This window comes from Protopterus annectens, chromosome 2.part1, assembly GCF_019279795.1.
Source record: "Protopterus annectens isolate FY-2018-M chromosome 2.part1, PAN1.0, whole genome shotgun sequence".
Taxonomy (NCBI): Eukaryota; Metazoa; Chordata; order Ceratodontiformes; family Protopteridae; genus Protopterus; species Protopterus annectens.
Window position 1 is genome coordinate 753,693,928 of NC_056729.1, and position 144,179 is coordinate 753,838,106.

Sequence of the window (144,179 nt, forward strand, 5' to 3'; positions counted from 1 at the left end):
TGTCTGTGTGCTGGTTTGCCTTAAGGGCTTAGCAGTAGAGGCATTGGATACAGTGTTACTATGTGTAGCTGTGGGTAGTGTTTTAACAGAGTATTTATTTGATGGCTGAGGACCCTTTCTTTGATTGTACTGTGCAGGGCGTCTTAGTGTTTTTGTTAGGTTACCTGTGAGTACCTCAGCATAAGTAGTTTTATGTGTAGGGTCATTACACTGTGCAGTAAGCATGGTGCAAGTGTCACTGACAACCTCTATAGGATTAGTTTTGGTAGTAGGAGAGAGTTTTGCCTCCAGCGTTAGAGTGTATTTACACCTCTCACATACTTTATCTCTTTTGTTATGATTAAGTGGGTTGTCTGTGTACATGAGGCAATTGCTAGAATGCTTCAGAATATCCATCTCAACATCAAGAAAACTGACATGCATCAACATTGTAATGCTGGCTAGTTGTTGGATAAAGCAATGTATTTTTATACTGTAGCAATAACTTTTCTGTGATTTTACATCTAGAGTTCAGTGTATTTTCCATCTAGTGGCTCTGGGTGGTAGCCTGGTCTGTATATAAGTTGGGGTAACACACTGGAGATTTCTACATTGTATTGTTTTCTTGGCTGGAGGGCGTATTAACCAGTTTATCTTGTTTTAGTGGTTTTATAAATTTTGTACAATCGAGTGGCTATTGGCACATTTCTACGAAGTGAAGTACTTTTATTGAATAATTATACTAAGTACACTGCTGTATCTGTATCTTTAAGTTTGTTTGTGGCAGCATTTTACTCTGGACACTCCTTTACTGTGCTTTTACATTAGGAGGACTAGGATTACTCATCTAGAGGCAATATGTATGTTTACCTTGTCTATCTAAGATGGGAAGCACACAAAGATCTCTAAGTGTAGTCATTGTATTGGCTAGAGAGTTAATTCGGTTTTCTGTATTTCTAGTGCTGGTATAAATTTGGCACATTTACACTGAGCTGCTTGCTGGTGTCAGTGCCCTGTACAAATGCAAACATTTGGAAACATTGTTTATTTTCATTATACTGTGAAAGTCTACTGTGCTACTTACCCTATTCTAGCACCCAGGACTATTGCTGATCAGAAGGCACTGGGCAGTATTGCTGGTAAGGCTAGCTGCAGATTAAACCACTTAAGCACCTTTCCCTCATCCAGTTACAAACTCCCTCCACACCTATTACCTTCAAGTATATATTAGGACCCACAACCAAGGCTAGGCACTTTCCTGCTATCTCTGCATCCAGTTTGTTGGACAATTGCCTTATGTACATCGACAACCACTTAATTCTCGAACAGACAAATACAGTATTTGAGAGGTATAGTTATACATTGACATTGGAGGCTAAACTCACACATGCAGACACAAAAAGCAACAAACAAGTTGCCAGTGACTCACACACATCACTCACCAGACCCACAAATGACAACACACATAGACCCACATATGCGGAGGTGCTCACATGTAACTTACCCAAACCTCAAAGATCTCTCAGGTGCAGTCCTCAGAAACTCTGCACATACACAAACAAAACAATTCCCATCATAACACATAAAGTCTTATCTCAACTACCAAGTCCATAAGGTGAAACACTCCATGATACAATATTCTGGTCATAGGAGACTCCATTGTGAGACACACTAATGGTTCTCTTATCAGGCTGGATAAGGGGAAGGTTACAGCTAGTTGCCTGTCAGGGGCCAGGATTCACCAGATCACACAAGCAATCAAGTCACTTACCCCTAAGTATCAGTATGACTCAGACATAGTCCATGTGGTCGTACATGATGTGAGCCATATCTCCTAGGATTATATGAAGAAAGACATGATTGAGCTCTCAGAATACATGTCACAGGCATGTATGAGCCTAACATTCAGCAGCATTCTATCATCTCCAAGGAGGATACCACAATAAAAGCAGAAAATGATTGCTTTACACAATTGGCTTAGCTACTGGTGTCATTCAAAAAGGGTCCAATGGTTGTCAGCCTGGGAGGACATGGTTGATAGACCACGCTGCTTTGTCAGTGATGGTCCTCACCTGTCACCTCTAGTCATTTGGATATTGGCCAAAACATTATCTATCCTTATAGCACCTTTTTTAGGCATTGCCAAACAGACAAACCTTCCAACATAACCAAAGCCACTCAGGACAAGCTAAAGGTGTTACTGTTTAATGCTAGGAGCCTCAACCAAAAACTGCACTCCCTAGAAGCTCTCCTCACCTTGGAGAATGCTGATGTCTGTGCATTTACTGAAACATGATTCAAAGTCATGGAAAGCACTCCAGCAGTGCATGGCTATAATGCCTTTCATACATCTCAACCACCTGCTGAACATGAAAGAGCAAAAGGCGGAGATGTAGCTATCTAAATAAAGGATAATCACACCTCAAGGCAGGTCAAACAATATGATATAATTGAGCTACTCCATGTCCAACTAACCATGGGAAAAATCCATTACCATATTCTTGCTAGCTTCAGGTCTCCCACTCTGAACCAGGTAAACCATACATCATACCTGAAGTTACTAGAATCACTCATAGGTTCATAGGTTCATAGGTTGGTACTAGGATATCAGCCCTAGGGTCTATACAAGCCTAGCCATAACAATTCCCTGGATATTTCTTCCCACAATATTTACTTCCCTGGACCCCTGTCTAGCAAGGTGACTGACGTGATCCCTGGGGTGAATTTCCTATCTCCCATCCAATCGGCAAGGTTCCTTTTGAAGAGGGTCAAGGAGGTGCTCTGTTTGACATGTATGGGCAGTCTATGCCAGAGTATGGGGAGTCTCTGTGTCAGGAAACTATCCCTCCAGCATGTTTTGTTCATTGTGATGACAAGGTTTAGATCCCTGGAGCATGTGGCTCTGAGGGAATTGGGATTTCTTTAAGTGGAGCATGTCCAACAGCTCAGGGTTTGACATGGCCTTGTATGTTAAGCAGAGATCGCCTCTGAGTAGATGATATGCCATAGAGTATAGCTGGAGTTTTTTTATTCAGTCAGCATAGGGCATCTGCTTTAGGTCTGTGATTCTTTTAGTGAGGTATTTCTGTGGCCTTTCCAGCTGTTGCAGATATCTTGTGAGGTACATACTAAACAGGGCGTTGTACTCTCTAATGGGTCTAACGAGGGATGAGTACAATGAGACAATGACCTCCTTTTTTCTGGATGAAAAGCCCTTAATGATGAGGTGTGCCACATAGAAGGATTTCCTGACTGTTGTGGTGATGTGGTTATCGAAGGTGAGACCACTATCCACCTGTATCCCTAAGTCTCTCATCACAATGTTGGTGTTTAGTGTACTGCCACCTATGTGGTAATTCATGGGTACATGTTTTTTTTCAGCCAGATATCATACTCATGGGTGATTTTAACTACCCCTTTATTAATTGATAGGCATACATGACTACTAACATGCAGGTCCAAAGAAGTATTGACTTTGTAAATTCAAATTCCCTGAAGCAGCCAGCCTGCACTCCCATGAGAGGAACAAATATCCTAGGTCTGGTACTCACAAATATTGGAGAGGGCTGCACTCCCTCTAGTGTTATGTCCTCACTGGTAAGATCATATTACAAAGCAATCTCACTTGGAATAATGGTAAAACTAGTCCACCCCCCTACCTAACCACAAAAACTTTAAGAACTTCTCTAAGGTAAATTATCCTCTATTAAGCGACAGCATAGCTAGTTTCCAAGCTCCCCAGAAACCTATGCAGAGGCATGCAAAAAAAAAACCTGTATGACATAGAAACAGTAGTACCAGACCAAAATAAACCCAGGTTAAACTGCAAAAAAAGCCACCCTGGTGGACCACTGGTATTACTAGGCTGTACAACAAAAGAAAGAAAGTCCTGTCGAGAAGTAAGAGGGAATATGCACATGAGCAATAAGTCCCTCATTAGTCTAAATAAGCAAATCAGGGAACTAGTCAAGTCTCTGAAAGCAGACTTTGAGGTAAAAATAGCCTCCAAAGCAAATGATAACCATAAGGCATTTTTCAGTTATATCTGCTAACTTAAGGGATAACAGCTGGAAGACATAGCAAATCTGCTAGCTAACAAATACAGCTAAAACTTCACCTCCCCATCATCCTCAGTTCTCACCCAAGAAATACCCTCCACTACTCCACCGCCAATTATCAGCAAAGAACATGTTGTCACTGTGCTCTCTAAAGCTAAAAACATGGCTTCAAAGGGGCCTGACAATATACCAAGTTGTCTCTCAAACAGCTTAAATCAGGACTTATCAGGCCCATTAGGATCTCTTTTCAACAACAACCTCCAGAATGGCTTTGTACTAATAGAGTAGATAACAGCAACAGTCATCCCTCTGCATAAAGGGGATCATCTGTTGAACAAGGAAATTACAGACCCATAAGTTTGACTAGTCTTATATGTAAGGCCATTTGAAAGAATAATCATGGACCTGATAAATAATGACATAGGAGGCCTATAAACATTGACCCAATGTGGCTTTGTCATGCCTAACTGAATCTGATGGAATTCTTTGAGAAAGTCACTAAGGTCACGGATGAGGGTAAAACAGTACATACCACCTACCTTGACCTGGCCAAGACATTTGATACAATTTCCGACTCAAGTATTATAAATAAATTCACAAAAGTGGGCATAAATCCCTATGTCACCACATGGATAACCAACTGGTTCACAGACATGACACATGGTTAAAGTGAGTGAACCCAGATCCAGCAAAAGGCCAGTTATTAGTGGTGAGGTACAGTCCTCAGTACAAGGACCATTCCTGTTGGAAATATACTACTCTGAAGTCAAGACAAATGTGGAAGCCCTCTGGATGACAACATTTGCCAATGACTGCAAGCTGGGAGAAATCATTAAGTCACCCAATGATGTAGATATCCTCAAGGAGGGCCTAGATCAGACAAATGATTGGTGCCAGTACTATAGCATAAATTAAATGCAAAAAATACATTATCATACCCTTTATTACATCAAATACCCCTGAAAATTACAATATCAATAGCACACCCCTTAGAGTAGACTCAGAGGTGAGAGATCTAGGTACACAAATAGATAGTAGCCTGAACTTTGACTGCCATGTGTTCACATTGGTGAGGAAATCCTTTTATGTGGCACAACTTATAAGTAAAGGTATGGTATCCAGAACCAAGGAAATTATAGTTCTGCTGTACTCAGCCTCCATTAGACCAATAATCGAGTACAGTGCACCATTTGGCATGTACTTGACTAGGCACTTACAGCAGATGGAGTGACCTCAAAGGTTCCTCACAAAGAAAATACAGGGTGTAAACAACACAAACTGTGCAGGTAAACTAAAAGCCCTATTCCTTTACTTTGCCTCTTGCTAACTATTAACAGGTGGCCTACACCCAACCTACAAGACACTAACAAATCCAGCCCTGATGGAACTACTACACATTTGCAAATCAAACAGCATGACGTTCATCTGATCTAAGGATCTAAACGTAGCACCTCAAACAAAACATGCTAGAGAGACAGATATGTGTCTCAGAGATTGCCACTTCTTTGGAACAGACTTCCTAATCACATTAAGCAAAACCCTTCCCTGGTCCACTTCAAACACAGTTTGGATCAAGGGAAGGGGAATCATAAATTCACACCTAGTGTAGTGCCTATTCCCCTTATAGACAGGGGCAGTCTGTAAGATACTCAATGCACAGTTTCAAATCCATGCCATCCTCTTGCCCCTGTGGGCCATATATTGGGTAAAAGTGGGTTATATTGGCTAGGCTTGGAAGGGCCCTTAAGCCATTTGTCTGGTAATCTCCTATGAACATATGAACCTATGAACTTACAATCATTTGAGCATAACCAATATGATTGACTTTTATAAACAGGTTACTATGGCATTAGACTTATCTAAGCTTTTGACTCTATGCTTCAAATTCACACTTCGGTTATTAAATCCTTGATCAACAATGGAACTAATTCATATTTGATAAGGTGGATAGGAAATTGGTTGACTGGTAGGCAAAAATCTGTGGTTATCCAGGGATGTAAGTCTTTGCCTTCCAATATTTCATGTGGTTTTCCACAAAGATCTATCTGTGTTGAGTCCCATTCTGTTTTATTTGGCATTCACAAGTATAACTAGGCAAACTTTCTATTGGATGTACAAATATGATGATGATTGCAAAATTGGCTTTTTAATAGTAAAAAGGATTTTAAGGAGATTGATTTGTTCTTGTCATCCATTCTATAGAGGGCATCTGACAAAGGGTAAACGTTTAGCATGGGTAACTGCAAACCTATAATTTTTGTAAAAATCTTCTGTGACTGAGCTAATCAAGTTGAATAATATATTTTAGGAGATGAAGATGCATACAAGAATCTAGCAATAATAATTACTAATGCATTGTCATTTACAGAGCATGTCAGTATGATTACAAATTGTGCAATGTGGCAAATCAGCCTGAGGTACATCATGACAAGAGATGAAGTTTGCACAATAAACTTGTGTAAGATCTACATCAGCCTGTCTTGGAGCATAATAACTTATTTTGCCTCTATACTTCTAGACAACGCAAACATCTTGACTCCATCCAGAGAAATTTTATGAAAAGAATCACACCAGCAAATAATTTAACTTATATGGAAAGATGCAGAAACCTTTCCCCTGGATTCATGAAGCTTGCGCCAGGCGCACACATAGCGTAGGCATCATAATGCCAAATATGGCCGCCGAGCGATTCAGGTACGATCTAATTCCACGTGCACTACCGGCGTACGCCAGATCTGCACAGCCCTCGGCGTAGGTATGCAAATCACCCCATGTGCAGTGTTGCACCATGCAAATGAAGGCATATAGCGATTCATGAAGTGGTGCAGGCGTAGCGTAAGCCCACGGAAATGTAAACCAAAAAACACGGTTTACATTTTCCCAAACATAACATCGGAGCTATGGAAGAGGGCCAGACCCAGGTATCACAACGTGAACATATGCCAATGGTGAAATACACAGCCAATGGCATAAGAAAAGATGCACAACACGTAAATAACAACATTTAATGTCATGTCCACAGTAACGCACAGCAGAACCGCAGGGCATGTGTGCGGAAGCTGTAACATAAAGAAATAAAAATGAGGAAGATAATACTGAATCACAAATGTCCCGCCGGAGGAAGGTTGTACCATACGGTGCAGCGGTATAACACTGAGGAGTGGCTCAGAGGAGATACATGACATCAGCAGAGGGGTGTGCCACTGTAGCACTAAGCACAATGGAGCATTGCAAATCTGGCCTGTTCGTTGCTAAGCAAAGCTGCAGGATAGGGGTGGGGAGGAATCGTTTAGCTGAGAGCACACATGGTGGCCAAAAGCGCATGTGTATGAGGATGAAAATGTGCCCGAAACCCAGTAATCGGACGCACGTGCCGAAAACAATAGCAGAAACAGGAAGGTCAAGGGAAGGAAAGGACATGTGGAAGTAGGATAATTGGAGTACTAATGAGCAATCAACACCAATCAACCCACGAAGGCCAATCGACGGCAGCTGACAAGTCCGCTTGCAGAAACCTGCAAAACAGGATAGGGGAGGCATGTGAATGCAAACAAAGAAGGGGAGGTATTGGATTGCAAAGATAGGAGACCTGACACAGCAGAGCAAAGCAAATCGACAGCAGACCGGCAGTAGCACACATAACGCAAGATACGCCAGGTCCAGGAAAGCACAAATGAAAGTAGGCTGCAGGATGCATGCCAGAAAATGGTAGGTGCAACGTGCAGACATGTAAAGGGAAGGTCAAGAGGTAATCCACGGCAGGCAAATGTAATTCAACACCAAAGGCATCACAATAGTAGTTCCGGCAGTAAAACACATAACATAACCTGTAGCTACGAACGTACATACACACCCTATGACATCATCGGTGTTCACAGCACAATAGTATAAAGTGTGTAAGCACCCAACACACACCTATGTATTCCCAAACACTGCACCATAGGTGTAAACACATGGGGAACTTTTAAAATGTACATGTTGGGAGCTGCCATAGCTGTGATTCATCAGCATGTGTTAGAGACTGACGGTGTTGTGGAGGATGATGCCGACAACCACCGCAGGCCTCGGAGGAGAAGGAGAGTGTTCAGACCAAGGGTAACCTACCAGGGGCTACATGACCTGGAGATAGTAGAGCGTTACAGGGTGGACAGGGACATCTTACAGCAAATAGTGGAGCTGTGCCGGCCACGCCTGAGAACCAGAAACAACAGAGGGGAACCCATCCCAGTGGACACGAAGGTATGTGTAAGCCTGCGAATACTGGCCACAGGTACCTTTCAAAGGCCAACTGGAGATATAATGGGTATCTCACAGGCATCAGCATCCAGGGTACTACACCAGTTCTTGGATGCCATGTCACCACATGCCAATGAGCAGATATACTTCCCCAGAACTCAGGAGGAGTTGGCCAGCAATATGCGTCACTTCCACCGTGTGGCACAATACCCAGAGGTACTGGGTGCAATAGACTGCACGCACATACAAATCAAGTCACCACCCAGTGAGCAGGGTATGCGCTACATAAACTGCAAGGGATTCCACTCCATCAACTGCCAGGTTGTGTGCAATGCCCAGGGCATTATCATGGATGTGTGTGCTGGCAGCCCTGGAAGCTACCATGACTCCCATATCTGGCATGCCTCACAGCTGTATCAGGTATTTGTCAGGGGGGACATCCCACATGGCCATCTCGTGGGGGATGCTGGCTATGCACTTGAGCCGTGAATGATGACTCCCATCAGAAATGCACACACACCCATGCAAGAACGCCATAATGAGGCACACGCACAAACCAGAATCATCATAGAGCATGTGTTTGGGATGCTGAAATCACGGTTCCAGTGCTTGGATACATCTGGTGGAGCCTTGCAGTACTCTCCAGGCACATGTGCCCACATCATCATAGTATGTGCCTTGCTACATAATATGATCCTGCGGAAGCAGCTACAGCAGGGACAAAATGCTGAAGGCCCTTATAGCCCACCGCAATTGCCAAGGCCAGTACAGGCACAGAGGGATTCAGACCATGAACACACTGTGCCAGCCCCAGTAGGCAGACTGAGGCGTGCCCAATATGCCTACACCTTGGCAAAGAGGGAACGTATAGCACATACACTGACCATGTAGGCCCCTACGGACTGACACCTCTCCACCTCCACACACAGTAAAATGGATGGCACACAAACATGACCACCTGTAAATTGTAATGTATAGGTGGCCCAATGTGTGACTCCTACATAGGCAGCCCTCAAACATTGTAAACACAACAGCCAGTGCAACACAGAATGCCAACACATGAACAGTACATGAGTCTTACAGCATATGGTGGTGCTGTGTGCCTGTCACGTTCCCCGCCAAATATATATATGTATATATATATATATATATATATATATATATATATACATATATATATATATATATATATATACACATATAGATATATATATATATATATATTTATAGATATATATATACAGATATATATATATATATATATATATATATATATATATATATATGTATATATATATATATATATATATATATATAGATATATATATAGATATATATAGATATATATATATATATATGTACACATATGCATATATATAATACAGATAGAAAGGGCAATAGAGGGATATATGGTGACATAGATGGATTCAGCGATCTCTGCAAATATAATAGATAGTTCAACGATATTCATAACATCTTGGAGGTACAAATAAATAGGATACCGCCAACCATGGAATGTGTAACATACCGACATGCATAACCACGAGGCTGAAAGACCGATAGAACACAGTACCGGAACAGTACATCCACGAGTAATAGTATGATGATATGAAGGGATGGTTACTCACCGCTGACGGTGTTGCGGTCCACGTAGGTACTGTGTTCAACTGTGTCTTTGAGTGCCGTAGTCTGTGTAAGTGTGCGTTGAGGGTGCTATGTGCGTTTCTGTGTGACTGTAATGTGTGTGTGTGTGTCCACAACATGTGTATGTTGGTGCCAAGTCAGAGGCAGATCAGTATGGTAGGTGTGGGTATAGCTAGCCGTAGGCATATGGTTACTACCTGTACCACAGTAGGAGGGCCATCCCCACCCTGGGCAGGTGTGTCCTGACATAAAACAGTACAAAGGGCAAATGTCCGAGATGGTAGGACATAAATATGTCCCATATATAATGTAACAGTCGTATTTAATAGTTATGCCTGTATGTAAGAAACTTTAATGTTACATGCAATATGATAAGTATCCAAAGACACACAACAATAGGTATGTATTGAGGATAAAAGTATGTGCTCCCTGTGTACTGACCGTGGCTACGTGTTGGCCTGTAAACACCGCTTTGTGTCCTGCAAGTGTCCAATAATGACCATATGATAAGGTGGCAACCTATGGCAAACAGGCTCTTTTAACAACACAACCACAATGACTGCAAATATCTGGGACAGAAATACAAGGGATAGCTGTCACCTACACATATCCCCTGATATATCGCTGCAATTACGGAGGTATACAAGTAGCAAGCTCACCTGCAGATGATGTAGAAACCAATTAACAATGGGTACAATCCCGTAACATAAGTCTACTAACTGTTAGCTCTCTAATTAGGGACGGAGCCCACACACATATATACGGAATATGTATAAATGCAAGGCCCACAAACCGTATATGTTACGTACAACCTCCGACATCCCCCACACTGGGAACTAAAGCAATACAAACTGTAATAGCAGCACAAACATCCAGTCAGTCAATTACATCTGCAGAACCCTCAACATACCATGTGAGAGACACAATTAAAGGCGACATGCAAAATTGCAGGCGTTGTATAATGGAACAAACAGCCATGTTACAGGTTTTGATTGCAATACTCCGTTATCAGACGTTGGGATGACATGTACACCCACATGTTGAACCAAATACTCTACCTGTCACACACAATCCACGGGGGACATGAATCTAAACTATACTTGTCTCCATGCATAGCAGTTGCAGTTACATATAACAAAACACAATACAGACCGTCTCCCTGAAGGTAGGGCAAATAGGCAATGCCCAAGTAGAGAATCCAATTATACCCCACTGTCACCGCGTAATTGGCGAATGGAGTAGCTGCACAGCTGATATGCAAGTAATTAGTCACTCAGGAACACCAATTGGTGGGAAGAATCCACATGTTTCAGGTATCAACGTATATAAGGATGACTTGCCAGACATTCAAACCGTATGCTCATACCGAATAACAGTTGAAACACTGTGAGAGAGATAGAAACGAAATGCCGTAATGACAATAAGGTATGTAGAATGCCCGATATGTAAGGTTATGTATAGCATGATCTGTATTAATTAGTTTTACTGTATGTATAGCCTGATTTGCATTAATTAAATGTGTCCACAATGCATAAAGTGGGGAAAGGTATTGATGTAGTGATGTCTTGCTGAGCATACTAACGCTTGTAGAATCTGTGCGTCCAGCAACGGGACACAAGGTACACAGCACAGACACCAGAAGGGATGCTACATGAGGCCATTAAACAGAACAATGCCATACAACCTGCCGTCAGTGGTAGGGTATGTCTAACAAGGATGTGCCATAGCAGGGGATAGTATATGTTGATATACTGTCACAGCACGCATGTGTGTGGGTAAATAACGTTAATGACATATGTAAGGTGGTCCCGCTGAGCAAGTATGCCTTGCATCATGGGATACTATGTGAAATATGTGTAAAGTATAGTATTATAGGTAGATATGACAGATAGTCTACACAGCATAACAGGCATATCATGCATACCACAGGTATCATCTATTGGTATGTACAATAACAGGATACATATGGCCTGTAGGTATGGGACATAGTAATAGCATGATAGCTAAACTAAATGGAAGGGCTACCAAGTAACCATGCACAAAGGACATGTAATAGCTGCACAGGTGCATAGTGGGGTACTATGCAGTCTGTCAAGTCCATGTGTAAGCACAACTACAGTGTTCACACTAGTGGCACCTCTCCAGGGTAGTGTTCTGTGAAGAGCAGAGCCAGGTGTCACCTGCACCACTGCACAGTACAACCACTGCAGTGATCCCAGGCCTACATGTGTCTCCCAACCACCAAGGGAGGTATCACATGAACAGTGCTACTGAGTGTCCCTGCGTGATGTACACAGGACTTATGTTCCACAGCTTGGTGAGTGTCCTGTTTGGGAATGGAACCCAGAAGCACATCCCACTCGTTGTGGCGTGTGTGCACATATCCATGAGCATGTTGCTCACAGTGGCCTCTGCTTATGTTGCGTATGAGGAGTATATCCATCAATAATGTTGTGGACATGGGCCCTGTCTGATCAGCAGAGGTCACCCCTGAGTATGTAGTATGCAAATGTGTAGAGATGTGGTGTCCATAGTGCAGCTGCATATTTAAACTGTCAGAGCTCAGTAAACGTCATGGCGTGTTAATGTTGTGGCATGTAAAGCTGTAGCTGTTGTGTAAGATACACCCTAAATGGGGTGGTGTACCCTTGAATGTGTGTAGATGTCCTGAGTTCAGAGGTACAATGGGTGCCTATGTACCAGTTACACACCCAGTACAGATAGGTGTGGCCACGTAGGAGGATATCCACCCCACAGTGGCAATACGGTAACCACAGGAGTGGGTGCGACATATGTGTGTACTGCAAACATGCACAATGTGATATGTATGTAGGGGACTACCATCCATGTGATAGTCAGTGGGTGAATGGTGTAATGCAAACGTGATGTGCATGTACCTTGTGTCATGCAGCTTGATGCCATGATAGTCATATTATGTATCTGTCACAGCGACACCCATATGGCTGGAGTCAGTATCAGCTGGTGGAGCAATCATAGTGCCCGGTATGTAGGGGTTCTAAAGCTAGGCAGGGAAAGTCCCCTGTGCCAGCCTGTTCCGCAGGGAAGCATATACTTAACATGAGGGGCCCTATGACCAAGGACTGTGGTATGCCAAAGTACCTGACATGTAGTAGGTACTATGGTATGCTGGCCTCACTGTGTGTCCTGTCCATGAGCCACATAGCATAACATCCTGAGACACAGGGTACGATGTGCAGGTGGATGTGTATGTTGTCAATACCAGAATGGGGAATGGTGCTGAAAGGCAATGAGAGGACAATGTAGGATGTGTGGACTCTCGTACCATCAGCAACTGCCCTGGTAACTGTATGGAAGGAGTCCACCATGTGTAGGGGCCATGCTCTGGTCTTAACAAGCCCAACCTGGGTGTCAGCAGAGGAAGGGAGACCAACAATGTCTCTGAGAATGACGTCCTTGACGATGTGCCCCATAGCCATGCAGAAAAGTCCAGTCAGGTGTGTAGGACTATAGTCCCACTCGTGCAATGTGGTGCCACCTGTGTGTAGTGTGATAAATGCTGCTGTGTGCCATTCAGGGTCTACAATGTCTGAAACAAGGCTATTACTGAATATGGTGGCCTTGTGGGGAGACAAGGAATTCAGAGGTTGGTGGACATCACAACCTGGGACGTTGGAAGATGATATGGGGCCAGTGTCCCAGGACACATAGAGTGTAGGTCAGTACTCTGTAGGTGTGACCACAGGGACACCACAATGTTCATGTATGGATTGCGGCCCTGTAGTGAGTGAGAGGGTGTACTGTCAGCATTGAATCCATCCTCCAGCATGTTGCCAACAATACCTGGGTCTGCAATGTTCCTGAGTGACTGTTGTATGTGGCAGCAGATGTGGGTGATGCCATTGAATACTGACATACCACCATAATGCCTGGTGGTACACCCCGGAATGTGTGGCAGTCATGTTTACGTAGCTAGTCTTGGAGTATGTGATGAGGGACCCTGTGGCTCCACCATGGCTGACCAGTGAGCCACCCCACACATGGGAATGTACACCACTGTGCAACAGCCTACACCTGTTGTTGTACATCATATGTCCATGGAACATGACCACCAGAGTGGCGTCTGTTATCTGGTGTGTACCATCATGGCTCTGTGTGGAATAGCATGATCCATGCAGTTGTGTACATGCTAATTAAGTGCACTGGGGTATGTGTCAGCATTTGTATGTGCATTGTCCATCTGCACGTGTGTCATAATGTTAACAACCGCTGTCAGCAGACGTCTGTAGTAGGTGTAGTAGTACACATGTACTGTGTATGCTGTGATGGGTGTGTTTCCAGGATGTGGCTAACAAGGTAGATTAGCATATGTTCGGAATCCACCAATGAGAGGATAACCCCAGGTGTGTAACACCAGTCACATGGTGGTAGTGTTCATGCCAAGGGTAATAGGTTCATAGGTTCATAGGTTCATACTAGGCTATCTGCCCGAGGGCATTTACAAGCCTAGCCCATCGTTTTGTGGCTTACGCCACCCCTTTAGTATGGGGAACTATACCCATTATTTTGCTGTGCCTCTGTCGAGCAGTGACACTGAGGTAATCCCTGGGGTATATCTGCGATCTCCCATCCATTGGTCAAGATTTCTCTTGAACAAGGCCAGCGAGGTGCTCTGCCTCACATGTACCGGGATTTTGTTCCACAGCATAGGGAGTCTTTGGGTGATGAATCTATCCCTCCAGCACGTCCTATTAATAGCCGTGTCAAGGTTTAAGTCTCCGCCCTTGTGGCTCTGATGGATCTAGATTTTTGAGGTGAAGCATATTCATCAAATCTGGGTTTGACATGGCCTTGTATGTTAGGCAAAGGTCACCTCTGAGCAAGCGTGGCGACTGAATAGAGCTGGAGTTCTTTCAGTCGGGCAGCATAGGACAGATTTTGAGACCCTTTATCCTTTGGTGAGGAACTTTTGTGGCCTCTCCAGCTGCTGCAAGTGTCGGGTCAGATACATTCCGAATGGGGCATTGTACTCAATCATTGGTCTGATGAGTGATGAGTAAAGGGAGACTATGACCTCCCTTGATCTAGATGAGAATCCCTTCATGATAAGGTGGGCAATGTAGAAGGTCTTCCTAACTACTTTAGCTACATGGGTGTCGAATGACAGACTACTATCAACCTGGGTCCCCAGGTCCCTGATAACTTCTTCTGTGCTCAGTGGATTGCCACCTATTTGGTAGCTAGGGGTAACCTTGTTTTCCCGAAGGGTATGACTATGCATTTTTTGGCATTTAACTTTGGCCGTGGCTCTGGCACCAGTTATCCGTTTCTGTGAGACCCTTCTGAAGGATATCTGTGTCAGATGTGTTTTCTACTATGGCGCCCAGTTTGCAGTCATCTGCAAACTTTGTCAGCCATAACCCTCCTGTGTTTGCTTGTACTTCGGAAAAGTAGATGCCAAACAAGAGTGGGCCAAGGACTGAGCCCTGTGGGACACCACTTGTGACAGGCTTTGAGTCTGACATGGCGCCAGCAGCTCTGACCCTGTGGGTTCTGTCACTCAGCCAGTTTGCAACCCATCTTGTGATGTATGGGTTGACATTTAAGCTGATGAGTTTTTCAATGATACCCGAATGGGGTATTGTATCGAAGGCCTTAGCCAGATCGAGGTAGGCTGTATGGACTGCCTTTGCCTCATCAATGGCTTTGGTGACTGTTTGGAAAAAGTCAACCAAGTTTAAAAGGCATGATCTGCCTTTGACAAAGCCAAACTCGGTTGGATCCAAAGTCTGCAAATTCCCTATGTCTTTATTTATGAGGTCCATTATGATCCTCTCCATGGCTTTGCAGATAAGGCTTGTGAAGCAAATGGGACGGTAATTACCAGGGGCGGTGGAGGCACCGCCTTTGTGAAGTGGTACCACAGATGCAGTGCGCCACTCCCTGGGTACGTACCAAGAGGTAAGACTTTGATTAAACAGCTGTCCTAGCTGTGGGTTTAATTCCTCATTGAGTTCATGGAGCACACAGCCGGGACACCATCAGGTCCCATGGATGCTGTGTTTTTGCTTTGGAGAGAGCAGTTCTCACTTGGGCGCTGGAGATGTTTGGGGGCTGCAATCATTTGGTATAGATATCTCTCCTTTTGGGGAGGGGAGAAGTTTGCACTGAACCTGTCAGCCAGTATGTTGGCAATGTCTGTAGGATCAGTAATCTTCACATCATTTTGAACTAGCTCTGAGCATATCTGGGAGTTTCCTCCCAGGTTTCTAACATAGCTAAAGAAGGCCTTATGATTGTCTTTTGAGTCTTTAGCTATTTTCTCTCGAAATTTGCTTTGGATGATTTTATGAGAGCTCTTAGTTTTTACTTATAGTGATCAAGGGTGTCTTACCTTTTAAGGATTTTGCTCTATCTTGTAGTAGCTTCCTCCTTTTGTTGTAGAGTTTGTTTATGGCTGGAGTCCACCAGACTGGACGCTTGCCTTTGGTACAAAGAGTCTTTGTTTTGCTTGGGATTGCCTTATCCATGCAGTCCTGCAGGTGCTGGTAGAAGGCATTTGTAAGTGATTCAGCGGCTTGAGTACTGTTTTCCGCTGGCTCGAGGGCCTTAAAGGAGACCACTCTAGTCTTTAGAAGTGTGAACTCGGCTTTTGAGATGTTTGTTACTGTGGTCTTTTTATTTCAGGTGGGGTGGGATGAGGACCTCCAGCGAGATTAGTTTGTGGTCTGATCTCACCAGTGAGGGTACACCTGTGTTGAACATTGTGCTCCCATGTTCGTGATGATGAGATCAAGTATGTTATCTCCTCTTGTGGGGATGGTGACTAGTTGTTCCATGGCATTTGAGTTTATGAATTCCAGGAACTTTTGGGCTAGGGTGTTTGGGCTTGAGTAGTGTTCCCAGTCTATATTAGGGTAATTGAAGTCACCTAGTATGATGGTGTTTGGTGATACATTTATCCCCTCTAGTGTTTTCAGGAAGGCCATGTGAGGTTCCTGAGTTTGTGAGGGTGGCCTGTAACATGCTACAATTTGCAGAGCAGTCTTGCCTATGGTTAATTGCACCTGGATGGTCTCCGATGCTTCGTGCATTGCCACCAGTCTTGAGGTGTGGGTGTCCTTGATGAATATGGATACCCCCCCTCCTTTCTTGGTATTGTCCAGATTTTGGGGCCGGAACGCATGATATGAGGTAAAACCTGATAGCGCTGGGGTGCTCTCAGGAGCCTTGAACCAGGTTTCTGTCATAGCACAGACATCGATGTTCTCCATACTGAGAAGGGCCTCGAGTGCGTGCATTTTGAGATTTAGACTTCTGGCATTGAGCAGCATTACCCTTAGTTTTTTTCCTTTTTTGTGTTCTAGGGTGGTAGGTTTAGAATTTGAGCCTTGCCTAAAAAAGGCACTATGGGGTAGGTCTTGGAGGTGTTGTGTATGTGTTGATCCAGCAGAGTGGAGGGTATGGCTCATGGATGTGTCGGTACATGAGTGGCTATCCCAGTGAAGTGTGGGGTAGTGTCAGTCACACATCAGTAGTAGCTGAGGCCCACTGTCCACTATACCACCATAGAAGGTATGTTACCCGTGGGGTATGATGTTGACTCTATCGCTTGTTACAATGTGTATAGCAGTCCCGGACACAGTTAGTTGCACATGGAGCACCTCTTATGCATTGTGCTAAGCAACTTGCCAGGATGTGTGCAAAACATAGTGGGATATGGGAACCCCTCAGCTGTGGGTGTGCTGGTCCAGGTATGTGCCTGGAAGGTATGGTCCGTCTATAACCTGTCATTGCAGGTGTGCTCTGCAGAGCCTACAGGCAGGTCCCAGTCACTGCAGAGATGTTGGAGTGGTGCACTATAAGGTGTGCCTTGCCTGCATGCATCACAGGGGAAGATGCAAGCAATGTGTCACATGACCCCATGTCACACATGACAGTTACCGCCCTGCCAGTGACAGTTATAGGAAACTGTGCAGGACAGGCAGTATAGCAGCAGCAAGAGCCTAGCATGTGAGCTGTACTCCCAGGGCTGACAGGTGCAAGTCATCTGTGCCACAGCATTGTGTTTGACCAGGACAGTCATAGCGGACAGATAACACATGCCTGTGGAATGACAATAGGAGCACAGGCAACTGTTGAAGTGACACAGTCGGTCATTGTACAGTGGTATCATGTCTGGACGAATGCAAAATGCTCCCCAGGGCTAGGCCCACACCCTCAGGGCTATAAGATTGGTGAGCTATTGCATGTCCCTGCACACGTAGTCTGTGAAGTGGCATCACAGGGCAGTCACACTAACATGGCAAATGACAGACATATCGTACCTGGTGAGTTGTGGCATGGGTGCATAGGTTATGTTGCAGAAGCAGTTACCCGACAGCAACATGTAAGCGACTAACGCCTTGTGTAGCCTGCTGTATGGAACTGCAGTGTGACACCTTATAGAGTCAGCTATGACTGGTGTGTTGTGAATGTTATAACACACTATTGGCTGTATGTGGTGGGCACACATGAGTCTGTGGGCTATAAGCTGGTGATATTGTCTTCCATGATGGGGGCTACCTCTGGTGCCTACAGTGAGTATGGAGACGTACTGCACAGGTTGTCCTCGTAGGTGTGGCCAGTGGTGTAGAGTATGTGAGACTATGTGATGGGTGGGGTGTGTTGAGAATGTTACACATCCCCAAATCACTGTCAGGTGCAGTCAAGGTTTGCGACAGAATTACCCCCAGCCATAGCTGTCAGCCTCCTGTCCCCAAAATGAGGAACATTAGCCCTCATACAGTGTGACAAATGGGTGAAACGTGGAACACTTACAACTGGCTTACTAACAGCATCAACTAGGAAGGCCATATGATGGCTAAAATAGGCTGGTGTTACGTATAAAACAGATATTCCAATGAATTACTATGATTCTCATCTATCTAGCCATGGCTAGCAGGTAAACTATGTACAACAATGAATGTGTGACAGACCCTTCCAATGTGGAACCTTGAGGAACATGCACCTTTTAGAACCACAAATTAGGTACGTTCCCCGTAATGAGGTACACCTGAGAGCTATGGGCCCAGCACGGCTGCAGACGTGCATCCCCCACAGGCTGTAGTGCCGTATGTTGGGAAGTGAGCATTGAATGTGTACATGAGACAATTGCTCTATTGCCACATGTATGACATATCCCTCATATAGACAGGCAGTAACACTGGTACGTGATAGTTGGACATGCCTGCATTTACAACCATGTCCCACAGGATATGTGCGTTACGTGTGTACAACAGCTGTCGTACCATAAGCAAGCTGGGAAGTGTAGGACAGCCAGTGTACCTGTGGGAAATGGTGTGGAATGGGCGCTATAGTAATCATTAGCTCATGACATGCTCACATGTTCTGAACAAGTGCCTAGCATGACCATACAATACAGATAGGGTGTTGGATAATATCAACCCACAAGTGGTGATAACAGTCATTTAGGGTGGCACCGCACTATAACCCTGCTGAGTATGGTGTGCATGTCCATGAACCATTAGCACTGTAGATGTTAGCAGTACAGATGTACAAGATAGCATGGATATTTGATTACAAATACCTTTGCATGTCACAGGTGTGTTCCACCAGTGGCCTGTTGTCAGACCCACAACTACAAAAGGTGCAAGAGTGACATGTGCACAGCACATCTGTGCCAGATACAGTAGAACAGGGCTAATGTGTTGTACCCCACCCTCATTGTAGCCCATACCACACACACAAATGTTAGGCATCTGTGTATGTAAGGCTGTGAATGGCCATGACCTATCAGTGTAGTTGTGTCAGTGTTGTGAACAACATACAGAATGGGCTGTGTGTGTGAGGTGTGTGGCATATGTGCACAGTCTGATGGATGATACCAGCGGTGTCACTGCTAGGTGAACATCCCTGTACCCATAAACTGCTACCTAGGCTGTGGTCAACATCATGGACACTGTGTAAGGGATGGTGCTGTGCAGTGCACCCCTGACATGGTGATGTCTCAAGGCCCGTTAGGTAGTCATCTGAGGTACCCATGTCATGTCAGGGTGCCATCCATGAGCACAGAGATCAGTGGCCAGGCATATACAGCACTGTGGTGACCAATATTGGATCACATACCACCTGTAAGGGGTAATGGCTATGCATGGATGTGTGATAACAGCCTTCATAATCCACACCTCCACTATGCAGCATGCCGTCTACCTTGCAGAAGGACATTTGCTACACCATGATGATGGACATGCTACATGTCCATATCCTGATCTATATGACATATGTCATGGACAGCCACCATCCTAATGCTAGGATCGCCACAGGCTGGACAGATCCCTGTGTCATATATGTGACATACTCCCACCATACCATGCAACCCTGTCCATTAAAGCTGCAGATGTCATCCCAGTCATACATGGTGTGATGGCCGCATGGTAGATGTACTATCAACTGACTGGATCAGTAATGTGGCACTGATGCAGCTTGCAGTGGCACAATGGCCATCTGTAACAGCGTGGAAACCATGCCCGCACATGCTATGGTTGATGACCATCCCTGCGAATGTCGTCTGACTATCCATTGTCCCATGTCTATCACATGTGTAATACAGGCGATCCGTGTCAGGATGTTGAACAGTTATACAGTGCTGTGTAGATGTATATGGCAAAACACATGCATGTACAGGTGTCCATGCGTATGTGTGCATTGTCACTGCTCAAGTCCATTCCGGCTGTGTCTGTGTTGATATGTGACATGTACACAGCATCCAGGTCAACAGTAGTACCGTGGACACATCGAGGCATGTGCTGATAGGTAAGAACACAAGTGCAGGCAAATAGACATGCCCACAGCAAGACAGCATGTACATGGAGTATGAACACTGTAATGAGGTGACACACATATATGGTGATGATATCCAATGCATAATAGGTGTGACATGTGTGACACAAACACATCAGTCATGTCAGTGTCATGGTGCTTTGCAAAGATAACTGTACAGATGCAGTAGATGTCATAGAAATGTATGTGCAGCAGTATCTCTGTACATCTCTGAAACTGTGACCTGTCACCATCATTATGTTTTACAGATAATGCCCTGTACACGCCTCCCAGCATACACCCGCCAGGAGGATGATGTCCTCATCCCACAGCTCCATGACAACTATGACTTGTTGTTCAGCCATGTGCCACAGCATGCTCAGCAGCGGGATGACCTGTGGCAGGATCTACGCAGGAGGGTGAACAATGTGGGTGGCCATAACCACACCTACCAGCAGGTGCGCAGACACTGCATGGACCTGATACGATATGCAACACAGCGTGCCACTGCAATCACCAGGGAACAAGGTGGAACAGGTGGTGGGCCACCAACCCAGCCCCCACTCACACACACCGAGGAGCTACTGGCCAGTCTAGGGACACCCAGGGAACAGCATCCAGAAACACTAGCTGCCATCGTGGAGGTGGGTGTCTCCCAACCAATGAGCCTGGAGTTGCCTGGTAAGTCAGTAATGCATGTATGGGTATTATATCCCATGTAGTTGCATGTGTCACTGTACATAATGTAAAGTAACAACATATGCCAGGTATGTGGACACACATGCTGCATACTATAGTATGCTACGTTGTGTATGCACACATGTGCATACTATATGCTATTACACAGGTGAATGTGTGCACATGCACAGTGCAACCTGTGGTTGTCATACAGTCATGGATAATGTTCATACTGGTGTGTCACCCCTATACAGGTACCTCTGGCATGCCGCACAGACATGGGTCCATTGCAGGTGAGACTGTCATCAGTATCAGGCATGTTACAGTGTAGATCTATTTGCCATGTGGCCAGTTAACACTTGCATACCTGATGTTTGTTCCAGTCACGATATGCAGGTCGCACCACCATGCATTCACACGCCACCCATGTGCAATATATTCACACGTAATGATACACAGACATGAAACCACAGTACTTGTCATTGCGACATGTGTGGTCAGCTGTGCATACAACGGTGGAGATGTTCTACAATGGAGGCATATGTAGTATGCATTGGAACAACATGTGTAGTACACACACAGTACCACACAGTGAGCTGTGATATGGGCAGCCCACAAGTGTCACCATTGTTTCATATGCCCCTGCATCGGGTGCACACATTGTGATGTTCCACCTGGCATGTCCCAGACATGTAGTGTTCTGTCTGCAATATTGTCACACTATCACATGACCTATACCCCACATACCAAACATACAACCCGTTGTCTGCATAGACTTGTGGAATGTGACATATCTGACATGTATGGGTGTATGTCATATGGGACTGTACAGACATGTGGGGAAGATGCCCATCACACACAATTGGCCACCACATGTGCACACATGGCCATGGGGGATGGCCAGAGACATGTAGCTACACAGTACATGGGATGTGTATACACCCTGTTGCACATTGTCCACAGATGGTCCAATTGTAGCCTTAGTTGACTGATTATACAGTTGATGTGGTACAGTGGACAACCTAAAAGCCTGTGCACAGCTACTGGAGGTGTCACTGAAGTCTACCATATACGATCTGTCGACCATCACGACTGTGTTGCAGTTATGGCTATGCAATGTGAACTTATTATGCATTCTAAAGCAACATACATGCCTCATGTTGCCATACAATGGCACAGTGTCTGTACTTCACACTGTATAGCAATGTAGAAGGCTCACACTACCCTCCCATGCTCATGCACATTTGCTAAACATGCATTCTATCTGTAGGGCATACACACAACACTGCAATGTGAAGCCCATTATGATGCTGTACATGTGTCAGGACACCATTGTGTCAAACATGTATGCATGTTAATACACATGACAGCAAATTACATGTCAAGGTCACGTCAGCCATGTGTACTGTTATCCTGTTCTGGGCCACATGGTGTATCACGGGGATGCATGCATACTACCATGATTGTGTGAACTGCATGGCTACTGATATGACACCTGCTTGCTGTACTGTGCACCCCAGGGAGGTATGCTTACTAACACTATTAATGTCTGAGCTGCATGCCCTCTGCTCTATCTCAGGCATGCTGCATGCCATCTGACAAATCACATGCATGGTGTGTCTGTGTGTGTCTGTGTGTGTGTCTGTGTGTGTGTCTGTGTGTGTGTCTGTGTGTGTGTGTGTCTGTGTCTATTGTACTTTACAGTATTCCTTTGCATTCACAGGTGATGTAGGTGCATTACCCTCCTGTGGTCCATCAGATGTTAGTGTCCCCACAGATACTAGAGGTGATGAACATATGCATGAGGTACAGGCAGGGTTGTCAGGGGCTGAATCTGTGCCAATGGTTACCATCCCAGCTATGTCCCCCTCTTCCCTGCACACAGTTCTGCTGCCAACACATACCGCATCACCGGTGGCCATAGAGGAAGGACAGCCAGCATCTGTTGGCATGGAACAGGAACATGTGGTGGCTACAGAAGGTGTGTCTACACACCATAGTGTCAGTGTAATGACTGCAGATGTGCCACACAGGCATGTGGCTGGTGCTGCTCATAGGAGGATCTCTGGCAGACATGCACCTGCAGGACAGAGCACAGCAGCTGGTATCACCAGACGCATGTTCCAGACTGTAATGGCGGCACAGGCACGCATGAACGGCAGAACAGAGAAGGGCAGAGGCTGCAGAGTGCTGCTATCCATACCCTAAATGACAACATCCAGGCATTGGCAAATGCTCAACAGCAGATTGCTAATGTTCTGGATAGGTGACTAGGTGAAATGGTCGGAATCCTTGACCGAGGCATGGCAATCCACGAGCAGGAGCTGTCTGTGCTGGAACACCTGGTAGGAGTGAGGTGTAGGCCACGTGTACGTAGGCCAGCAACACCACCTAGTGTAGGCCGACGTGAGCATGCCACCTCACATGCCCGCTCCCATAGTGCTGGTAGCAGTAGCAGTGCAGCTGCTGCTGCGCTGTCAATACCAGGACACAGCAGGCCATGTGGACATGGCCCTGGACGGTCTCAGCAAGGACACGATTCCAGCGAACATGTGTCGTCGGACAGTAGCCACTCTGTACCTCCACCTGGTAGTGCCCGTGCAACCCCAGGCAGGCACAGGTCACGCGGGCTGTGGACGGACACAGTGATCTGTACAACCTGCACTGTACAATCTGGGCTGTCAATTATACTCCGTGTAGGCATCACAGATGTCAGAACTGTGTACACACATACATGCACACAGCAAACACAACTGTAGGGCTCCACAACATCCACATGCATTCTGCACAGACATGTCCAGTCAACTCACTGGCCCTTACACACACATATGATGTTATCCATTGGTGCAGCCTATGCCCCTGGCAAACATATCACCCTGTGCATATGATGAAGCCTGTGCCGCATCCCTGTCATCCACACCATCGGTGCAGGGTTCTGCACAAATATTCTGATGCACAGGGTGAAGAGCATAGTGAGAGGTGTATGTAATACCTGTGTATGCAAAATGAGGGATGTGAATGTTGCAGTGGTTGTGGGCAGCCTATGGCCCTGGCAGACATATCACCCTGTGCATATGATGAAGCCTGTGCCGCATCCCTGTCATCCACACCATCAGTGCAGGGTTATGCACAAATATTCTGATGCACAGGGTGAACAGCATAGTGAGAGGTGTATGTAATACCTGTGTATGCATAGTGAGGGATGTGTATGTTGCAGTGGTTGTGTGTGCAGCCTATGGCCTGGCAAACATATCACCCTGTGCATATGATGAAGCCTGTGCCGCATCCCTGTCATCCACACCATCGGTGCAGGGTTATGCACAAATATTCTGATGCACAGGGTGAACAGCATAGTGAGAGGTGTATGTAATACCTGTGTATGCATAGTGAGGGATGTGTATGTTGCAGTGGTTGTGTGCAGCCTATGGCCCTGGCAAACATATCACCCTGTGCATATGATGAAGCCTGTGCTGCATCCCTGTCATCCACACCATCGGTGCAGGGTTATGCACAAATATTCTGATGCACAGGGTGAACAGCATAGTGAGAGGTGTATGTAATACCTGTGTATGCATAGTGAGGATGTGTATGTTGCAGTGGTTGTGTGCAGCCTTTGGCCCTGGCAAACATATCACCCTGTGCATATGATGAAGGCTGTGCCGCATCCCTGTCATCCACACCATCCGTGCAGGGTTATGCACAAATATTCTGATGCACAGGGTGAACAGCATAGTGAGAGGTGTATGTAATACCTGTGTATGCATAGTGAGGGATGTGTATGTTGCAGTGGTTGTGTGCAGCCTATGGGCTTGGTAAACATATCACCCTGTGCATGTCATGAAGCCTGTGCCACATCCCTGTCATCCACACCATCGGTGCAGGGTTATGCACAAATATTCTGATGCACAGGGTGAACAGCATAGTGAGAGGTGTATGTAATACCTGTGTATGCATAGTGATGGATGTGTATGTTGAAGTGGTTGTGTGCAGCCTATGGCCCTGGCAAACATATCACCCTGTGCATATGATGAAGCCTGTGCCGCATCCCTGTCATCCACACCATCGGTGCAGGGTTATGCACAAATATTCTGATGCATAAGGTGAACAGCATAGTGAGAGGTGTATGTAATACCTGTGTATGCATAGTGAGGGATGTGTATGTTGCAGTGGTTGTGTGTGAATACTGAGTTGTGTATGTGACATAGGTTGTGTACTGTTGATATGCACCAGTCACACCATTTTAGTTGGAGGTTTTCCAGCCCAAATGGCCCCAATTTGTGAATGCATTTTTCCCCAATTGGGGGTTGGTTTGGTTGCCCCCCTTCTGTTAAAAAAAAAAACCCAAAACCCCCCTTTTGGGTTTGGTGAGATGTGTACTTTTCTGTCGGGATGATGGGTGTGTCCGAAACTGCATGGCTACTGATATGACACCTGCTTGCTGTACTGTGCACCCCAGGGAGGTATGCTTACTAACACTATTAATGTCTGAGCTGCATGCCTCTGCTCTATCTCAGGCATGCTGCATGCCATCTGACAAATCACATGCATGGTGTGTCTGTGTGTGTCTGTGTGTGTGTCTGTGTGTGTGTCTGTGTGTGTGTCTGTGTGTGTGTGTGTCTGTGTCTATTGTACTTTACAGTATTCCTTTGCATTCACAGGTGATGTAGGTGCATTACCCTCCTGTGGTCCATCAGATGTTAGTGTCCCCACAGATACTAGAGGTGATGAACATATGCATGAGGTACAGGCAGGGTTGTCAGGGGCTGAATCTGTGCCAATGGTTACCATCCCAGCTATGTCCCCCTCTTCCCTGCACACAGTTCTGCTGCCAACACATACCGCATCACCGGTGGCCATAGAGGAAGGACAGCCAGCATCTGTTGGCATGGAACAGGAACATGTGGTGGCTACAGAAGGTGTGTCTACACACCATAGTGTCAGTGTAATGACTGCAGATGTGCCACACAGGCATGTGGCTGGTGCTGCTCATAGGAGGATCTCTGGCAGACATGCACCTGCAGGACAGAGCACAGCAGCTGGTATCACCAGACGCATGTTCCAGACTGTAATGGCGGCACAGGCACGTGCTGAACGGCAGAACAGAGAAGGGCAGAGGCTGCAGAGTGCTGCTATCCATACCCTAAATGACAACATCCAGGCATTGGCAAATGCTCAACAGCAGATTGCTAATGTTCTGGATAGGTGACTAGGTGAAATGGTCGGAATCCTTGACCGAGGCATGGCAATCCACGAGCAGGAGCTGTCTGTGCTGGAACACCTGGTAGGAGTGAGGTGTAGGCCACGTGTACGTAGGCCAGCAACACCACCTAGTGTAGGCCGACGTGAGCATGCCACCTCACATGCCCGCTCCCATAGTGCTGGTAGCAGTAGCAGTGCAGCTGCTGCTGCGCTGTCAATACCAGGACACAGCAGGCCATGTGGACATGGCCCTGGACGGTCTCAGCAAGGACACGATTCCAGCGAACATGTGTCGTCGGACAGTAGCCACTCTGTACCTCCACCTGGTAGTGCCCGTGCAACCCCAGGCAGGCACAGGTCACGTGGCTGTGGACGGACACAGTGATCTGTACAACCTGCACTGTACAATCTGGGGCTGTCAATTATACTCCGTGTAGGCATCACAGATGTCAGAACTGTGTACACACATACATGCACACAGCAAACACAACTGTAGGGCTCCACAACATCCACATGCATTCTGCACAGACATGTCCAGTCAACTCACTGGCCCTTACACACACATATGATGTTATCCATTGGTGCAGCCTATGCCCCTGGCAAACATATCACCCTGTGCATATGATGAAGCCTGTGCCGCATCCCTGTCATCCACACCATCGGTGCAGGGTTCTGCACAAATATTCTGATGCACAGGGTGAAGAGCATAGTGAGAGGTGTATGTAATACCTGTGTATGCAAAATGAGGGATGTGAATGTTGCAGTGGTTGTGGGCAGCCTATGGCCCTGGCAGACATATCACCCTGTGCATATGATGAAGCCTGTGCCGCATCCCTGTCATCCACACCATCAGTGCAGGGTTATGCACAAATATTCTGATGCACAGGGTGAACAGCATAGTGAGAGGTGTATGTAATACCTGTGTATGCATAGTGAGGGATGTGTATGTTGCAGTGGTTGTGTGCAGCCTATGGCCCTGGCAAACATATCACCCTGTGCATATGATGAAGCCTGTGCCGCATCCCTGTCATCCACACCATCGGTGCAGGGTTATGCACAAATATTCTGATGCACAGGGTGAACAGCATAGTGAGAGGTGTATGTAATACCTGTGTATGCATAGTGAGGGATGTGTATGTTGCAGTGGTTGTGTGCAGCCTATGGCCCTGGCAAACATATCACCCTGTGCATATGATGAAGCCTGTGCTGCATCCCTGTCATCCACACCATCGGTGCAGGGTTATGCACAAATATTCTGATGCACAGGGTGAACAGCATAGTGAGAGGTGTATGTAATACCTGTGTATGCATAGTGAGGGATGTGTATGTTGCAGTGGTTGTGTGCAGCCTTTGGCCCTGGCAAACATATCACCCTGTGCATATGATGAAGGCTGTGCCGCATCCCTGTCATCCACACCATCGGTGCAGGGTTATGCACAAATATTCTGATGCACAGGGTGAACAGCATAGTGAGAGGTGTATGTAATACCTGTGTATGCATAGTGAGGGATGTGTATGTTGCAGTGGTTGTGTGCAGCCTATGGGCTTGGTAAACATATCACCCTGTGCATGTCATGAAGCCTGTGCCACATCCCTGTCATCCACACCATCGGTGCAGGGTTATGCACAAATATTCTGATGCACAGGGTGAACAGCATAGTGAGAGGTGTATGTAATACCTGTGTATGCATAGTGATGGATGTGTATGTTGAAGTGGTTGTGTGCAGCCTATGGCCCTGGCAAACATATCACCCTGTGCATATGATGAAGCCTGTGCCGCATCCCTGTCATCCACACCATCGGTGCAGGGTTATGCACAAATATTCTGATGCATAAGGTGAACAGCATAGTGAGAGGTGTATGTAATACCTGTGTATGCATAGTGAGGGATGTGTATGTTGCAGTGGTTGTGTGTGAATACTGAGTTGTGTATGTGACATAGGTTGTGTACTGTTGACATGCACCAGTCACACCATGTAGTGCAGGTGCAGCATGCATTGTGATGCATTCACGGTATGTGTGTCGGTTGCATCTGTAGCACCATGTTGGTTGTGATACCCTGGTTCCCTCCTATGGTGTACTTGCATGTGCCTACAGGTAGCAGTGTTTGCAGTCCCCCACGTGTAACTGTGGAGTACACACAGGCACGTCTGGCAATATCAGCATGCTACATGTACCTTCATCCTGACTGTTGGACACACAAACACGACACAGATGTCCACACATATACTGCACCTGACGCATGTGGTCGGTGCCGCAGGCTACACTGGACAGAGATGTGACATACATAGCAGGACACATTACAGGTATGGTGACATGGTGTAAGTGTTGTACACAGCGGCCTGGCCAATGATGATGTGAGGTGTCACTTGGTAGCTGGAGGCCACACTGTGCAGCAGTAGGACCCTGTAACAGTACATGAACATGGCCGCAGTCATGGGGTGTACACCACTATAACGCACACCCCATAGTGTGCAGCTGGGGACCCTTGCCTTTGTGGTCATCACCCTCACAGTACTATGCACCCACATGAAATGCCACAGAGAAGGGACATGCACAGGTAGCCAGTATGGCTGGGACCTATGGCATCAACAGGGTTGTGCAATGCATCACCATTACGGGTTAGTCAACACATGGGGCCAGTGATAATTTCCCACCGTATATTAACATACACAATCAAACCAAGCACCAGACATACATACAGACACACACACACTGTGGTGACCACACATGCGTATACGGACAGCCGATGTGTGTGATGCACCTCACCGGTGAACGGCATGCTTCCCACACTGACGTATGTACAGTTCTCTACAATGGCATACAGGGATGTGTAGCAACTGGGATATATTCCCCGCAATATGTGGCATCCCTGGTCACACATCCAGACACACATGGCAATGCTGGGAATGATACACCAGCCATATGATGACACGTTTGATGGACATGCAGCGGTATTGATTGCATTATGTGTACCAATGCTATATCTGGCAAATGTGCTGCTATATACACACGAGAGGTTGTAGGTGTTACAGGTGCCATATGACATATAGTTGTTAACACCTGACCGCTGTGTATGCATTATGTCAGCACCATCACGTAACAGCGACATAGCGTACAGTTAGCACATGGCATGATAGGATGGTGTGTGACACAACTGTGAGCCACCCCCTGCACACATACATCTAGACAGGTGGTTCACCACGTTATGTACACACATCCCTCCATCCGTGCTGTTTGTATGTCACCATATACAGATGTCAATGATGGGTCTGCATTTTGTCTACATGTCATAGGTAGGTGCAACTATGTTACGGACATCGGCCACTGCACATGTATGTTTGCTGCATGCACAGTACAGATGTCACATGTGTCTCCTGTTGCCATGTTTGTATGTATTGCTATTGTTGGACATGTGTGTTGACATACATAACACATGGACTGCGGTATGATATCATGGGTGTCACAGGTGACCAGTACAAGGGTATTTGTCCCGGTCAACACTGCTACCCCCTGTAGTGTGAGGATTCAACAGACATGGGCCCACATTCAATTCGTGCGTGTAGCATTGATTAGGCCAGTGTTATGCACGAGGTACATCAAAGGCCATGTATGTATGTGTTGTGTGTGCAGTCCATGCACACATCCACACAATCACATGAATGACATACCCATATGTGTGTTCATTGGTGTACAGCAACAGTCAGGTGTCACAGCTGTGTAAGGGCCATGGTATGTCTTGAGCCGACCTGTTCATGTATACTGGTATCATTGCAATGCATAACAAATGTTGGATCCCTGTTGGTATGTGTGTACTCTGCACAGCTGGTGTACACCACTGTACAGCCCAGTGGTCATGTGTCACATGGTGTTGTTGGACCGTAAGGCTGTGTAGTGCTGCACCAACGACATGGTGCTGACTTGACAGCTACAGTGTACACTGCAGTGTGTACGTGTGTGACCTGCACCTGTGACAGCTGTGATGGCAGCTGTGTGTGTACAGGTCACTGCATGTGTGACCGCCCTGTGCGTGAGGGCAGTTATACCTTACTGTGCCCTTCTGTGTGTGCACTCCATCTGCATGCAAGACTGCCCTTTGCAACAGCTAAGTGTGTGAGCATGCCCAGTACGCCGTTGTGTAGATGGACACACAGTACATTCCACACTGTGCCCCTCCATGATTACACTCCGTGTGCATGCAAGATGTCCCTTTGCAACTGATAAGTGTGTGGGCATGCCCAGTACGCCATTGTGTAGATGGACGCACAGTACATTCCACACTGTGCCCCTCCGTGATTACACTCCGTGTGCATGCAAGATGGCCCTTTGCAACTGCTAAGTGTGTGAGCATGCCCAGTACACCGTTGTGTAGATGGACGCACAGTACATTCCACACTGCGCCCCTCCGTGATTACACTCCGTGTGCATGCAAGATGGCCCTTTGCAACTGCTAAGTGTGTGAGCATGCCCAGTACGCCATTGTGTAGATGGACACACAGTACATTCCACACTGCGCCCTTCTGTGATGAGACTCTGTGTGCATGCAAGTTGGCCCTTTGCAACAGCTAAGTGCGTGAGCATACCCAGTTCACCATTGTGTAGATGGACACACAGTACTTTCCAAACAGACGTGTGATACTAAGCGTGTGGCCATGGCCATTGACATCCTGTATAGCCATGGTGGTCATCCAGGCACCAGATGTCCAATTTCAATGTCACGATGGATGCCTACATTGAACACAGGTGTTGCTCTCTCGAAGGGTGTACTGTCTGTGACGCATGCCATATCTATAAAGTGTTGTGCTCCGTAGATATCTAGTTGGCCCGTTGACAGCACTGGCATGTTTGTGTACGTATACCTTGGGACAGTAATATGCTTTCAGACAGCTCACTCTCTAAACATTTCCTATCAGCATCTTTGCCTTTGCGGATGATGTCACCCACCTAGAAGTATGCCTCTGGGAGTGCTCTGTTCAGTAATCTCGGTAGCGCGTTCTGTAAATGCATAATGCTGTAGTGTGTTAGAGTAGGTAGGTGTGTGTTCAACTCCCGGCCCTTCCAAGTGTGTGTGTGTGTGTGTGTGTGTGTGTGTGTGTGTGTGTGTGTGTATGTGTGTGTGTTTCCAGCTGCCTGGGGACACAGTAATGCTTTTAGATGCCTCACAACACATACATTCCCTATCGGCGTCTTTGCCTTTGCGGATGATGTCACCCACCTAGAAGTATGCCTCTGGGAGTGCTGTGTTCAGTAATCTCAGTAGCGCATTCTGTAAATGCGTAATGCTGTAGTGTGTTAGAGTAGGTAGGTGTGTGTTCAACTCCCTGCCCTTCCAAGTGTGTGTGTGTGTGTGAGAGTGTGTGTGTGTTTCCAGCTGCCTGGGGACACAGTAATGCTTTTAGATGCCTCACAACACATACATTCCCTATTGGCGTCTTTGCCTTTGCGGATGATGTCACCCACCTAGAAGTATGCCTCTGGGAGTGCTGTGTTCAGTAATCTCAGTAGCACGTTCTGTAAATGCGTAATGCTGTAGTGTGTTAGAGTAGGTAGGTGTGTGTTTAACTCCCGGCCCTTCCAAGTGTGTGTGTGTGTGTGTGTGTGTGTGTGTGTGTGTGTGTGGGTGTGTTTCCAGCTGCCTGGGGACACAGTAATGCTTTTAGATGCCTCACAACACATACATTACCTATCGGCGTCTTTGCCTTTGCGGATGATGTCACCCACCTAGAAGTATGCCTCTGGGAGTGCTGTTTTCAGTAATCTCGGTAGCGCATTCTGTAAATGCATAATGCTGTAGTGTGTTAGAGTAGGTAGGTGTGTGTTCAACTCCCTGCCCTTCCAAGTGTGTGTGTGTGTGTGTGTGTGTGTGTGTGTGTGTGTGTGTGTGTGTGTTTCCAGCTGCCTGGGGACACAGTAATGCTTTTAGATGCCTCACAACACATACATTCCCTATCGGCGTCTTTGCCTTTGCGGATGATGTCACCCACCTAGAAGTATGCCTCTGGGAGTGCTGTGTTCAGTAATCTCGGTAGCGCATTCTGTAAATGCGTAATGCTGTAGTGTGTTAGAGTAGGTAGGTGTGTGTTCAACTCCCAGCGTGTGTGTGTGTGTGTGTGTGTGTGTGTGTGTTTCCAGCTGCCTGGGGACACAGTAATGCTTTTAGATGCCTCACAACACATACATTCCCTATCAGCGTCTTTGCCTTTGCGGATGATGTCACCCACCTAGAAGTATGCCTCTGGGAGTGCTGTGTTCGGTAATCTCGGTAGCGCGTTCTGTAAATGCGTAATGCTATAGTGTGTTAGAGTAGGTAGGTGTGTGTTCAACTCCCGGCCCTTCCAAGTGTGTGTGTGTGTGTGTGTGTGTGTGTTTCCAGCTGCCTGGGGACACAGTAATGCATTTAGATGCCGCACAACACATACATTCCCTATCAGCGTCTTTGCCTTTGCGGATGATGTCACCCACCTAGAAGTATGCCTCTGGGAGTGCTGTGTTCAGTAATCTCGGTAGCGCATTCTGTAAATGCGTAATGCTGTAGTGTGTTAGAGTAGGTAGGTGTGTGTTCAACTCCCGGCCCTTCCAAGTGTGTGTGTGTGCGTGTGTGTGTGTTTCCAGCTGCCTGGGGACACAGTAATGCTTTCAGATGCCTCACAACACATACATTCCCTATCGGCGTCTTTGCCTTTGCGGATGCTGTCACCCACCTAGAAGTATGCCTCTGGGAGTGCTGTGTTCAGTAATCTCGGTAGCGAGTTCTGTAAATGCGTAATGCTGTAGTGTGTTAGAGTAAGTAGGTGTGTGTTCAACTCCCGGCCCTTCCAAGTGTGTGTGTGTGTGTGTGTATGCTCCCTTCCGCCTGGGGATTCAGGTTATGCTTTTAGACGCTTCGCAACACAGATGTATCCTGCTGACGTCTTTGTCTTTGCGGATGTTGACAAGCACCTAGTAGAATGCCTGTGTGTCTGCTGTGTTTAGTAATCTCGGTAGCGTGTTCTGTAAATGCGTCATGCTGTAGTGTGATAGGGTAGTTATGTGTAGGTTCGATTACCAGCCCTGCCACATGTGTGGGTGTGTGTGTGTGTGTGTGTGTGTGTGTGTGCGTGCATGTCTGTATCTCTCTCTCTCTCTCTCTCTCTCTCTCTCTATATATATATATATATATATATATATATATATATCTAATCTATTTTCTGCCCATAACTCTGCTCTTGCATGGACAGCTGACTGTTTCATGTATCGCATATTTGCATAGCTTTCACATATCAATGGGGTATGTTGCAACTCCCAACATTGTCCATGCAATGTCCGTGTTACGGGCGGTGTTACACACCCTTACAGGCGTTTGCTTTATATCTTGGCAGACATCTATCCTTGCTGTACTCTCACTGTACTCTTACACGCCAGAGGCTTCATGTATCATGGCCTAGTTTTGATGTGTGTATGTCTATTTGTGATGTGTGCATGGCTCTGGGTATGTCCCACTATTATCATTTGTAAAGGTGACAGCCCTATAGGTTCTTCATGTAGACTGCTGTGTCATTTGACATGTCAGCACATACCTGCGGACAGTTCTGCATGTCCTACTACAGCGCATTTCATACCTTCTGTGTTATCTTGCAGTCGATATTGCTGTTTCCTCACACATGGATCTGTTTCTGTTCATACCACTCCACCTCCTAGAGCATGTTGCTGGACAAGGCCTTATCTGATAGTGTGACACATAGGGGCAGTATTGACATGTTGCTCTTACAAGCGTAGATAGTTGACACAATAATAGATTTTGCATTAGTATGGATTTTCTGTCGGATTTGGTGTCTTACTCACATGTTTGTCATTATTTCATGTCTTCAGTTATCATGAAAGTGTCAGAATGTTACTGTTGTTACGTGGAACACACCAAACATATGAGGCAGAACTCTGCACATTCTGCGTAAATCTGTACAGTTGCGGAGTATGTGTCTGTAACAAAGTATCATCTTTCTGACACCAATGCATACACTGTATGGCGGCATCACAGGCCACATGCCATTACATTTATATTGCAGGACACACCCAACCAGACAGTTGTATTCCTCACACAGGCCAACAGCTGCTTACCCACACTAATTGGTCTATAATGTACCGTATGTGTGCGCCGGTATTTGCGCTTTCCGTCAGTGGCAGAGCTCACGTACGTGTCTGGGGGACTGGACATTGTTACGGTGACACTGCATGACACCCTGAGGGACACATTACTTTTTTGTCTATTAACCTTCCACATTGACATTCACAGGGCATACGTTGTCATTCACATTTGTCGGGGTACATGCGTGTGTCTTGTACATGTTTTCTCATTTGTCCTGATGTCTTTCTTCTCACCTGTCCACCTAGTATCACTAGTTCTGTACATGTATTTTGGACAGGTTGCCTTCATACCCCTTACCTGTACACATTATGGGTAAACGCCCTGACGTTTGACCTTGTTACATTTGTCATAGTGATGTGCCTTTCTGGTAAATTGCTGGCAAGGCATTACGGACTGTGCGGTAGATAATAATGACTAACATTTCCATTACATGATTAGTAACACTCATAACATCCATATTCATGGGTACGCCAGTATTCTCACGACGTTCTGACTTTGTCTGGGGTATATCTAATATAGTCCCTATTTGTATTCCATGTACTATGCCTTAGTGCAGCTGTGTTATTCTGACAGTTTGCCAGTTATGGGTACCATCTTGGTCGTACGCATGTCCATCCATGATAATCGCCTACATGACACTGATATAGGGCCCTACATATTGCCAAAATGGTTTCCGCAATATCCATTGGATGGTTTGCCCCATTATTGAGAATATAGGCGTGTGCTATACCCACATCACTCCCACGGGGAGGGCCTAGAAATCCCTGCCAAACAACACCTAGGCCCATTTCTGCATACCCATGATTCCCATACCTGACAACCCTCTACAGTACCCATTACACATGTTTAATGTGTGCGGTACTAAAGTGTGGAGACACTTATATGCACTCCCCACTCTCTGGATATCAGTTCGTACGTCATACATTCTATCGACACATGTGTTGTCACCCTTGCACCTGATACTGTTGCATGTACAGCTATTTCGTATTTGCTGCGGTCACTTCTTTTGCGTCAATGTCGGTTGACACTACGTAAGATTCAATTTTTGGAGTCCTGCAATGGACACCTATCTGCATGTTTAAAGTGTAGAACTTGCTGGACTGTCACTTTCTGGCCAATGGTTTGGAATGCTGTGGTGTATTCACCTTTCCTGCATGTCTGTTTGTCTACCCATATTAGATATAACGTTGCCTATTTATGTACATATGTCATATCTACGGAACATAAGTCTGTTGTGTATACATATATACATGTACAATCCTCATTTCATAACTTGCTTTGTTTTACATCTGTGGAATATGTGCATACACATATATCTATATCCATATCCATACCATACCTTTCCACTATACAGATTGTTGCAGAGTGTACAGCTGCTTGCTCCTTTATCTTCGCTGTGTTTTAAATAAACCTGTGTCTATCTGGCAATGTCATGGCATTTCATTTGAGACTTACAGTGGGGATTTCTGGCAAGCAGTTCAGGTTACGACTGCATACCTTTCAGAGAATCCATGCTACTAACACACCCGTTATTCTATCCACTTTCTATGTTTGTTCTGGCACATATCTGGTGTTTGTCCCTATTTGTACTGGTAATTTGCATGGCTTTGTCCGGTTTCATACTTTACGAGGTTAACAGGTTTGAGCCATGTATAACTAACATGGGGGAAACAGCATTCATTTACTATGCTGTGAGCGGATCACACACGCACAGGTGCACTTGCATTTCCTTATTGTGGGTTCTGGCGCGCATGCATATCCTTATTGTGGGTTACATATGTTTACTAAGTCTTTGTGCTTACGTGGACTTTATTACTTGTGACAGTACCAGTAATTATCTGTAATACGGTTAACGGACGTTTGCGAAACACACGTTCACCTTTACATATTTAACTGTCTGTACAGCACAGATGCATTCATTACACTTTCACATTATATGAGATGTAGTCGTTGTTCAACCGGGACTGCATTCCCATTGGCCGGATGCTGTAACCACTATACGTTTGGTGTTCTGACTCATTTATATGCATACCCATAGTATATAGCTACATTAACATATGCCTCACCGTTTCACTTACGTCACAGGCATCCATTCTCCTGCTGGGAAAAATGCAGTACTACATGTTACACATTCCCTATTCCCTACTGCTCTGGACCCACGCTGCATATTTCATCACTGCAGGGATATTCAGAACCCAAAGGCTTATAGTCCTGACACATACAGGTCTTTAATTGTCAGGGTGTTCATGTGGTGATCTGGGTTTAGGCTTCTCTGCCTGGTGAACGGAACTGCCCTGACCGTGTTCAAATGTCAGACAAAGCACATGGACAGGGTTTGTCCATTTTAAACATTTAATCTGTGTTTACAGACACAGGTGTTTGGGCACCTGTCAGCAGCTTATGATGTTGGCAATACATAATATGGGTGGGGGCGGTTACGATACATAATCCACGGTGAGTGGTGTTCCCATTCACATTTGACTATTTCCTGTATTCATTCTTATGAGGGTTATTATTTTGCACATGACTTAACTATTAATTAACTACGGGTATGCAGTAGTACAGTCAACATATGTGACAGCTTGTTACAGTATATATGTACAGACCTCTGTAATACTGGGGACTACCCCACATCCTTCACAACATTTCCTGCTTATGTACATACTATTATTCCTTGAACTTTTGAAGCTTGTGAGAGCAGTAATTACATCTGTCCCTATTTGTCCACCCATCCTTTTAGGCTTTGTCCAGGTTTTGTTGCTGTAATAGGTTGAGAGGTGGTTTCAGTATGTGATTGAGTTGAATATATACTGTCGATAATTCAGTGGGGAGTAGGGTTACCACTTGTTCCTGTTTGCGAGGGGAGGTCCCACTTTGGACAGTTGTGTCCTGCGACGACACCTAAGACATGGCAAATGTCCTGTGATTTTAAGACAATAATATATTTCTTCATTTCTGTACTAGTTGCATGATACAGGTATTTTGTATCTGGTACACATAACTATTATTTGGGATAGCATAAGCTATTCAAATGCTATGGCATTTGCTTTTATCTTGGCATACACGTGTAATTCTGTACTTTGCACAGGCCGGGGGTATGTTTTATCCTGCAGATTCCAACATTTCTACAAGGGATGTCCCACCTTGGCCATCTGAACAGGTGGCAACCCTAGTGGCGTGACCTGCATGGTGGACAGCTGTTCCATCCTGCGTAGTATGAATTGCATGTCTGTGTAGATACTGAACAGTACCGTGACTACACATACATGTTTTGTCCAGATGTGTACAGTAATGGACACAGTGGCGTGTAAACAACTCTGAGGTTTCAACAGGTTACTTATCCCATGTGGGATGTACACACATTTTGCCGTAACATTAATGCGCGGGCATTTGGATTTACGTACCTGTCATGGGATGTTTACAAACGTGGGAAACATATTTGCAATCCAGACACTGCCTAGGACATTACTTCCTACTACATATGGGGAATACCTGCTATGTGTAGGTGTACGGATGCGCAAGGCTGGTAGCTGGATTTGGTGGACATTCGGACATGGGTGCGGGTTATGTGCTATACAGGGGTTGTTGCGTATTGCATTTGCATGCATGGGTTCTACTTTTGGATATCCCGGTTCTGCATATAGCATCCTATGTGTATGTGACGGTTACGTTCCTGTTCATGTGTATAGCACATTTTAAATTACATATGTTTGTGTGTGTTTGGTATACAATATGGACTGTCAGGTTTCTTTACAGTTGTTATATAGCCACAACTGCTCTGCTGTGTACTATCACTACCACTGTGGGACTGCTGGTGACCATACCCATGGGGCTAGACGTGTGTATTGGCGGCGTGCTGACATGATGCGCTTCACTTCCACTGGGTATAACTTCTGACAGTGCAGTACATTATGGACACGCGATTTTAAATGTCATTTGTTCCATGGACGGAAACTCATATTATGTTGCGTGCATTTCTGTTTTGTTCTCCATTTTGTGTGGCCGGGAACTGTCTTGCATGCTTTGCATACATTTCATTATCCACGGACAATGATAGGTGCGATTACTATTGCAGGCAGGCTATAATATTCAGCAGTTTAGATTGCTCATCACCAGCCAACATTGACACGCCTCCGGGCGCAGCTTAGTAACGCCCCATGCACTCACGCACGAGTCCTATGCACGTGGATGTGGTAGCGGCGCACCTTCATTAATATGCATATGGCACTACTACACCATTTATATGCAGCACGGCCGGCGCAGGCCTTACACCGGCCTTGCGCCGAGCTTCATGAATCCGGGGGAGTATCTTTTTTTATTTCACTACAATTATTTTGGGACATCCCAATTTTTGGTGTGCAAAACATAAAATACTAATAATTGAGAGAAGTTTTAAACTTAAAACTTAATAACTGCACAAGCACACATATGCAAAAAATATGATTTTTTTGTTGTTGGGATTTATAAGACTGAATTAAGAAAACTGTGACAAACTATATAGTACATATTTGGAACAGGTTACCATTTTCTGTTTATAATTCAGATGCCATAATTTCTCGTAAAAATCATTTAGATAAACGAGTAAGAGATGTGGCTTATTCACCAGAGTTTGTAGAATCTGTGTTCCTTGTTGGCTTTCAGACTGGAAATCAGGAATTAACTTTACAAACTTATGAATGTGTGGATTGCCTTTTGAGCAGGTAGTGGTGGGTAGTGTTGATGTGTGTGTTTGGGTGTGCATGAACACAGCTCCAGCACATGATGCAGCACTTTGCTGGGGTTTGATGAACAGCTCTAGAGTACCCATAGTAGAAATATGCACTGATTAAGCATGCCCACATCCTTGGGAGCATACTCTCCTGGGAAGGTCACAGGCATAATGCACAGTCAGAGCAGGATGCAGTACTAGGCAACCTAGAGCCCGTGTTGGCTGGGGAGCCCATGTTGGCTTAGGGAGAGCCTGGGTTCACTATAAAAAAATGTGTAAAATAAAACAAGCCCCAGTGGTATAGACTTCCATAAACACAGTAGGGCTTTAGGACCTCACTGGAGACTTCAGTAAACACAGAGCAAGCTCCAGAAACCTCAGTGTTAGAACGTCCTGAACTCATCTTTAGAAAGAAAAATGTTGGAGATTTAATGATTCAAAGTTCTGCACATGGAGATATGCAGATAGACAGAACTGTTTACTGAGTGCAATTTTATGCTGAGAGACAGAGCCATTTAGTGAATACAGTTATGTACAGAAATCAAGCCATTCAGTGAATGCAGTCTTATGCAGAGACAGACACAGGTGTGCGTGTGTGTGTGTGTGTGTGTGTGTGTGTGTGTGTGTGTGTGTGTGTGTGTGTGTGTGTGTGTGTGTGTGTAAAATGCCCCAGTTACAGGGGCTTAGTTAAGTGACCAGAGTCAAATCCCAAAGCATAATTATTGGCAAGCAAGTGCCTTAAACCTCTACACCAACTGTTAGGTCTCCTTTAATTTTATTACTTATTTATTTATTTATATTATTTTTGTAAGTCACTGAGGGTTACAGTCTGTCCATGTCAGCCATAGAATGTTATAGCTGTCTTGTGCACTATCAGTGTGCAACCAGTAGTTTGCTTGTTTTGGGTGCAGAAGGCTGTGGGTTCTCTTCCCACAAAAGGCAGGTCGATTGCTGACACTACTGTGCAGCATAAGGTGGAGATGCTGTAGTTCTGAGAGTGCTCTCCTTTGGATGAGATTTTTTGTAACTATTAACCTGTTGTTAGTTTGCCAGCCATTCCACATTGCATATCACTAGCACTCCATTTTTTTTTCTTTTTTTTTAATGTAACACTGGCAATTTATTCTTCAAGCACAGCAGGCACTGAATTTGTAGAAGAAGCACTGAAATGCAAACTTGTTTGTCAGCAGCAACATTTTCATGACTTACAGTTCTCTTTAATGTGGACTTTTCTGAAAGGGGTACATTTATCATTATCGGTTCGTATATTTTGTTTAAATGCTTACTGGAAAAAACATTCAAAACTACAAATTTAAAACACACTCTAACAAGTGGTGCTGTATTAAATGAAGGAAATAATGTAATACAATCAGGAAAGTGAATCAAGTAACACATGTATTTATGCATGGTCCTACAAATGTGTGCAGGGGTCCATGGTTTGAAAACAGCCCAAAAGTACTCTTAATCCTCAACTGACCACATGCATTTTCTGTGAATGTGGGTTTAAATACTGCTTTGATGAATGTGAGTTTCAAGGACAGAAAAGTTTACTGTTGCTCATCCAAGTCTGTTTTTATTGTGAGACTGTATTGTTTGTTTAGCAAATGGCTATTGGTGCTTGCGCTATACAATTTGAAATATAAGTTTTAAATTAAATCCAAACATCTGTAATCAATGTAGAAGTGAAAAGAAAATTTTATTTATTTTTATTTTTTATTCTTATTTTACATTTGATGACCGGGAAAGTCCGACTGGACACATGTCCATTTTCAGCGGAGGCCCGGGGGAAAAAAGCTCCACTTAATACAATGCTACAATACATGTTGTAAAATACATAACAGTGTTCTTAAGGCATACAATTAAACATTTAAAAAACATATTTAACATTTCTGCATAGACATACAAAACCAATAGCTTCAGGATAAAAATTCAACATTTATACACAGACATTTAAATCAATAATAAAAAAATAGACCACTGTTTGGTAAGAATAAGTATTCAGAGGTTAGAAATTTATAGTAAGAATAGGTGTTCAGAGGTTTAAAACTTGTAGGTGATCTTTGGCGGAATCCTTGCAACACTGGTGCAACAAAATAGTACATACACTGACCGGTTTGAACAGTGTTTATGATAACTGGGAAGAAATAGCCAAAAAATGGAACATTGGAATGGCTGGGGGGGTGCTAATCCATTACCCTGCCTAAGACTCCATTAGACTATGATCCAGCTCTGTATACAGTATATACACAGGATGGAATCCTCTTTGAGGGCAAATCTCAGGATGTGCTACAGCCAGTCACAGCACTAACACACCATTCACATCTGTCTGTGATGCCCAACAGTGCCTTCAACATTAGAAGGTGATGTGGAGGATGTGTCTTTAAGGGTCCCAGACCATACCTTCCCCCTTCTACACTGAACTTCCCAACCAGAAGGAGAGGTTGACTGACCATATACACATTCATGTATAGATACTTACACACCTACATACATACAGATATTTCATGCACAGGCAATAATACCGTTCCAGCGTGCTAATATACCAAATCATGCATTCCGATAATAAGTGTCCAAGTTGTTCTTAAAAACATATAAATTAGTGCTTGTTTTAATATAATTTGGTAGTATATTCTAGATGGCAGCTACTTTCTCTATAAAGCAGTTAGTACATATCTCATTCCTATAGAATCTCTCTTTTTAATTTCTGCAAGTCTTTTGAGTTTCTAATACCATGAAGGGAATGGACCCCATTCCTAAGTCAAAGTACAATTAACATTCATAAATTAGTATTGTTTCAATCTTTGATGTCAGCCAGAAGTGCTCTTCACAGCAGCCGCAATGTTCCCAGTAATGACTCCTTCTACAAGTTGTACGGGGTCACATGTATTGGTAACATGTCTAAATACAATTGTAGATTTTTTTTTACAAGACCAGTTGCTCCTACTACTATTGAAACTGTCTGGGTGTCTTTCTTCCTCATTGCTCTCATTTCTTCCTGCAAATCCTGATATTTTATAACTTTGTGTATCTCTGTACGCAAGACACTGTAGTCACTGGGAGTGGTGATTTCAATGATCAACGGCACTTTTGTCTTCTTTTCATGGACCACTATATCTGGTTTTCTAGCATCTATCTTTTGAACTGTTGGTAATGAGTGATCCCATGCGATATAGACTTCATCATTTTCTGTGATGCTTTGTGGCTCATGTTTCCAGTGTTTTTCAGCCACTTCAGTACTATAATGTTTGCACAATCCCCAGTGCAACAGTCTTGCCAAATTATTATGCCTTTCAGTAATACAGTCCTTCTGCCATTAGTATGTCACAGCCAGCAATGAGGTGTCCAGCTGTTTCCAGTTCCCATGAATGTGAAATACTATCAAATGCTTTGTTATAGTCAATCCATGCCATACTTAGATTCTTCCCCTTTTTACAGTTCTCCACTATGATTTTATTTAACAACAACTGATCCTTTGTTCCATATGACTTTCCTTTATTGTCCTTTTGTTCTACTGCCATAATTGAGTTTTCTTCTAAATGACTCTGTTGGCATCAATTTCAGTGTATAGTTCATACGTCGTCGGAAAGCAAGTTATTGGTCTATAGTTTTTAGGGTAGCTTGCAGGTTCACTCTTAAGTAGTAGCATTGTTTTTCCTGTTGTTAGCCAAGTTGGTATCTGTTCAGGGTGTGCATATAAATAGTTCTTACTCATACTTAAGTCTTCATGCAAAGATGTTAATACTTTTAACCAAAGTTAGGTACTGCATCTGGGCCTGGGGTTTTCCAGTTGGGGGCTTTTCTTAACTTTGTTTCAGTCTGTCTGGCTGTTACTTCGTCCCATTTCATATTTTGTACCTTTAAACTTCTTATTCTTTCATTTACTTCTTCCATCCATTTAGCATCCTTGTTATGTTCCACAGGATCTTCATACTTACTTCTCAAAAATGTATCTATTTCTTCTTTTTTGGTGGTCTTTCAATTCCTTTTACCTTGTTTCACAACTCTCTATAAAACTTATTTATCTGTGTATCTTCTAAGTTTTTCTGCATGTGCTGAGATTTTTAGCTTGCTATTTGCAATAGTGCATGATAGATCCTAGTCTGTTCTAATACTGCGCATTGTTTTTATTATGTCTATCTTTTTTAGTATTTTTATCTGTTCCCACTTCTATATTCGTCTAACAGTGACGCTTCTTTTTTTAATTGCCTTATAGTTTTCTCTATTCGATACTTCCATGACGGTATTCTATTTTTCCCATTCCTTTCCCTCACTTCTAGCTCTAAAATATCTTAATATGGCACCTGACCAATTTCTTCCCATTCTACTGGTTTCCCCTAATTTGGATATCCATTGCTCTATCCAGTTGTGGTGCTTTCTGAGTTAGATTTTCTACACTGAATCCTTCACTTTGCAGGCACTCCACAACTTCACCTTTTATTTTTTAACTTCTAATTTGCTAATCTTCTTTCCTACATTCCCACTTTGTGATATTCTTTTCTTTATTGTGAAATTTTCCATATCTGGATGCCTTTGCCTGTATTTCTCTTTGAATATCTTTGGGGTTGCATTCTTTATATTCATTAATTTGTCTTTCTCCTTTGCATAAAAATTGCAACATATCAAATCTCTCGTTCTTTCCCATGTCTATGTTTCTTTTTTATACTTTTCAAAAATCTCTTGGTTTTGTTGTTTATATTTTCGCACTTTCTCAGATGCTTTTTTTCCAAACAGATCAATATTTCTTGATCTATATACTGTTTTTCACAAATTTGTTGTATTAATGAATGTTGTTGTTGTTGTTGTGTCTTTCGGCTTTTCCCGGTTAGGGGTCGCCACAGCGGAACTCCGGTCCACTAATGATTGGCAGTAGATTTTTATGTGCCGAGTTGCCAGCCCTGATGCACAACCTTCGACGAAGGTACGCCCATTCATGCATGTCTTCACACAGAAGACACTCTAGCTGAGAATCGAACGTGACAACGTCTAACTGAGGCGACAACGCTACCGCAGCACCACCACCGCAGTTGTATTAATGAATACACATTTTTATTTGAAGCTTCTGACAGTTTTTCTTGTGAAAGTATTTTTGTTTCCTCTAATTTCTCTTTTAATCATTTTGTATATCTTGTGTCTGGAAATTCTGGGGTTCTTGCACAATAGTAACAATACATAATTTCTTTCTTATCTTCAATAGTCCACTTTATTGTCTTTATGGCTCTTCTTTGGCCTATCAGTTTTTGTGATTTTAGTGGAGTACTACATCCTTCTACAACAGGGGGGGCATCCTCCCCCTGTGCCTGGCCTGGTCCCATTGTAGGAATGTTTCCATATTTTGAGGATTCTACACTGTCATCTTTTCCAGTCCTATCGCCAGTGTGCCTACCAGGATTGGGCACATTTTATCCTGGGCTTTGTGCACCCAGCTACCTTTTTAATTTTTAATCTACTTCTGTCCATGATATATGCTCTATAAATACAGTCTATATATATCAGTGTCACCTTGGTGATATTTTGTGAAACAATGGGGTCCATCTCATGAATGCACTCACCAAGACTTGAGGATGAATTCAATTCCAGCACTACTTCTCTCCCTTGCTTGCTGACTTTTCATCTCTCTATTCGGACACCTAATCTCCTACAGAGATTGTCTGATGAATCTGTACAGCACTTAGATAACATCAAGCGTTCCCTGAGGTAGTTGGCTCTAAATGTCCTATATATTTGTATGAGGTATCATTTTAATATCAGTATGAGGCATTGTAGAAGTCCAATTATATCAGTTTTTCATAATAACTTAAATTTTCATATCCATGGATGCCCTTGGTACATTTCCACTGTACTTGTTCCACTTTACTCATGCCTGTTCCTTTAAAAGGTTTCCATATTGCCATTCCATACTCTAGTTTGGGACTAATATAGCTAACGGATGATTATATAATAATTTCTGATTTCTAGACTTTATAAATCTTTTTAATACAATCTATAGTCTTATAACTATCATTAACCAATTGGTTGATATGATTAGAAAAACTCAACGCTAGTTCTACCCATATACACAGGTCCTTACATGACTCTACATTTTCAATCACTGTGTGGTGTATTAAATGTTCACCTTTCAATTTATGTTTCCCAACACTCATATACTTAGTTTTTAATGTAATTATCAACATATTATTCTCCTGTACCCAAATGGTCAGTTTAGTCAAGTTCTTTTGCAGACATCTCTTATCTGTAACACATCCGATCAGTTTACCCATTTTCAAGTCATCTGTATACAGATTGTAGAACACCTCAGATGAAAAAGATAGATCTGAAAGATGCAACTTAAACAGGTATGGACCTAGCACAGAGCCCTTTGGAACATCCTTACTGTAACCTAGAATCTCACCTGTCCAATTGCAGTATGATACTTGCCATGTGCGATTTGTAAGCCATGCAGCTATCCGTCTTATCAAGATAACATCGATACCTAGTTGTTCTAATTTATTAAACAAAAAAAAAAACAGATATGGAGGCAACCAAACAGTCCAAGTAGCACGTTTATTCCAAATTGTTTAAAGCGCTTTTCATCAGCTAGATCAGCTGACTTCCTCAGAAACGAATAAAACCTGTAGGAAGTTTCCTTATATATAAAACCTAGGCAATTAAAAATTGCATTACCAGGTGACCAAGTAAAACCTCCAATTGATTCAATTTAAAATGACAGTAACCAATTCTTCTCGAGACATAAAAATAATAAGTCAAACAAGAAATAAGTAGTGCGACACACATCTACTCATGTTAACCAAGAATTTTAGGCAAAGGATAATAATAATAATCTAAATGATTCAACTATAGTGCATTAAATAATTATTAAATTAAGCCCACTAACAAAGGCTAGTTTAATGAAAGTATGTTTAAACCAAGTCACCTCTTAAGACTGTTCAGTTTTAATACACTACTGATAGAACAAGAATTGTTTAGTCCATGGTTGGGAGGGTTAGTACCATCTACCACCTTTATTATCTACTTTGCTAAATGTACATTCTGTCCAGTTTTCTATATAGGAAAAACAGAAAGAAGACTTAGGGACAGAATGTATGAACACTTATATGCAAGAAAGAAATGTAAACATGAAAACGCTCTAGCTAAGCACATTTCTGTTTACAATAACCATATTTTCAAGTTTGTGGCCATCGATCAAGTCAACATTGACTGCAGGGGAGGACCGAGACCACTTAAACTTGAAGAACTAGAACTGGTATGGCAAGTGAGGTTAAATGCTTATAGTCACCCTGGACTAAACGATTCTTGTTCTATCAGTAGTGTATTAAAACTGAACAGTCTTAAGAGGTGACTTGGTTTAAACATACTTTCATTAAACTAGCCTTTGTTAGTGGGCTTAAATTAATAATTATTTAATGCACTATAGTTGAATCATTTAGATTATTATTATTATCCTTTGCCTAAAATTCTTGGTTAACATGAGTAGCTGTGTGTCGCACTACTTATTTCTTGTTTGACTTATTATTTTTATGTCTCGACAAGAATTGGTTACTGTCATTTTAAATTGAATGAGTTGGAGGTTTTACTTGGTCACATGGTAATGAAATTTTTAATTGCCTAGGTTTTATATATAAGGAAACTTCCTACAGGTTTTATTAGTTTCTGAGGAAGTCAGCTGATCTAGCTGACGAAAAGCGCTTTAAACAATTTGGAATAAACGTGCTATTTGGACTGTTTGGTTGCCTCTGTATCTGTTTTTTTTTTTTTTATTAGTTATTAGCCAAGTTGTTTAGTGTTCTAATTTATTGATTGATGTTTTGTGTAAGACCCTCTCAAATGCTGAATTTAAGTCTATATAAATTAAATCACAGCAGAATTTTTAATGTATTTCTTGGAAAGAGTGCTGGCCATAATGGGAGGCAGGAAAGGAACACTTGCAGCATACAGATTTCCTATACTGCCTGCCCATTATGATGCACATTTGGTCTATTTTCTCTCATAGTTTGTTATACAGACCATTCACTAATTTGACAAGTGCAGCTATGAATGTATTGGCATCTGTCTGACTCTGTTTAATGGCTCTGCACATGTACTTAGCAGCAGACATGAAAACACTCAGCTCAGGAGGTGGTTGGTATCCATACCACGCTCAGCCACAAGTATTCTTACTCTGGAGGTATCCATAACATGCTCAGCCACCAGTACACTGACTCTGGAGGTATCCATACCACACTCAGCAACCAGTACACTGACTCTGGAGGTATCCATACAATGGTCAGACATCAGTACACTGACTCTGGAGGTATCCATACCATGTTCAGCCACCAGTACACTGACTCAGGAGGTATCCATACCATGCTCAGCCACCAGTACACTGACTCTGGATTTAGTGTCAGTAAAGTGTGAGTCTGCCACAGGAAATAAGACATTTCAATGTGTGAGTGTTCTTGCCTCACTCTATCCTTAAGGACTTATTGGGTCTGTGGGGTGGGTTACACAGGCAGAAGAGATGTCTTTGTGGAAGTTGGTGGTGAAGTATCCATCACATTCCCTAAATATCTCTGACATCATGACCCTGAATCGTGCTGGGTTTGGTTATCCATAAAAGACAATCTGATAAATTAGGAGCCACCAATTATAGACCAATTGCATTAATTAGCATAAGTATAAAGCTATTTGCAATGATATTTGCAGATAGATTAAAAATGTTTTACGCACTAATAGTAGTCCCTTACAGTTAGGTTTTCTACAGCACAGCCAAACTGCAGACCAAACCATAACTTTTGAATCTCCTTAGTTGTTCAATACTAATTATGCTACCAATGCTTATACTCTTCCTACTGATGCATCCAAAGCCTTTGATAAAATAAACATTTAATTCCTATTCAGTATTAAACCCAAATTTTGCCTACCAATAGACATCATAAAATGTACTGTATTACTTTACAAATATCCTTCTACCAATATCATAATTAACAAGAATCTATTGAAGCCAACCCAACTAAACAACTGAGATCATCAGGGTTGTCAGCTCCCCCCATACTTATTTAATTATATATAGAAGTTCCCTTTCTCTCATTAATTCATTCAAAGCTCTTACTGACTCCCCAATCATATCACTTTACTATTCCTTTTCGCTGCTTTTGCAGATGATGTAACAATATATCTTTCTTGCTCCACTACTGAAATACCAAGGATCCTGAACATTATCAAGACCTTCTAACAATTTTCAAATTATAACTTAAATCTCCAAAAATCTTCTATATCTAATCTTCTTTACAATCAAAAGTATTCTATTGATGTATCAAAATTGGAAGGTTGTTGTGTCTTTCAGCTTTTTCCAGTTAGGGGTCGCCACAGCGGAACTCCGGTCCACCAATGATTGGTAGTTGATTTTTACATGCCGAGTTACCAGCCCTGATGCACAACCTTCAACGAAGGTATGCCCATTTGCACGTGTATTTACGCAGAAGACGCTCTAGCTGAGAATTGAACCGGACAGCGTCTTACTGTGAGGCAATACCGCTACTGCAGAATTGGAAGGTATTGATATAAAATAGACAATTACATATCTGGGAATAAACTTTTCATCTGATCCCCATCTCAGCTATAGAACAAATCAGTTGAAAACCTGATCCAGTTTCCCTTCCTGCATTTAAATTTAGCAATCATTCAATTTCACTTTTTTATCTAAAATAGCCATTATTAAATGAACATTTTCCCAGACTGTTTTTTCTTAGATTTGCAGCCATTGGCAAATGAGTTCTCCTACCTCAGCTTGAAAATGGACTTGTGATTCTTACTTCTGCTTCCAAGGAAAAAAAATGCCACAGTCCAGACTATCTCTAACAGCATCTGCCAATTCATTACAAACTCACCTGTTTGTGAGCATCACTGGATTACCCTAGGGAAAACAAAATGGCTATCCATAAAACAAAGATCTAACCTACTTTTAGGGTCTCGACTCTACAAACTACTCAGTTTCCACACGTTTGCTCTCCTTGAAACTAGACTTCATGAAAAAAGCTCCTCATACAACTTGAGACTCTACTCACAAGCCACATCAACTCTCATTACCTCTATAACCAAATTTTACAGCACTTCTTGTGTTTCTCCTCTCAGGCACCTACCCTTTGGCAAGTTCTCTCGATCGACATTAAGGAAATCAACACTTAATCTAAATTCAGAATGCACCTTAAAAAGTACTTTTTCATCCTAGCCTAATGCTCCTGCTTCATCACAGGACATATCACCTAACCAACCTCTTTTCAGAATCTCTTCTCATCTTGTAAGATTCATGAAAGATTGACCCACTTTAGAAACTAATGTATATATATTGCATTACACTCTGCTTGATTGTACAAAGAACTGTGCTTCTTCACTGCAATGAATATCATACAGTTTTATTTTATACACAATTATTCTGAACTATTCTGTTATTGCCTACATTTCTGTATTTTTTTGTGAAATGTTTTGTATTTCACATCAGCTGAGCCTGAAATTGGTTAATATTGATCAGTGCAGTACCCCAGTAAACAAATATAAGTAAATAAATAAACACTATACACTTTATTCCTTCGAGCATTTGTCTAACTATACGCATCAGCCTTTCAAAATGTATGTCTTCCAAAAACAATTGATTATAAAAAAATTAACTCGGCCAAAGATCCTGGAGGAGTGATATTACCTGACTTTTATATCTATTTATGGGATGCAGTGAACAACATCCTCCAGCCCAGAACTGCCCCCCCCCCCCCCATATAGAAGGCACAAACTTAGACATGGCCACTAACTTCAACGAATACTTTACCTCCTCCATTCTTAAACTCATAAACAATACAAGCACTACCAACCTACCACAAGCTCCCAAGGCCCAAAGCAACACTACCCCATTCTCTCTCAGGCCAGTCCCAACATCCATTATCTAAAAATACTTAACTAAACTCAAACCAACCACCCTTGCTGCCAACAATCTTCCTGCCGTATACCTTCAGCTTGCATCCAAAGCTATAGCTTACCCCATTTCACTACTAATAAATAGATCCATTATTGAAAATGCTGTCCCTTCCTTTTGGAAGACATTATTCATAATTCACCTTCACAAGGGTGGTCCCTCTATTGACCTCTCTAACTACCGACCATTTGCAATCCTCTCAAGCTTATCAAAGATCTTAGAAAAGTGAGTCCATCATCAACTCCTTACCCACCTTCTCTCCAATAATCTATTTTCCAAATCTCAACATGGATTTTGCCCATCCCACAGTACCACCACCACCCTAATCAACTTCACCAACACTATTAACTCACTCAGGAACCAAGGCCACCTAGTCTCCACTACATTTTTAGACTTATCCAAAGCATTCAATACAGTTTCTCACAACAAACTCCTAACCTGCCTCTTGGACCTCAACATCAACAACCTTACATTACTCTGGTTCAGAAGTTACCTAGACAACCACTAATAGACTGTCAAATGGCTCAGCTCTCTACTCCCCCACTTCCTATCACACTAGGCATCCCACAAGGCTCTATTCTAGGCCCCCTTCTTTTGAACCAACTCCACTTAGCAACCACTCAGGTTGACATAGTTCAATACGCAGATGACACAACCCTGATCTGCTCCGCTCCTTGCATTCATCTTCTCCATCAAAAAGCCCAAGAATCCTTTACAGAAATAGAAAACTGGCTAAGTAAGACACAACTGATAGTAAACCCAAGAAAACACAACTCATGTTGTTCCACCAAAGACCAATGACCCCCACCTTCTCTATACTCTCAGCCAACAAGATCCTCATCACCCCAGTATCAGATGCCAAACTACTAGGACTTACAATTGACCCACAACTAAGATACAACAAACATATCTCTATAACTATCTCCAAAGTCCATAAAAAGCTAGGAGCTCTTTATCACTATAAAAGGTACCTTACCTTAGCCAAAGTGATTTACCACTAAGCCATGTCAGTTATAAAGACCTCCAAGTCTAGAACTGATATAGCCAGGAACCCATCTCCTATCCACATTACTTTATGCATCCCCAGTTCTAACAAACCTAAATAAAACTGACCTGAACAAATTTTCCACTTGCTACAACAAAATTGCCACGTTTGCAACCATTGTCAAATCATGTTTCCACCACAGCCAATCCCTATATTCATTACAGTGGCTCAAATTTCCTAATATACTATGCTATCATCAACCCAACCTAGCCCATCAAATACTATACTATCCTGAGAAAACCCCTGCCCTAACTGGTCTTCTAAACTTCTACAACTCAAATAGACACTTACAATCCAGTAATAAACCTCTGATCAATACAATCCCATGTAAAAACAGCTCTGGTGAATCTCTTTTTTCTAATGAAGTCGCTAAAACATGGAACACTCTGCCTCCTGACCTCAGATTACAAAACTGTACTTCCACTTTCAAAAACTCCTTAAATCATACCTTTACACTAACAATATTTGTAACTGCTGTGCTCCCCCCCCCGAAGACTCACCCCAATGTATGACTTTATTCCCTCATACCTCTAGTGTTCACTGTTATTGTTCTCTTCCAATACTCACTTATATATTGTACATATTACTACTTGGTAAAAGCCTTGCAATACTGTGTTTTAACCATGCTCATTGTTTTGATTGTACATATTGTATCTACTATGTATAACACGTTTCATTACTGTTATTATATTTTTGTATCTGCTATGTATAGCATGTTTCTCTATTGGTATTATCTTTTTTTCATTATGTAACCAAACTATTTTCACTTTGTAACCAAAAATATGTACTGTATGGAGCTTTTCTCCCCAGGAATACGTTGACAGGGACACCAATTGCCATGTCAGATTATCCTGGTAAACAAATGTTAAATAAAAAATAAAATAAATATTACTTAATAACCACAACTTCCCACCTCTATAAATCTGTAAATTGTAATCACAGTAAGTCTAACTGAGGCCCAACATAGTTACATATATGGTTGAGATGTGTTAAACTCTCCATTTGCAATCCTCATGCCATACCATTTCTAAAGACAAACACTATGAGAAATCTAAAAATAATAAGTAAAAATTAATGCAACATAGTTCCACTTTCAACAATTAATGAAAATTTTAGGCTTGGAACATACAGCCATCATCTTCTAAGCTTTACACAACAGTCCAAAAGTCTTGTTAAACAATATTGTGATCTATCTTAACTCATTTCCGCTAATACAATCTCTTTCTATATGGAGTATTATTTCACTAAATTTTACCTCTGGACTTCATTGATGTGAATTGCTTAATCTCCCTAAAAGCTCCTCTGCCATTATTATTTTAATTACTATAGTTCTATAACCCTACTATCAAGTGGGCCATAATCAGATAGACAAACTGCTTTTTTTTCAAATGGTTTGCCAAGACCTTCTTCACTCTTAAATCAATATCTGCAACACATAAAATATTTTTAAATGCAAAATTCAACCAGTCCAGTCTTTTTAACAACTGCTGGAAAGAATTTGAACCATCAACAGATAACAATCAAGAAACTAATCAATTAATTTATCTTAGCATTAAATATATTCCCCTTAAGACATGTTATTACACTTAATTTGTGATAATAAGCAAAGCATGCATCATGCCTGCTAAAAGATTTCTTTATAGTAAGACTTTTTCAGAATAATTGTAATGCTTGCAATCTCCCCAGTGCAGATATTTTACATATATTTTGGAACTGCCCATACATCACAAATATGGGACACAACAAAACAAAAAACAAGGCACAATTCCTTGCTCTTTAACCTTTAACATGGCAATTTGTTATCTTGCATTTAAAACCAAAAAAATAATAAACCCATTCAGAGTACATATTATCTTGTTTACACTCATAAAAGTCAATATAACTAAGGAAATGGTATTCCTTGCTGTCTGTTTTTTCATCTAAGCGTACTCATCTATTAGTCTAACACCACAAGTATCTCATCCTTTAAATTCCAAATCACATACACCATTACAGGCATAGAAAATTACATTAAACATATTACTTTAAATTATTCCTGCTGTCACCTTCTTTATTATCACCACTTACGTATATCTTTTACAACCTATTTCCCTTCGTATACAAACAGAAAATATCTCTAAGAGAGAGAGTTTGATCCATTAATTATTTATTTTATATTAGTTTTTTATTTGGGATGGAATGTACAGAATAGGTATAGATATTGTATATAGTTGGATGTAATTCAGTATTAAATTTCTATTATTCATTTCATTCTGATTTGTCATGTAGCTTTCATATTTTATTCTTCATCTTGTTAGAAAATATTTCAATAAAATGCTGTTAAACATTTGTTCTCCAATGCCCTTTTTCTATATTTTTTTGCTCCCATACTTGTCAGCCATCAGATCTGCTCCAATTGGATTCAACCTCATTACTTTTTCAGTGTTGGGGAGTCCTCTTAAATTAAGTTTAGAAGCTGCATTCTCCAACATGATTTATTTTATGAATTTCTGAGTACTGTGTGTTCTTTTACTTTAAGATCTACTGATACACGAGTAGTCTGCCTTTTATTGTCATTGTCTGCAGTTTCTGTTTCTCCGTGATCATCTAATGAGAACAGTAAAGACATTTGCTACTTTATATTTTGGTGCAATACCACCGCAGGGGCAAGTTTAGAGCATGTGTGTGTGTGTGTGTGTGTGTGTGTGTGTGTGTGTGTGTGTGTGTGTGTGTGTGTGTGTGTGTGTGTGCCTGTGTGTCTTTGAATGGATTCTGCTATGAAGCACTGCTTTCCTGAAAGATGATGTTCAGAAATAGAAGGATGAAAAAAATGACAGAAACTCAGAAGGGCAAAAAACACATCTTTAGTTGTTTGTGCAGGGGGACAAGCCTCCTGCACTCCCTTCCCTATATGGGGGACAAGCTTCCTACACCCTGTGAACTTATATACATACCAACTGCACAGTTGCACCAACTCAAAGAAGGGAGAAATCTACCTATACAAGTGAATCATTTCCAGTGCACACTTAGAAAGTGTATTGTCAATGATTTCCTATGGGAAACAACATTTAGCATTAAGCTGCTGTTTTGATTTCCTTTTTTCCTGTTGGCTACTGATACTCCAGCAATTCCAACAAGAGCTTATGTAGGGAAGCCATTTGAATATGTATATTGTGAGTGGAAGATTGAATGGGATGGTACCTGTGATGACATGAAGCTCTGTTAACTACTGAAGAAAAGTTGTGATCTGCATTCACAATATCTAACATCAATTCAGGAACATGTAAATTAGCTGAGAATGAAGTCCTTTCTCATTGATGCTAGTATGCCTCTGAATCACAACATACCACATCACGGAAACAGGATCTTTTTTAGGATCGCCTTTAACAGGAGATATGGGATTCTTTCTGAATCCTCATGAATATTCTTTTCTTTATTAAAATAGGATAAGGATTCATCTGTATGCTCTTCTCATAGATCTGTATCATTCCTGAATGTTGATTCCATTTTTTTATGTCAATCCTTGCCAATAGATTAAAAATATACTACTGACATTAACAAATGGATTTTTTATTAAATAGACAAACATAGGAATTAGTTATTGTAATAACAATAAACAAAAGCTATCTATAATTAGCCTGGAACTATATAACACCTTTTGATTCAGCAAACTGGTCTTATTAAGCTGAAGTAATATAAATATAGAGATTAACGCACAAGTTCATATATCTTATTAGTCATCTTCATCAGGAATAATTTTCATATGATAAACTAGCATCTTTTATTTCTCATCTATAAAAATAAGCAGGGACACAAAACAAAAATGTGCCTTATCAACTTTAAAGATTACTTTGGTTATTGTGCTTCTAGTGAATTACATAAACCTTACAATATAAAAGGATTTAAAATGACCAATTTCCTTTCTAAATTTAGTTATTTGACAACAATATACTGTTAAACGTAGGTAATATAAAGTTTTTACTAAAGATAATTAAAACATTTTGAACTGGTGTCTAGTGTAAAGTTCAGTCAGAACAATTTTAACACACTATAATTAACATTTAATTGTAAAGAAAAAGCAGCAATAAATTCTAAACAAATTTTGGACACGATCAAAGCAACAACAAATGTAAAAAATATTTTTATAGAAGATATGTTAATTTTAATCAAAATTATTCTACAAAATGCTATTTATTATATAGACATCTTCTTTAGTTTCTTCTAAAGAACACAATAAGTAGTTAAGTGATATTTGTTTGAAGTTCTTATGGTACAACAACATACCTAGAACATCCATGAGACATCATGAAAGGGAATGGAAAGATGCCTGAATATGACATTTCAGCAACTTTATGGCTAAATTCTGATCATTAAGCCAATTACAAAAAAAAAAAAAAAAAAAAAAAAACTGCATGAAACTATTTGGCTAAATAAAAAAAATATATCATTATACAACATATACAAATCCTGGACAACAATTTGAGATGTCTGTTAAATAAATATTTATTTAAAAGCACAAGTAATCCAACATATTCGGCTTACACAAACAACATTTAAAACACTTAGAAATGTTATATTGTTCAGAATATCGATCACTGCTACACTACCCGTAGCTATACAGGTTATATCCTGAATAGAATATAACTGCTGGACAGCTTCCAAAGAATCAGGGCACCTTCCACTCACCAAAATCATTATTCAGCTCAAGCAGCTGAGCTAAATAAAAAGTCAGGTTGTGACATCAAGCCCCTTAGACCTTTTATGTTGTTGAAGAGTGTTCTTTTATGGGCTTTTAAGGATCGTCAGTCAGCTTGTCTTGTTCCTTTGCTGTGTAGATTAAGTTCCCTGTTGGGAAAAACCTTCAACATTAAAAAAAATGTTGTTTTATTGTATTATCCTGTTTAGGAAAGTTTATTTTAAGCTAGGACTTTGTGTTTTAATGGACTGTCACAAGATTAACTGTACTTTTAAATGGGAGTGCACTTTTTTCCTGTTATTTTTACTAGTGGTTTAAAGTACTTGCAAAACATTTTTCCTGAGGAAAAATGGTGTTTGCTTTACTTTTTTTTTTTTTTTTTTTGTAACAGGAAGTGTTTTAAAATAATTTTACTGTGATTTTGTGTAAAAAAAAGTGCCTTCTAAAAACTTTAAAAAATTGCTGGCTTTTGCTGTTTGCTTTTTATGGGAAAGAGGCACCATTTTCAGCTTTACTATGGAACAAACTACCATTATCACAGTCAGCCCTTCTACCAGCCACAAAAAGAAAAAAGTTAAGAAAACAACCTTTCCCAGTATAGCAGGTTAGCGATTTACCTCAGCCACAGGTGGGTGACTCTGCTGTGGCCATAGCTTGTTCTTCAGACCACTCATCCTTTACCTCAGCTCCTTCTGATGTAGCACCTTCAACCACTATGGATTAGGGCTAGCCATGTCCTCTGTGGCTGTTGGGATTCCCTAAGTGGGCAAGGGAGAGCCACTCTTGTCAGTCCTGGGAAAGGGAACAGGGAAGACTTCTGTATTTAGTCAGAATGCTGTCCCCATCTCCGGTGAAGCTGCTGTTGCGATTACTAAAGTTTTTGGCCCCATTTTTCCTTGCAAAAAGAAACAGAAAGCTAAACATGTATCTACTCCTCCTCAAATTTCCTCAGACATGAGTAGTGTACTAGGTCTGGCGCAGGGTTTAATTCAGGCTATTGATCCTTGTCATAAGATGGTTTCTGGGAAAAGAAAGAGGGATGCCTTTTGTCCTGAAGAGATTTGAGATTCTGAATCTGAACAGAAAGATGAAGGGACAGACACAGAGTTTTCTGATTCACATTCAGAGGAGAACTCAGTTTCTTATTTTTCCTGTGGGTGTTTCTCTTTCTCTGAGGCTCTTTCCAGAATATGTCAGTGTTTTCATTGGGAAAACACTGAGGTTTCTCAGGCCCTCAGAAAATACTATGAGCTGTTACAGAAGGAATTTTCAAAACCTTCACCCATCCCTGCAGTTCTGTCAGCTTTGAAGGATTGCTGTGTCATTGCCTGCTACTTTGCAGTTAGGCATCCTTCTACATGTAAAAAGGCAGTTAGAATGTGCAAACTTCATCAGTCTTTTAAGTTTTTATACACTCTTCCCAAACTTGACCCAGCAGCTATAGCTTTAGTTAATCCTACCACTGATAAACATTTAGTTAATTCCAATCATTCTTTCTGACAAGGATGGGAAGATTATTGATAGGTATAAGAAAAAGGTATATGTGTCTGCAACTTTGATTTTCAGAATTTTGAACTGTCAGACTCATATGTTGAATTTTATTCTGACAAACTGTGAAAGTATGAAGAACGTTTTGCCTGCAATTTCGTCACGTGAGTAAAAATCTTTAAACAGTTTAATTTCTTCCATCTGCATATACAAAATTGCCTAAGAAACACTGATCAAAAACTAGAGATGCTTTACAGAGCCAAATACTTTCTCATCAACAAAACTAAAGCTATACTTGCCACAACATATCTCCTCATCACACTTCTTTATAGTGTTCCCATCCTCACTAAATTCCAGGCTTCACAAAAATTAAAACTTGAACAATGCTATAACAAGGTTGCTATATTTGCAGCACATACTTCTTGCAGAACCTACCACTGTGTAGCACTCGAAAGCCTTAATTAGTTAGGACTGTCATATCAGCTAACATATACACACCTTCTTACCACCTATAAAATTATCCAGCATTCATCTGTTTGTCCAGCACTAAAAAACATTCTACAACTATGTTCCCAGTCAGTCATTGCAATCCAGTGACCAAAATCTCCTCTCTACGAACCTAGCAAATATGCTGGGTGTTGTCTGTAATTGTACAAGGTTGCTAAGGCCTGGGACTTCTTAGCTGCATCCATTGGATCTATACCCTCACCCCATCTTTCAAAACCACTCTGAAAGACTTCCTAGCTACCTAGCTAAAATCTGGCTCTGTTCTTGCTCTAAACCAGGATAAACTATATCCCTAAATGTGAACAAGTACCTTTTCATAACTTATACCTCCTTACTCTCCCTTCTTCACTTACTTCCTTACTGCTAATTCTCTTCCCTAACTTTCTCTGTAAATATATCATAAGCCTGTTTTTCCCTCATTTTATATTGCAATTCCTGTCTGTATTAGACTAAATAACCTTTAGTTTCTCTACAAACTGTGTAAAATTTCTCTAAATATTAAATGTTTGTATTTTCAATCATTTAATGATTTAATGATTGTAACCTTGTATCAATTCTTAATCAATGTTTTTATATTATCTAATTTGTTATAATTATTTAAACTGCAGATACTTCTGTGTTATTTTTTGAAGATTGCAAAATTATTGTTCTTAAAATGTTTTGCAATAATCTGAGCTTTTCTCTCCAGACCTCTGCTGAAAATGGGCTTCTACACAGTCGGACTTTCCCATTAATAAAATGCCAATAAAGAAAGTAAGAAGTCTTACAAGTCACAACTAATTTTTTTACAAGTCACAACTAATTTTTTTACAAGTCACAACTAATTTTTTTGCAGAGTATGGGTATGACTCAGGCAATACTTCTTCCACAGTTATGGCCACTGGTACATTTGAAGAGGTTCGATGTTTTTAAGTTAAAGAATCCTTATTTTTGGTTGGAGGCATCATGCTTTTTAGACAAGTTTCAAATAAAATATAGTTACTTCCCAAGAATTAAGAAAGACACAATAGAAACTTCCAGAGGATGGTGCAAAAACTACATTTTAAATCCTCCTTTGGATAGAGACTTAGTTTTTGGTTCATCTGTTACAAAGGTTATCAAAAAGTGTGATGAAAGGGCTAAGATGATTCAGGCAATCTCTTTTTCAGCTCTTCTTTTCCAAATTTTCTAAGGGCTTCTCTATCCCCTCATCCACTTTTGGCAAATGGCAAGATAACCAGTCTCAACAAAATGCAGGTAAGCAGACATTTAGGTAGAAATAGTACAGCTGGAGGGGGTGAGGTCCAAAAAGAATTCAGTAATCCTCCAAAATCAAGGATAGTCCAACAAGTCTGAATGACTATTTAAGGGGTCTTGTCCCACCTCTTTTCCTGGCAGACCTTTTTTCCCTTTTAGAAAGTCAAAGCTTCCACTCTTCTCTTTGGCAGTAGATAGTTTCAGATAAATAGATTCCGAAGATCACTCATCATGGTTATAGATGGCAGCAGGAGAAAATCCTTTCCAGGGGGTAATTCCTCATCCGTCAGACAAGTCTCTGTTATACTGTCCTGTCCTTGAACACATGATGTCCCAAGGAATGATGGACCAGTCACTCCTTCCAGTCTGGAAAATGTTTTTATTTAAGGATGTGTTTAATCCCCCCCCCCCCAAAAAAAAGAACATGTTTGGAGAACAGGTTTGAATCATTCTTTACTAAACCTGTTTGTGATAGTGCCCAAGTTCAAAATGCTGTCACTTCACAACATGTTACCTCTTCTACCTCATTTAAGTTTCCTTGTAACACTATACTTAAAAGATACTTATCGTCACATACCTATTCAGTTCAGACGTTTCTTAAGGTTTTCTGTTTCTGGATCCCATTATTTGTTCTCTTACTTACACTTTGGGCTATTTAGTGTACCATGAGTGGTCACAAAATATCTACCTGCAGTTATAACTCATTGCAGACTGTAGCATAGCCACACTTTTCCATATTTAGATGACTTACTTATCTTTGCTGAGTCTTTTTCAAAGAATCAGGAATTTCTCACTTGGGTGAGAAATCTCTCTTATACAAACTAGGTTTCCAAGAGAATATTGAAAACTTTTTTTTTTTACTCCATCTCTCAGGATTGTGTTCCTGGGGTGTCAGCTAGCTACCTCAGTACAAAGAGCTGTTCTTTCACAGGAAAAATATATCTATATCTATAACTATATCTATATTTATATATCTATCTATCTATCTATATATATATATATATATATATATATATATATATATATATATATATATATATATGTATATTTCTAAGGTTTCCCACTCAGACTTTGATCACTGCAAAAGAATACCTCAGGATTTTGTGATTCATGGTATCAATAATTATAATGAACCCCCGGCAAGACTCCATGTAAGGAAGATACAATTAAATCTGATGTCTCTTTGTTCCCAGCACTAACCTCCTTTGTCTTTTCAAGTCTTAGTGCTGGGGATTGTCAGAAGAGAAATCACTTGGTAGAGACAACAAACTTCCTTAGATTGAGGTGCCTTTTCCCTTCCTGCTCCAAAACTGGCATTCACTACAGAAACTTCAGACTTCACCTGGGGAGCAGTTTCAAGAGGGATAAAAATGCAAGGTGTCTACAACACCAATGATAGATTTAAGCACATAAATATAAAAGAGATGCTTGCCCTGATCAAGGCACTCAACTCTCTGAATCAGCTTTGGTCCCTTGGACCTCTTCAAGTTTTTACCAACAGTACTACAGTCATGTTGTACATCAACAAGCAAGAGGGAACTAGACGCTACCCCCTTTGAAGACTAGCCATGTTACTTTGTGATATAGCTTCACAGCACAGTTTCACTCTACACTCATCTTCCCCTCCATGAGAGTGAAACTGTGTGGCAGTCAACGTCAGCAGGACATATTTTGGACATCCACAGACAACTCAGATGTTATTTTAACAGAACTAAATCTTTCAGATCTTCATATCTGTTGTTCATTTTCTGTGAAGGTAAGAAGAAGGGGCATCTAGTGCCAAAACTGACTTTTTCCAAATGTCTGCCTAAGGCTATTACCTTTTGTTATACTCACCCCAGCAAAACTATTCCAGGCAAGGTAAAGGCCCATTCTACCACAGCCTTGGCTTCATCTTTGGCTTTTCTTTTTTGGAAAGGATTGGATTCTAGAATTATTCTAGAAAGAGTAACTTGATCATGTATTCATATGTTTACACGCCATTACCAGCTTGATTACTTTTCTAGGTCTAGATTAGGCTTTGCTAGGACCATTCTCAACAGGGTCCTGGACCCCTCAACCTCCCAAATGTAGTTAGCTAGGGGAATCTACCCATATAGCTAAGGCCATAGTAGCAATTATCAAAATGATGAACACAGTATAGTTATGTAAGTAAACTTACAAAATGATGAACACAGTATAGTTATGTAAGTAAACTTACCATAACAGTAGATGTTCAGATGATCACTGCTGCAGTGGCCATTCCCTCCCTCTATCCACCTTATGTTTTTGGTGTGTTATTTATGTCAGAGTGTGTGCACTTATTTCTTGGTCCTAGTCAAAGACATCTCTCTCTCTCTCTCTCTCTCTCTCTATATATATATATATATATATACACACACACACACACACACACACACACACACACACACACACACACACACACACACACACACACACACAAACACACAGCTTACATTATCTTACCAACCCCTCAAGTTACACCCATGCTGTCAGCAGCATTTTGTTCATCAAACTGAGAGCAGGTTTGTCTGAGCTACGTGTTTGTCAAGATATTTAGAAAAAAACATGACATTTATAATAATTTAAATAAATATTACATGAACAACAAACCTGCACTTGACAGATGTCAGATATCAATACAGTTATGTTTGCTATTGTCTAAGCTTTAATATGAAATCTTTTAATGCTTTGTATATGGCATGGTTTTGGAATTATTAACGCAAATATGGACAAGCAATATTTGCCACCTACAGGCATCACTAGGGTGTAAGTGTATCAAAAGCTGAAGGTGAATGAGTTAATCAAAGCAGATTGGCAGGATATGTATTATGTTTACAAAGTTCTACATGCTTGAAAAAAACAGGACTTAACAGAAGGCATTTTGGTCTCAAAAATGTACATTGATTACACTTTTGGTGCTATTCAATGCTTCAGTTCCATTTTGCATACGTAAGTCTCAATTTTCACTTCACTGGATCTTACTGACATAGCCAGGAAAATGACAAGAAAGAATTAGAAAAATTAGGTAATGCCTTAATTTACAGAATTTATAAATGCTGTCATTGTTCTGTGTCATAAAGAGCTGTCTGTTATTAAGATGGGAACAAACGAAATTACCGCAGAAAATAACTACTGGATTTTCCTGAAATCATTAGCAGACAAGTATTAATCCTTCTTCTGTAATCAGTTTGTGGTTGTTTTAACACGTTTTAGGACTACAGAAATAACTGATATAGATGATTGTGTAAATTATTTGTTTTATTATATTAATTTATATGTTATTGGATCTAACATTTCAATAAAAATATTAAAAAGAAGACTCATGCTGGACTTTACTTCTCAGATCTCCAACCAAAAATCTAAAACCGGCTAACAAAGTTTGTAGCTGACTGCTACCTAGAAGTTGTAGATAAGAGACCTTTGACACACAAACCTTCCCAAATGACCTCCCCCAAGAAACTCTTAATGTACTAAAAATGGCTTCATATTAAATGCTAAAAAGTGGTGTAATCAGATTTTGAAGACACTACCCATACTGTATAGACAATTCACCACTAAAAGATGAAAATTTAGTCAGCAGCTGAGGACCCTGTACTGAAAATTATCTCTCTTTTGACTGCCACATGATATTGGTTATCAGGAAATTGTTTTATTTAGCACAGCTAATTGCCAAAGGATTATCAGTGGTTCATAGGTATACTTTAGGTTAATGAGATGTGCAGCTCAACCCATTTGTGTCCCTGTGTATCATGAGAATTTATTAGGAGAAAGTATATTAGTTAAGAAGTTTCTAGAGGTTATGTGGAGTAGTATGTTAGACTAGGCATTACTGTGGGACATGAGAGCCAGACACAGGGTGAATTTCTGATTTCCCACCCATTGATTTAGGTTACATTGAACTAGGGTTAAGGATGGACTCTGATTCACATGGCTGGGGAGCCTTTTCCCAACATGAGACATATACCTGTCTTGCCAACATGTCTTATTTATGTCACAAACAAAACTTAAATCCTTGGCTCTAGTGGTGCAGATGCTGTTCATTTTGTGGATGTGCAGAAGGTCATTCAGAGCTTGATCTGAGGATGCCTTGTATGCCAGTCATAGATTGCCTTTCAGTAACCTGTATAAGATGGTTAGGGCATTACGACAATTCATATAGGACAATGTGTTAATACCCTGGATTCTCCTTTTAAGGAACCTTTGTGTGCATTCCAACTGTTTATATATATATATATATATATATATATATATATATATATATATATATATATATATATGGGTACCTATTACTTCACCGACAAGTCAAAACAGCGACACTCACATGTTCGACTCCACATCATCGACACTTCATAACATCGACGTTTCAGGTAAGCGATCTTCCCCCTCACAGGACCCATGGTAGCACTTGTTTCTGTCTTTTAACGCGTAAGGTTTACGCCATTCTTCAAAATGTACCCTGACAGCGTTGTCCTTACCTTTTTAATAGTGAAATGAGTGCTGCCATGGGTACTGTGAGGGGGAAGATCGCTTACCTGAAACGTCGATGTTATGAAGTGTCGATGATGTGGAGTCGAACATGTGAGTGTCGCTGTTTTGACTTGTCGGTGAAGTAATAGGTACCCATATATATATATATATATATATATATATATATATATATATATATATATATATATATGCAGAGTCAGGTACATGCCAAAGGAGGCATTATATTAAATGATGGGTTTGAGAAATGCCGAATAAAGTGGTATTATAACTTTCTTAGATCTGGATGCCATGCCTTATATCAAGGTCTAAAGAGCTGATCACTCCCTTATACTCAGCACTGATAAGATCAATTATCTAGTCAAATTAATCTCCTTAAGCATTTCAAACAATTAAAAAGGTCACAAAGGTTCCTGAAAATAAAATCACAGACTGAAAGTTCCTGATATCAAGACAGGCTGGAAGATTTATCTCTTTATTCAGTGTCTTTACCATATCTCTATTGATCATCTCCATTAATTTTTTTTCCATTGCTTTACATATAAAACTAGTGAGACTTATGGATCTGTAGTTTTCAGGGTCTGTAGATGGCCTACCATTATGCAGTGTTTAGTTTTACTACCCCTATTTAGTTCATGGCTGTGGTGCCTGCTATGCACAGTCTGAACATCCTCCCTATCTCTGTTTTACAGTATACCCAGCGATTTGGTTTCCTTTCACATCCAAAAGACTTGTTATAATTGAATTGGCAATCCTCAAAGGTACAAATAGGCATGCCTGACACATTAGTGAGTATGAATATGCATCCAGTGAGGGTCTAGCATCATATTTAAGACTAGTTCAGAGCATTATAACCACTGAGAACCATGATAGGCTTTGGTTTTCCCCAAGAACTTAAGTTCAGTTAGGTAGTTTCTTGGATACTGACTGAATTGTATATTATAGAATGTGAGATAATATAATACCACATTCTATAATATGACAACAATATAACATTATATAAATAAATACTTGAATATAAGTTCAAGGATGCAGAGCCTATACATTTAAAATGTTCCTCAGGAACATAGACACTGCAGATTTGTCACTAGCCTCCATGAGAGCTTTGCTGTGGTTACCAGGTACTAGAAGATAAGCCAAATGATGTACATTCCACAACAGAATTCAACATTATTCTTCCAGAGATATCTGATACCACAGTGACAGTTGCGTGGATCTTATCCTGGGAATAATGCAGAAAGTTGTTTGGCATAAACTTTATAGAAACTGACTAATGTTAAGTTACTTCAACATTAAACCTTAACTGCAAAGCAAAATCCATATAAGCTCTTTAGCTTTGACACAAATACGTGCTTGCTGCTGGCATGATCATCACATGTTTATATTCCTAATATAAGATAGGTATTGTAAAGAACTTTTCCTCCTTTACCTTCTTCACTCATTCACCCTTTTCTCACTGGTTTCACATTCATAGGTTGTGCTTGCATTTCAAATTCCACAACAAAAAAATAAAATGAGCATTAGTCAAAAAAATGAAAACGTGGTGAATCATATATAAAATCTTTTACTTACTAGATTTTATTCAAGATTTAGGTATGCTCAGTGGGAAATAAAACAAATATGTTTGTTAATTAGCTTTTCTAAGCATTGATTACACGCGCAGACACACACACACACACACACACACACACACACACACACACACACACACACACACACACACACACACACACACACACACACACCAACCACAGTGGTCTACTTATAATGTCCACAAAGCATAATCTTTGTTTGATAAAAATGTCACATGACACTACATATACCCCCTGATTCACTATGCCCTGTATGGTGTGCAGGATCAGTGCAGGAGCGCCTGCATGCAATATGTCCTCCAAGCGATCCAGGAACAAGCTCCCGGGAAGTGCATGAGTACTCCCGCACTGTTCCTGCATGGACAGCGCCCCTGTATGCAAATCACCTCATTTGCTGGTAAAAACCATGCAAACGAGGTGATTTACTGAATCAGGAAGCAGGCATGAGTTCGTGCAGTAGTGTAGTGTGCAGAAATGTACTTGGTTAGTAACCGAGTACATTTCTGCAAACTGCAAAACGGAGGCATGTCAGCTCGTAGAAATGTATGTATTAGAAGGTTAGACATGCTAAAGGCCAAATATGTGGCCATAGGCATGAAAAGTAATGTAAAAACAATAAAAACAAACTTTAATTTTTTTTTTGCTGATTTCGGCCGTTTAAGCGTAGGGCAGTGGCGTGCAAACGGGATAGTCATGAAAATAAAAAAAATCCCCTGAAACTAGCTTTCTGTCCAAAATCACAATATTGCCATCATAGTCGATGGCAGGCAGAAGACAACATGACCAGTAAATAGTGGTTGCTAAGACGGAAGGCTCAGTGTCAGACATGTAACTACCCATTATTAGGCAATCCTATGCAAATGAGAGTAATGGTACTGACTGACAGATATCCCCTCAATGCTAGGCAGTACCCAACCATGTAGGAATATGAAATCCATGGTGTAAGCCTTAGAGTCAGCTGACATCATAATGGGGTGTGTCAGGCATGCTGTAAGCTTACTGGAGCTCTGTGGCCCGGGTTTGTCCTCAGGTTAGCACAACTAAGGAAGAGGGTGTGTCAAAGCTGCCAAGCACTCTTTCCTCTGCCTAAATGGGTGTGCACAGCATGCACTGGGTTTTAAACAAGAGAAAAAAAGGTTAAACCAGGAAATAGCAGCTATGGTGACATCTGAGCACTCTTATTTGCACGGTGCACCTTGGGGCTTAAACAGGAAGGCAATAAGAAGGGAAAGAGCAGTAGGAAGGTAATCAAGGTGAACAAGCATAGCTGGCAGGTGAAATGTATCAGAACCAGCCAATTACACAGGCAGCAGCCCAGCCCAGCACACCACTGTAAACTATGCAAACACCTTTCCCTCTTGTTTTTTCCCAAAAACTCTGCACCACCAGTGTATATGAATGGGGACATTTTACAAAATGAAAGCAAGAGAAAAAAATGTTAGGGGCTGCTATTGCTATTATAAGCCAGCATGTGCAAGAGGCTGAGGGTGGCGAGGATGTGAATGCTGATGACCAACCCACAGTGAGGAGGAGGAACAGAGTGTACAGACCCAGGGTAACCTACCAGGGGCTACATGAGCTGGAGATAGTGAAGGGCTATAGGATGGACAGGGACCTCCTACAGCATATCATTGAGCTGTGCCAGACACACCTCAGACACAGAACCAACAAAGGGAAACCCATCCAAGTGGAAACTAAGGTATGTGTAGGCTTAACACACAGGTACCTTCCAAAAGCCAACTGGGGATATCATGGGGATCTCACAGGCATCAGCATCCAGGGTACTCCACCAGTTCCTGGATGCCATGTCAGCACATGCCGGTGAGCATATATATTTCCTCTACACCCGTGAGGCATTGGCCAGCAATATGTGTCTCTTCCACCAAACAGCAGAATACCTTGAAGTAGTGGGTGCTATAGACTGCACGCACATGCACATAAAAGCACCACCCCATGAGCAGGGCAGGGTCTACATAAACCACAAGGGCTTCCCCTCCATCAACTGACAGGTTGTGTGCGATGCCCAGGGCATTATAATGAATGTGTATGCTGGAAGCCCTAGGAGCAATCATGATTCTCACATCTGGCATCTGATGCAGCTGTACCACAGATTTGTCAGTGGGGACAATTCATACGGCCACCTAGTGGGGGATGCTGGTTACACACTGGAGCCGTGGCTGATGACACCCATCAGAAATGCACACACACCCGAACAAGAGTTCCATAATGAGGCACATGCACAAACAAAAATCATAATAGAGCATGGGTTTGGGATGCTCAAGTCACGGTTCCGGTGCCTGGATACATCCGGTGGAGCCTTGCAGTACTCTCCAGCTACATGCACCCAAATATTTATGGTAGGTGCCATGCTACACAACATGTTCCTATGGAAGCAGCTGCAGCAGGAACAGCACGGGGCAGGGCCACACAGCCACCCACCATTGCCAAGGCCAGCACAGGCACAGTGTGACTCAGAGGAGGAACAACCTGAGCCTGAACCTGTAGGCAGAAGGAGGCGTGCACAGTATGCCCTGGCTTTGGCAAAGAAGCAATGCATAGCACATACACTGACACAGTAGGGACCTAGGGAATGGACACTCTCTCTGCCTCGCACATACAGTAAAAGGGATGCCAAAAATGATACTACCTGTGCTATACCATGTATAGGGAGTGTACTCTGTGCATTTGACTTAGTCAGCCGTCCAGTACCATCCTCAATACTGCCACTGCCACAAGGTAAGTCACCCTTCCTATCAATCACTGAATGCAGTAGTATGGTCTGCTAGTTATATTAATGGTATGGATGTGAACATGCAAGGAAGGGAACTGGGTGGCTGAATGGGATGGCAGCAGATAGTGGACAACTATACGGGCAGCATGAAACCTTAACAAATACTAGTGTCAGCAAAGTAGGCAGTAACAGACAAGGTGAAGATGCCCACTGCAGGAAATGTGTGTACATAGGGCACACACATGCATGTCATGGAGGTTCACATACTCAACAACAGTCCCACCCAGAGGACAGGTGTAGATGAACACAAGGAAAGGCTGTGCTAAGGTCCTCAAGGTATGGCAATGGAGCTCAACCCCCTCCACACCTACACAGAGTATAACAGGTCGGGAAGCAGGATGTCATTCATGAAGAGTAGGAAGTCTGAAATGGCAATGTAGGTCAATAAAACCTATAAACTGTACTGCACTGATATGCCTGTAGTCTGCAGGATAGGTCAGAAGACAGATTTAAAAGGAAGCCGACAGACTACCAGAAATACCAGTGTGGTCAAAGCAGATGTCCACAGTTGGCAGGTGTGCCCCCCAAACCCTATGTAGAAATGTATTAGCATCCATGTGTTGGTGTAATAACAGTGAGCACAGAGTACCTGAGCTTGCCAAAGTAGAAGGATGGATTTTTTCATGTGTACAATATGCAGAGATCTGAGTGTAAGGTTGTTATGTGGAAGCCAACAGAGTACCTGACATATCAGGGCCATTGTAGGAAATGTCCACAGTTGTGATGTGTGCCCCCACCAACCCTATGTAGAAATGTATTAACAGCAATGTGTGGGAGTAATAACAGTGAGCTGAATAACACTGAGTACCTGAGCTGGTCAAATCAGCAAGATGGATAGTCGCATGTCTACAATAGGCAGAACTCTGTGTGTTAGGTAGTTCTGAGTGGTATGCTGTGTGAAAGTGTTCAGCAAATAGCCATGGATGGTGTGTCCTGTGTCCAATGGTTAGTACCGCTGATGACCTGGCCAAGTCCACGCAACTGCAGTGCCAAACAGACTGGTATCCCAGCAAGACATATTACAGCAGTAGTCCATATGAGATGTACCGATGTCATAACTGTCACCATCTGGAAGATGGACATGGCATGTATGTTGGCCCAGATGTACACATAATACACAGGTGGAAGTACTGTAGACAGAGACTGTTTAACTTGTCACAGTGAAATGGACACACCCTCTGTTCACACATACAGGTTCACAGCACATCAGTTGGTTGTGTAGTATGGGAAACTAAGATGTACTGTGGGCAAACACTGGCAGACCACAAAAGACAGAGGTATGGTGTGTGTAGAAGCTGCTGGTGTCCACCCACTAGCCACCAGCAGGGGAAAGGGCCACATATACCTGTGAGGCAGTTGTAAGTAGTTACCCTAGCACACATGCAGCCAGCCCGGTCCAACATCAGCCTCATGTAACACACAGGCCACCTCGCTGCTGCTGTGAATGAGTACAATATGATCCCCACATCACTATGTGAATACTCAATGCTGAAGAGGTGTCCCACGCAGGTGTGTCCATAGCTGTAAGATGCACCCTGCCAGCATGCACACTAATGGATTGATAAGGACAGAAACGATTGCCACCAACACCTTGCACACCTATCCTGTCACCCCAGGGGAATACATTACCTAGCAGCCTGGGTCTGTACAACTGACAGAATGCACTGGCCTGCTACCGATAGCCTGCATTTGTACCCAATGCCCCGCTGCCCTCTGTCACAGGTCTGTGGCACACCTGTACTGCCACTGTATGTTACCCCAAGGACTCCCACATAATGAACACAAAGGCAAGGACATGTTGACAAACCCAGTAGTATGTCCATCATGTTCCAATATATGAACTGTGGACCACCTTGTACATACTGCTGGGATGGAGTGGCAACTATAGGCATACTTATCAGATATCGTGTGCATAATGGTAGGAAGAGGACAGATTAATGGGGGGGTAGTATTGCCACCATGGAGTGTGTGAAGGGTAAAACCTTGATGTGTGCACATACTTATCATGGCTGCAAACACTGGGATGGGTGGCCATAAACCTGCTAGCAAACCAAATTGTGAAGAGTTAATGAACAGAATAATGAGCCCTGCCTCTGGATAACCGCAATGAGTCTGAATACCTGTGAGGTATGGCCACAGCACAATATGGCCATTCTGTCATGGTGATAATTGTACAGGCATAGGACCCACAGCCACAAGAACACCAAGGTGCTGGACCATATACACAGACCTATCAGCAAGTGTCTGCAGTTTCCACACCAGAATGACATGAGTGTGCAAGAATATGTAGGTTGCACACCACGATACTGGACAAAGCTGCATTCAACATGTAATCCCCAGGAGCCGACTGCCAGCAAAGATGTATCCCTGTCAGTAGTTGATGAGATAAAACATCACAGGGTAAAACACCATATATCAGTGAGTATCCATGCCAACACCAAAACCATGTAGCAGAAGTACCACAGACACAATTAGCAACAATCTCACTACCCTTTGCCCAATGTCAACCCACATTGTCAACCAATCAACAGATATCTTGAAGAAGCAGGTTACTAGCTGTAGGTGTAGAGCACAAATACCTGCACTGAAGTACAACCTACCTGGAATGGAGTCGCACATACAATACAGACACTCATACTGGGCATGTTCACACACTTAGAGAAGTGAAGGCCATGTCACAAAACAAGGTACAGAAGGGTTATACTGAGCATGCTCACACACTTAGAGAAATGAAGCCCATGTCTGGAAACACCTTTGGACTATACACAGCAGTCAGGCACAGATGTTTGTGCAAACAATCCACACTGCACACCAGTCATGCTCTGCATACACAAGGGATGAGAATATGCACATGTATCCAAGGACTGCACATTATAATAGCTCAGACATACACATAATAGACGTGGGAAGACAGTGACAGGCAGTGACAGACAGCTCCCCTCTCATGAACCCTGTCTCACACAGCACACTCCCAGTTTGCAAAAACATATGATGTGCAAATGTCCATCACTGTACACAATTGCCCCTGGTAGCCTTCCAGTCTGTACACCTTTCATTGCCTTCTTTGGCAAGCATACTGAAGTTATTCCCTGTGAAATACACCTTTGGTGAAGAAGTGTCCTGGTTATCTCCATGGCACGTTCTGTAACTGCATAATTCTCTAATATGCTGTACTAAATAGGTAGGTGTTCTACTCCCATTGATGGCAACTGTGTGTGTATGGTCCAATGCTTTTGAGGACAGTCAGTACACCTTTCATTGCCTTTCTTTGACAAGCCTGCTGATGTCATTCCATGTGAAATACACCTCTGGCAACAGCAAATCCCAGTAATCCCAGTGATGCGTGCTGAAACTGTGTAGTGCTGTAGTAGCTAAGTAGGTGTTCTAATCCCAGGCATGGCAACTGTGAGACTTTTGGTGTGTGTGTGTGTGTGTGTGTGTGTGTGTGTGTGTGTGTGTGTGTGTGTGTGTGTGTGTGCGTGTGCGTGTGTGTGTGTGTGTGTGTGTGTGTGTGTGTGTGTGTGTGTGTGTGTGTGTGTGTGTGCATTTGTCATACATACCCTGTGTGAAGCACAAAGTAATGTGGAGCGGGTGTTGCACTTTTCCTATATGTTGGGCCTATTAAAGGTCATAATGTCTACCTTACAAGCATAACAGATGTCAAACATCACAGTGGCTGGGGTACACAATCTATTCACCACATGTGACATCATGGCATGGGGAACAATATAGGCAACTCCTGTATTACCCAAAGAACACTCTCCACTCATGTCTTAGACAGAAACACACTTGGCCAGGCAACAACCATAAAGTTGGAAGTTCCCTGCATATTGCCCACAGATGGTAACCATGGTGTGATTGCAGTCGACTACAGCACCATGTCCCATCCTTACAACAGGCAATGCATTGCATACAGTGCTCCATCGCTATGTTCCCCAATGGACACCTGCTACAACTGGCAAGCCAGCAAATGTTACCCACAAAGGCCATGCTATGCCATATACACATGCCCTGTATGGACAGGTGCCACTGACACCAGTGAATACTGTGGGGGTAATAGGGGTAATCAGCCTTAAGGTATCTGGGTGTACATTACCATTCACTTCACCGTGGGTATATGCAGGCTACAGCTTCCTGCCATACAGACTGTTCTGTTCGGCAGTGCGATTGTGATGGTTTCAGTCATGCCTTTTCATATCACAGATACATCCCATTGTGTCTACTTCGATAAGTAGCCCCTAGTGATTGTGTACAGACTGTAGATGGAGGCTGCCAGACTGTATATCTGCATTAGTTACGGTTGATTGTTTGTCATCCTGTGGCCCAGTCTGTGTCTACTGTTGTACTACTTGAAGGCCTTGGCCTGGACAGCAACATATGTACTCCTTTCCAGAATACTGTATGCTTTTATCTGTTATACAGTTGCATTATGCTGTCTAAATGTATTTCAGAGTCTGCATAGCTGTATGACATGGCATACAGCACTGTAGTAGTACACAAATAAAGCTTCCCCATGTATGCAAACCTGTGTATGGTGTTATGTCCCATGACCTGTCCATTGGTTGCACGCAGCAGGTGTCACTCGTATGTTTGGCTCATACAGTGTCCATGTGGTCATGTGGTATGCTGGTGACTGTAGCCACAGTAGCTGTAGCATATAGTGTGCACCCTCTACATATGTATCTCCCTATACATATGTCTGTGTGTATGTGCAGTTACATATATATCTATATATAGATATCTATATATATATATATATATATATATATATATATATATATATATATATATATATATATATATATATATATATATATATATATATATATATCTATATATATATATATATATATATATATATATATATATTTATATATATATATGTGTGTGTGTGTGTGTGTGTATGTATATATATATATCTATATATATATATATATATATATATATATATATATATATATATCTGCATACATGTGTCTGTGTATATGAATCCTAGGAATGTTGAGTTGGTCCACATTGTACATCCTATATGGTAGCCATACTGCACTGCATGATATGTTACCGATACCAGCCAGACATCATACAGGTGGGATGGAGTACTGCTAACATCCTGTGCCCATGTTGTGTCAGGTCTTGGGTGTAGGATCTGTGATCCTTTGTCAGTGTAGGGATCAATGTTTTTGAGGCCATTCAAAGGCACTACGACCTCCAATGCCCTACTTTGGCAAGTCTGCTGACATCATCAACTGTTAAATACACCTTTGTGGAAAAATATTCCAGTAATCACTGTGGCGTGTGCTATAACTGTGTAATGCTGTAGTGCTATAAACTAGTTATGTAGGGGTTTTATTCCCAGACATTGTAAGTTTGAATGTTTGCATGTGTTCCTTTGTCGGAGTGGGGAGCAATGATTTTGAGGACATTCACAGGCACTAAAACCTCCATCGCCCTACTTTGGCATGTCTGATGACATCATCAACTGTGAAATACACCTTTGGGGAAAAAATTCCCACTAATCTCTGAGGCACGTGCTACACCTGTGCAATGCTGTAGTGTGATAAACTAATTAAATAGGAGCTCTAATCCCAGCCATGGTAAGTCTTTGTGTGAGTGTTTGTAATTTGTAACCTGTGTGGAGGTGGCTGTGACTGTGTACCACCTGGACCCCATGAGGAGCCGCTTTTGTATTTTTCCTATATGGTGGCCATATTATATGTCACACTGTCCACCTGGATGATGTCTTGTCTGTCTTGTCTGTCATCCTACCCAACATATCCTCCCCAAGCATACCTACTCACCTTTCCCAACATCCCCCTCTCACCTTAAAAGTAAAGGGTGATCTGTTCCCAGAATATTAATCTTGCCCCATACATAGCTGTCCATTTTGCACGCATGTCCACTGGGCACATGTAATCTGGTCTAATTAGCATCACAATGAATTATTGTTGTCCTCACCCCTCTCTCAGGGGTTTCAGTGTCCAAATCTACCTCTAAATACACTGCATATGCACAGCTGTTGCTGTAGAAGAAATGGGCAGCTATGGACCTTTCTTACACCCTTCCTGCACATGCTTGCCTATTTACCCTACTGTCTTTCCCTCTTTGTGCCCCTTTTTCACCACTTTCCTATCAAACCTTTTTTATTTTCTTTTAAAGAAATTAGTGCAGGGGTAAGCGGGAGTAAGCAATTTTAAGCAGCAGTAAGTGGGTTTAAGCCTGTTTGCATGGGGTTAAGCAATACCTACACAGGATAAGCAATTCAGGAGCTAAATGGGTATAAGAAACAGCAACCAGATCTTAGTAGTGCTTACCATCGTGCAAACCTGTGTAAACCCACTTACAAGTGCTTAAAAGCGCCTTAACCACTCTGTATCCAAAGGCCCTTGTTCTGCCTAGCAACGAAATAAACAGCCTCTACTAGGCTGGAACCTGGGACCCTGCACACTATATTCAAAGTGATTTACCACTACGCCATGTCCAATATCCATATCTATTGTGTTTTCACAAACATATCATCGAGCACAATCATTCAACAGTACAGAGAATGTATTTCAATATGTAGATGTGTGTGTGTGTGTGTGTGTGTGTGTGTGTGTGTGTGTGTGTGTGTGTATATATATATATATATATATATATATATATATATATATATATATATATATATATATGTATAAAACAGCAAACAAACAGTCCAACCAAGTATGTAGAATAAACCCCACAATGGAAGAAGGTAGCAGCAAAAATATATATCAAATCCAAAATGAACAGGTATCTTCACTGAATAATCCTTTAAGAACGTCAAGTAAAGAACAAGGACTTTATTAATGCAAAAAAGAGAAAAGATGAGCGCTTTCGCGGACTCCCATCCGCTTCATCAGATAAAAAGTACAATGTAAGCAGTTGGTTTAAATACAAAAAAGAAGTCATGTGGTTAATTGGATAATTGATGATTGAAGAATTAGGGACCATCAATACTGCTATAATAAAGGACACATCTATAGCGCAATAGCCAAACACACATTAAATAATGGCAGTTTACATACATTTTTATATCAGGTACTACATTTACCCTTCCAAGTTCGTAAAGTCTACATGAAATTATTACTACAGAAAGTATTAGGTTTGCATTGATGAAATTTCATTCATTATATTTTAACTTATTTATATATTATTTATAAGAGGTTTTAACTACAGAAAAAATTTTTTTTTAATATTTTACAAACTTATTGGGAAGTAGTCATTTATTTATTATTTAATCACACGTACTTATTTAGGAAGAACATTTATTAAATGGTGTGCATATTTTATAATTAATTGAAATTGTTATGGCTCATTTAGAACATACAAATATGATTGGTTCTTTGTTTTTAAATCTATATAAAAGGTTAATTAAGAACAACTGTTTTTATCTGATGAAGTCCATTTGTGACGAAAACGCTTAGGCTGGGAAGGCATTCATGGTTTTGTTACTAGTGTGTTTTGCTGTGGATTTATATCAATTTACAATAAACTTGGAAGGTTTTCCTTCACTTCACTTCCAGTTTTGGTTGTATAATACCATATATATCTACATGCATCATTAATGGGGTTGACAGGTATAAACAACATACGTCTTGCACAAATAGGTATTCCCCCCCACAGCCACACATGTCTGCCCTGCTATACACTATCGACTGTTGCAGATCCCATAACCAGGACCTTGCACGACAAGGGCACAAGATGTTAACAGTACTCCATCCCACCTGTATGATGTCAGGCTGGTATCAGTAACATATCATGCAGTACAGTCAGGCTCATAATGACTCCCAGTTTGCAGTCATCTGTTAACTTCGTTAGCCAGAGTTCCGTACTGTTGGCCTGTACTTCAGAGATGTAGATGGCAATCAACAGTGGTCCCAGGACTGAACCCTGAGGTACTCCACTTGTCACTTTTCTGGAGCTGGATTTGGAGTCAGCTACTTCTACAGGTTGGGTTCTGCCAGTAAGCCATGTGGCAAACCATCAAGTGGCATAGGGATTTATGTCTGGCTTAGTATGTTAATCTATGTTTCCAGACTAAGGGATGGTGCTCAAAGGCTTGCAAGGTCTACATAGGCTGTATGGACCACCATACCCTCTTCAACAGCTCTGCAGACTGATTAAAGCAGTCAATCAATTTCAGGAGACAAGATTGGTCCTCCATGAGCCCAATCTGTGTGGGGTCCAGTGTTTGAGGGTTGCCAATGTCTGTGTTCAGAAAATCCATGATAATACATTCCGTGGCCTTGCAGATCAGGCTTGTCAGACTGATGTGATGGTAGTTTCCAGGATCCAAGGTGGATCCCCCCTTGTGGAGTGGGATAACTGCAGCTGTGAGGCACTCAGTGGGCACCAGGCCTGATGTGAGGCTATGATTACACATGACAGTTAAGTGAGTTGCCATTTCTCTTTGTAGTTCATGTAGTACACAGCCAGGATGTCATCTGGTCCCATGGATACTATAATCTTAGCTGTGGATAGTGCAGTTTCTACCTGTGTTGCCGTGATTACTGGAAATTGGGAATCTTTTCGTATTGACATGGGCCTTTTTGGGTGTGAGAGGGGGATGAATGTAGCACTAAATCAATCTGCCAGGATATTGGCAAAATCCTTGGGAGCAGTCTATGTAATGCCATTCTGTTGTAGCTCAGAGGACTTCTGAGCATTGCCATTTAGAGTCTGGACATAACTATAGAATACCTTGTGGTTGTCTTTGGAATCCATGGCAATTTTAGTTACGTAACCAGCTTTCGAGGATTCCATGAGGGATTTCAGCTTCTTACTGAGGCCGGTAAGGGAGTTGTTTGCATCCTTGGATTATCCTTTTTTCTTCATCAGTTTCTACCTTCTGTTGTGTAGTTTGTTTATGGCAGGGGACCAACAGACTGGCTTGCTTTTTTTGGAAAGAATGTGGTGGTTCTATGTGGGATGTCAGGAATCATGCACAAGCAGATGTGCTCATACAGTGCCTTAATGTAGGATTCATCAGTTGAACTTTCAGCTCCTGTCTCCATGGGTGTCGCAAGCATTCTCACGTCTGACTTAAGTAGCATGTAGTTGGCTTTGGAGAGGCCTTTTATGGACAACTGTATATACATTCCTTTCCCATGTTCAGCTTGATTTTTCTATGCTGGGATTAATTTGGTGAAACCTCAGTCTCATGAAATGCTGTGATGGAGTAGTGGTTAACTACTGTGACTGTAGTGTACAGGGTTCATAACCTGCTTTGGCAGGTTATTTTTGTTATGACCAGAACAGAGGTTAATGCATACAGACTAATTAGGGCATTCTAGGTTAGTCACACTCAATACAATTCAAATGCCCTATTTGGCAGTCCTGCTGATGTCATTCACTGTGCAGTACACCTTTGGGGAAAAATTACTCCAGTAATCTCTGTGGTGTGTGGTATAACAGTGTAATGCTGTTGTGTGATATAGAACTCTGGTACTGGTTCTATTCCCACACATGGGAGTTGTGGATGCTTTTGTGTCTGTGTAGGGAGCAATGCATGTTTAGCTAGTCACACTCAATACAATTGAATTGTCCTACTTTGGCAATCCTGCTGATGTCACTCACTGTGAAATACACATTTGGGGAAAAAGTACTCCAGTACTCCATGGTGCGTCCTATAATTGTGTAGTGTAACAACTAGTTACGTAGGAGTTCTAATCCTAGACATGACAGGTATGTGTCTGTGTGTCCATGTTTGTCATTCATGTACTGTGTGGAGGTGGTGGTGAGTGTGTAACAACTAGACTCAATGTTGGGTGGGTTTTGAAAATTCTTATATGGTGCCCGTAGTATATATCACAATATCCACCATACAGGGATAACAGATGTGATAGCAGTACATAGTCAGTCAGGGGTTTGATACCCTGGACTGGTAGGTGTGTGACACAAACTTGCTTAAGTATTGCTCTGCCAACCCTCCCTGATGTATCTTTGCCTCTGTCTTCCTCTCTCACTTCCTCGCTGATGAATATGGAGACTTATACCTGCTTTGCTTAGGCAGTAGCATGAGCATTGTCAGTAATGCTCATGATCAGCTGATGGCCTCTTCACAAATTGCAGCCCTTCCCTAGCTGATTGCATGTGGAACAGCTGTGGTAACATTCCCATAGCCAATTGCTGGAAACACACTCCAATATCTAGGAACATCATGTTGGTGTTGGGCCTTTTCATTCACTGTGAGCAGGAACTAGATCTGTTGTTTGGCAAACAGCATCACAGATGGATTTGGGGACTTACCTCTGACAACATACACTGTGGAAACAGGCCAACACACAGGAGAGGGATGTACCTATCTTGACTACAGACTGTAAGTGCTGCTATACTGCAGTTGGGTAATGTTGGTTTAACAGGGTGTGTGTGAATATGGCTGTCCTACATGTTTTAATACTTGTCATGTCAGTGCTATGTTTATGAGGAATCCCCATCTGTAGGGTCATCTGCAGACTGGGCAGTGTGTGGTGCCTTGTGTTCCTTGTATTACCCACAGAGCACCTATCTTTCAACTGCAGAAGGTAGTGTGAGGATTGCAGTCAGTAGATGGTGACAGCCAGGAGAGTTACTGACTTCATATCCTTCATAGTACATATGTTGCAACAAACTCTGTTACGACAAAAAATGTGTGAGGTTATCACAGCGACATGTCAATATTGGCCCTGTGTTTGTGCCTCCAGCCACAACTCTGGCAACCTTTGTACATATGTCATGCAGTAGGGGGTGCATATGTTCTGTACACCATATTCATTGACAGCATATCTGATAACAAGCCAGTGAGATATCAGACTGCTACACATGTTATGTATAGTAGGGGTTATATTTGAGGACATAGCCTGGGCATTCTGTGGTTGTGTGTACAGTACTGATGTATGTGTAATTCTGGTAAATGTCAACAGTGTGTGTGTATAGTAAATATGTACCTTGGCTTGTGTAGAGACTGTGGTAGATGTCATTGTTCTTTATCCTGTTCTATCTGATGTTACATGCTACTTCACTGTATGTCACCCTATCAGCTTACATGATTGTAGGGGCAATCACACACATGTCCCATACCACAGACAGGCATTGGACAACAGTGTGTAGCGGCACAGTATATGTAGGGTTGGTGTGTGAGTGGCACATATGAGGATGGTGTTGATCAGATAGTCCATATACTGTAATATGACGCTAGCTTACCATATGTGGCTGTGGCTGTGTTGACATTGGTTGTGGTTATGCACTTACACACAGGTGGCTGTTACTCTGTGATGTGACATGCCTGTAGACCCTGATATCTATGCCGGTACATGTGTATTCCCACATAGATGTAGGCCAGTGCTGAGTCAGTCTGCCTGTAGCCTGCACTGTGCTATGTTACATGCCTAGCAGCTTACTGTACTTACACAGTAAGATGTCATGTCCAGATATTTGCCAGATGTACTGCTGCTGGGCCAACATAACAGTCATGTATGTCAGACAAAGCAGTGGGATGCTGTACAGATGTATGTCACTAACTAGTGGGTAATATGTGGCCATGGCACCTCTGTACCAGTGATTATTATGTGTCAGGACAGACAGGGGTGTATGAATGCATAACCTATGTGGGTAAATGAATACCAGTATTTACGTGATATACCCATCTACATGGCTGTTAACATCCACATTGTCAAGCTTGGTCAACGTGTCTTGCATGAAGGGGTTCTGTGTATACTCCTGGAATGATCAGAGTGTGTCAGACTGTCCACATATATTGGCCATATCTCAGCTGTAGTCCACAGGGGCATTACTGTGCTGGCAGTGGTACTGTACTATGATGTCCTTAGGATGTCTGTCAGTAGCCAATGGCGTACATGTTAACAGCAGATGTGGCCTCCCACACACACCATTTCTGTGAAAGCAATCCCTATTACAGTAACGATAGTCTACAAATATACCTGCAATACATACCTGACATCCTCTTGCACTGAGAGGTTGGGACTATTGGGGCTGAGGTAGGGTTCCACTAAATGTTCAAGACATATGGTGTACATATATGTATATATAATTATACATGTATCCATATAGATATATAAACATATACATATCTTGCTTTGTGTATGACAACAGTTTTGCACATATGTGCCTGTGTTCCAGCCTCTGTTCTCCACCTACATACCAGGCTTTGCACATATGACATGCTGTCAGGGATTGTTATGTAGTGGGCTGTGTGTATGTCATGCTGTCATTCCTGCCATCACTCCACTGTTGTTGTGTCCCCCACACATACTGGGGGTTGGGGTCATATATGTGTGTGGTTCACCTACACAATACATGTGTGCCCTAATGCACTCCAGAGGCCAGTGTATGTAACAGTAGTATATGGCCCAGTATTATTGAGTCTGGGAGGGTGCACCATAACTAACCAAGGTTGTTACAACATGTGTGGGTATCTGGGATAAGCTGCCTTAAGGTATCTGGATGTACATTACCATACAATCCACCTTGGGTAAAAGCAGGCCCACTGCCTCCTGCCATACAGACAGTTCAGTTTGTCAGTGTGATTGTGATGGTGTCAGTTATGCCTTGTTATGTAACAGATACATCCCATTGTGTCAACTGGGGTCTTTACCCCTTAGGGATTGTGTACAGAATGTAGATAGAGGCTGCTGATCTATACATCTGCATTACATACTGTTGATTGTTTGGTATGCTGTGGCCCAGTCTGTCTTTACTATTGTACTACTTGACGACCTCGGCCTGGACAATAATATATGTCCACCTTTCCAGACTACTGTATTAGTATAACTGTTTCACAGTTGCATTACTCTGTTCATATGGATGTCAGTGTCCAAACAGCTATATGACATGGCATATACACCTGTCATAGTACACAAATAAAGCTTTCCCATTTATGCACACCTGTGTGTGGTGTTATATCCTTTGATATCTCTGTGGGTATATGTTGCACGCAATGCATGTCATTTGTATGGGTGGCTCATACAGTCTCCAGCTGGTAAGGTGGTAACTGTAGGAATACTGGCTGCTCCATATTGTGTGCATGTACTACATATGTATCTTACTGTACATATCTCTGTGTGTGCATGTGTAGTTTTATATATATATATATATATATATATATATATATATATATATATATATATATATATTTATATAGATATATATGTATAATTGTATCTGCATATATGTGTCTATGTATATGTATCCTAGGGATGGCTATGTCGTGTCTGGTCCTGGTTATGTGATCTGCAACACTTGGTAGTGTATTGCAAGGGGGGATGTGTTTGGCTGTGGGGGGGTATACCTATTCTTACAAGACGTATATTGTTTGGGGCATCTCAACCCCATTAATGTTGCATGTGGACATATATGTTTTTGTTATTTCCCCATTGTTATCTACAGATGTATGTTCGTATATACCTATATAGATATATATCTGCTTATATATATATATATATATATATATATATATATATATATATATGTATATATATATATATATATATATATATATATATATATATATATATATATATATATATATATATTGCTGTATATATGTACACATATGGATGTAGTCATATATATCTATAGATGTACATATATATATATATATATATATATATATATATATATATATATCTATAGATGTATGCATAAGTATGTATATATGTTTATATATATATATATATATATATATATATATATATATATATATATATATATATATATCTAGATATATAGCTATATCTACATATATAGATATGTTATATCCATTTATATATATATATATATATATATATATATATATATATATATGGGTCTATATGACTTGGTACAGTTCATATGATCGACTGTTTATTTGGTCGACAGTTCATTTGATCGAAGCATTTGCCCCTTCCCCAATGTTGTGTGACCCTGAGTTGATATATATAGTTAGGGGTGTGGAAGCCCCCACCTAAAATGCTTGTCGATCAAATGAACTGTCGACCAAATAAACAGTCGATCATATGAACTGTCGACCAAGTCATATAGACCCATATATATATATATATATATATATATATATATATATATATACACATGCATATATACATTGCCCTTTTTTTTCAAGTGGGGGTGGGATGTTGGGGAGGGGTAGTAGGTATATTTGGGGAGGTAGGTTTGGTAGGTTAACTGACAAGACACACAAGATGCATACAGGTGCGGTATATGACACATGTGGGAGGTAAATACCTTGATGGAGAGGGTTTTTGGGATATCAGAAGCCCACAAGCCCCCTAGTCATAACAGTGGGACTGAGTTCCCCACCCATGTGCAGTCACCACTGCACCTTCACAGCCCCAAAGGTGGTTGTGCAGGGGGCTGAGCCACAGAGCCAGGCTGACTCTCTAATCATGACACGCGGCCCTCAAGCTGGCATAGAAGATCACCAACCTGTTTGTTTATCGCTCTACACACCATGACCCCAACCTGGTGACGGTTGAGAGGTACCTGACCATGCCCACTGCTGGGGGGATGAGTCCCATCCCCTTAGGTGGTTCCACCCAAAGGTGGTGCAGGACCAACGGACACAGAGGTGTGGGGTTGGGCCCTAGACATGCTGGTACCCGGTGCCTCGGCCAGCTGAGCTGGGACAGATGGGTCTGCTGGGACCGGCCTTCCCAGTTGTGCTATAGTGTTTAGATTTCAACATCATATATGGGTTAGTAATAGTCAACACATTCCAGGGTTAGATATAACAGCATGCGTAGATATTTCCATTAACCCAGACACCAGATACGGAACAGTTGCACAGCAAACAGAATCCATGTATATATGGGACCACAGTGGTAATAAGAACATCACGCAGGTACGTTGATCGCACCATGCCAACAATGTTGGAATAATTCAATATGGCACATACATGGGAACCACTAGAATATTTATCAAATGATTGGCCATTATCAGTGTCAGTACATACCAGTTGGGGTGGGTATGTTGATTATTGTTGGAGATATGGTGGGGGGAGAGAAAGATATCAATTAATAGTAGCATATTCCTGTACTCCACATTACTTTTCTAGTCAGTGCTGTTATCTATTCCTTACAAGTCTTACTACACTACCCTATGGACCTATATTGGACAGTGATATGGCCGTCAACATCATTACACATGAATCAGTTTTACTTGCAGTATACATCTCTTACCTGGTATACCTGTGGAGGGAATGTTTGTTAACACTGACTGTTTATACACATACTGCCGGATTCCAGGTTGATGTTTTGCACTATGCTATCCAACTCTTTCTGCACAGACTCTGATCATGTGTTGACCACATGCTGGTATGCCTGGACATATCTAGAATATCGCCCTCTTCCACCTTTAGTGACCTGACTCACACATATACATGCTTTCCTACACAGTTATATTATGTAGCACAGTGTGGGCGACAGTGACCAGTGATACTTTATTATTCAGAGAAACTGCAACACTCAAAATCCCCCACAATACCAGGGTGGACGGCACCAGTACAGGTTATATTGGTCTGTATTTCACAGTGCAGTGCTCGTATGCAACGTACCTGTGGGAGCAATGTTTGTTAGCACTACTGGACTGTTGCCACACAACGCTCCAGATTACACATTAGTATTATGTACATACATCTCACTCTGTTACTGCACACACTCTGACTACAGCTTAACAAGTCGGGTTGTAAATGTGACATACCTGACTTCTTAGTCACATAAGGTATTGGGGAGTTGCTAGTGTGCCAGGTTTGTTGTCATAGATGTGTGTCAATCAGTTGTATTTCCTGTTTGCTGCCTATATGTCTGGGATCATCCCACTGATTTCCCAGGGGGACAGGTTAATAGGCATTAGAAATGGGCCACTTTAATAGACAGGCTGGACATATATGTACAGTTGTGGTGTATAATTCTGTATGCAGACTACTACTACTGGCAGGATTCAAACCGTGGCTGTATGTGCTAATAAAACAACAGTTCACATCTCAGTTGCATGTGATATTCGGGTTTTGTCTGCATTTCCCCTGTTTACTGTCTATGTGTCTCTCAGTTGTATTAAATGACCTCTGGTGATTACACCTGTCATATACAAGCATTCCTACACATTCATGTTATGGTGCATGGTGTGGGTAACAGTGCTTAATACTACAGTACTATTACATGACTGCAGTTCTTCTTCACCATATGATATCAGAATATACACATACAGTTCAACAGTTAGACCTGTTTTGTCAGGGTATTACACTTTTATTGCAATACTAACAATATGAAACTCTCCCTGACATATTTTCTAGTGTATGCAGTACTTGCCTTGAACAATACAGGTTTTATACTAGCAATTACTTTACTACTACTTTTATTTTTATTTCCTATGACAGTAAAAGCATGAGTATTACTAACCTGCCTCGTGTCACAACCGTGCCAGGCGGCAGATGTGGGCCTCCTGGTTTGCGGCCCACTCCATTGCAGCTGTGGGGGACATAAGAGGATTATTTAGCCATACCTATCCATGATATACCTGAGCTGGCAATTATTAAACAGGTAGTGGACTGATACTTACACATGGCTGGGACATCCCCTGCTGCTCTATCCTCTTGGAGTGACTCGTCCAAGAAGTCACCCTTCCTCGGCATAGTGATGCCTGATCTGCTCACCTGTTCGGGGTATGCCAGTTGCACTAGTGAGGTCGCGAGCGAGATGGTCCCAGGCCTCTGCCTTATATTCATATCCCTGCACTGGCCCTGCAGCAGTCTCTGTGCATGGTCTTTAACTAGGAGTCCAGCCATGACCTTGGACTCCTGGATGCACCAGCGCTGCACCCAGAAGTGCACTCCTTCTCCCCTTACTGCCATTGTGGCTGCAAGGGGAAGCTACAACCAGTTAGAGCTGTATTCCCACCTCTTGAGTTTAAGTAGGGCCAATTTCCCACACTTTTCCGTGATTGCCCAGTTTTGAAAGGCTAAGCTATGGGCAAACCTGCTTACCCAAGGTTGGCATTGTTTAAAGGGGTATACCACTGGGCACAAAGAGTTAGCTGGTCTACACATTGCTCACACCTCCTAAGCTGGCCTGTGCAATGCTTAGCATTGCTTACATTAGACGTTCATCATAATGCCTTTTTGGCATTGTGTTATTATTCATTACACTTTATATGTATGCCTGGTATCCCTGATTGATGTGTACGTACACTCTGTGGGGTCCTTGTGTTTTATTTGAGACTTTGACACTCTATTACCAGTACACCTCACTTCTAGGCTTACTGCTGTACTCCAGTTCACATATTTATGTTATGTAGTCAGTTATGGCACATATGACTGTATACTGATGCCTTTCACAGGTTCAGTTTGGTTATACTATGGTGAGGACATGTTTACTACTACCTCATTCTTCTGTACTTCTGTGATGGCTTGCTGCATAGCTACTGGGGCTATTGTGTATACGGTTTGAGACCTGCATGGCTGTTTATTTTGCTGCTGGGCAGAACAAGGCCCGTTGGATACATAGTGATTAAGGCACTTTAAAGCAGTTGTAAGCGGATTTGTGCGGGATTGCGGGAGGTTTATTTTATTTTATTTTATTTATTTATTTTTGTTTTACATTTGTTGACCGGGCTAGTCTAGCTGGATATATGTCCATTTTCAGTAGAGGCCCGGGGAGAAAAGCTCCACACAAAACTTGATAATCAGACATATTAATATTAGAAAAAAAGTACAATAAGAATATAAATTTAGTAAAAACATCAGCATCCCTAAACCACACAGAAATATGAGATCATTTGAACAACATTGCTACTATAATGCTAAAGGCAACGCAAATAAGCTTCAACAAATAGTCGAAGAAAATTACAAAAAAAAAAAATAAAATAATGTAAGAACAGACTAGAAAGGAATAAGAGAGTAGTACAGGATGGGAGAATAGTGTGAGACAAAAGTCTAGAAGAGAGAGGAGAAAAGGGGACAGGAGAGAGGACAGGGAAGAGAAAGAGAAGTGAGTCATAGACTGATGGGAGTGAAAAGGGCAAGAGAAAATGTAGGAATTTACTTAGCAATTAAGTACAGTGTAAGGTTAAAGGAAGAGCACAGGGGAGAGAGGAAGGTCAGTCTGGAGTACTACATGAACAAAGCCAGTGATTTTGGAAATACAGTTTGATTTTTTGTTTGAAGAGAGGTAAGGAAGCTATAAGAGTGATATCAGTGGGTAGATGATTCCAAGTTTTACCTACAGTATTAGTGAAAAGAGATTCACCAGCTAAGTTGTGGGACTTAATGGATTTGGTCAAGAGTTTACTAGAGGAGCGAAGGGAGGTAAGATTGTTGTAAGGGAGTAAAAGTTGTGAAAGTATAGGGGTGTTATCTGGTTGGTACAATATTTTGTGAGCAATAGTAAGTTGTGCGATCAGAATCAGTTTTGTAGTTCAAGCCAGCCTAAAAGTTTCAAATTAAGACAGTGATGTATTCTGAAAGGGTTACTAGTGGCAAAACGCGCAATGCTGTTGTAACAAGTTGCTAGTTTATTCAGGTTGGCCTTCTTAAGGTTAGTGAAGATAGGTGAGGCATAGAAGAGAGTAGATATCAGATGGGAGTGGGCGATGGTAGCTCTGGTAGATGGTGTGAGAAATGGTTTAATACGGTATAAGGATCCTAGTTTTTTGTTAACTGTTTTGATGGTATTATTGATGTGTTGATCAAAAGTGAGATTGTTATCAATGGTAATTCCTAGCAGTTTAGTTGAAGAGTCAGGATAGATGACAGTGGCGCCATTTGATAAGATGGTGAAGTTGAATGGGGAGGTGCGAGTGGTGGGGGTGAAGAGAAGAAGTTTAGTTTTTTTAGCATTAAGTAGGAGGTACCGTCTAGTAAACCATGTTTCTACTGTGTTGAAGGTATTTTGAGTTAGTGACAGAAGTTCTGAAGAGGTAGATGCTGAACAAATAATAGTGGAATCGTCAGCGTATTGGATGCAGGTAGCTTGAGGGATTACAGTGTGAAGATCGTTTATGCTTACTGTGCTTACTGTGCTGCAGTGAGACTTGAACCGGGAATGACTGCTGATTAGGTGAATGCTCCTACTGCTACACTATTGCTGTGCAGCTTCATTTGCATATATCTTCCTTGTAAGCAAAGCTAACTTCCGGTCACAGTTTCTTACACCCAGTTAGCTTCCACTTTGCTTAATCTGTGTAGGCAATGCTTACCTCAGCACAGGCACACTTAAACATGCTTACTAGTGCTTATATATGCTTACTATTGCTTATTTGTGCTTAAACATGCTTACTAGTGCCTTATTCATTATGACACTGACACTTCACATGTGCATTTAATGCAGTACTCCAGTTCTTAAATATATGTTATTTTGTGGGTTTTGTAATAAAAATATTGGCTATAATGTACTAAATAGACTGTGCTGCAGTGAGACTTGAACCGGGAATGGCTGCTGATTAGGCGAATGCTCCTACTGCTACACTATTGCTGTGCAGCTTCATTTGCATATATCTTCCTTGTTATCCTCTTCAGCCTTTTAAGCTGCTTTAACCGTAGCTAAGCGATGGTCACACCCTTGCTCCTATGGTTAGCTTTAATCGGATTTAAAAAAAAAATAAAAGGATTTCTTCATTTTATTAATATGTACTGTTGCTGTTGTACACATGGGGGACTGTTGGTGGGGATATTCTGACACCTATGAGCGGTCTCGCTCATTTATTTCCACTTTCTTCTGGTCTACATTTCAGGGGCATGTTTATTCTGAAAGCTCTGCTCTCAGACACACCCCCTACACTCGTACACACTCCATGTAAGCCTAGGAGGTCGGGCAGAGCACTTTCATTAATATGCATGGCACGCTGCCATCCTCCTCCTACATGGGCACTTCCGTGCAGGACTAAGCTAGTCCTGCACGGAAGATTAGTGAATCTGGGGGATAATCTTAATGTGTTAAAAGTAACATGCAAAACAAAAAAGGTGAATATAAGAATTTATGAACACTTTTTTTTTCAAAATGTAAACCATGCACTTTTGATTTAGTTTTGAATCTTATTTGAGGGAAACAACTAGTCATTATCTTGTTTTCATGTATTTTATAGTATAACTATTTAAGAGCACCATTATGATTTTGATATTGGGTGAACTGTTGCTCTTAAGTCATGTGGGATCAGGCAGAATTGGTGTCGATTTATTACTAGGAGGTCTGGTGGAACACCAGAAAAAGGAATACTCTACTTAGACTATCAAATAAGTTGATCTCACCGCAGATTCACATTTTACCACTAGATGACAGTAGAAACACACTTTTCACATCCTAAAGCTTTCCTAGTTTGTGTCCTAATAATTGATTCAAAGTAATATTCTTATAATTAATGCCAAATATCTAATTTTATGATTATAATATTCTACACTGGTCTTAAGCACAAATGCTTTATAACAGGTATTACATTCTGTTATCTATTGTGCAGTGAATTTGTACTATGCATTGGGAGGTTTCTATGGATTTTAAAGGCTTAGCATGTGGGTGTAATTGCATTCATTTGTTATAAAAGCTACCAAAACATAATCTTATTTTGCATAACTGGAGTAAGTACGGCACTAAACTGTACCACCTTACTCATATATGTCAATCCTATCCCTAAAAATAACCCTGCTGTTACTCCAGCCTTACATATTAGGTTACAAGATACGGTTTCGATAACAGTGCTACTAAAGCAAAGACAGACTTACAGATACAAAACAAACATACGCACACACACACACACACACACACACACACACACACACACGCACACACACACACACACACACACACACACACACACACACACACACACACACACACACACACACACACACACACTTTGCATATACCAGGACAAAAGTACAGCATTAAAGCTATCTCTTCCATAGCTCTAATGCTTACACTAACTTGCAATCACTTACTGTCAAGTGTGCACACATGCTCAGCACTCACTATAACTAAACATTTCAGCATCACTTACTGTTTCAACTTACCTAAGACACAGACACAAATCACAGAATTCTACAAGCTGAACACCAAACAATTAGGGTAACTATATATATATATATATATATATATATATATATATATTATGGCTTAGACAAAGAAAACAAAATTGAACAAACTGACAAGTTTTGTAATTCTAAGGTCAAAATACTGAAAATTATTTAGGTAATCAACACTATTAATCCATCCTGACTGTGTCACCTGCCACCTGAGTGGAGGTGGCATTGGGAGGAGCAAACAAAAATAAACAGTCCCCCATAGACAGATCTAAGTATGGGACAAAAAGCATACAGATCCATGTAAGGCAAGATGCACATGTGACTCACAGAAGTCACTGGACATTATGCAAGGATGGAAGAGAGTAGTCCTTTGAGTAGATAATGCTCTAGATGCCTGAATGGTACTGCATGAGGACAGTCCTGTCTCCATTCCTGCTAGCAAGACTAATATGTTATATTAATTTGGCATTGTCCAGGATGGCGCAAGCAGGGTCAGTAGTGGGACATTATGAGTATGTGAAGGCCAAACTTGACATATGGGAAAATATAAGTTGAATACATTAAGATAGTACTTTCAGCTTTGTGTATGACATAGGCAGCAAAGGATCTGGTAGAAGACCCGGTATCAATGAAGTAAGCTTATCTGGATGGTGGCTTACTGTCCTTTATGGAGGAGGGGGGTATCCTACAGAAGTTTCCTATGTTGTTGATAAGAAAGCTACATCATTCATGTGTGGTTGTTTTACAGCTACACATATGTGCTGGTTCCAACATACAGAAGCACTAAATGGACAGTGTTACATGCAATAACTGTCACTTATACAGACCAGCATGGAGCATAGATCATTCTAAAAAACACATACATATTGGAATGTTTGTTGGCACTTGAGGTATTACTCTTAATGCAGAGAAACTGACTACTAGATTATGTGAAATTAATACACTTCAGTTGGATACAACAAAAGAGTGATCTAAATCACCCAGAAAAGGATAGATCTTAGGCCAGGGAAAGAACAAAAAAACTACATACAAAAATGAAAATTATGATGTTTCATTTTGCAAATGAGCTCAGCATTAGGTATGCCTATGGAGCAACCTTTTGGAATATGTATGGTAGGAGCCTAGCTTAGGAAGTAGATTAGTATCAGTATGCACAGCTCTAGCCTGAGAAAGCAGTGTTTCTAGTTCATATGATAATTTCTATTTTCTAAAAAGTGTATAGTAATGGTGTCATGGAAATTAGAGTCCCATATGCAATGATGAAGTGCATTTGTGCCTGGAACACAAACGCTGACATACTTCTCAGAAGAAATATTTCCAATAAAAGTACGCCTATAGTCCTGGGAAAAGGTAATTTACACTGGACCATGTTTTCCTTACATTTATCTAGAACTTCACATGCAAACAGAACTGCTGGACCATTTTCATCTCAAGAGGTAGCTTTGCAGTGATTTGCAAAATCCTATTTTGGAATCAGTTTGAATAATGGCCAAGACACCGTTATGAGACAGTTAATAAATGGCATACTGAAAATCTGGGGCCAAATTACTGAACACTGGAAGTTATATTCAGACATTATCATTAAATTCAGGGGTATACTTTGTCAATAGGCAGTACTTACCAGGAATATTAGAACATACTTTAATACTCTGTTTACAGCCATTTGGCAATAAGCAGTATCTACCAGGTATATTATAAGACACTTTAATATTCTGTTTACAGGCATGTGGCAGTTATCAGTACTTACCTGGTATATTATAACACACTTTAATACTGTTTACGGTCATGTGGCAGTCAACCGTATTTAGCAGGTATAATCAAAACAAAAGTTTATGGCTGTTTGACCTGAAGAAGCATTTTTGTGAAAGCATTTTTAGCTTGTCATTAAAATATTTTTTATCAGAGCTCTTTGTCTCATCACTACCCACTGTGTTTGTACATATGCTGTAGTTATTTTAGATATTTAGCGGACATATTAGAACATACTTCAAATTGTTTACAGCCATGTGATTGTAAGCAGTACTTATGATGTCTATTAGAACATGCTTTAATATTCTGTTTACATCCATGGTCTGCAATGGTGCTAATGCAAATCTTCATACTGTGTGGAGATTTGGCAGCCTATGAAATTTCCTGCAGTAGAATTTTACAGTTTCTGTTGTGTTGTTCTTGATGCTCGGTGAAATAACTACATTTTATTTGAAACTTGCCTGAAATGCATGACGCCACTAATGAAAAATAGGGATTTTTTAACTTAAAAACATTGAATTGTGTAACACAGATTTGGTTGCAGTTTTTGAGATGAGAGAGTCATTTGTCACCACTAATTATGCCCCTGGTAGTTTAAAATCCCTTAAACAATATCATGATGCAATACAACAAAAAGATTACTAGAAATGTAGAATCTTATTTGTTTCAGAAACCCATTATTGATATACAAGAGCAGCAGGAGGTGAGAATAGTGAACAAAATATAGCACTGCAAACCAAACGAGTGAGGAAGAAAATTAATTATAAGAAGAACTTTAGCAACAGGAAAAAAAAACATCCTAGTTAAAGTGAGGGAGCGAGAGAGAAAGAGAGGTCATACAGTGCAAGCAGAATGTTTTTAGCCCATTGTCATAGCAGCAAGATGTCTAGATATGTCAGCTGTAACACACAATTGACTAACAACCTGGGAAGCAAACATTCTAATTATGGAGATAGACTTCAGAGGCTGATGGACAGCTGTTCTACCGTGTGTGTGTGTGTGTGTGTGTGTGTGTGTGTGTGTGTGTGTGTGTGTGTGTGTGTGTGTGTGTGTGTGTGTGTGTGTGTGTTCGCGCCGGGGGGAGGGCAGATGGTTTAACCCACTGTATTATTGCTTTCTCGTAGAGACAATGGAGTGGTACAGTGGTGCATGGTTTAATTCCTACAGAGACCAGTGGACATCAAGCCCTAGAGAGACAGAAATATGTTGAGTATATCTTTATATGCTGACTTTCAAGAGAATGTTAAATTAGTCTGTGGTATAATAAAAATAAAACTTGTCATCCAGCAAGGAAGATGTTGAGGTGGCATTTTCTTTCATTCTTTCTTCTAGCTCTGTACCAGCTAAGCCATGGACTGGTACCCCAACATGGATGTAAGCTGGTCATACAGGTAAGAGACAGAGAGATCCAGAGACTTAGGAGGATTGATCTAAAACAGCATTAAATTTGCCACATGGCACCAAAATCACAGGACTGAAAAAAATGAGAAATGTGGAACAGGATAGGAAAAAGTATTACTATGATACTGCAAAAAGACAATGATGCTTATGCAAGGAAGCCATAATGAATACGATAAGGGCATAAGGGTTAAGGGACTGATAAAAGTAGCACTCCATTTCTTTGGACAATATTAAAAAAAGTTTCAGGTGATTATTGTTTGTAAATGATATGAAGGTTTGAAAGTGCTGCAAATTAGATTGATTGCTAAATGAGTTCTAAACCTTTTCATCTGTCAAGTATTAAAGTGCAAGAGTGCCTACATAAGAAAGTCAATTTGATATGATTATAAACAAATGGAGGGAGAAATTAAAGAGAAACCTGTGTTACTTAGAAAAGGAGCTCAAGAATGTAAAACACAAAATTCAGGTAGGCTGCCAATCAGGAGGTAGAGAAAGTTTGGTCACATTTATCAAGAGTCTAGCAACTGGTGCAGAGGATTAAGGCTTGAGCTGCATCTTGTAGTCAGAAGGAAAGGGTTTGATTCATTTCACCTCCATTTGCTTACTCTGAGTCTCTAAGCATGTCACTTAACCAGCACAGAAGAGATAAACAAGTTAACGCAGTTACAAAATTATCATTAAAGCACCACTCAACCCTGTCTGCAGAAGCATGCATTGTTCTACATAAAGTGTATTGATGATTCAGATTTATTTAAAGTTGAACTTGTGCAGGTACATTGCATTTTGATATTACATCTGCTGAAATAAATATCTGGTGCTTCAAAAATCTCATAAAGCAACACTGGATATGAGATTATTTTGCTAATAAAGCAAAAATTTGTCTGTGACCCTGCAGGGAACTTAAATGCATACCCTGATGAGGAGCCAGCGTTACCCACTGAAGAAGCAGTAATGGAAGGCAGCAGTGAGCCCACCAGGTTACCTGTCATAGGATGGCCTTCATTACATCACAGAAAGGCTGACTTAGGGGCTGCTTGGAACCCAGTGGATGGTGAGGTGACAGAAAACGTTGATGATACAAACACCATCGGTTACTGTGATGTAATTCAGTAAATTAAGACAAGCTCTGGGGAAAAAAAACGTCAACAGAGCAATGTATATTAATCACTAGGAAATACCTGTGTTAGCATTGGAGATAAGTCAGGGGTATATGAATGGCAGTGTGAAGGTCATTGGTGAGTAATGTAGTAGCATAGCATATGGATTGAAACCAATGTTTACATGTAATGAACAAGGAAGCAAATAGGAAATAATAAAACAGAAGAAATACAGTGCTCACTACTGAAGAAACGGGTACGTGAAGTGGTCATATGCACTATGCCAAATGCAGGGACATGCAGTACAGTTTAGTAGAGTATTACTGGATGCAGTGTCGAGTGCAACAGGTAGTACATTCTCCTTTGTTGCAAAAGGGTGTGGGTTCTATTCCAGCACCAGATAGATCAATTACTGACAATACAGTGCAGCATAAAGAGATGTTGCACTCCTGAGTGTACTATCCCTCAGATGAGATGTTAAGCCAAGGCCCCATCTGCTTGAGTTGGTGGTAGGTCACGTGGATGTAAAAGATCCCACAGCACCTATTGAAGACAGTATAGGAAGTTCCCTAATGGCCTGGCTAAATATCCACTAGTAGTATAAATATCACCTCAGGTTTCCCCTAAAAAGATGCCACTAGCCAAGTGGGACTAACCTGGTCAACAAAGGATAAAGAAATAAGTAAAATAAATAAAAAGTACAAATGTCATGCCTAAAATGACCAACCCTAATAGGCAGTGGACAGCTGCATAATGCTGCAATAACCAAAGGAAAAACAAAGCATCAGCAATGTAGTACACAACTTCAGCAAAGTTATCACATACATGGTAGCGCCGGGAATACCTGACATTGTGGAGGACATCACAGTTACAAAATCATTAAAATAGCAGACTTACAAGGTCAGTGAAGAATTGTGCAATGGTGAGATCTTAAAATGGAAAGGAAAAAAATAACTTTCTGGGCCCTGCTTGGTTTAGTACAGATATAGCTACTGCAGCAGTACACAGTACAGTACAATTACCCCACAACCTGTCCAGGCTTGTCTGCATTTTCTGGCAGGCTTGTCTACACTCCACAATTCCATCCTAGGCTGCAAATCTACAAAACAGAAATAACACATTCATGAGCACATTAGATCAATGACAGAAGGAAAGCATGCATACCTATACTTTTCAGGCCTAAGATACAATGCAGCAGAAACAGACATTTTACTGTAATAAAAAGATTCTCTCTTTCTAGCATCTTCTCTCCATTGGGTGGTGCCTTATCAGGTCACTATCCTTCTGATGATGCTTCATACCAGATGCTCATGTCTTCACTGGGCACCTTGTTGAGTAAGTGCTGGACATCAGCCTTATACAGGAGCTGTCCCACAGCAGATGTTACCTGTGCTGTGTATGCAACATATGCAGAATGATCTTAGTCTTCTTGTTGACTGTGAAGGTACCCCACCATACTCAGATCTTGCAGAAGGCACATCCACTCCCCAGGTCAGGTCCAGGTATAAAAATATTAGCTGGGGTTCAGCACCTCACATTGTGGATACCATGTAACATGCATTGAAGGGATGCATAGCAGGCTAATGTCCATTTAAAGCAGCATGATGCACATGGTCAATAGTGTGAGGGAGGGTCATAGAGGCTCAGCCAGGGTCCACAGATATATGTGTCCTTTTTGAACTTTATGCTTTTGCATGGTCTTGATTGGAGGCTGGTTAGCACAATGACCATGGCATAATGCAAATATTTAGTAGTGAAATTAGGTCTACAACCACTTCCACTTTAATTATTTACAGTGCACATGCCTCAGGAGGACCTCACTCATAGTGTGCAATGCAATAGGTCTAACAACACACTGCATTATTGATGTGATTCAGAAAACATCTGACTAAATCATCTTATTAGCATAATTACAATGTGATACATCCTATTATAGCATGATAAAGAGCATGGTTCTGCACTGCATTTACTGCAAGAGATTGAATTACAGAGACTAATAGATTACAAAACATAAAAAATATTAGGGAAAAATCATCGATATATAGGAAAGTTACAGGAGACGGGAATACTGCATTTATACATCACATTGCAGGGACAGCTTTGTGGTGCATGGCTGCTACACACGGCTGTCACACTGAAGAGACTTTATATGTCAATAAATAAAAATAAATAAATAAAAATAATACAATGTCCTTGCCAGGGTTAGAGAAGACTCTGGTTGGGATGGAGGTGGCCAAACAGTAAGGGCATAGAAAGCAAGCAGAACATGTTGCATTGCTTGAGAAGGGGAGTTGTAACTCACAAGACCACAGAAACAGGCAGCACAGTTTCTGTTCTGGAGGGATATCCATCCATGCCTCACTATACAGACTCAACAGGTTGTAGTCCTTTATGGGGGAGCTGCTGCACATGACACAGGCAGGGCAGCTTATTTATGTGTTGGAATGAAGGTTCCAGGAATATTACAAAGAGGCTGTGTTCCTGAACCTCATGGAGGGGGATGCTAGGCCTGCAGAACAAGAGGCACACACTGCACAATAGGCAACGTCATGAAGGGGAACTGCTGTTATGGTGCCCTGGTGTACTGTTTATAATATCACATGCATTGAACACCACCTGGCAATTGATGAAGTGGTAAACGTCCAGTTAATATTCCATATGCCAAGTGAAGAATGTACGGCATTGTTAGCAATTCGGGTACAGTCAGTGTCCTCTAGGGTCTCAGGGAAATGTGCAGTGTCAGATATTCCCTGCAAAGTGGTGTTTCTGCCTTTTGCTGTCTATGAGAACCACTTATCATCCTCTAATTTCATAACCATCACATCCCGGTATTGGCATGGGATTCATAATGATGAGATTAGTGAAACTGCTTGCAAGTCCTCAGTTAGAAGCTGAAAGGTCCCTGTAGCAAGAACTGTTAAGGTAGACAACCATTTTTGTCCATGGGGACAGGAACTTCATGCACCTCCTGAGCCTTTGTGAGGATGGTAGTAGACTGCACCTCCTGTATGATAGCTGTGTCCATGCAGTAGCAGTCAACTGCATTCCTGTTATGGAGGTGATGCTATGTTATCTGCTGACAGACCCTTCTGTGATGCAGAGGGCAATGGAAAACAAAAATGAAACATTAAAACATGCTGACTATCTAAAGCATACGGTACACCTAGCATCTTAGCATGAGTGACATACCTGTTCACCAATAATTGATGATGTGCAGACAAACTGATCACCACAGCTCACTCTGCAAATTGTAGGTGTTTCTGCATTGTACCTCAATGTTTGATTTCATGATTTGCATATAAGGCAACTCCCATTAATATGTTGACACTCATTCACAGTGTCTTCTTCTTCTTCTTTTGGCTTTTCCCAGTTAGGGGTTGCCACAGCGGATCACCTGTCCGCTCATGATTGGCAGTGGAGTTTTACAGTGTCAAGTTGCCAGTCCAGCACCCAACCTTCCACAGAAGGCACACACATTCACACCTAGGGCCAATTTAGAGTGTCCAATACACCTGCAGCATGTCTTAGGAAGGAAACTGGAGCACCCGGAGGAAACCCACACGACCACAGGGAGGACATGCAGACTCCGTACAGAAGGCACCCCAGCTGAGGATCGAACCGGAGAACCTCTTGCTATGAGGTGACAGTGCTAACCACTGCACCATCGTGGCCGCCCACACTCATTCACAGAGTATTATGCTATATTTTGCATCCAATGCCTACCCTGATATTTTCATTCTATTACAATCTTGTGACTGAATCGCCTCATCCCTGTGCATTGACATTCACCATGCTATTTTGCCTAATGCCTTGTATCATTTGTTTTTTAATACTCATGAGAATTTAACTGGTTATTAGTCCATTAACAGTGAATGCTTTACTTTAAGTAGGAAGAGGCCAAAACATCACTAATATGTGACAGACAAATATAAATATTTCCTAGGTATGTAACTGAATATATTCCTTACATCTTCAATTGCTAATAATTATTTGGCAGTTGCTCAAAAATGAGTTTCTGTCTAGAAGACTTTGTCTTCATGTACAGCAGACAGCATATCATTAAATGCTGTTTGCTTCTGTGAACGCCTAGCTTTTCATTATTAGTGTGCAAAAGTATTTTCTCAGGCCTCAGAGCAGCCGGTGTTAGTTTACAGGGAATAAATATGTACATTACTTGCTAAACTTGCTTAGGTGGCAGTGTGATGAGATATCAAACAATATGATTATGTTATTCAACAGTCATGTGTTGTTTTAGTAAGCAGAATTTATTACTTGTAAACGAGAACAAATGGTTAGGCAAAAAACAAAGACACACTTCAATACATGAAAGGCACTGTGAGATATTTGCATGCACCACAGTTAGCAAACAGAGTTAGTAACTGAAATGTTATGACCAAACGTTTTCCTTTAATTCTAAGTAAATAAGAATAACCCAAGGAGCATACACCATGAAAACTTCACCTATAACTCACAGTGTGTCAATTTAAAAGCCCACATGGTAGTCCTCCACACAACCTGATATTTTAGTCATAGGTGATTCCATAGTGAGACACACAGATGCACCACTCATCAGGTGGAGCAAAGAAAGGGTCACTGTCAGTTGCCAATCAGGTGCCAGGATTTACTGCATTATGCATGCATTAGAGTCCTTGCACCACAATTACACATATGGCACAGCATAGTACATGTGGGAGTAAAGGACATACCTCTTAGACTATATGAAGGGAGACTTGATGGAGGTCGTGGAATATGCATCTGCAGGAGATATAAACCTAGACTTGAGCAGCATTTTACCATCACCAAGAATGAAGCCACAATACAAACAAAAGATTATGGATTTCAACAATTGGCTTAGCTTCTGATGTCATTGAAGGAGAGGACCAGTATGTATCATCTTGGAAGGAGATGATAGACAGCCCTCACTGTTTTCCCAGAGATGGCTTGCACCTATCCTCCCAAGGCTTTAGTGTACCGTCACAAACTTTGACAATCCACAAAGTGCCTTTTTCAGGCAATGCCAGCCTTCAAAACCTCTTAACATAACAACACAGAATTCAGATAACATGACAGTATTTCTGCTCAACTTTAAAAACCTTAGCAAAAATTTCACTCCCTACAAGCACTCTGTACACTGGAATACAAGTGTTTGGCAGTGATCTGTACACACTCAAACACCTTGAGTGACATTTTTCCTGTAAAAGGAATATATAAGGAAACAGCTCCAGTACTTAGTAATAAAGACCATCCCTCTTAGCATGCCTAAAGGTCAGTTCTCTGTGCTTTCTCCTATTAACCTGGTGAACTTGGGCATTCTGAGGCAGTATAGCAACTGCCTCATGTACACAGTCAACCCTCTCCTCTTACCTCCCAGCACTCAGACTTGTGAGAGATGCACTTATATATCCAAATTGGAAGCCATGCACTCTCAAGCCAAGACTGGAACAGCTAGTCAAGAGGAGAAGGTCAACACCTGCACCACACCACATGCAACACATAGCCCTCCAGAACACCAGCCATCACAGCTCTCACAAAAAAAAAAAAACACAAACCACATACCTACCTTCTTGGAGGGTCTCAATAGAAATCTACCCAAACAGCAAATACCTCCAAGGCAGAAATGCACGCGACCACCACAACACAGCACAGACCACAAGACACATAACTCACCTACACAGTGTGCCCCTCAACCTAAGCCCCTAAGGCAAAACAGCTTGCCCAATACACTAATCATAGGCGACTCGATAGTGAGGCACACTGATGTCCCACTCAAGGGTTGAATAAGGACAAGGTGATAGTCAGCTGTCTATCAGGTGCCAGAATCTGACACATAACACATGCAACCAGGTCACTCCACAACAAGTACAAGTATGACTCTGTCACTGAACATGTGGGTGTGAATGACCTGAGATGCACTTCCCTGGACTACATGAAAAGGGACATGGATGAGCTGTCAGATTATGTGGCCCAGGCAGGTATGACCCTAGCCCTGAGCAGCATCCTACCATCATCCAGAATGTTACCACAGTACAAGCAGAAAATTATTGACTTCAACAATTGGCTAAGTTTCTGGTGTCATTCTAAGGGGATCCAGTATCTGTCTGCTTGGGATGACATGATTGACAGACCTCGACGCTTTGCCAGAGATGGCCTGCATCTGTCACCCCTGGCTTTCCGGATACTGGCTAAGGCTCTTGCCACCCTTATAGTGCCTTTTTAGGTGAGATTCCAAAGACCAAATTACCACTATAACAGCTATAAATAAATGCAATCTGAGGGTCATGCTGCTCAACACTAGAAGTTTAAATCTCAAGATGCAATTGCTCTAAGCACTCCTCAAAATGGATAGCATTGACATTTGTGCTGTAACAGAGACCTGGTTTAAAGCAGTAGAAAGCACCCCTGTGCTACCAGGCTATAACTCATTCCACACTTTTCAGCCACAGAACATGGACTGAAGCTCCAAAGGCTGTGGTGTCTCCATAGTCATAAAGGATATGCACACCTTCAGACTAGCAGCCCAGCGTAACACATCTGAGATACTTCAGGTACAACTAACATTGGGTAAGACAGCGATTCAGGTCATAGCCTGCTATAGGTCCCCCAACCATGTCCCAAGACTCTCACTCCATGTTGCTAAGCACCCCCTGGAAACTATTAGGGTCCAACCCAACACTGTCATACTAGGTGACTTCAACTACCCCTCCATCAACTGGGAAAGCTATTCATGCACTAATACACTGGCCCAATGCTTTCTTGAATTCTTCAATCCCAATAGCCTGGACCAGCTCATTCTTACCCCCACTAGAGGAAGCAACATCCTTGACTTGTTTATTACTGACATGGAACTGTTGATCTACACCAATAGTCAATTCCTCCCTGGTTAGATCCGACCACAAACTAATCACCATGGAAATCCACATCTCACCCACACCCCCAGAAAATGTAACCACAATGAAAAACTTCTCCAAAGCTGACTTTGGGCTCCTCAAAACAGAGGTGGCTAACTTCACGGCACCCATGTCAATGGAAAATAGATGCATGACTGCCGAATCATACACCAATGCACTGTACAAACACTTACATAAATGCATGGAAATAGCCATACCCAACAAAACCAATACACTCTCCTCCAAAAAAAGAAGCCAATCTAGTGGTCCCTGCCATTAATAAAGTCTACAACAGAAGGAAAAAAATGTTGCAGAAAAAGTGAAATGCCAAGACTGGAAAAACTCCCTTATTAGCCTCAACAAAAAGTTGATATCCCTCATCAAAACCTCTAAAGCCAGCTATGAAGGCAGAATTGTGGAAGACACTAAAAACAACCACAAAGCCTTCTACACTTATATCAAGAATATCCATGGCAATACCCAGGTTTGCTCTGAGTTACGGCACAATGGCTCCTCTTATACTGAACCAACAGATATTGCCAATATACTGGCTGACAGATTCAGTGCCAACTTTGCCGCTTTCACCCCCCAATTACAATACTGGTGCAATGGCAGGCACCCAGCATTACTGCAGCACATGTTCATAGGTTGGTACTAGGCTATTGGCCCTAGGGCCTATATAAGCCTAACCATAACAATTCCCTGGCTATACATTTCTTGGCACTGAGCTTAAACCAATGGCTCTAGCACCAAGCATCTGTTTCTGTAAGGCCCCTTTGTAGAGTATCCACATCATTTGGCAATTCAATAATGGCTCCCAGTTTGCAGTAATCTGCGAAGTTTGTTAGCCAGAGTCCCTTAGTGTTGGCCTGTACTTCAGAGAAGTACATGCCAAGCAAGAGAGGTCCCAGGACTGAACACTGAGGTACTTCACTTGTCATTTGTCTGGAGCTGGATTTGGAGTCAGCTACTTTTACAGTGTGGGTTCTGTTAGTAATCCAGTTGGCAACCCATCGAGTGATGTAGGGATTAATGCCCAGCTTAGTAAGTTTATCTATGATTCCAGAGTGGGGGATGGTGTCAAAGGCCTTTGCGAGGTCCAGATAGGCTGTGTGGACTGCCTTACCCTCGTCCACTGCTCTGGAGACTGATTCAAAGAAGTCAATCAGGTTCAGGAGACAAGATCGGCCCTTCACAAACCCAAACTGAGTGGGGTCCAGTGTTTTAAGGTTGCCAATGTCTTTGTTTATAAGTTCCATGATAATACTTTCCATGGCCTTGCAGATCAGGCTTATCAGACTGATGGGGCGGTAGTTCCCGAGATCCAAGGTGGATCCCCCCCTTGTGGAGTGGGATAACTGTAGCTGTGCACCACTCAGTGGGCATGAAGCCTGAGGTGAGGGTATAATTAAACATGACACTTAGGTGAGGTGCCAGTTCATTTTGTAGTTCATGTAGTACACAACCCGGGATGTCACCTGGTCCCATGCATGCTGTATTCTTAGCTTTGGAGAGTGCATTTTTTTACTTGTGTGGCCGTTATTACTGGAATTTGGCAATCATTTGGTATAGAGATGGGCCATTTAGGGGGTGAAGTTGTCATTGAATCAGACTGCCAGAATATTGGCAATATCCTTGGGATTAGTTTATTTAATGCCATTCTGTTGTAGCTCAGAGCAGATCTGAGCATTGCCATTTAGATTCTTGACATAGTTATAGAATGCCGTGTGGTTGTCCTTGGAATCTTTGGCAATTTTATTTTCGTAACTAGCTTTGGAGGATTTTATGAGGGATCTCAGCTTCTTACTGAGGCTGGAAAGGGAGTTTTTTGCATCCTGGGATCTCCTCTTTTCTGCAACAGTTTCTTCCTTTTGTTGTAAAGTTAGTTTATGGCAGGGGACCACCAGATTGATTTCCTTTTTTTGGATGAGAGCATCTTGGTTCTATTTGGGATGGCACGATTTATGCATGAGTGGATGTGCTCGTACAGTGACTTAGTGCAGGACTCAGCAGTCGAACTTTCAGTTCTCGTCTGCATGGGTGTCATGAAGTTTGTAACTACTGACTTGAGTAGCATGAAGTTGGCTTTGGAGAAGTTTTTTATGGAGGTTTCCTTTCTGGGGGATGGGGTTGGGATGTGGATGTTAAGGGTGATTAGCTTATGGTCTGACCTGACCAACAAGGGGGTGATCATAGGTCTGGAGCATCGATTTCCCATGTTGATAATGACCAGGTCTAGGATATTGAAGCCCCTGGTGGGACTATGGATTAGTTGATCCAGGGCACTGGAATTTATGAATTCCAAGAACTGTTGGGCAAAGTTGTTGGTGCATGAGTAATTTTTCTAGTTAATGGCAGGGTAGTTGAAATCACTCAGTATTAGGGTGTTTGGTTGTATATTAATATTATCTAGTATGTTTAGAAAGGTGTAGTGAGAATCTTGGGGCATGGTGGGGGATATGTAGCAAGCAACAATTTGGAGTCTTACCTAGTGTTAGTTGCATCTGGAGAATTTCAGATGCATTGTGTTGGGCAACTAACCTGGTGGTGTAAATATGGACACTCATCCACCTTTAGTGTTTCCATCCTGGTTTGGTGGCCGAAAAGCGTGGTAAGAGTTGTAGCCTGGTATTGCAGGGGTGCTCTCTGGAGCCTTGAACCAGGTCTCAGTTACTACTCAGATATCAATGTTCTCCATTTTTAGGAGTGCCTCGAGAGAGTGCATTTTGAGGTTTAGACTTCTAGCATTACCTTCAGATTTTGCATGCTTGTACCTGTTACGGTGGTGGTTTTGTCCTTTAAACTTTGCCTAAAAAAGGCACTATAGGGGTGGCAAGAGCCTTAGTCAATAACCTGAATCCCAGGGGCAACAGGTGCAGACCATCTCTGGCAAAGCATCTTGGTCTGTCGCTCATGTCATCCCAGGCAGACAGATACTGGATCCCCTTTGACTGACACCAGAAGCTTAGCCAATTGTTGAAGTCATCATTTTGTCCTTATATTTTGGTATCATTCTGGGCGAAAGAAGGATGCTACTCATGGCTAGGATCATACCTTCCGAGAGCTCTTCCATGTCTCTTTTCATGTAGTCCAGAGAGGTACGTTTCAAGTCATTCACTCCAACATGGACAATGACATAGTCATATTTGTACTTGTTGTGGAGTGACTTGAATGCATGAGTTATGTGGCAGATCCTGGCACCCGACAGGCAGCTCACTGTAATTTTCTCCTTGTTCAGCTTGGTGAGTGGGACATCAGTGTGCCTGACTATAGAGTCACCTATGACTAAAGTGTTAAGTACGTTGTTGCTGGGTGGTACACTGGTGTTGTGAGCTATGTGACACTTTGGTTGTGATTAGTGTTTGTTTGCATTTCAGCTTCGAAGGTTCTTGTTGCTTGAACAGGTTACAGTTAAGGGTCTCGGCATATATGGATTTAGTGTTGCTATGTGTGGGTGTTGGTGGTGTGAGTTTAGAAGGGCTATGTGTTGCTTGAGGTGTAGTGCAGGTGTTAACCTTCTCCTCTTGACTGTCTAGCACAATCTTGGGTGGAGAGAGTTTGCTTCCAGTTTGGCTATGTAAGTGCATCTCTCACAGGTTGTAGTGATGGTTGGTAGGAGGAGAGGGATGTCTGTGTACATGAGGAAATTGCTGAATGAAAACCCTTTAGCTAGACACCTTTTGGTACATCATAACCATAAATTTCTTTTTAAAATCATTGACCATGTATGTATAGACCTAAGAGGAGGTCCATCTGGCTTGATTCTTGAGGAACGTGAGCTCTTATGGCAAGTTAAACTAAATGCCTTCTCAAGTCCTGGATTAAATGACGCTTGTAACATTTATTTCCTTTTGAAACTGAAGAGCTTAAATAGATGAACCACTGTTTTTTTGATATAAAGGTGGTGTTTATGCTTCGATATGGTCGAGTCACCGTCAGATTTTCACGTTCTATGGAAAATACATTGTGATGTTATTAGCTACTATTTAGATTAGAATTTTCATGTTGTTATGTTGATCCTTTATGGTACGGTTAAACTTTTCAAGACAAACAGTTCAAATCTATTTTCGATTGGTATTTAGTTGGATTAACTGTATTTAGTTAGTTTTTATGGTATTACACTTGTCAAAGTCTGTCCTTATTATTTATACAAGGTGAGGAGTTATTTTAATTATCATGCAATCAGACGAGTGTCACTTTAGTTTCCGATTTTACAAGAACGGTCACAACATGTATTTTTTTTTATGTATATAGTTTGCTTTAATTGATAGAGTTGTGGATAAAGTGTTTTTTAAACATCTACAATTTTATGGAAATATCACCTTAAGTAGGTGACTGGTTAGAATGTGCATATCAGCTGATGCAGGTCATATGACTTGAAAAAAGTTATTTATATGCTCTGTTTGTTCTTTACTTTTTTTGAATCTGAAGAAGTTGACGCATTAGTGTCAACGAAAAGCGCTTCATTTTTACTAGCAATAAATATTTAACAGCTTTTGGTTCACAGACTCTGCTTACTACTGGATTTCTGTTTTTCAAAACTTAACAAGGAACTCCATTTCCTGATCAAATCTACCAAAGCTAGACTTGAGGTAAAAATAACCACCCAGGCTAAACACAAGCACAAAGCCTTCTTTAACTATGTGAAAAACTTCACAAACAATGCTCAGCATAGAGAAGAAATAATAGTAAATATCACATAATCAGATCCAAAGGACATAGCCAGTCTACAAGTGGATACATTTTCTTCTAACTTTACCACCCACTCTCCTCCCAAATTCCCAGATCGCATGTCAGTATCCATACACCCCCACAAATCTCCCATGAATTAGTCCTCAAGGCACTATTCAAGACTAAAAACACTGTTTTTATAGGACCAGATTACAAATCAAGGTGCCAACTAGTCAGTCTGCAACTGGGTCTGTAAATTTCAGTGTCAGCCTCCAACCAGGAATGAATGGAGGACGGCAACTGCCATCCCATGCACAAAGCTGGGGAGTGAATGGACCCAGGTAAGTGTGGACACATAAATCTCTCCAGCTTCATCTGTAGCTATAAAAGAGATCATTATGGAATTAAAAAAAAAAAAAAAACTACAAGCTATTGATCTTAGCCAGTTCAGTTTTATCAAAGGCAGAGTTTGCTTACTTAACCTGGTAGACTTCTTTGAAAAGGTTACTGAAGCAATTTTTGAATAAAGATTTGTGCACACCACTTAAATAGACCTTGTAAAATGTTTGACACCATCGTACACTCAGGTATTGTTGATAAATTCACAATGCTAAATGTAAATCCCTATGCAACTCAGTGGATAACACACTGACTCATTATTAAAACCCAAGAAGTCTGGAAGGGTGCCTCTACCTTCTAAAAAAGACCTGTCATGAGTGGCATACACCAGGATTTTGTCCTTGGGCCAATCCTCTATGGGATTTACTTCTTACTGATTTTCTGAAGTTTACCTCCAAAAAGTCAAACAGTAGCACTGAGTACTTGGATGTGTGCATTCGGAATGAAGGAGGTGTTCTGATTACCATTCTTTTTAAGAAACCCTGTAAAGTAAACAACAAATTACATGCTCGTAGCATGCATCCGAAAAGGACTAAAATTAATGTTATGAGGGGGCAATTCTATAGGTCATCAAGACTACATAATAGCGATAGTGACATGTACACCCATTTTGATGCACTGTCAAATGAGTATTGCAATCTGATATTGGTTTGGTACAGAATGGTGTCATCTCCCATAGGCTAGACAGAGCTAGACCCTGCTACTGCACACATGATGTTGATGTTGATGAGAATGGCTTAGCATGTGATCAGCTTAGAATGTCTTTTACCTATTCCACAGATGTCAACCCTATGTGTGATATTATCAAGAAACATTGGAAAGATCTTACATTGGACCCCAAATATAGGCAGGTCCTTGATGAACAGCCTCGTTTTGCTTTTAAAAATAATGCTTCCTTTAAGAAATTATTGTGTTATAAACCTCTTTCGATTAGTAGTTTCCATAACAATGCTACAAGTGTTCCCTATGGGACTCATGCATGTGGGGTGTGCAATGTTTGTTGTTATATTAGGACAGACAGCACTTTCGTACATTATTTAAATGGACGTTTGTTTACGTTTAAGGTCTCTGCTGATTGTAATAGTGGTAACCTTGTATACTTGGCAGTGTATGAGTTGTGTAGTTCCCACTATGTAGGGATGATCACTAGACATTTGAGGGATCGCATAAAAGAACACATTTATGCCATCAACAGAAAAGATGCAAGAAATGCCTTAGCCAGACATGTTCTGAGTGAAGGATCTGAACGTGTGTTTATATTTTTGGTATTAGAAGTGGCTAGACTCTCGAACAGAGGTGGTGATATTATGACATATGTAGAGTGTCAAGAGATAAAATGGATATCTATTCTTGCAGCCAATAAAGAGAATGGTTTGAATGGTAATGTCCCCTTAAAGCCAGCCCTAAGATCTAGGGCTTTAAAATGTTAATTGATATCAATTAGTGCCTCTGAATGTTTTTATTTAAGGGCTGTAATTCATTGTTTGTACTAGATCTGATGAAGCAACATCTTTTTGTGTTTGTTTTAATAGTTTCCACCAGACACTGTTTTTCTTGTTTTTATCACATTACTTATTTATTTTTACAGTTTGCTATAGACCAGTTTCAGTATTTTTTGGATATTATTCTATAATGTTTCTAAGACAGCTGCCGTCCCTGATTTTGTTCATTTGTCCACAATTATTTTTAGCTTTTTTACTTGATTCTTGAGATAAAAGTTTGATATGTATGGGGGTGGTTGTACACAATTCTCACAGCAGAGGGAAGAGAAAATAAATTAGTGTGTGTCCTAACCTTGTGTGTGTGTGTGTGTGTGTGTGTGTGTGTGTGTGTGTGTGTGTGTGTGTGTGTGTGTGTGTGTGTGTGTGTGTGTGTGTGTGTGTGTGTGTGTATGTATGAGTAGGGAGTTAAAATAAATTTCTATTGCTAGTAGTTGTGATTTTTATTTTATTATATTCTGGTATCTGAGGCATATCCAATAAATAAAGCTGGCTTTAATTGCTGGGTACAGGAGCAGTCTGCAGCTTGATAGATGCTTATTGTCATTCATTCAAGTTAAGCAGTCATTTTTTTTTTTTACTTAGCAGATATAATGTAAATTTGTGTGAAGCCAGCTAGTGGCTATTTTGAGACAATCATATATCAGAAATTGCAGTGTTCAAGAAAGTCGCTGTAACTGAATATGTGGATTGACTATGATGAAAATGACTGATTGTGTGTGAAACAGGTGTTGCAGTTTATCTAAAAATATCAAGTCGGTCATACTTTTTTTTCCATTGTCACAGTCAAAAATCAAAATTTTACTGAATAAGTGACAATCTGTGGTGGTCAGGGCAGGATACACCTGATAGCAGATGAATATTGGCAGTGTGTAGCACTGAGTAGCATCGCCATTCAACAGGGCTTTGTTCTTCGGTTGATTTTTTGATTATTACACCTTCTGTGCGGAGTGTGTATGTGTGCACTTCCTGTCTCTGTGTGATTTTTACTTACGTGCTTTGATTTCTTCCTCCAGACTGTCAGCTATATAATATATGCCTCTGGCCATCTGTACTTTTACTTTTATCCTAATAGAACATAACTCTGTTTTTCGTTGGAGGGGCAGGAAGGCAGGCACATTTCCTTGGTAGGATTTAAATATCCTTAGATTTGTCTTCTCAGTTTATTAGAGAAATGTTTTATTAGGTTTCCTTGAAAGAAAAAATAAGATCAAACATTTCCTCTTACTCGTGTTATTTTATTCATGCCATCATTAATTCAAAAATGTGTTAAAAATCTCTAAAATGCACCTCAGGAGATTTAACACCCAATGAATGATGGGTGCCTATCACCCTATGATTTTAGGCTTAATTCAGCTGCATCCTTCAGATGTATTGCAGTAGAATTGTGTCCATTTAGGGTACGTTAAAGGCATTGGGGGAAGCTATCAATCTGTATAAAAGCAAGAAAGAAATAATTTGTCTGAGTGGTGGGGAGCTAGAATGAGGGGAAGCAGGGGAGGGGCAAAGGGAAGTGCTAGAGGGACAAGCGTAGTCCTTTGTCTAGGGCTTCATTTCACCTTACTCTGTCCTTGCTGACTGGAGACATGTGAGATATAAAATCATTAAAGTGACTGTAATGGATGGGTATATACAGAAGCAATCTGTCGATAATACTTAAGGACAGCATTTGTTATTTGATGACTAGTTGTGGTCATTGGCCTAGTGTAATAGTGCCCCACACCATTTCAGCTAGCCCTGCTCATAGAGATGTTTCCTACAGCCCCCCCTTCTTGTTATGAGGCCACCAACCGCCACTGTATGGTGGCGAAGAAAGTGAAGAGCAAAGAAGAAGGAAGTAGAACAGAGTAGGTTGTGGATTGAAGAATGTTTTCTTGATTAAATGTGTGTTGTTTTCATATAGAAAGTTGTAAGTGGGCGTTAAGACTTCCAATGATATTGTAGTGCTAAATATGACAGCAGTGAAAGGCAAACAAGGTATCAAAGGTTCCCTATTACAATGTCAGCACATGAAATGCAGAGAGCTGAAAAGCCAGAAAAAAATCACTGTACCTTGGAGAAAAAGGAATACTATGAGAAATAGCATCTTGGATTTGGTATATACAAGTCTGAGCTTTCTGCCATTCAGTATTTGCATTTCAGGACTCACTTTAGAGGGTCCCAACATTTCAGATGGTGACTGGCATCACAGGAAAAAAAGCTGGTTGAGCTAGTCCAAGAACAGACACAAAGTCACTACAGTTCTTTCCACAGGTGCTAAGCCCCACTGCCTTTGACACCAGTAAGACCACTTATAAGAAAACTAACAGTGTTATCTCATAGCTTCCAAATGTACATGTGAGAAATCAATGTTAGAACATTATGCCATGTATCTAAGTCACAAATACTATCCTGATGGCAAAACAACTGCTGGGTTAGTCACCTTTATCTCAAAGACCGTGCCTACAACACCCTGCAATCAAGATATTAGTTTGAATCCAAGGCTGAATCTAAATTACCTTACACTTAGGATATTAGCCATCATGACAGATATACAGCTCACTACTATATAAAGTTTCTCTAATGGTAAACCATTCTCAGATGACAAAAGGCTGGACAGGCTGGCATTGGGTGACTGATAAAACTGTGTTGCTGGCAACTGCAATTTCTTGCACAATGTTCTCTGTGGTCTTCACAGTGTGTATGTATGTTTGTGTATGAGTCTTTGCTTACTTGTTCCTCAATAATAGCTGTACTGGCTTAGTATGTCTAGCACTGACCAGCACTAGAAACGATTCTGCAGTTGATGTCCACCTGTTGTAGATGGCATAAACTTGTGATGCCCCTGGAGCGGTGAGTTAGTTATGGAGAATAGCACAGTGTGACTCTTGGCATGTATATAACCATAAATCCAAAGTTCTTTCTAAGTCAAACATAACATTACCATGCTATACCCTACTTCAAAGCATACATAACAATGCATGCGATACCACCCTTTTTACCAGCACTTGGGATTAGCATGTTCATCGGTTCATGGATTCAGAGGTACTTACTAGGCTATTATCTTTGGAAGCCTATCCATTCATTCCCATGAAACCTTTAAGCCTTGTAAAGCATGAATAACATGGAACCTGGTAAAACATTTACATGTTATCCAAATCTCTAAAGGACAAGGCTGCTAAATTATAGGTATATTTGCAGTTTCCAATCCATTCCTTCATATTACATTGAAGAAAGTAAGGGAAGTACCTTGCTTTATGTGGAGAGGAAGACAATTAAGTGGTGTTCTCTGAGAGATATATCTATCCCTCCAATATGTTTATTTATGATACAGAAAGGATTAAGATTGTTTGAGTGTGTGTTGGACAGTACAGAGAGGATACTTTGTGTCCCTATACATGAGGCAGAGATCACCCCTCAGTAGTCTGTATGAGACTGTGTAGAGGGGCAAGGCTATGAGATGGCCAGTTTAGTTTGATGAGTTACACTTTTGGGTTTCATGGTGAGAAAGCAATGTGGTCATTCAAGCTTTATTAAGTGTTTGGAGAGGTATCTGCCAAAGGGGGCATAATACAAAATGATTATCCAAGTAAGTGTCAAGTACAGTGGAATGGAATGATCACGTCCCTGGACCTAGATGCAATACCTTTAGTAATAAGCTGCAAAATAAAAAAAAGGACTTTCTTACAATAATGGACATTTAGGTTTAGTGCGAGGTTATTGCACCAGCTATTTGTTTGGGAAATGTCCTCTTGGAGGATGTTTATGTCCTCTGGAGAGTTTATGATGGCACAGCATTTACAATCATCTACATATTTGTCAGCAACACACCCTTTACATTAACTTTTCACCTTTACAAAGTAAATATCAAAGAGTAGAGATCCAAGGACAGAACTTTAAGGCACACCACTCATGACAGATTTTTTGGAGGAGGTAGAGCCACCTACCATAATTTGATGGGCTCTGTTTGTGAGCCAATTTAAGATTTATCAACAATACTCAAGTGCATAATGGTGTTGAATACCTTTCTGAGGTTTAGATATGTAGACATGCAATGCGTTCTGATTTTGCCTCATCCATTGTTTCAGTGACCTTCTCAAAGAAAGGTCCAGGTTAAGCAGGCAGGATCTGTCCTTGACAGAATTCAGATTACTTGGATCAAGAGTTTGTAGGTTATTTATGTTCTTATTTATTAATTTCAAATGATCCCTTATATAACCATACAGATGAGGCTGGGTGGAGTTATGCAATCAATAATGCCTGACAGGGTATGTGCTAATGTGTAATTAATATGCTGTTGGGCCTCTACACCCTTGGAAGGGTATTAATTACACATTAACACACTCCCTTGAGGCCATTATTGTGCTTAGAGGATGGGGTCTCTGTAAAATTGTTGTGTTTTACTTACTTACCTATTAAGTACTATACTATTTTTTATATATTTTTGATGTAAAATAGTTCCTCTGCCTGATGTTTCAAATTTGCTGTAGTATATGTTAATGGTGTTGGAGGAAGCGTTTTACATCCAAAAGACTCCAATCTACATTAGGCAGAGCTCCTTGCTAACCCTCTTCAAGAGAAACATTGATGAGTGGATGGGAAACAGAAAGTTTACCCCAGGGATCACTTCAAAGGCTCTGCTGGACAGAGGCACAGGGAACTAATCTAAGGGGGAGGCGAAAGCCAACACATTCTGGCCAGGCTTATAAATGCCTTCGGGCAGATAGCCTAGTACCTACCTATGAACCTATGAACCTATATAACGATTTTAAAAAAATCAGATATTCACTTTAGTTTTTTTGGTCCCTTACTCCTAAAATGTTTGGTTTATTGCCAGTTGTTGCAGATAGAAGTTACTAAATAGTGACATACATTTGAGTTTCAGAGTTTTATCTCCTTCAGAAAATTCATGCTAACACAAACCTTTTATTTAAGCAAGTTTGTAATTTTGTAAGAGCAATAATTTGAAACCTGTTCTTATTTTTGAGCCTTTGTTTCCCTTTTATTTTAGGCTTTATCCAGATTTCTTCAGCTGAAAGGTCCAGAGGTATATACAAACCTTTTTGCTGCTGCCACACTTAGATGTCACTCACTCACGAACTCACTCAACAACTCACTCACTCACTCACTCACTCACTCACTCACTCACTCACTCACTCACTCACTCACTCACTCACTCACTCACTTTCTGTCTCACACACACACACACACACACACACACACACACACACACACACACACACACACACACACACACACACACACAGTCTCTTCTGCTCTCATGCACACATTAACTCACACACTCAGACAGAAACATAAACGCACACACAATTTTTTTCTGTTTTACTCAATCAATTTCTCTCTCTTCTCTCATACGTGCACACAGTCTCACAAACGTGCTTTATTTTAAATTTTTTTTCTTTTTTTATTTTACACTCGTTAAACAGCAAAAACGCTGCTTCGCGAGTGTAAAATAATGGCTTGCTCGCTCTCAGTTTCACTCACAGGAATGCATACACTCACACACATACACACACACACACACACACACACACACACACACACACACACACACACACACACACACACACATTTTTTTATTGTCTTCTTTTTTTCACATTTTACACTCACTAAAAAGCAAAAGCACTGCTTCATGAGTGTAAAATAATGGTTCAATCTCACTTTCATTGACATGAACATATGCAATCACTCACAGACATAAACACACACACACACACACACACACACACACACACACACACACACACACACACACATACACACCCACATTTTTTTTTTAATTGTCTTTTTTTTTCAAATTTTACACTTGCTAAACAGCAAAAGCGCTGCTTAGTGAGTGTAAAATAATGGCAGCCATTTCATTTTCTCAGTCCGACTCCAAGGCAGTTTGATATGCAGCTGTGAAACAGCAGACTCATTTTTCAGAGGACATTACTTGTACATTAATACCCTGCTGGAGAACATTCGTTCTCCAGTCAGGGTTCTAATGTACAGTTTGCCCATTCTCTAAAAATTTATAATTACCTAGGTCAATTGATGCCCCCCAACTTTGTGCAGAGAATTACTGATGCTTAATCCACTCAGCTAGCACAAAGTATGTTTGGAGACTAATAATGAATAGCCTTTGTTGGGGTTTTGATAGGTCATGTTTCAGGCAGTTCATTAGGCAGCCTAAGTATGTTATCTAGTCCCATACAAGCAGTGCCTTGGCCTTGGGAAATGTTTAGAGAACTTATTTTTGGGAGATGTGAAGAGATGTAGATGCAAGTGTGCGATCTGGAAATGTAGAAGGAGAAAAGGAGGTAAAGTTAGAGTTAAATGTATCTGCTAGTAAATTGGTTATGTCCTTAGGGTCTGAGATTCTCTCAATGCCATCTTCTGAGAAAAATGTAGAAGTTAGGTGTTTTTCAACTCCTGTGAGATCATGTGAAGCTTGCTCTCCACATGTCTGGGGATCATGGGCAGCTGCAGCTATCTGCTCTTCCTCCTGACTCTTTTCTTTTCAGTCAGGTTCAAGAAACACTGAGAAAACATGTAGCTATGGCCAAAAATAACATGCAGTGAGTCTAAATTTTGGGCCAGCTTCTGCTTGTCTTCAAATCTGACTCAGCAGTAGTTCTACACCCCTTTTTCTTGTTTATTCATTTATTATGCTGGTTATTGAACTGGTTTGCAGACTCTTTTCTTCTATGGCCTAGGCTCCAAGGCAGGTGTTAATACAATATATATGGACAGTTCAGAGTAGCCAAATGACTAAAGCTTTTTTTGAAGTGAAAGGAAATCAGAGTCATAAGGGAAAACTCACACATCACAGAGACAACATATAAAGTCTACACAGGCAATGATCTGAAGTTAGGACAAGGCCCTGGAAAGAATCATTATGGACCTTATAAGGATAAGTACACCTCAAGACTGGTCAAACAGTATGACTCTCTTGAGCTATTTCATGTCCAATTAACTGTAGGCGAAGCACCCTACCACATCATAGCTGGCTATAGGTTCCCCACCATGAAACAGGAAAAGCATACCTCATAATGCATACCTGGATTTACTGGATTCACTTGCTATACAGCCCAACACCTTACTCATGGGTGATTTTAATTATCATACCATCAACTGGGAAACATATAAGACCACAAACAGGCTGGCTCAGAGGTTCTTGGACTTTGTCAATGCAAATGCTCTGGAAACTCTAGTCAGCACACCCACAAGAGGCTCATATGCCCTGGTCATAGAACTAACTAACATGAGAGAGCATTGCACCCCCCTCCCCCAGTAAGATCGGGCAATAAATCAGTCTTGTTCAATGTAATTATAAAACCAGATACCACAGCAAGCTCAGAAATGCTTAATTTTTTTTCTGAGACAAATTACCTCCTACTAAGTAAAGGTATAAGAAGTTCAAAGCCTCCTCAAAAGCCTATAACATGGACTCCTATGCAGAGATGTACACTGATTACCTGTTTAACCACTTAAGCAGTTGTATAGAATCAGCTGTACCTGATAAGATTAAAACCAGTTCTTGCCAAAAAACAAGCCACCCTGGTGGACCTATACAACAAGAGGAAAAAAATAATGTCCAAGAAGAAGAGGGAACTGACTCAGCAGAGGAAGAAATCCCTCTCTAGCTTAAACAGACACATTAGAGATCTTGTCAAGTCCTCCAAAGCAAATTACAAAGGAAAAATAGCCTCCCTAGCTAATGATACTCACAAGGTATTCTTTAACTACATCATCATCATCATCAGCCCCCTTTTTCCAATTTTTCTACATGGGGTCGGGGAGTCGTGTTAACTGTTGCCAACTCTTTCGATTCAGTGCCACACTCCTGCCTTCGTCAACACTCATGCCTGACTGTCGCAGATCTTCTTTCACACAATCCATCGATCTCTTTGCTGGATGTCCTCGCTTCCTCTTACCTGCTTCCAGTCTGTCCCAAATCTTCCTCACCAGATTGTCTTCTGCTTTTCTACACATGTGCCCAAACCACTGTAATCTGTTCTCTTTGATCTTTTCTGCAATTCAAGCTACTTTGGCTTCTGCTCTTATGTCCTCATTTCTGCATCTGTCCCACTGTGTGCATCCTATCAACTTTCTCAGGTGCTTCATTTCCATCACCTCTAGCTTCTTCAACTATTCTGCCTTTACTGCTCAGGTTTCTGTACCATACAGTAGTACTGGTCGCACCACTGTCTTGTACACCTTACTTTTCAGCTTCTTTGGCATTCTTCCATCATAGACTACACCTGATACTCTATGCCAGTTGGTTGCAGCCCCTGTGATTCTAGCTTTGACCTCTTCATTCAGACTACCCTTCTCCTCAACTACTCCTCCCAGATACTTGAAGCTGTTTACCTGTTCTTCTATCTTCCCTTCCATCTCTATTCTCAGCTTCTTCTGATTTCCCTAATTTGCTGTCATTACCACCATCTTATCTGTGCTTAGTTTCATCCCATGTGCCTTCAGATTTGCATTCCATTCTCCTATCCTTTGCTGAAGTTCTAGCTCAGAGTCTGCCTGTACTGCCACATCATCTGCATACAGCAGCTTTGTTGATCCGTCCCCTCCAACCTGTTTGCTAATGTAGTCCATCACCAGTATGAGCAGCAGTGGGCTCAGAGCTGAACCCTGATCTACACCCACTCCTACTGGGAATCCCTCTGTGAGATCGAACACTGTTCATACTTGAGTCACTGGGTCCTTGTACATAGTCTGCACTAATTCTACCAATGTTTCTGGGACTTCAAACCATCCCAGTACTGCCCAGATCAACTTTCTTGGGACCTTGTCATATGCTTTCTCCAAGTCTAGGAATGCCCAGTTAGACTCTCTCCTCATCTCTAGCTTCTTCTCAAGTATCTGTCTCAGTGCAAACATCAGGTCAATTGTGCGGCATCTTGATCTGAATCCTAACTACTCATCTCCCATCTTACATTCTACTATGCTGCATATCCATTTATCAATTACCCTCTCTAGAACTTTCATGCACTGTGATAGGAGTTTGATGCCTCTGTACTGCCCACAGTTGTGGATGTCCCCTCTGGTCTTGTACATTGGCATGGGTATACTTATTCTCCAGTCATCTGGGATATGTCTTTCTCGTCACACTGCTATTAGTACCCTCAGGAGCCATTTATCCCCTATCTCACCCAGCATTTTTATCATATCTGCTGTGACCTTATCTGACCCTGCTGCTTTCCCTGATTTCATCTTCCTTAGTGCTGTTCTTACTTCTCCTGTGGTGGGCTCCTCTTCTTCTTTCATCGTAGGCTGTTTCTGTGGCAGTACAGCTCCTGTGGGGTTTTCTTCATTCAGAAGCTGCTGGCAATACTCCTTCCATCTGCCTTTGATGTCCTCTGGACTGGTGAGTAGGTTGTTGCTGGCATCCTTTATGAAGGGTGTCTGACTATCATCTTTATCTTCTTTATCTTTCTGTCTTTGCCTTGCAGCCTGATATAGTTTCTTTGTGCCCCTTACTGAGTCACTTTTCAGAAGTTGGTACAGTGCCTTCAACGCCCTGTTGTTTGCTATTGCAACTTCTTTATTAGATTTTTTGTTAGCCAACCAGTAGTCCTTCCTAGCTTGGTCAGTCTTTTCTGTCTCCCACTTCTTTCTGCACTCCTTCTTTCTTTTGATGACTTCCTGGCCTTCTGCACTCCACCACCAGTTTTCCTTATGTACCTTATTTCCATACCTGGCTCGGCCACATATCTTTTCTGTAGTCCTAACACATGCTGTTTTTAGGCACTGCCATTCTTCTTTAACTACATCCAAAACCTAAAAAGGAATACCCAGCGATGTGCTGAACTGGTTCAGGATGCCACCACCCATACTCAACTGGAATTAATAGCCAACCTGCTTGCTGACAGATTTGGAGAAAGTTTCATCCTCCCCTATTCCCTCCAGTCATCCCCCAAAGTATACCTGCCACCATTTGTCAGCCTATTAACTCAAGCGAACAAATCATCTCAGCACTCTTCAAGGCCAAAAATATAACATCAGTGGGACCAGACAACATCCCAGGTTGCCTTTTAAACAACTTAAAATATGACCTAGCAGACCCACTTGGATCTCTACAGCTTGAGAACTGGCTATCTTATGGCAGAATGAAAGACAGCAACAGTAATCCCTCTGCACAAATGGGGACCATCAACCGACCTTGAGAATTATAGGCCCATAATCTTGACTAGTTCATCTGCAAGGCTATGGAAAGAATCATTATGGACCTTATTAACAAGGACATAGGTAATCTCCAAACTCTGGCCCCAACCCAGTTTGGATTTGTTAAAGGTAGATCATGCCTGTTAAACATGGTTGACTTCTTTGAGAAAGTCACCAAGGCTCTCGATGAGGGAAGACAGTGCATACCACCTCTGTTGACTTGCCAAGGCATTTGACACAATTCTTCACTTGGGTATTATAGAGAAACGCTCCCATTTGGGAATAAACCCATACATTATCAGATGGGTAGCTAACAGGCTCATCAACAGGAAACATACTGTCAAAGTGGGTGACTTCACCTCTAGCAAAAGACCAGTCACCAGTGGTGTACTACAGGGTTCTGTGCTGGGCCTGTACTGTTTGGAATTTATTTCTCGAAAGTCCAGGCAAACATGGATGGCCTGTGGCTGACCAAGTTCACTTATGATTGCAAATTGGGAGCAATCATTGAGTTCCCTAACAATGTTAATATACTGCAGACAGGGTTAATGCAAACAAATGACTGGTGCCAAAACCATGGATTAAAGATAAATGCAAAAAAGGTCATTATTATTCCCTTTGGAAAAGCTGATATCCCTGCTAATTACATTATAGACAGCATCCCTCTAAGTGTAGACCCAGAGGGACGTGATCTGGGTATTCAGGTTTATAGCAATTTGAACTTTAACCACCACATATCCACAGTAGTAGGGAAATCCTTCCATGTGGCTCATCTTATAAGTAAAGGCATCACATCTAGATCTAAGAGTATTATAATTCCATTACACTCAGCCCTCATCAGACCAGTAATTCAGTACAATGCTCCATTTTGCATGTACCTCACCAGACACCTGCAACAATTGGTAAGACCATAGAGGTTTCTCACCAAGCAATTACAGGGTACACAAAACAAGTCTTACACGGAAACACTGAAAGGTATGTCACTGTATTCTGCCTCCTACAGGTTGGTAAGGGGTGACCTGTGCCTGGCTTACAGGGCAGTCTCTGACCCAGCTGTTAAATAAATTTGTTAGAGTCAGACTGTAAAAATCATTGAGTTATTCAAACACAATGTCAATTAATAACAAACAATAATGCAGGAAAGCTTGAGCATCTTAAAGCTAATGTACATTAGGAGGCAAAAAACCATACACAAAGTTTGTATAGAATTTTGACTGCTTTATTGACCAAAACACATTGGTTATATACATTTCATTATCAGTTTTGCCCACCTTACTGGTGTGGTCAGTGACAGGGTCTTTACATCATAGTAATTCATAAAAATTGCTGAGTTTGTGTTTTCCAAAAAGTCCTTTTCCCATGAGAATGTTGCAGCCTTGCAAACAGCTGGTCAGTCACGATGACCTCCTGAGGATGTAGCCAATTCAAGGTTCTCTGATTAGTTCAAATACAATAGATGTATGTCTTCCTTAAAGCCTCCCTTTGTTTCTCTTGTCCCCAGCTGCGCACTATCAGAGATAGTGCGACAAGGCTACTTCCTGGTGGAGGCAGGAAAGAGGACATACATGCGAACAGATTTATTATTTTCTAACTTTGCAAAATAATCTTTACTTGAAAGACATGAGCCAGACTGCATCTGCAAGCTGCCAAGGTCAAATTTCTGATTACACTGCAGCTTGTACTTCAAGCAATAATATGCAGGTTTATTTCTACTGTTATTCTAGTAAGACAGAATTAAATGCATTAAGTACATTTATTCCTAACTAAAGCACACATTTCTCTATATATTTGATCACACAACTTATATGTGTTTGAATGATTAAATACACATCTTCCTAAGCAGCACACATTGTAAATATATTTTTCTAGGCAGCATGTATGTAAATATTTTTTCTAAGCAGCACACATTGTAAATATATTTTTCTAGGCAGCATGTAGATTTTTCTAACATTCTCCCTCCTTTTAATGCATTTAATACTACTTGAAACATAAACAGTGTTAGTTCATTTCTTAGCCTTTTCCTTTCAAGGACTTTCAGCTAAGTAAGTCATTTGTTTTATATTTCAGATAGACTTTCACTCGGAATCAATAAATTCAATTCTATATCTTGGTACATAGTTTCAGTCACTGATACATCAACTAAGTCTTTAACCAATTTTTTCACACAGGGTATCCCGCAGCAGACACATGCTCCAATTATGAGCAGTACCACACAAATTGCAATCAGAATGTTCATAAGGACCGACCCCCACCCCCCAAACAAATTCTGGAAAAAGTTCGTCAGTGGGTTTGGGCCTGGTTCTGCCATTGCTGACACCTGCTGTATTACCTCCAGGTGATCATTAATTTCATGCTGGTTGTCTGGTATGTACGCACAGCATTCTTCTTTGATAAGCGCGCACGTACCACCTCTCGCCGCTAGGGTGAAGTCGAGAGCCATTCGGTTCTGTAATACAACTGTTCTCATTGCATTCATCTCATCAGTCACAAGTTCAAGAGCGGAAAAAGTCGCATTGCTCATTACTTCGAGAAGTTTTGACAATTTTCTCAATTCCCAAATCGATTTGACTGCTCCATAGGTTGGGAATATTCCAGCCCAGGATATAACACTGTCACTCAAGTCCATATGGGTCAATTTTTCTTTGTCCTTCACAGACGAATGATCCTTCCAGCTTGCTTCAATCTTACCCACTGGATTAGTAGGTTTTCTGACTGTATTTTCAGCTCGGTGAGCTACATCTCTTACATTACGATTTTACCCAGGGGCAATTCTGCAGTATGTCTTATGGCTGGAACCAGATAACCCAAAAAACAACTGCCGGACCAATTCTCAGGTAACCATTTATAGGCTTTTTTCCCACAAACAAAATAACAGTTTTCTACTTTTGTACTGATGCGGGTTAACCCTGAATGAAACATTTTCTTATCTATAACAGAGAATTGTCTATATATTTCAGGAGATTTTTGCACATTTCTCAATGTTGTTTTCATCAAGCTTAAATATGAATCATAATTCGTGCTGCAACTAGTACCTTGGTCTATAGGTTTTATATAACATTTGTAAGACACAGTTATGTTACAGTTACTCCAACCAACCTGGAGTGTATCATTTTTAACAAAACAAACAATTCCTTTCTGAGTAACAGGCAAGTGTAATGCCACTTTGTCTTGTGATCTCACAGTGCCTGTGTCAAATAACAGGTTTTCCCAAGTTGCATTTATTCCCAAGGGGACAGCAGACATCAAAAGTCCTCCATATGCTGTGGGTATTGCAGTACAGACCCAGCAATTTGAAACGTTCATAGTCTCTACATAAACTCGTTTCATAGCCAGGTATGTGTTAAAGTTTGGGTGCCAGTCTATAGCCAGTCCTTCATCACGTTTTATTAATTTCACTTCTGTAGTTATATGCAAGAAAAACCAAATCAACAAAAAAGTTACTACAAACATAGTTATTAAGTGTATGATCAGTAGGCCAGTGAACCAGTGTCTCTGGGGTTGTTTCACATTTTTATTCATTCTGCCTCTGGCCATCCTGTTCCTGTGGTATGTCCAAACTGAATTTCTTAACAGGTTTACAATGGGTTAAATGAACCCAAGATGCTCTCTCAGCGATTTTCACTGCAGTGGGTGTTGCCAACAGTACCTGGTACGGACCTTCCCACCTTGGACTCGCCCAGTTCTTTCTCTTTATGATTTTCAGCCAAATCCAGGACCCCGGGGTCAGCACGGCTTCTGGTTTCGTTTCTTGTTTATCTGGAAAAGAGTTCAACTGCAAAACAGTCTTATTTGTTAATAACTTTTTCATATAACTAGCTAATGAGCCATCGGCCTCCAGCTCTGCAGGCATGAGGGCCTTCCATTGTGGCACACAATATGCCCTTCCAAACACTATTTCAAAAGGGGTCAAGCCCTTTACATTTGGAACAGTTCTCATGCTCAGCAGTGCTAAAGGCAGACAGCAAATCCAAGTCTTTTGAGTCTCACTCATTAATTTTCTCAACTTGTTTTCAAAATTCCATTGTACCTCTCCACCAGTCCTGCTGACTGAGGGTGATAAGCACAATGGTTTTTCAAAGAAATCCCAAAAATCTCCCAAGCTGCTGTATCGCTTGGTTAACGAAATGTGTCCCATTGTCACTATAAATTCTTTCCGGTATGCCAAATCTAGGAATGATTTCTTTCACTAGGGCCTTTGCCACTGTTGCTGCATCCGGATTTCTAGTTGGAAAAGCTTCTACCCATTTTGAAAACATATCTATGATTACTAAACAGTATTTTTTCCCTTCACATTTGTTCAGTTCTATGAAATCCATACAAATAGTATGGAACGGATAGGGTGGTGTTGGAAAACTCCTCGCTTTGGTTTAAATGCTCCCTGTGCATGATGTTTGCTACAAATATGACATGTTGCACAAAATTTTTGTGTATAATTCGTAAATCCATATGTTTGGAATGTTTTGTTAACTAACTGTACCATCCCCCCTGTTGAGACATGGCTCTGCCCATGGCTCAACAAAGCTGCATATCTAAATAAATTAGATGGTAATATGGGCTTCTCCTCTTTGGAGATGTACAGTCCCTCTTTAAGGATTGCTCCTCGTTTTATCCACTTTTGCTTTTCTGCTTTTGTAGCTAATGTCTGCATTGTTTTTAACATTTCTAAATCTAGAGTCTCAGAAGGTTGTAGTTCTTCATTTAAAAGCACAGTTTCTGGGTCTGAGGCAGCTTGCTTCGCAGCTGCATCAGCCCGAGCATTCCCTTTTGAAATTCTGTCTTGTTGTTTTGTATGGGCTGCACATTTACAGATAGCTATTCTAGTGGGTAACTGAATAGAATCTAACAGGTTCAGAATTAATTGCGCATGATTAATCGGCTTGCCAGTAGATGTTATCATTCCCCTGTTTTTCCATTGTTGTGCAAAGACATGCACTGTAGAGAAAGCATACTGACTGTCAGTATATATGTTAACACATTTGCCTTTCGCTAGAGTGCAAGCACGTGTCAAAGCTATCAATTCTGCTGCTTGAGCTGACAGGTTATGTTGCAGGGGTTGTGCTTCTATGATTTCGTCATCAGTCACTACTGCATAGCCCACTAGGTTCTTCCCTGTAGGACCTCGTCTACAGGACCCATCCACAAAAAATGTCACCTCTGCGTCAGCTAAAGGTACATCAGTAAGATCTTGTCTGGGTGTGGTTATTTGTTCCATTTCCTGTAGGCAGCTGTGCGGTATGCCATCCACAGGAATTGGAAGTAACGTTGACGGATTTAATGTTGTACAACGTTCAATTGTCATATGGGGTTGACTCAATAGTATGGTCATGCAAGAAAGATGTCTGGCAGGGGATAAAAATGCTATTTTTTCCTGCAGTAAAATTATCGCAACTGCATGAGGTACTCTCAACGTGAGAGGATGAAACAACACCACTGAGGCTGAAGCTTGCACTGCCATAGCTGCTGCGACTACTGCTTGTACGCAGGGTGGTAATGATCGTGCCACCGGGTCTAACTGTGATGAATAATAAGCTATGGGGCGTTGCTTGCCGCCATGTTGTTGCGTCAGTACTGACGTCATATATCCCCGCCTACAATCTACAGTTTGGAAAAATCTCTTATGGTAATTCGGAAGCCCTAAAACTAATGATGAAACTATCAGTTTTTTTAGTCTGCAAAAGGCTGCCTCTGCTTCCGGAGTCCAGTGTAGTGTTTCTTGTGCTGCCATTGGTGTTTTAAATATTAAATCAGCCAATGGAGCCGTTTCTAAAGCATAATTCGGTATCCAACTTCGACAAAAATTAGTCGTTCCCAAGAAAGACATCATTTCCTTCTTGGTAGTTGGTCTGGGTGCTTGTAAAATAGCTGTTTTCGTTCTTCATCTAATGTTCTGCCTTCTTTGGATATCACATATCCCAGGTATTTAACCTGTTCTTTCCAAAGTTGCAATTTATGTTTATTCACTTTATGCCCTTGCTCAGCTAAGAATTTCAGTAATGCTATTGTGTCTTCCCTACACTGTTGCTGGGTAGGAGCTGCAAGCAAGATGTCATCTACATAAAGTAGTACTTGGCTGCCCCCTGGTGGAGAAAACCCCGCCAGGTTGCTAGCCATCTCTTGTGCGAATATTGTTGGACTTTCACTATATCCCTGTGGTAGTCGGGTGTACGATACCTTTTGCCCTGAAATGTAAATGCAAACCAATGCTGGCTGTCAGGGTGGATAGGTATTGAGAAAAATGCATTGCTAATATCTACCACGGTGAAATATTTTTGTTGCGGCTTCAAATCATTTAACAAAGTATGTGGGTCTGGCACCGTAGGTGCTCTTGGTATTACCGCATCATTTACAGCTTGTAAATCTTGTACCATCCGCCATTCCCCGTTTGCTTTTTTTACAGGAAATAGAGGAGTATTACATGGTGAATCTAAAGATTCCACCAGTATCCCTTCCTTGAGTAATGCCATTATAATAGGTTTGATTCCCTGTTCTGCATCCTTGCTCAAAGGATATTGTCTTTTCCTTGGTCTAAAGGCTGATTTTGGTGTAATAACTACTGGCCCTGCTGTACGAATAAGTCCTACATCTGATTTTCCTGTTGACCAAAGAACATTTGGTATTTTACTCAAAGCTTTTGCTTCTTCTTCTATCAAGAACGCCATTCAGCTGTCTTCACTCTGTTGTAAGTGTACAGCTGGGCGTTATGCTAACCAATTCAGTTTCTGTTTCTGTACTCCTAAGTCCGATAACTCTAAGTCAGTTAGTCTCTCCCATCCTGTCACTTTGTCACCCAAGTCTACCCACCTAACATTCTTGTTTTTGGTTAGGCTAACGTGTGGTAGTTTATTGGATTTGTACAATTCCAAAAACTCCTGAGGTAACGAACAACTCACCACACTGTTGCCCTCAGTGTCCCAGTATAGGGTCCATAATATCAGTCTATTTGCAGGATTCCTGAACAACTTTTGTTCGTATTCTTTATCAGGTCCTGGTGTGCTACAATAATATAGGGTACAATGTAATAAATGTTGCTGGTCAGTATCGAGGGGAGGCACCTTGCTAGTGGCTACATTCATCAATTCCTCGGTCACTGCCCCTGGTCCGGTTGTAACCAGATCCTGGCTGTACCAATAATAAGCCTCCCCCTCCGACCGTACTACAAAGGTGTCAGTTTGTCTCTGTGCCTCCATACCGTTCATGGTAGGGACTACTGCTATGCCAAAAAGTTGCATAAGGTCTCTTCCTAATAGGTTCATGGGGCATTTGGCAGAAAGTACTATTTTACTTCTCTGGGTCATGCCCGAGACTGGATCAGTTATTGCTATATCATGGGAAAGTGGTTCCCTGTACAACTGTCCGTTTGCTGCTTTTTTGCCTGACCTTCTGCGTCAGATTTTAACTGTCTTAAAAGTTTTATTAATGCCATTTTATCCAATTTACCATCAAAGTCATACTTGTTAACCCATGTTGCAAAATATCTCACATTATCTGCTCTCTGTAATTGCATATATTTTGCATCTTCTGTTAGGGGCGGGTCACGTGACCCTTTAGTGCACTCATTTCCCATGTCTCTGAAAGAGAAAAAAGAAGAGAGAGAGAGAGAGAGAAAAAACAACAGAACTGTTACGTAACCCTTTCTCTTGTACCACGTGGTATCTCTATTCCCCGTATTCACAGTAGTGTCTAGAATGACTGTTTACTTTGTTTTGCTTTATTTCCTGATCTATGACTCAAGATACAATACTTCGACTACCTCTCTCCCTGCTATCACAAACCTTAGCAATAGCACAGTGTAACCTGGTCCCCGATCTAAAACAAAAACAAAGAGAGGAATTCTGCTTACCCGAGCCTCCTGCTTATGTTTGATAGGCTTTTTAGGACCCAGTTTTCCGCTTTTCGGCCACAGATCAGACAAGTGGACAGCCTCTTTGGGCACGACAATTCAGTCGGAGGTCTTTCCTTCTTCTGCGCAGACTTCAATACCACCTATATATTCTGACCTGTAGCTTACCAAGGGAATTCCGGCACGATTAGGACCAAGATGTTAAATAAATTTGTTAGAGTCAGACTGTAAAAATCATTGAGTTATTCAAACACAATGTCAATTAATAACAAACAATAATGCAGGAAAGCTTGAGCATCTTAAAGCTAATGTACATTAGGAGGCAAAACCATACACAAAGTTTGTATAGAATTTTGACTGCTTTATTGACCAAAACACATTGGTTATATACATTTCATTATCAGTTTTGCCCACCTTACTGGTGTGGTCAGTGACAGGGTCTTTACATCATAGTAATTCATAAAAATTGCTGAGTTTGTGTTTTCCAAAAAGTCCTTTTCCCATGAGAATGTTGCAGCCTTGCAAACAGCTGGTCAGTCACGATGACCTCCTGAGGATGTAGCCAATTCAAGGTTCTCTGATTAGTTCAAATACAATAGATGTATGTCTTCCTTAAAGCCTCCCTTTGTTTCTCTTGTCCCCAGCTGCGCACTATCAGAGATAGTGCGCACAAGGCTACTTCCCTGGTGGAGGCAGGAAAGAGGACATACATGCGAACAGATTTATTATTTTCTAACTTTGCAAAATAATCTTTACTTGAAAGACATGAGCCAGACTGCATCTGCAAGCTGCCAAGGTCAAATTTCTGATTACACTGCAGCTTGTACTTCAAGCAATAATATGCAGGTTTATTTCTACTGTTATTCTAGTAAGACAGAATTAAATGCATTAAGTACATTTATTCCTAACTAAAGCACACATTTCTCTATATATTTGATCACACAACTTATATGTGTTTGAATGATTAAATACACATCTTCCTAAGCAGCACACATTGTAAATATATTTTTCTAGGCAGCATGTATGTAAATATTTTTTCTAAGCAGCACACATTGTAAATATATTTTTCTAGGCAGCATGTAGATTTTTCTAACACAGCCCTCATGGAAATGTAGCACATTCATAAATCAAACTGAAGGTAGAGTCACTCACTCCAGGTATCTTAGCCTAGTCTCTGACTTAAATAGGTCATGATGAAGACACAGGTACATCTCCCAGAGACTGCCACTTCTCTAGAACAAGCTTCCAATTCCCGTGAAACAGATTCCCTCCCTGACCTCTTCAAACACAACCTAGATAAATGAATAGTGACCATAAATTGACTCCTGGGGTCGAGACCATGTCTATCCTGGACAGAGGCAATCAGTATTAACTACCACAGACCCTTACCTCTGTGTACTTCTCTCACCTAACCACCAAAAACTGAGGCAACTTGGATACATTTGGCTAGGCTTTTAAGGGCTGTAGGGCCATTAGCCTAGTAATCTCCTATGAACCTATGATGAAATCCTGGACTCATCTGGTAGTAATAGCAACACTGGGAAAAACATGATGGATTACCACTAAACCAAGCACAACTGTAGATTAGAGAAATTCAATAAGGATACATTCATATACTCCATGTATTTTCCGTGCCTCTTTCAATGAGGAGCAGCCATCTCACAGTAATCTCATTCAAGGCAAAAAGCTGTCAGTAGTGTGGATGTCTGAAGGGGTCATATGTGCAATACAAATATCTTACACTTAGCTTCCTAGCAAACATGTAACAGGCATATTTGTGTGTCCTTGAAATATCAAAAATAAAATATCATAAAAAGGAAATATAGCAATCCTTAATACTCTCTGTTACCATTAAAATGTTTTTGAAAAAGGTATTTCATCTCTCTGCATCCTTTAGTTTGGGGGATACACCCCACTCTTCTGCTATATACTGTATGTATATATATATATATATATATATATATATATATATATATATATATATATATATAAATAGATCCCTATCAGTTGATCAAGTTTACAGAAACTTGAAATTCATATGGTTGAGACCATATGATCGAGTTTTTGAAAACTCAAAGTTTTTGAATGGAGAACATGCTACAGCATGGACTGGGAAATTTACCCTTTTCTTCACTGTAGTGTGATCTCAGAGTTGCTATGTATAATTTTCAGAGGGTGTGGGGGTGCATGGCAGCTTGCCCCCCTGCATAAATGTAAAAGAAGAAGATTTTTATGTTTTCTTTTTTCTTTTTTTTTTTTTGATGTTCAGGTTTTCAGAAACTTGATCATATGGTCTTGTCCATATGAATTTCAAATTTTTGAAAACTTGGTCATCTGACATAGGTTCATTTAAACACACACACACACACACACACACACACACACACACACACACACATATCTATATATATATATATATATATATATAGATATATATATATATATATATATATATATATATATATATATATATATATATATATATATATATATATATATATATATATTGGGTCCCCTTCAGTTGGTTGAACTTTTAAAAGCTCGTCTTTCATTTGGCTGAGACCATACTCTCGAACTTTTAAAAGTTCAAACGGTCTGAATGGGGATCTTCATAGAGCGCAGAACAGGAAGATTTCCCTTTACTACAATGTAGTGCAATCTAGGAGTTGGTATATTTAAATAGCAGTGGGTGTGGGGGGCTAGTACTGTTTTTTTTTTTTTTGTTTATTTTTTTTTTCACATTGTCGAACATTCAAATGTTCGATCATATGGTCTAGGCTATATGAAAGTCGAACATTTGGATGTTCCATTATGTGAAGCAGACCTACATATATATATATATATATATATATATATATATATATATATATATATATATATGTGTGTGTGTGTGTGTGTGTGTGTCTATTGTGTCTGACTTAATGCCCTAATGTTGAATATAAAACACTGACAAAATAAGTTTGTTCATACACAATAGTAAAAAAAAAATGAAATCAATAACATCATGAGTTGAAAACTATTTCCTTTCCTGATATTAGGTTCATAGGTTCATAGGTAGGTACTAGGCAATCTGCCCAAGGTCATTTATAAGCCTAGCCACAGTGTGTTGTGTTTCATTGCCCCATTGATTAATTAACTGATCCTCTGTCAAGCAGAGCCAATGAAGTGATCCCAGGGATGTATTTTCTGTTATCCATCCAGTCATCAAAGTTTTTCTTGAGTACTGTTACTGAGGGGCTCTGCCTAATGTAGCTTGGAATTTTGTTCCAAAGCATGGGGAGTCTCTGTGACAGGAATATATCCCTATTCTAGGGAATCTATATTAAAACTAAACCCCTCATAACACTAGTCTCAAATTTGTCTGAACAGTGGCAGTGTTACTAGAAGGTTTTAATGAAATTAATGTGTAGGGTTAGGGTTGGGGGAAGAAACAGCATTGGGGTTAGCACCCATTACTAAAAGGGGGTCTTCTGAAGAAATCTGTACAAATATGGCCAAAGCATCTGACGATGGGAAGACAGAGACACAAAAATAAGGACAGATTTTAAATATTGCAAATGTTATGAGGAACAGACCAATATAAGGGAAACTATGGACAATTTGGAGATATAGTTCTAGTAAGCAAAGCTGATCAAAAAGTTATTTTTTTATACTGTCAAGTGTTCAGTTTCTTGAACTCTTCCAACTTTTGCAGATTTTAATTTAACTGACTTTATTTGCTACCCTTCAGTATGAAAAACATATATTCCATGTAGTCTCACTTTTCTGTAGATGGTTATCTAACTTAAACAAGGTTATTGCAGAATATGGACTCTAACGGTCCATCCAACTTACTCAGAAAAACTAAACAAACATTATCTATGACAGTAATTTTGCATCCATCACAAGATTATTTAACTTTTACAGACTGGCATGAACCACTTAGATAAATAGTGGCACTGTTTTAGCAATGCTCCCTGTTATTGTTGTTAACAAAGGGGGCACTAGCCCAGTCCTATGATAAATATTTGGTTCAGAATGATGTATCCACACCAAATCTTAGGAGCTAATTGCCATCCCTGAATTTGGTTTGCTTCATTACACTTTCCAAAATGTAAATATCTCAAGGCTCCTTTTCCTCACACTCTTAAAATACAGCTGGCTTATACTAATGAATGAGATTTAAGAAACTGTTCTTTTGTATTATTATTTATTTATTCAGTTTTTGCACATCAGAAATGGAAATGCAAGGTATATTTAAGCTAAAATCTGTGTAAAAGTTTTGTTCAAACCTTTAACTAATATAACATTATATGGTAACTATTTTGTGTATGTGTGTGACATCAAAAACATAGTAAGTTTTCAAATAACAAACTGAAGATAGTTATTTGTCAATTTATTAACAAGCTGTCAAGCTACCCCAGTAAATAGTCTTAAATTATCTTGGACAGATATTTTTTCTTGCTAAAGCCATTAAAGCCACTCTGAGCCCAAAGCACCATTTATCAGTTGTATTGAATTGGGAAGAGTATATGTACCTGATTTCACATGAATTAGAAATGGAGACATTTTTACCTGTCTCACACCATAAAGTAAAACATTCATTTAAACTCTCAAAATGCTCTTTGTTCTGCTGTGAGGAGGCAGTGCTCTTGCATGTGTTTCCTTACTTGATAACTGGTTAGGAAAATTGATTAGAAAACCTTTTTAACTATGGTCTGAAAAATATATGTATGCGGTAAGTGGTCATAGTAATCAAAAAAGCTTAGATGGGAAACTGTGATGTGCATTAACCAGGTACAAAATATCTCATTGTAGATATTATAATAATCCTAATAGTATACATTCTTCTTAAAGAAGCAAAAGGGGACTTACTGTGATATTACAAGAAATAAATGCATGTGCACATTGAGGACAAAGCAATTAAATGGAGACATGCCAGCCAACAAGTTCCTTCCTGCAGTGTTATGGAATCAGTTAAATAATGAATTATGGAGAGTGAAATGTTGTGCCGAGTCACAACTGCTGAGCTCCATGCAAAAACAACAAAAAAAGAGTTAAAATGATAGGTGTTGTTCCAGACTATGGCTAGCAACTCAAATGAACTGAACATATTTATTCATATGGCAGCAGATCTGAGTGTAGCCTTAATTCTCCACCCCTCATCTAAACATGAGAAAGACAAATATTTAATACCTACTACACTGTGACTAAACTTATTAATGTGGAATGTCACACTTCTAGCAGCCTTTATATATCCTTATATTCCAGTGCATTTTCTGGGAAATCAAGTTATTTGTATAATTAACAATATGAATAGAGCTGAAGTCTCTCACTGTGCATAATTTACTGTCCCAGTATGAATAGCAATTTTTTTAATATCATTTAAGGTTTCACCTATGCCATACAGAGATTTATAAGTCACTCAGTTTTAGAAACACTAATATACATATAGAAATATTAATAATTAGCAAGCTAATAGCAATATGTCCAGTACAGTGTATTTGACATGGATAGTGATAATATATTTACTTGTCTCCCATTATGACATTTCACATCATGCCCCTCAATAATATGTAATACTTTCCAATATTAAAATATGCCAACAAATATGAAAATTAGAGGCACAAGTGACAAACATTAATTAATATCTTCAGTGTAGGGCATACTATATTAGCAGTCTTTCTGTCGTATTTTTAACTTGTTTTAATCCTGTCTGTTATTACTTGATAAGTCTCTTAAGTATGGATGCCCATACCCACCACCACCAAAAATCAGAACACTATAAGTAGATATAGGTGTTAAATGGAAGTATACAAAACTGGTGCTCTAGGTGTGAATGGGATAACTTTGTATGTATGCAAGTTTGCAAATGCAGCAAAAACATTAACATCTGGACATCCCTGCATTGTGTGTACAGGTCCAGCAGCATGTCATAAATGGCATGCAAACACATACCTATTTCACAGAAACTGTACCAGAGCACCATGACCAGTGGGTGTACTGGTGCTAGACGCTTCACAATCAACAGCATTCATCCACATACAAATAAATCTTGTCAGCTCTGTGTCAGGTTTCATACCAGTCAATGTCATGCAGACATGTAAAGCCCACAATGTAGTGTATATAATGCCAGAGACTGAGGAAAAATAATGCTGGGTTATTTTTTTTTTCCATTTCTGCTAATTGAGATGGTTCTTCGATATTTTGTAACCAAAACATCCATAGTGAAACTTGCATATTTCATGCTACAGGAATGCACACATGGAAATGGCATATAATGTTTAGAGAGGTCTCAATACATACTCAATCTGTCTTGCCTACAGTGAACGCTGAGCAATCAGAAACTTATAAAATGTGTACTTCAAACACGTGTATATGCTGTACATGTATTTATTATGCAAACGACATTTCATACTACATAACTACAAACATTCTGCAGAAAAAAAAACTATAAGAGAGACAAATTAATCTATGAAGGATGTTTACTGCTGACAATGTAATGCATAAAATCATGATGTTTACACATTAATACCATGGCAACATGTGTAATATTTGTCTGAACATACATGCCAACTGATTGATAATGTAAATCTGCATAATGTTTATTATTCATGTAACATTTATTGCATTAAGACGTTAAGATGTATGACTAGAACCAAGAAGGACAGCTCATCAAAATAAGAATGTAGGTGCATATAATTTTTTGTGGATTTTACGTCACAGCATTTGTATATTTCCATTATTGATCAGGAACTGTTTGAAATCAGATCTAAAGGTTGTGTGGTAGTAAATAATGCTCTTCAGAGAAAGATTAAATATTATAGTCTTATAATAGCACATACTTTAGTGACACAGTGCTGGAGGCTTAGGAATTTAAAAATGGGAAAAGCCCTCCCCCCACAAGTGCCAGCTGTACAAGCATAGAGGGATGCAGCTCTGACTATAACACAGGTCAAGCACTGATTAGCAACTCAGGTGTGTGATGGAGCTGGCAGAAAAGAAGGTTGCGCCCATCATGGCGGAATGTGTGTGTCTTACTCTGGACAAATCTTTCATTGAGCAGTGATGAAAACCAGGATTTGGAGAGATAGCCAAGTTAGGTGTGAAGGATTGTCATGTAGGCATAGCTGCCCTAGAGCCTGTGGTAGGTATGCCTTTACAGGCCACACTTCATTGCACACTAAGCCTAAAAGTAATAATGTCAACACACTTTGGGCAGGGCATACAGAAAATCACTGTTGCACCAGTAAACATGTATTTTGCTGTTAGCTCTGTCTCACCCCATGCCTTCTTCCTGAAGTCCTGCCCTACACAGAGGCAAATTACTTCTTAAATTAATAATATTGTAGCAAGTCAGAAGTACTAAATATCAGAATTGTAATGTTCAACGTATTTAGTTCATTAGCGATGAAAGGGAGGGAAGTCAAAGGCAGTGTCAAGTTTAGAGCCAAAGACACTGAATTACTAAACAATGTCTAGATTATTTTAATGAATGCAAGCAATGTGTCAGCATTTATGTCATATTAAGCTAAGCTGACTGAGAGTTAAAACATTTTAAGTCAGTGTGATGACAAGTCATGTAGAGCTGCATGAGCTTGTACAAACTGTGAATATGTGTTACAGCCATTGCCGCTTTAAGACTATCAAATAGCATTGTAATTATAAGTATGACTGCATCCCATAATGTATTGAGCCTAGTGCCTAGTATCTGTATATTCATGATTAGTGAATTTTTAAAATCATTCCTACTTAGCTGACATTTTGTCCAGATTAAAAGTTAGCATTTTTGTTAAAATGCTCGTATATCATGTAACTAATGAACACAATCCCAGTCAGAAAAACATGACAATAAGCCAAATAGAGCACATGAAGCTCAGAGCAAGCATTTTTAAACAAAGATAACAGCTTTACTTCATAAACTTGTACTTGTTTTACAAATTTTACAAGTCTTTGTTTATTCAGCACGAGAAAATAAAAGTTTTGTCAAAAAAATGACAATGTTTAATCCATCACATCCATTTGACTTCTCAAAATCATTTGGATGGCCTGCTGGATGCAAGGATTGGCATGCCTTAGAGTAGCAGACATGTTATATAACAAAATAGGAGAAATCCAGATAAATACTTTGTTATATTCCATAGGAAAGTAGGTAGAGACTATATATAATTCCTATTCCCACTTAGATAAATATATACAACTGGCAGTCCCAGCCAGATGTAAATATAATTGGAAATGTAAAAGTTAGCTACGTAGTAGTTCACCAACATAAATAAACTATAATAAAACAAACAAAAAAACTTATAAATATACAGCAGATCAAAAGGCACTAAAATCATGGATAATGTCATGAAATAGACAGCACTTGAAAAGTATTATTAGGATTTCTAAGGCAGAGCAAGAACTTAGTTTAGTATCGGAAGCAAATGACAATTACAAATACTTCTTTATTTACATTAGGAAAGTAAGAAATAACATCCAACACTGAACTGAACTTATTCATAATGGCACCATCTACTTTGACTCAGTAGACATTGCCAACATACTAGCAAACAAATTCAGTGGAGGTTTCACCTCAGAGAACACTACCTAAGGTCCACTTATTTCTGAAGCTCACTGATTCCCCATCATCATCATTAAAGAGCATGAACTAATGATACTCTACAAAAATAAACATACTCCTCCATTGGCTCTGACAATATACCTGGCTGTTTAACAAACAGCACTAGACAAGTTCTGGCAGAGCCACCGCTTAACCTATTTAACCCAAGTTTACCCAGTGGCTTTGCCCCTGATGTTTGGCCACAGTATTTGTGATGCCACTTTTCAAGGGTGGCTCCAGCCTTGACCCCAGAAATTATAAGCCAATCAGGCTGACATTTCTTATTTGTAAAGCCAATGAACATTTTATAACTGACACAGTAAGATATTGCATAAAAAATCTAATCAAGCTAGACTCTCAGCAGTTTAGCTTTGTCAAGGGTAGGCCCAATGTAATGAATCTAATCAGTTTCTTTGAAAGAATAGCACAAGCTGTTGACAGTGGTCATGCTGCCCACACCGCATACCTTGTCTTGGCCAAGGCATTTGATACCATCCCCCATGTTAGCAAAATTAATAAGCATAATACATTACAAATAGATCACTATGTGGTAAGATGGATAGAAAATAGGCTAAAGGACAGAATCCACACAGTGCAGCTAGTAAGTGCCTCATCAGAGAGTATGAAGGTAATCAAGGCATCTCAAAGAGTTCTCTATGGTTTAAAAGGCTGCATTTGCACTTGTTTCCCACCTTTTCTGTAACTAGCCTAGCCCAGATACAGATTTGTTGTAATAAGGACTGTTTGTAAGGTTCTGAGCTCCCCAAGCCTTTCTGTGTCAGAAGGAAGCCTTCTAGCTTTTCAGTGGGAGTGGTACCACAAGAAGAGTAGTTTCTGACCCACAAATTGTAGTGTATTGGCCGTTTGGTAGTTTATCCATCTCTTTCAACTTCCTGGACCAAAAGACTGTGTTTTCCCTTTTCTCACCTTTCCTGTAACTAGTCTAGTTCAGATACAGGTTTTCTGTATCCAGTACTGTATGTAAGCTTCTGAGCCCCCCAAGCCTGTCTATGTTGGAGGGAAGCCTTTTAGCTTATCAGTGGGAGTGGTAAGCACTAGGTAGCCTATCTACCACAAGAGGAGTGGTTAGTGGCCCAGAAAGTGAAATGTATTGGCCATTTGGGCAGTTTTTCCATCTCTTTCAACTTCTGGTTTAAGATCCCACATCTGTGCTTGTTTCCCACCTTTCCTGTAACTAGTCTAGTCCAGATACCGATTTGCTGTATCCAGTACTGTAAGTAAACTTCTGAGGCCCCCAAGCCTGTTTGTGTTGGAAGGAAGCCTTCTAGCTTATCAGTTGGAGTGGTAAGCACTAGGTAGCCTATCTACCATGGGAGGAGTGGTTACTGGCCCAGAAAGTGAAGTTTATTGGCTCTTCAGGCATTTTATTTCCATCTCTTTCAACTTCTGGTTTAAAAGCCCATATTTGCATGTTTCCCACCTTTCCTGTAGCTAGTCTAGCCCAGATACAGTTTTGCTGTATCCACAACTGTTTGTAAGCTTCTGAGCCCCCCAAGCCTTTCTGTGTCAGAGGGTAGCCTTCTAGCTTGTCAGTGGGAGTGGTAAGCACTAGGTAGCCTATCTACCACAAGAGGAGTAGTTTCTGGACCAGAAATTTTAGTTTATTGTCTGTTTGGGAAGTTTTTCCATCTCTTTCAACTTTCTGGTTTAAAAGCCTGTGTTTGCACTAGTTTCCTGGCTTTCCTGTAACTAGTCTAGTCCAGATACAGATTTGCTGTATCCAGGACTGTTTGTAGCGTCTGAGCAGTGCTTAAGTCTGCTCTTCAGTTTTTCCCTTAGACCTGCTTGTTCTCTCCTCTTCTGCACTTTTACTAGCTTATCAGTCTAGCACTTTACCAGACTTCGTGCAGCAATTATTGTAGCACACAAAAGTGCTACCAGCACTAAAAGTTCTACAAGGAAACTGATCCAGTACTTATTATTAATACCCACCCATCCAGGCATGTCTAAGGTCAGTTCCCTGTGCTTTCTCCTATTAACCTGGTGAACTTGGGCATCCTGATGCAGTGTAGCAACTGCCTCATGAACACTGACAACCCCCTCCTCTTACTTCCTAACACTCAAACTTGTGAGAGATGCACTTATATATCCAAATTGGAAGCCACGCACTCTCCAGCCAAGACCCGAATAGCTGGTCAAGAGGCAAAGGTCAACACTTGCACCACACCACATGGTACACATAGCCCTCCAGAACACACACCAGCACTGTCTTCACATAAAAACACAAACCACACACCCACCTTTGCGGAGGCTCTCAATAAAAATCTACCCAAACAGCAGAGACCTCCAAGGCAGAAATGCACTCGACTGACACAACACTAATCATGAGACACATAACTCTCCTAAACAGTGTGCCACTCAAACAAAGCTCCTAAGGCAGAACTGCACGCCCAACATACTAGTCATAGGGGACTCAATAGTGAGGCACACTGATGTCCCACTCGCTAGGTTGAATAAGGAGAAAGTAACAGTCAGCTGCCTGTCAAGTGCCAGGATCTGCCACATAAGGCACGTACTCAGGTCCCTCAACAACAGGTACAAATATGACTCTGTCATTGTACATGTGGATGTGAATGACCTGAGAAGAACCTCCCTGGTCTACATGAAAAGAGACATGGAGGAGCTCTCGTATTAGGTAACCCAGGTGGGTATGACCTTAGCCCTGAGCAGCATCCTACCATCACCCAGAATGATACCACAGTACAAGCAGAAAATGATCGATTTCAACAATTGGCTAAGTTTCTGGTGTCTTTCTAAGGTGATCCAGTATCTGTCTGCCTGGGATGACATGATTAACAGACCTCAATGCTTTGCCAAAGATGGCCTGCATCTGTCACCCCTGAGTTTCTGGATACTGGTCAAGACTCTTGCCAACCCTCTAGTGCCTTTTTTAGGCAGTATTCCAAAGACCAAATTACCACTGTAACAGCTACAAACAAATGCAGTCTGAGGGTCATGCTGCTCAACGCTAGAAGTCTAAATCTGAAAATGCACTTGCTTGAAGCACTCCTTAAAATGGAGAACATCGACATTTGTGCTGTAATAGAGACCTGGTTCAAGGCAGCAGAAAGCATCCTTGTACTACCAGGCTATAACTAATTCTACACCTTTCGGCCCCAGAACTTGGACCGAGGCTCTAAAGGCGGTGGTGTTTCCATATTCATAAAGGATGTGCACACCTCCAGATTGGTAGCCCAACATAACGTATCAGAGATACTTCAGGTGCAGCTACCATTGGGTATGACAGCATATCAGGTCGTATATTGCTATAGGTCCCCAACAAAGTCCCAAGACTCACATTCTACATGCCTAAGCACATTGTAGAATATTAGGGTCCAACCTAACATTCTCCTACTGGGGACTTCAACTACCCCTCCATTAACTGGGAAAACTACTCATGTACCAATACACTTGCCCAATGTTTCCTGGAATTCATTAATTCAAATGCCCTAGACCAACTCATTCTTACCCCCACTAGAGGTAGCAACATCCTTGATCTGGTCATTACTAACATGGGTGACTGTTGCTCTACACTAATAGTTAACTCCTCCCTGGTTAGATCCAACCACAAACTAATTACCCTGGAAATCCACATCCCTCCCATCCCCTCCCTGCAAAGGTAGCCACCATGAAAAACTTATCCAAAGCTAACTTTGGGCTCTTAAAAACAGAAGTGGCTAATTTCATGGCACCCATGCAAATGTAGAATAGTTGCATGACCACCGAATCATGCACCAATGCACTGTACAAACACATATACAAATGCATGGATCTCGCTATACTCAAGAGAACCAAGATGCTCTCCTCCAAAAAAAGAAGCCAATCTGGTGGTCCCCTGCCATAAATAAACTCTACAACAGAAGGAGGAAACTGATGCAGAATAAGGTGAAGTCTCAAGACTGGAAAAACTCCCTTATCAGCCTCAACAAAAAAGTTGAGATCCTCCATCAAATCATGTAAAGCTAGCTATGAAAACAGAATTCCAGCAGATAGTAAAGACTACCACAAGGCCTTCTATAGTTATGTAAAGAATCTCCATGGCAATAACCAAATTTACTCTGAGCTACTGCATAATGGTATCTCCGATACAGAGCCAACAGATATTTCCAATATACTGGCTAACAGATTCAGTGCCAACTTTACCCCTTTCTACCCTCCAAAAGACCAATCACAATACCAGTAGATTACCAGGCACCCAGTATTACTGCTGCACAAGTTAAAACAGCACTGTCCAAGGCCAAGAATACAGCTTCCATGGCACCTGACAATATCCCTGGCTGTGTTCTACATGAACTACAGAGTGAACTGGTACCTCACCTCTGTGCCCTGTTCAATCACAGCCTCACCTCAGGCTTTGTCCCTACCATATGGTGCACTGCTACAGGCATTCCTCTCCACAAAGGAGGAGCGACTACAGACCCTGGGAACTATCACCCCATTAGCCTGATGAGTCTGATATGCAAAGCTATGGAATGCATCATCATTGATATAATAAACAAGGATATAGGGAATCTCCAAACTCTGGATCCTACACAGTTTGGTATTTTGAAGGGTAGATCATGTCTGCTCAACTTGGTCGACTTCTTTGAGTCAGTCACCAGAGCTGTGGATGAAGGCAAGGTGGTTCATACAGCCTACCTTGATCTGGCCAAGGTGTTTGATACCATTCCCCATTCAGGAATCCTAGAAAAACACAATAAGCTAGGCATCAACCCCTATATCACTGGGTGGGTTGCAAACTGGCTCACAGATAGAACCCACAGTGTGAAAGTAGCGGACACCAAGTCAGACTGCCAACCAGTCATGAGTGGAGTCCCACAGGGTTCGGTCCTGGGTCCTCTCCTGTTTTGTATCAACTTCTCTGAAGACCAGGCCAACATAAAGGGTCTCTGGCTGACAAAGTTTACAGACGATTGCAAGTTGGGAGCTATTGTTAACTCCCCAAGTGATGTTGCCATCCTACAGAAAGGCTTCACTGAGACTAATGACTGGTGTCAGAACCATGGCCTTAAGCTCAGTGCCAAAAAATGTGTCGTCATCCCCTTTGGGAAAAACCCAGTTCCCATGAATTACCACATCAATGGTAGACCACTGAACACAGAAGGTGTTGTAAGAGATTTTGGAACACAGGTTGACAGCAGCCACTCTTTTGACCACCACATTGCCACTGTGGTCAGAATGTCTTTCTATGTGGCACATCTCATTACTAAGGGTTTTGCATCCGGGGAGAAAGAGGTCATTGTCTCCCTCTACTCTTCCCTCACTAGGCCAATCATTGAGTACAACACCCCATTTGGCATGTACCTCACTAGACACCTGCAACAACTGGAGAGGCTGCAAAAGTACCGCACAAAGAAGATCCTAGGCCTTAAACACTTGTCCTATATGGACAGACTCAAAAAACTCCAACTATTCTCTGTCTCATATCACCTACTTAGAGGCAATCTCTGCTTGACATACAAAGCTATGTCTGATCCAGCTCTGTTAAAAATGCTACATCTAAAGAAATCCCAATCCCTCTGCACCACCTGCTCCAGTGACCTCAGCCTCATTACCACAAACAATAGAACATGCTGGAGGGACAGTTTCATAACCCAGAGTCTGCCCTTGCTATGGACTCGACTTCACATACATGTCAAACAGAGCACCTTACTGGCCCTCTTCAAGAGAAATGTTGATGAGTGGATGGGAAATAGAAAATTCACCCCGGAGATCACTCCAGTGGCTCTACTCAACAGAGGCACTGGGAACTAAGGTTGGGTGGCACAATGTCAGGGTAATCATATGGGCTAGGTTTGTAAAGGCTCCAGGGCCATTAGCCTAGTACACACCTATGAACCTATTGAGATCTGTTTTGTTTGGCATTTAATTTATGATTTCCAGACCATGAACCAAGACATCTGGCTAATTAGATTTACAGATGACTGTAAATTGGGAGTTCTTGTCAAGTCACTCTCTGACACTCAAGTCTTGCAGTGAGAACTTACACTTGTAAGTAGCTAGTGTATTAAAACGGGCTTAAATTAAATGATAAAAGTACAGTATTGCCCCATTTAGTAGACAGCCATCCCCCCAGTGTACAGCATAGAGAATACCTCAATTCAAAATGAGAATGTTGTTAGAGACCTTAGAATTTGGGTTGATAATTCCCTCTCCTTTGATCATCATGCAACAACAGTAGTCAGAAAGTCTTGTATTTAGTACAGTAGATTCCCAATGGAATATTATCCAGATCTGAAAAGTCATTGTTCCCTTATATTCAGCATTGATTAGGCCAATTATTGAACACAATGTCCCCTTTGGGATGAACCTCCTTAGACATCCCAAACATTCTCAGAGATTCATAATATCACTGGCTTAAAGGTCCTAATCTATCAGAAAAGACTGTCCATATAGTCAGTATCTTATAGACTCCAGAGTGGAGATAAGTGACCCTAAATAAGTGATTAGTGGAGCCATTAGTAACCTAGTCGTCATGGATTTTTTTATCTCCACAAATTGCATAGTCCCAAAATGCAAGAACCAGGGATCTAAATCTTCACCACAGATAAATAAATAAAACAAGGTGGAGAAATAGATTCATTACATAGCACCTACCTCTAATAGAGCCCAACTGTAAATTAAGATGTGTGATGCTTTATCTTTCTTCAGATGAGTAGTGGTTGGATGCCTATTCGCAAATGTACCCCTGGGCTAGCCCTATTTGAGAAAGGAGGTTCAGTCTAAGGGTGGGTACTGGCAACACGTAAATGCTCAGAAAAGTCATTTGGTTTGCATATCCTTTGATCCCATTATCTTATGATGCTCAGAGGGCCAATGGTGTTACATATGAGTCAGTAAATAGTAAAATCAATAAACATTGTGTATTACAAAGAAATATTATACATAAAAGATATTCTGTCTCATATATGTATAAGCCAAACGTGAATAATATGAAGCTTTTGTAAGATGTTTGCATGAAATGAATACAAATTGTGAGTTTAATGGAATGAAATATGAACAAATGAGAGACAGAACTATTAGTGGTTGACTAATTTCAAGGAGTTTCAAAGTTTGTAGTTTAAAGTAAATTTAACTTTGGAAAGATCAATACAAATCACCAGGGAGGAAGACTGAGTAAAGAAGTAAAATGCTAATGATGATATGTGTGAGGCAAAAAAACAGAGAAAAGGGCAAGTTTAAAAGAAAGTACAATGAATGTCACATTAAACATGCACAAGAAGCAGGGTGAGTTTTGGCCTAGCAAATGCATGCAGTGTAACCACTACAGCAGTGTGCAGCACAAGGAAGAACGTGCAAGACTCAAGAAAGACCAGGCCATTCTACTGCTGTTTATATGACAAAATTAATTAACAAAGTTGTTTCTGAAAATAAAACTTAAAATAGTTTTCCAAAAGCATTTACCCGGGTTCATTAACTACTATATCAGATATTGAGGAGGCTGGTGCATGAAACTTCCTGTTCATAGAATTCAAATGAATTTCAAAGTTGACACAGGGACAATGCTACTGCGATATAATGCGCTACAAGTAGAAGTTTCTCAGAGCCATCTACTGTTGCATAAAACAGAGTGCAAAATACATAGCCCTGCTGGCAAACTCAAATGCATTGATATATCTCTAGCCATGTTGTCTGAGCAGAAAGGAATGAGTCTGAATCCTGGATTTATGTGCTGGGTAGTCTCTGCAGACCTGTGACATGCAAAGTAGACTGAATTGCCAGAATAAATAAAGTCAATGTGGATATTTTGGTGAGACCAATCTATTTAACTGAGAACCTGTAGAGATTAAATTAAAAATGTTATCCTGTATACCTTGACAACACCCAAGAGGGTTCCATTTAATATGATTTCTAAAGTAATGTCAGAGCTCAAAATAATGCTGAGCCTTAGTGTAATAAAAGGTGTAACTGAATCAAATTGACTGAGTGGTGTGCACCTGTGGTCACAATAGTAAAGAAAAAGGGCTATGTACCAGTGTGTGCTGATGTGAAAAGGCATAATAATGCTGCTGTGTGTGGTTCACTCCACTTACATTAGAAGACCTAACATCTTACTAGTCAATATTCTATATTAGATGGTTCCAATGAGTTCTGGCAAATATCTCTACAGGAAGATAGCCAATATCTGACACCATTCCTTATTCTAATGAGATGATTTTGTTTCAAGATGCAGTCATTTGGTATAATCTCAAAAGCCAAAACCTGTCGGCATAAAATGACTGACATTATAAGAGGGCATGAGGATATTATTGTTGTTATGGATAACATCCTGATATTTGGTCTAGATAAAGAGATGTGTGATTCAAAGTTAGAGGCAGTGCTCCAAGATATTCACTCTAGATAAAGAGATGCATGATTCAAGGTTAGAGGCAGTGTTATAAACCAATAAAAATTGTGGGTTAGAGATAAACCAAGATAAATATAATTTTGGATATTAAGACCGAGTTCCAGTCCTTTGGTCACAGCATAAGTACTAGATACCTACAAGGTCAGAGTAATAATTGAACTAAGGTATCTGTCTTGTATAACTGAATTATGATACGCCCTAGGCATAATTAAATTCTTAGGTAACTTTATGCCAGATCTCTCAACTGTGCCACATCCACGAATTGAATTGTTAAGTTAAACAGCGTTGACTGGGGAGAAAGGGTCAAGCACAACCTTTCAGCAGAATAAATGAAATTGTATCAAAGCCTCCAGTGCTAAAATAGTGATGTCACCAAGCAGACATGGGGACTTGTAATGCTAGCAGCTGTAGTCTAGGTGTAGCACTTTTTCAGATGGATAAATAAGTGTTATGTCCTATTGCCTGTTGTTCCAGAATGCTAATCAATATTGAAAAGCTGTTTTCACAGATCAAGAAAGAGGTCCTTGCAAGTGTTTGGATGTGAAAAATTCTCTGGATACCTATTGGGGTTCAAGGGTTTCCTACTTTAGACTAACCACAGGCTACTGGTTCTATTGAATAATTCCTATGATCTTGATGAGGTGATACCCAGATTTCGCTGGCAGTTAATGAGACTGAGAAGGCACAGTGCCAGAGCAATTCATGTGCTAAGAAAGCAATTAGTTACAACAAATATGTTATCCAGAAATTCTGTATGTGGCTCACTGTAATCAGCTACAAAAGATGGTATTAAACTGGAAAGGTTAGACAAGATACTACAGATGACAATGAGCAGCAAGCTGTTATCCAGTATGTCTAAGATGGGTGGCCAAATCACTGGAGGTAAGCAAATCATCTCATGTATAAGTGCTTCACAGTCTGAGCACAACTGTCAGAGTATGATGGCTTATTGTTACATCAATACTGAATCATAGTATCCTCATAACAACATGATACACTGCTATGTCAACCCATGAAGTCAGCATTAAGACCTCACAAAGTGTTGAGAAAGAGCAAAAATGAGAGTATCGTGACTAAAAACACATTATATATTTTATATCACACTGACCGTTCTGTATTGTTCATAAACCATCTCAAAGAAGAGAACCATCAATTACAGACATCCTTATCATTAGATTCTCTGCAAAAATAGCTGTAAATTTGTGACAGGTTTTTTTTTTTTGCTCTATTTTTTCTCCATGCCCCATATCCTTGTTGGGTGTGTCTGTATTCCAATCTACCTCCAGTCAAGTGCCCACAAATTTCATAAAGGCCAGCAAGGATCCAAAGGCCTTTCTTGGGGGGAGGTCATGCTGTTAAACATCCATCCAGAGAGTTTTTCCATTTTATAGCCTACCCCATTTTACTCCTCTCCCCTTCTGCAGATATGCCCTAGGGGTGGGCATGCAATGGAGATGAGCAGCATATTCCTCACTTCCATGGCAGCCCAGCCATGCCTTCTCCCTCTTCCTGTCTTATGGATATACTAACCAGCAAGTTATTTCCAACATCAGCCTGTAACTTCCATCTCACCCTATAGCTGTATCAGTCATTTGAGCAGTTAATTAAACCCAGTTAATTCACATATTGCTACACGAGTAAGCCCTTCTTAACAAATAAACAATGGGTCAATGTAGAGTCAAAACCTGAGCCTGAAACTTTTCTGTTTGACTCAATTAAGCAAAATGACCAATGAAATAAAGCTTCATATAAAAAAACTCTACAATTAATACTCCTCTGCACAGCCACTACCTGTCTTTGAGCCAGGCCAATCAGTATGCTGGGAAACAGTGGTAGATAAAACGTAGGACACAATGGGAGCTGCAGTACAGGGAACTAATTAACAAAGGTCCTACATGGTGCAGACAGAGGATGGTGCCATTGTTAGACAAAATGATACACAAATTGGTTACTGATGCACCACAAGATGACTGCTGTATTCCTATGAATAATCCTCAAGTATTTGAACTGTGAAAACATAGGTCTACATCTAATAAGAGTGCTGCTGTTTATTAAAATGCATTATTGATAATGTAGCTAGGGAGGGGCAAAAGGAGCAACTGCTCCAGGTGTCAAGGGTTGGGGCACAATCAACCCATCCCAATCTGTAATGCAGTTCCATGTTTCAAAACTCAGTACTGCATTTGTGGTCAAACCTGAGCATTACAGCACTCTGTGTGTGGTCTAACCTGCAGCAACTGCTTGCTACATTGCAAAAGCAGTCTGCTACAAAAAACAAAATCACTTTTTTTAACTAAAACCTGAGTACTGTAACACTCTGTGTAT